Genomic DNA, 106,703 nt, shown 5'->3' with positions numbered 1-106,703 from the left:
TTATTTTTTTTGCTGTGTAAATTAAAAAAATGAGATAATGTTAATGAGGAGATCGGATAATTTATAATAAGTAATTAGTCGTCATCACCCTTATACTAATATTTCAAGAAGAATATATATTCAAGAAACTTCTGATCTGTTCAAGAGCTGTTTTTTTTTGTTTAGCTTTGAAGATATGTCACTTTTGACCAATTCATAAAAAAGAAGTGATGGCAACATATTTTTTAGCATGTTTTTCTTTATTTACTGAAATTTAGAAAGTCATCACAAGACTTACAAATTTTTATAGTTTCAATAAAATTGACCTATAAAAAATTATTTCAAAAAGTGTGTTCTTAATTTTGTTAACACTAAAAGAAAAAATTATATAGACTATGTTATAAGTAATCTCTTAGAAACTGACCTCTGGAATGGTTAGAAAAATTGAATAGATTAAGAAGAAATATGTGTATAAGTAATGATTTATAGTTAGATGTTATGATTATGTTTATTTGAAGAATATGTGAAAGAATGACGGTAATAATTATGAGATGGTGATAATAATTATAATAGCAAAGCAATAGTAAGTGTTATATATAGTGACAACTGAACTGACAAAGAAGGTGAAAATGAACACTTTTCCGATGTGATGACGATGACTTGCAAAACATATTTAATAAACATTCTAAAACATTGACATTCAATTTAACATTCTCCACACTCAAAAGGATTAATGAGGTGATCATTGGTATATGCAGGTTGTATATAAATAACCTAAGCTTTTAGTGCAAACTAATTAATAATCTCTTTTTTCATGCAAAAAAAAAAACTTTTAGGTTACCCACAAATAACAAAATTATGGAATGCGATTTTATCTATATTATTCCTAGCTTTAACCTCAATTGAATAAATAATAATATAAAACAATTGAAATAAGTGTCAAATTTTAGAAACAATTTTTTTTTTCTTTTTATTTATTTTGTCGAGTTCAAACGGCTTTTACAACTTGCGCATGTTCCTATAATTTAATTCATAATTTGATTTCACATGGACAATAATATAAAGTTCTGTAGACTAATTTTCCCCCCTTTTGATAAATAGAACGAATACTTCTTAAACAAATTTGTACTGTAAAAGAAAATGAAAGAAGTGGAAGAACAAATAATAAAGTAGAAGTGAAGAGTGTAATCCACATCAAGGATTCTTTATTTACGACAACTTCACTTTATCATTCATCAATACTCAATTTCTCTAATATGGTTAAATTTTTTTAACATGTTTGGAACTTTTCACCAAAGTTAGTGAATGTCTATGAAAGACGTTTTAATATTCATGTTAACAAATATTTTTACCTAAGAAATAATATATATTAAATATTATAATAACACGTTTTGCAAATATTATTTAAGTACAAGGTGCACTAGATTCTTTGGTGAAAATTAGGGTACATAATTTTAATCCACTGTTCACTAATTATATTATAAAAAGTGTACTATGGATTACTACACGAATTAAAATTACGAAAAATAATATTTTTACAACTACAACAATTAGTTAACAATTATATTATAGCAATATAAACTCTAATGATGTATGAGTTAATTAATGAAATTATTTTTGGGTAGATGTTAATATATCAGCATTTAAATTTAATTATACTCAATGCATTATTTTATCAAAATCTTAATTAATCTCAAATGCTAAAAAATTTTATAAACATTTTAGAAATTGTTTTGGTCAATTCTTTTATAAACATTAAAAAGAGGGAATAACTATTTAATAAACTAATATAATATCTTAAAATAAAGTAATTTTTTTAATACTATTGTCATAATAATTTTTATTTCCGTCTTCGTTCCTCTCTTGGGAATATTTGTGGGTCCAAAAATCCATTTCTCTTTGACAAATCGTTCTTAAATATTGAAGTGAATTTTGTTTGTTCATAAATAGATCCCATAGGCTAGAAGACACTAATTCCATTCGAAAGTAAATTTATTCTTTTATAGGTGACATAAATGGTCCATAACGAAGTTCAAATGCATTAAATCACAATTGAATCATCTTCCGCACAACCTGAAGTTTATGAAATGGTCCTGTGATGTAGCTGCGGTTGGTTAATTTTGATATATAACAATATGCAGATTATGGAATTGGGGCACTTTGGCATTACAGCCAAAATCCTTCACTTTCGTAAAAACAACAAATTTCAATCCAATTTGTCTGATAGGGAACTGCAAAATAACTGTTGTCTGTGTCGTCCAAGACCAAAAACATTCTGGATAAACCTCTTTCAAGTAAATTTAATCAGAAGAAAACACAAAAACAAAACAAAATAAATTTCATCAAAAGTAAACTGGTCTGTAACGAATCCTTATACCCATGAAGTGTTTCACCCTGGTTTTGTTGATAGGTTTTGTGGAGCCAATAGATTGAACTGAATTCAACCTTGCTAGCTCATAGATGGCATGCCATATTTTGCGGTGTCTTAATTCAAATGCACACCATGTGTCCACACACCAATCCAACACCACGTGCAGTTGCGTGATAAATATTCCTACACCAACAACACAAAAATACTTCTTCACGCATGCAATGAACCAGCTTTAAAAGGAAAGCTCTTAAACACGTCTATTTCAGACAACAAAAATATTACCATTTTTCCTCATGCATAAACCAATACGGATCATAGTTTTACCATTTTATCGCGATAAACACTTTCTTCCACTCGTTAAAGTGCCCTACTTTTCATCTTCTCGGTAACTCGGGAGGCTAGTTTTCTAATTTCATCATGATATATCATTACGTGTACATAATCATTCAATCTATTATAGTAAACCTCATAATTAATTCTCTAATTTTTAAGCATTTGCTTAACTCGACTATCGATATTTTTGCACCCCCAACACTAATAATGTCAGAGAGGTTTAAGTCAAGATGACAACAGGAGCAACTTCATTCACCACCACCATTTGCTTCTTGCTTTTATCTTCAAAATAAAGATGGCAGTAGAAAACTCTGCATTTGGTCGAGAAAACGCGCGTATCATGTTCAAAATATCCTTTATACATTTAAAAGTGAAGAAAACCTATGTAGATATCGAACCGTTTGTAATGTCACATATGAGTCACACACGTTTATGTTTTCGTTCCAACTGCACAATTTATTCATTGAAATTACAAAACTATGGTTGCTGTCACAGGTAGAAAATATTGGTCACTGGTCATTTGGTTGAAAGTCAATAAAAAACGTGCATATATATGATTCAAACGTTCATCTCCCCCAACCCCGAAACTATAGTTAATGGATAATGAGTGAGTAGCTTTCAATGGTGGTTCACGCTGATAGTTCAAAATCTAGGGTTTGGTCCTCTCTTACGTAACAGTGTGGGACTTTGACAGTTCAAAATGGTGATGAAATAACAGTTGTTTTTGTCCCCTTCATATGGGTTCTAATTTCATGTGCTTAGAATCTGTTCTTGCATGCCACTGTTGGCATACAGATATAATAGCTGCATCCACTATTTTGGGGAAGATGCTTGCAGAATAAGGTACCCTATTGGGAGAGGGAAAACCAGTAGCTACTTCTCCTGTATTACGGTTAGAAAGGAACTACACGTTTCAACACTACATTAATTGCTACAAAAAACATGAATTTTGTCCATGATTAATTTCAGTCATGAATCTGATTGGTTAGATTTTTATTATCCACAAATATATATATCTCTTACCGATTACGTATGTTTACATGTGCTGTGTTTGATTGATAAATATACAACTGAGTTAACTATTCAGAAAAAATCTTTGATAGTGAAAGTTATCCTTTGTAATAGTAATTTATTGACTGGAGGAAAGAAAAAATGGTTAAAATTATAACAATGCATAACAATGGAGCATGTAGAAATTTTGTTTGTAGAAGAGAAGTTGAGGAACTGCAATGGTGATGATAGTGGGGTGTCTTGAGACAATGTACACACTATCAAGTCTTCATGTCATGTGATTAATGTACCTTTTTTCTTTTTTCTTTTCGTTACCTTTTTCTGACCGAGTATATATAATGTATTTTCCTCTACAAATTACGAGGTCAACTCCATTTTCAGATTAAATAAAATTTGAAATTATATTTTTTAAATAAGTTTAACTGTGAATCATTTGTGACTGTAACAAACAAACACATTTTCTCTGATATGACATTCTTTGGATACATTCAATCGAACTCTTCCAAACATTTTTCAAAAAATAGAACTTCCAACTCTCTAATAAAATATAGTCTCGTTTAAAATTTGAAACAAAACATACTTCTGTTTTTAAATTTTTTGTATATCTTATTTGTAGTTTCTATTATACAGGTACCCAAGGTTTTGTTAATTATGATTATTTTAATAATAATATATAGGTTTTTCAATGTTTTTAAGTTATCTAAAATGGTTTGAACTCCACGTATATTTCACGGTAAGTAATTTATTAGTACTTTTAAAATTAATCTGTATTAAATTAGTATTTTTTATATTTAATAAATATATAAATTTGTCCTCACAATTACTATTATTGTTTGTACTATAAGGTTAGAATGTGATACTATTAAGACGTGTATCTTAATAAATATTAAATATAAAAAAACATCGACTTCTACATATATTATTAAATATTATTAAATATAAAAAACATTGAAAAAATTGGATAATATAAATTTTTATACCAACCAAGATTAATGTTACCTAAAACTTTTTTAAACCTAGATTTTATGAGTTCTCCTTCATCCATTGTGAATAAATAATGGCAAATCATTTTAAATCTTTTCAATAAACTCTCGTAAGTATGATGCTTTTTTAAGCTGTAGATATATATTTATGTATTTAGTTTAAGTTAACAAGCATGTTAACATTTGGAGATTTACATTTAAAGAGAATATTATAGTTTATGTTCTTCTTCAATTATTTTTTAAGAATATGTTATGATTTTCGGATATATATAGTTAATGTTTCTAATTTCTTACATAAATACAATTTTTTTAACAAATAAGGATGTATCGATAACATAATATTCAATAATTTATCGACATATATATTCATTAATAATATTATCAATAAAAATATATGTATAGAATATCATAGATAAGGTCGTTAGTAAAATATATATGTTTTTATTGACGAATATTATCTGTTAATAATAATTTGACTAAAATGGATTTAGAATTGAGAAATTCTTTTTTTTTTTCTTCCCATCCTGAGTAAAAATCTTAGCACCTTGTGATGTCTCTCACTCCTTTTCGTTTATTTTCGTCAACCACTTACACTCATTCTCACTTTGTGTGGTTAGCCATATTGCGTTTTTGAAGGTTGATATTAGATTGCTGGATTGGATTTGATAGACCAGTGTTTCTATGCGATTTTTGCAAGATATGAACTTCGTCATGTACGTAATCAGGTTTTTGATTTTTCTTTGAATTTGGTGTAATTGCTGCCAAAGTTAGTTCAAGCACATTGTTTGTTTTATGTTTTTAGAATTGTCTTCCATTTTATTTATTTATTCTACACACAAATTAATTTTCAAAACACTTTTAAAAAATTAAAATAAATATTAAAATAAATATTAAAATAAATTTTTTAATATTTTCTTTTCTTTTCTTATGTTATAATATATTATTAAAATTTCACACTGACCACTCAAATATCTTAAAAAAACGATCTCATCCTAAAAAAGAGAGATGTAACAGGAATATGGGTAGGTGGGTTCAATTTGTGTGATTAAAAGAAAAAATAATAATAAGCTTTTACATTTATATATTCTTTAAAGAAAACTTGAGATAGAATTTCAGGTTGAAATTTTTTTGAATGACCAATTAATATCTTATTGTACATGTAAATCATAAAAAAATATAGAAGAATTATACTTAGTATACATAGGCATGTTTCTTAGCCACATTAATATCGTAGAAGAAGGAATGTTTGTTAGAAAATATCTAAACTAAAAATGATCATAATTTCATTTATTTATTTGATTTGGAAAAATTTCTGGTATAAAGATGAAACTAAAAAATAAAAAATAAAAAAATCCTCCCCTTCTTTCTTCTTTTTCTAATTTTGTCAAATCCGATAAATATAAATGAAAATGAATATAATACTCAAAATATAATCTAATATTTGACCCTTTATTTCGAGTAACACGTTTAAATTCAAATGGCACAAAAAAGAAAAGCCACTGATCCCATTGCCCTCCCTGTATATACATTATTCGCAATAGGAAAAAAGTCAAAAGAAAGCACAAATTGAAATGAGTTTGATAATTTGTATTTTATACAATGAATTTCTTTGTAATATTTTTTAGCACAGCAATATTGGTCCAAACTTCCACTAGTGCTAGCTGCCTATTATTACTTATATATTAATTATATATATCTATATATAAATTATTAGTCTTATTAGAGAGTGGCATGACAAAAATACCTAACACATAGGATGCCTATTTACCACGTAACATGTCTACAGTTGCGATGCCACCACACAAGAGACATTAATATTCTTTAGCAACCACCACGCTTAACTACTAGCCTAAGTCCCAATGCAATGAAAATGACCTACCCCTATTTCCTTATGTCTAAGTAATATATTATTAATAATAATATTATTTATTACTAACAATAATAATAATAATTATTATAATAATAATAGAGTACAAAAAGTAGGCCATTTAACACTAAATTTTGTGAGAATTGAGGCTTAGGTGGTGGAAATAAAATGAAAAAAGAATTATTATTTGTATTGAAAAGTTCAAAGTAAAGATTGTGACCTGAGGAAAAAAGCAAATTATCCCTTTCTCTTGTTCCCACATAAATGTGTTACTTATTTTCTCCTGAGGTTGGAAAAAAACATAGTTCGTAACATGGTTTGTGGTGAGGTAGTTGGGATTAGTGGGTGTTTATCTCCTTCTTCCACACTGTTTTTTTGTTGTCTTTTAAGGCTTCATCATAAATCTTCCCATACTTTAAGGCTATAATTTAGTCTATCCTCAACGTAGTCGCCACTCTTCACAGCCCTTCAACTGGGCCATTTGACCCTTTTTTTGTGTTCTTCATTTGATTCAGTGTTTACTTATGTAACGGTCTTAAAACTGGTTCCTATAATTAGAATGACTTCATGCCCGAAAATCCCAATGGATGAAACTGTTGACATTGAATCAAACATGTTTTAATGCCAAATTAAGAAACCAGGTCCACTCATCTTGGAAGAATGATGTTAATGCATGTGCCCTATTTCTTGTGTGATTATGAGCTTTTTTTTGAGGTTTGTGTATATTAATGAAGTAGTGAGAGGTGAAGGTGTTTGTTTGTTTGTTCTTGGTGGGCATAGGGTCCCAAGTGAGTAACAATATAAGAATTAGGGCATTTTTTTAAGGATAACAAAATAAGAGGTCCTTCACATGTGGACCTTAAGCCCTTATAAAGTTCAAATAATTTGAAATCAACACCCAGAAAGTTGTGCACATTCAAGATGGGATCAATTACCAATCTAACTAACTTCATTACTATATTCATTAACTAAGGCTAATCAATTTCTAATTCTGGGACAACTAGCTGTCTCCTGTTACTCGGACACTGCTTAATTAAGGTTCGTAAAAAGATTAAATTAAAGAAAAATAAAAGTGAAAGTATTTTTAATGTTATAATTATTAATAAAACAAATTACTTTGGTTGCATGAAAACAGAAGAGACACCAAAGTTATAAACAAGACGGGGAAGGGGACGTAAAGTCACCCATGCTGACTGTTATTTATCAAGGCTTTGTTCACTTAAATGGATTTGAGACTGAGTGATGATGAATTTGAGAAAATTTAAAGGTAAATTTTTTGTTGTTTATTTGAGTGAATTTGGAGGTAAGTGAGAGTGAATTTGAAAGTAAAGTTTACGAGAATTAGTATAGGATTTAATTGATGTGACAGGTTAAAAAAATTTATTTCCAAATTCATTCTCACTTTCAAATCCATTCAAATAAACAACAAAATTTACTTTTAAATTTTCTGAAATTCATTCAATCACTCTCTCCCAAATTCATTCAATAAAGTGTAAGTGAATGTTTAAAAGGGTTATCAACATATTGTTAAAGAAAATCACAATAAAAATACTCATAATATTTAAAAACTTAAAAAATAATATAATAATTTTAAATTACAGGAAATATAGAATAAAATGCTTCCGGTATTCACTGTGTTGGGCCTTTATCACACTTATTAACAAAAGCATATCGCGAAAATCACTTCATGAAAAATAATATAAATAAATTATATATATATATATATATATATATATATATATATATATATTAAAATTAATCTAGTATAACTTTTTAATTTGTGCATTGATTAATTTGATACTGTTTGTATTGTTTTGTTTTATCATAGAAAATTTTATCCAGTCATTTGTATAATTTTTTTATACATTATATTTAATATCACAAAGAGTCAAATTGGATACTGGTAGGATTCATTAGTTACCTTAAAAAAAACCATTAGTGAGAAATATATGAAAAGTACATGGATGGATATCATAGATATTTTACGTTTTAATTTTTGAGATGTTAGATCAAATAATTTAAAATAAATTATTAAAACAAACAATTAAATTAAAAATTAAATTTTAAAATACAATTCAAATTATTTACTAAAATATTACTGTAAATAAATTTAGTCTTTTAAAAAACTAATTTTTTAAAAATTAAAAATATGTAAAATTAAATTTTAAACATTTTTAAATAATTTTATTTTAGTTATTTAAATTTTAAAAGAAATTAATCAAATAAAATTCACTGATAATTACTTGACGAATATCATAGACAATTAAATATTTGTATATATGTATATCCATTAAAAATATCTAGTTATATCTATCATAGATTTTTATCATTGATATTCGTGGAGACTCTTCATCATCTCTAATAATACTATATAAGATGTTAATAGCATACTTTTTTATATTTTTATTATTAAAAGAAAAAAATGTTTCTGAGACCAATTAAATAATTAGAGCCCATACTCTCTTATTAGAGCCCATGTCAGATTTTACTCAAATGAGAAAAATATAAAAATATGTGAACTAAAGAGAGAGCTACTTGTTAGCATCTGTATTTTATTTTCACTTAAAGTTACTTTAGTAAACAAATATTCACTTTATATTTTCTTGTAAAAGAATAAAGAAAGTTATAGAAGCTAGCTAGGACCTAACCACATTTTGGGAGATTAATCCCTGATTTATCAGGCAAGATAACTCTTTACAAAACAAAAATGAAAACGACAACTTTAATTTCAATTAATTAGAATAAAGCAAGAAAGTTTAACTTCATTCTTAATCATACTCATTAATTCTCAACAATAAATTATTGGTTAATATATTTAAAATGTAATTTTCTTAAAAGTAAAAAAAGAAAACATTTAAAGTCATAATAAATGAAACATGTAAATAATGTTAAAAAGATTATATTTCATATTTTGTTAAAGTAGTAATTTTTTCTCTGAAAATGTTATAAAATATAATTTTTTAATAATGAATAAATATAACGGAAGTTAGTCGTCTGTGATGCATTCAATTAGCCCCATCCTTTCTCATTCAATAAATAAATATAGTTACTGTTTTGTATATTTTCGTTTACATAATTTTACAATAATATTTAATTTGATTAGTGTCGATTCATTCAATTAGAAGTAACTTTCCCTCTATTCAAACTGTCTTCTTAAACAAGGAACAAAATATGCTTAAGACTAATTTAATTGACAATTTAAAAGTGTCATCTTCTTATGTAATAATGTTCTTAATGTCAAACAAACTCGATTATAGATTATAAGAAGCCGTAGTAAGTCAATTCAGTTCATAATTATTTTAAGCATTTTTTTCTTCAAATTTACACTTCATTATGGGCACTGTGTAAAAATGTAACAGCTGTAGGATTTCATAGGTGGGAAAAGCAATATTCTCAAAGCTATTATAAAATTTATTATCAAGGTATGATAAATTTTGTCACTACTGAGAAAAACTTGATACGTATTAATTAGTCAGGCCACGTTAGGAAACTGCAGGCAACAACGTCAAATACCGCATGCTATCTTCTACTTGAACACCTAAACATAGGATTAAGAAAATGGAAAAGCAAAGAGAAACGTTCTAGAAATGATTACTTTCTTTTAAGAATAGTGAGATGAATAGATGAAAATCAAACAACCTTAATGAGGATTTCAACATCATGTGTATCATGCATCGATGACTTGTGTAGCATTAAATAAGGTAAAGAAACCAACATTCCTGAATGTCAAGCTGGCCTTGATACAAATGGAACAAACACATTGAAGAGTGATGAGAAAAATGGAAATTATTGAAGCATAAGATAAGATGAAACGCGTGATTAATTAGCAGGTGAAGACTTCCAACCATTGGTGGAACCATAACTGAATTAGTCACCTTTAGAAGAAACAACGTTATCTCATTTTGTCCTTGTAAGAAGAACCATGTTCCTTGGACTAACAGAACAGAACAGAACATAACATAACATAACATAGCACACACCACTATACCAGTATTGCAAGAAAACTGGCTTCCAATATTTGTGGGTTTAGCATTACAAAGGTCCACGCGTCGTTGCTTAGTTGGACTTATTTCTTGACTTGTTCAAATCACACACGCTTTCTGTCTTTATTTTTTACACCCACTTTTACTTTTACTTACTCTTTCTTTCTTAGCTCTGCTTATATATCTCAATGTAAGGAATATATTTATATATAGTACACAACCTTTAAGCAAGAAAAGCCAAAATTAAGTAGGAAAAACAAATTAAAGGATATGGTTGTAAAGCTTGGCGTAAAGTTGAATCAAATTAGTCCAGATACAGTGCCCGAATCAGAGGAAAAATCACTGATTGGAAACAGCTTTATATGCCAAGAAAATAAACAATTAACTTGCTAAAGACACTGTTACCGATTGGATGATGTACTTAAGTTGTGGAGTTTGTATAGAAGACCAAGTTAATTTAATTGTAGCTAATCATCAAATATGAGAAACAGAAAAGTTACACAAAATTTTAGTGTAGGTTTCTCAAGCAAAGCACACAAATTTCCACAAATAGAAGTGACATCTTTTTCCATATCCTGCTCCCTTAGGGTCATGGGATTCTCCTAAAATGAATTATTTAATCTTCAGTTTCACATTTTTTATTTCTAGTTTCTGCTAGAAAAGTTATAATGTATGTATATGTGAATGGTAAGAGCTAGGATGTTGCATGTGAGTCAAATCATGGTTGGATAGCACTTATATGCAGTGTCCTGCCCCCATTTCAACAAACCAACTGCAAAGTTGAGGATGACATCCCATGTTGCCATTATCTGTATCTGGTTTCATACCAGAGGTTTCTGAGATTGCGGGAAGAAAAAAATTGGATCTTTATCGTTTAGAAGTAAAAGGGTGCATGAAGTGAGCATAAGATTGGAGGTTTGGATAAGAGTGAGTGATTGAGATTTGGGATGAAGCATTATTTGTAGTGAGATGAATGATTATTGTTTTGGTATTTTGATGATCGTGGAGGCAGGAGTAGTAGTACTGATAAAGATTGGGTTGGTTAAAGCAGAGGAATGATTGGGTTGTGATGCCTTGAGCACTAGGTCAAACAACAAGACAGTGTACCTTAAAATGGTTATTAAAATTAAAAATGATGGTGAGAGAATATTAGTGCAGTTGGAAGCAAAGGAAGTGAAATTGGATGGGGGCTGAGAGGTAGGCCTTCATGTTAGAGCATATTGGAGACACTGATGCTAACTTTAAAATTATTTAGAAGCTTTCTGAGAAAGGGTTTCCAAGTGGGAGAGTGTTGGCAACTAAAACAATAAGGTTGGTGTCCCCAGTTTGACAAACTCTAGATTCTCTTGCTTCAGATAGTGCATATTGTTCTCATCAACAATCTCTCCCTGTCCACATGAAAATTATTTTAACATTCAAATATCTTACCATTAAAGCTTCGGTGGGCCACAAGGCAGAATCTAAAACATAATGTCATTCATTGTCTTCCTAATTAAACAATTCTCAACATCACACACACAAAACCCATCTTAATCATTCATTTTACTGCATACTTACCCTCAAAAAACGTGGTGCACCGTCTGCGATCATGCTTACTGTCCCAACAACCCAAGTATTTTTCTACTACTAATGTCTTATGTCTTATGTCTTCTGGAAACTACACTCCATCTAATCAACTTTACCTGCTAAATATCTCAATCAAAAAACACTATACCACATTCTTTTGTGGCCATATAATATATACGTAGAGATTGAGAAAGAAAAGGACAGTGTCGTAGAAATAATCAAAGGGTGTAATGGTTCATCTGATGATAAACGGGAGAGGGGGCACAGAGAGAGAGAAATGAGTGATTCCAACCACAAGTTTATAAATGATTACCGACATTAAGTACCTTTTTCCCTTTCTTACAAAGGAAGTGAACCTAAATCATTGAAGGTTATAAAAAGAGGTTAAAGTTTATAAATTTGCAAGCCAGAAAGCCCAATATTCTGGGTTTGTGATTGCTTGCAAATGCTAAATGATTCAAGATTTGTGTCTGATTACTGGGTCCAAAAAATATATTCGATCGGAATCTAATAATAGTAATTTGAGCCCCAAATAAAGCATCGTACATAAAATTTTGCCACTTTTTTGCTATTAAAGGTTGTCGTGCCTGATTAAAGGCCCAAACTAATCCAGCTTTTCTCTGTAATGAAAATCATTAACATAAATAATTAAATAAGGAGAAGAAAGAGCAAATTGTAGCTTTCGGATGGCAATGGACTATCACGAAGGAAGCGCCAAAAAAAGTACCTCATGGATGATGCTCTTATAACTAATTTTGTCACATCAAATCAAAACACTTGACTACTTAAAGGCCTAAAGGGAAAGCTAGGGAGTTAAGATTCCAAATGAAGTGTTCTTGCCATAAATGAGGGAGAACTTTATACATAAAGAACAGAAAAAAAAAATAAAGATTCTTTTCATCCATTGTTTCACCATCTGTTTTTTATCATCATCCACTGTTCCATTATATGCTTCTGATTGATTTAATGTGTATTTAACCACATTCTCTGCTTTCCCAATAGATTCATAATAGATTTCTCTGCATATATCAGTTCAACTTGGTTTTGGCACATTTTTAATCAGACCTGATATGATATGATCTCATGCTGCTACACAGCCACAAATTATAGCTAAGTGAGAAACAGATCATTGTGAGTAGCCAGCTTCTAGAAAGAACTTAACAAAATTTTCAAAATTAATCCTAACCTAACATGCTAGTTACCATTTTTACCTTCTCCAGTTGCATTTCGCAATAACATGCAACTTCTTTTTTCAAGAAGAGAACAATGATTATCAATAATTAAGCAACTTTTACCTCATCTCTTTGTACCTCAACAATTCCCAAGGAATCTAAATTTCTACCTGCCGCCTAAACATTGTTTTAGGATTCAAACCCCACCAACAACTGAATTCAACAGTTAAAAAGTAAAGTTTGATGAAGAATAATAATATGCATATAACTTTTTATTCAATTTTACTAGGTTTTACCAGAGAAATGTTAATATTTTTAGGTAAGTTGGACAACCTTGATAAAGAATAATTTCTAAAAGACAGCAATATATAAAAAAATTAAGTTTACTTTGTATAATGCAAGTGTTAAAAAATATGTTGGAGAAATTATGTCAGAGTTTATGCATATTAACTGATGTGTAAATTAATTTTAATTATGCATATTTAATTTATAAAAAAGAAGTTCTCGTAAAGAAACTTGTCCAAATCGACTCTTAATGTTTACCTGGCTGAAATTCAATTCGGACTGACCCAATTTCTTTATTAGCTTGGGCTGCTCCCTATGCAGTGTGCCTACTAACAAGGAAGAGGTTTCTTCATGCACCTCCAAGCTTGATTCCTACACCTCCTAATTCTATGTTAATGTCAAAACTATCCTTTGTTTGACAAGGGTAAAATTTTTTTTCTCTCACCTATAATTATCCTCACCCACCCACCCACTTTTACTCTCACGTTTCTGCGATAACACTAGTGTCACACCTCCCTCCCAATTTCCTCTCCACCCTTACCACAACTTTGTTGCTCTTACGAATTTCGTGACCAAGTTCTTTTGTGGATTTCATCATAACAACATTTTTTTCATCCTTACACTCGGCATTCATCCACTCCATGTACATATTCCTTTTGATTTATTTGTTTACATTTCATTTAAAATGATTAGTAAGTGTATATGATAATAGAAAAGGAGGATCTTTATGAATATGAGAAAATAATGTTCACTAAATTTTGAAATTTAATGGGTTTTATTGGATTTTGAAATCTAGTTAAAAGTCTATCAGGTTAAAAATATGAACTAGATTTAGAATCAAATGTTGAATTTGGTGAGTGCTTAACTGGATTTCAAAATTCGATTAAGAGTTTCATCAAATTTCTCTAGTTAAAAGTTTTTCCAGAATTTAAAACGATAAAGGGTTTTTCTTGGATTTTGAGATTCGATGAAGGGCTTAACTTGATTTTATCCGGATTTTGAAATCCAATTCAGAGTTCTTCCAGTTTCAAAATCCGATGGTGTGTATCTATATTTTTTTGTGTGTTATAGATTTCTTTATTTTTTATCTATATTGATTTTAATACTTTATGAATTTGTTTGTCATAAAAATGGAAAGAACACATCTACATATTGGGTTGAGAGTCATTCATAAGGTGAACGTAAAAGGAGACATACGACACTAGCTCATAGAAAGGGTCAAAGGTCATTATTTTCTTTGAGAGTGAGGAGGATGTTTGCCAACTTCACTTGACTCTTAAGCATATCAATAAGCAATGAATGTTTAGCAGAGTTTAACTTTCTAGTAAAAGGGTGACCAACTAAACTTTATGTCAAAACATGGTTATGATATCCACATATAACATTCAATAACCACCCCTCTCCATTAGAAATTGGCATGTCTCTCAATTTAAAAGGATACTCGCATTTTCTTGTGCTATATATACTAGGATGAGCTTCAAATTTGTATTTTCTATATTTTCTACCCCTTTTACATCCTAACAATACAAATGTATTTCTTTCAAGTAAATCTTATAATTACGACAACAAAGCCAAAATCAAAAGTTGAACATTACTTTTATTCTATATTATAATATAACCACATATAATATAACATCACTACCATTAAATACCTCATTTCTTCGGTAATAATACCTCATATTAGTTATCATGTTAGCCCGTCTATTCCATTGATAGAATTATTCCAAATAAAAAGACAAAAAACACTTACTGCTAAAAACTTCAAGTCATAAAGAAATTTTATAGTTCCTTCAATTTTATAATTTTATAAACATGATCGCGATCAGAGGTCAAGGTCATGCTCATAAACTTTAGAATCCTATCAACGTTATGATTACTAAAATGAAAGATCGAAAAGTACAAATTAAAGAAAAAGAGAGTGAAAATTTTAAGTGAAAGAAAAATAAAAAATGATAAATAACTAAAAACGGAAAAAGTGAACATATATCATCATATTTCAGAGTATTTTTTGACAATTTTCTAGGATATTGTTTTATTATATATAGGAAAAAGTGGACATATGAATAAAAAACGGAAAAATGCAAAATGAAATTTATGGTGGTGCAAGAACTTGCCTTCCAAGACATACCCAATAAAAGAAATGGTCCATTAATTCTTGGTAATAGAAATCATATATTTTGAGTAGAACTGTCAAAATCCGACCTGACTTACCATAAGTTGGTTCACTTGCTCACTTAATTATAATTTTTTAAAATAAATTTTTTTACAAACTTTCTATAATTCAAATCTAAACCAATTTCACTCCCAACATGGATGTTTAATTAATTTTTAAAATAAAGAATTTAAATAATTTTTTCAAGTAAATTCTTTTTTTATAAAATTAAAATTAAATTTTAATAAAATAAAATTAGGTAGGTGGATTGGTGGGCCAACCCGGCCCACCACGGGTTCAACCCGCATGAGGCGAGTTTAAATGAGCCAGGTTGAAATCTGACCCGCATAAAAAAAATACAATTTTTTCAAACTCAACCCAGTTCAAACCTGTGGTGGACCTGGTTGACCCATGAATTATGACCCATTTTGACAGCTCTAATTTTGAGTAGAGCATTCACGTTTCGTAAAGAAAAAAGATTAATTGTAATATGAGTAAACACAAATTATACCGCCATTTAATTGTAAATTATCATATTACTAAATACTTTTATCACAATTATTCCAAAAAGTGTTGGGACAAAAAGGTTTACATGCATAGTGTGTCAAAATTAAACTCCAAATCCAAGTTAGTTTAATTTTGGTAAAAGATCGGTTTAGACGTTATGAAGTTTCAGCGCTCAAGTCATAAAAAGAATTTGTTTATCCAATACGACCATCATTAGACAGCTTATTATTTGATTCTCAAACACTGATTCATAAACATGTCAAAGACCGAATAAAATAAAACTAGACAAAGAAAGGAGAAAACTCAAGATCACAATGGAACAGGCTATCCCATTTCGTTCTTAAATTTGATAACAACGAATGATTTTTTTTTATGTCAAAATGAGTAATGGTAACTTGTAAAAAGGACATATTTGAACATAAAAGACAAATGTTTAAGCAAAATGTTCAAAACATCAACGACAGAATTTAAAATAAAGAATCCTCCAAGCCTTGTCTACAGTTGCTGCAAATATTTACCAACCATGTTTATAAATTTATTCAGACAGTTAGTCATTAACATAGCAATCAGGGTGAGAAATATAAAATGAAGAAGCATCATATTAGTTAATCATAAGAATAAAACAGAGTGACCTTTCAGTATGCATAATAAAATGCTTGAGCAATGAATATTAAGTACATAACGATGTATACTTTCATAGCTAAACACCACCAAAATGGTTACAATTATATTTTGACATCAGTAATATTGTGAAAATGAAATGAACAAGGCAGGCAAATACCATATATAGTTAAACAACAAAAAAAGCTGAAAATTTCTCTTAAATATTTCTTCCAAAACCCCATGTTAATTTCCTTTCCATTTAGGTATATGGGGATAGATGAAGACCTTGGTATAAGTTAAAAATTCAACTAAACGCAAGGCTCAAAATACTGTAAAGCGAAAGAACAAATAGAGATAGACAGGCACAAACTGAAGATAAAAATAGGATTCTGTACAAATTTAGAAAACCATAAATAATTATTTCAATTAATGATTAAACACTAATTTTTAATCTCATGACACTAAGAGGTGGTGTTATATAATTAAAGAGTGTATATATATATAAGTTGTTGTTTCAAAGAAACAAGTCTAGGCTACAAAAGAGTAAGCCAAAAGACAACCCAAATATAGTCAAAGAGGGAATCAAATTCAGAAACATTAGGCCAACATGATCCGGCAGAGTGACATAAATCAGCAAGAGACAAGAGCAAGTGAACTTAATATGGTAAAATAATTGGCAATATACATTGATAAAAGTTATAACTTATAGGCCAACAAAACCGTCAGCGACCAAAGAAGGAAAAAATTTAAATAGTTGCTTGCAATACCAAGCAGCAATTCAAAGAAATCATGTTTTGAACCATTCCAAATAATGCAATCAGACACACAAAAAGGTGTTTCACATGCACCTTATGGTTACAAATGAAGCACTAAAGCCAAAGCATATAAAATTGACTGAGTCTTCAAAGAAATCATTTCAATTATTTACATAAACTGGATCCAGTTATGGGAGCATTTGGAAGAACTAATGGTGTTTCTTTGGGCTTTTAAAAGTAGGCCATGGACCTTATAAACTCCTTTTTAGCTTATGCCAAATTCACAATTAAACTTAGGTTTAATCATTCACTAAGTCCCTATTTTCGCATGGAATCTCAATTTCGTCCCTTTCTTTCTGAAAATCTCAATTGGGTCCCAATTTTATGAAAATTGCAACAAATCGATCCTTTCCGTTAATTTGGCTGGACGGCGTTAAAAAAATTGATGAGTGAATGCTGAAATGACGAACGAGCGCTCGTCCAGCAGCGAACGAGCGCTCGTCCATCAGCGAACGAGCGCTCGTCCAGCAGCGAACGAACGCTCGTCCAGCAGCGAACGAGCGCTCGACCACCGAACGAACGGTCGTCCAGTGTGGAACGAACGGTTGTCCAGCAGTAAGAGGTCGACGAGCGTCCGTTCTCTGGTGGACAACCGTTCGTTCCACACTGGACGACCGTTCGTTCGGTGGACGAGCGCTCGTTCGCTGCTGGACGAGCGCTCGTTCGTCATCTCAGCATTCACTCATCAATTTTTTTAACGCCGTTTGACACTATTTAACGGAAAGGATCGATTTGTTGCAATTTTCATAAAATTGGGACCCAATTGAGATTTTCAGAAAGAAAGGGACGAAATTGAGATTCCATGCGAAAATAGGGACTTAGTGAATGATTAAACCTTAAACTTATGATACGAGCCTTCGTGTTATATACTTATTGAATAAGTACTAATTTAAGTTGTTTACCTGAACACACCCTATGGCCTGTTAACGTCTGGTCATGCTTGATATGGATGCAGGAACAGTATGAGTAATACTGTGAAACTGATAAACTTAAATTCCAAATTGCTGCACAAAATCAGATGCACAGACTACAAAAGGAATGCCTGTCAGCATTTTACTCACATGTGAACATCAAAATTAGGGATCAGTTTTCAGTAACACATAGAAGTTCTCTCCTTTAACTTCTAAAAAAACTAAAGCACATAAATATATGGAAAACTTTATCCAAACAGGGCCTATGACCTTATAAGTTCTTTTTAAGCCTGTGAGTAACTCATGATACAGGCTCTTGTGATAAACTCATTAAAAAGTATTAAGTTGTTTACCTAAATACATCATATGTATTATCAACCTCTTCTTGTAACACATTTAACAGTAAATCAGGATACATATATGGGTAGTACAGGGAAACTGATAAAACCCAATTCACATCCAATATATTGCACCAAATTCAGATGCATAAAACTACAACAGTAGCGTCCTGTTCGGCATTTAATTTACATATAAACATAATTAGAACTCAGTTTCAAGAAGTTCCACAGCAACAGCAACCACCAAAACTTATCCCAGTAGGTTGGGTTGACTACATGACAGATTTGATGAAAACAGTGCTACGTTAATGATTTGGGATGTTACAATTTTTTTATTTTATTCTCGTATGTGCTGCATCAATTTATAAATATAATTCTTAAGAAAGTAGAATTTGAACCAAATTCAACATTACAAAATTTGCTTGGTAAGTTGAGGTTTAACCCACCTATACTCTATAAGTTGGTCTTTTATCTCTAATTGCTGTAGGTTCTTCAACGTACTTCCTCACACTGAGGACTGAACATCTTAAGCATAGGACTAAGAGGAAGCCAATGATGGGTGACACAAGGTCTAACAAACTTGATATGGTCTCTTTGGAAATAATAAAAAATTTAACTTTATGCATCAATTCTGCACAAAGATCAAATGAAGAAGTTCACATCATTTAAGCGTAAAGAAAGAAATGCAAAATCACCACTATAATCACTAGATTCGCAAATAAAATTGAAGGACATTTACACTGAAACTAAATTTTTTTAGATTAGCATATGTTAGCTTTTGTTAGCCGAGAGGGGGTAACTCAAACGAACCCAAGACTGTCCCTTTCTCTCTTCCACTTTTACTACTAAGACAACCTTACATCTCCCTTCAGATACGGAACAATATGTCTGAAACTGCATAATAACATAACACAACAATATTTATCAGCAAGTTATCAAACATTCACGGGTACTAGTACAAACAACCAGGAACTAAATTAACATGAGAAGAACCAAGTTGAAGGGAGGGCCTTGATGTAAAATATGCTATGACAATTTGAATCTCCACTAATGTCATAAAAGAATTCAACACTCTTAACATACACAAAAAATCCTTTGTGCTGATTAACTAATTCTATGAATTTACAGAATAAAACAAACGCTATTTTTTGGCAGAACAAGTTAGAAGCCTTCTCTCGCAACCTTGGGTGCCCTCTCATACTTACACCCTGGTCCACAATTTAACTCCCTGTACCTTCCACATCCTCACCCCTTACCACAAAAAATAAGATCCCACTACAGGTCTCGTTAAAAAAATCAGACATGAAATTAGAAGACGTAAACTTACATGAAATTATTCAGTGTCATCATAACAGCACCTCTACAACATGCTTCAGCACTATGAGCATCCCAGATCCAATGCCATAATGATTACATAGCCAATTTAGTGTTTCAATTTGGCTGGGCAACCTTGGATACGCTTTTTCGCCTCTTCAAAAACCCATCAATTAACTTGATATACGTATATTTATTTAAACCAATTCCCTTCTCTTCTGACTCTTGAAATAGTTTCATTGCCTCCTTGTACTTCCCCTGGGTACACAAATCATTTATTTTCTCTGAGTACATAATATCACCCGAAGCATCAAGCTCTTGGGAAGTTTCATGAGGTTTCATATCTTGCCCTGCCTCTAAAAGTTTTGACATGAATTTCTCAGCTTCCTCAGTCCTACCAGCATGTGTAAGCGCATTAACAATGGCATTATATGTATACCGGTCAGGCTCCAAATTTTTACCTTCCATTTCAGTTATAAGATCAAATGCTTCCTCCAGTCTCCCTTCTTTGCAAAGGGCTGATATCAATGTGTTGTATGTAACTACATCAACGGAAGCCTCTTTAGAGACCCATGAGTTAAAGAGTTTAACAGCTTTCTCCAGCATGCCCTCTCTACAGAGTCCTTGAAGGAGAATATTACGTGTAAAGATATCTGGTTTGAAGGACTTCCCTACCATTTTGTTATGAAACTCAAACGCTTTCTCTACCATTCCCTCCCAGCAATAACCACGAATAACGATGTTACATGTAGACTCATCAGGGACCAAACCCTTCTCCAAAAGCTCATTCAATTTATCCACTGCCTGATCAGTTTTCCAAGACAGGCATAACCCTCTGATTAGAGTGTTGTAAGTGACAACACTAGGAAGAATCCCTCTTCCCTTCATCTCCTCCCAAAGCTTCAACGCTTTGCCTCCTTGCTCAGCCTTAAAGTACCCCATGATCAGAGTTCCATAGGTCACCTCATCAAGAACATAACCCCGCTTCCCAGCCTGCACAGTTAACTCATACGCCTCTTCAACCTTCTTCTCCGTACACAAAGTATGTAACACACTGTTAAGAGTAAAAACATCTGGCTTCAAACCCTTCCGTGCCATCTCATCCATCATCTTAAACGCCTCTCCCAACTTCCCTGCTTTACAATAACCATTAATCATAGTATTATAAGTAAAACGATCGGGATAAACCCCACTCTCCACCATCCTCACCACAGCATCACTGGCCTCATCAATCTTACCTTTTTGACATAACCACTTAACCACTATATTGTGAGTCACCACATTCATCTCAACTCCCCTAAACTTCATCTCCTCAATCAACCTAAACCCCTCCACGCTGCCACACCACTTAAAACACCCATCAATCAAAGTATTATAAGTAACAACATCCGGTATCAACTTCAAACTCACCATCTCATCTCTAACCCTAATAGCCTCATCAATCTTCCCCTCATCACACAACCCCCTGACCAAGGTATTATAAGTCCAAACGTCCGGCAACATACCATCTTTAGTCATCAAGTCAATAACCTCAGAAGCCTCCTTCAACCACTTCAACCTGCAATACCCATGAACAAGGATATTATAAGTATTCCTATTGGGAACCAAGCCGGCATTCTTCATTTCTGTAAGTACATCCCTCACTTTATTCAACTGACCTTTCTTGCACAGGGCATCCAGAATGGTGTTGTAGGTGACGATATCAGGGAAACACCCGAATTCGGGCATTTGCTGAACAAGCGCCAGGGCGTGGTCAAACTTTTTATGGCGGCAGTGACCGTAGATGAGGATGTTGAAAGTGTTGGTGTTGGGCTTGACGCCGAGGGCGACGGCGTCATGGAAGACGCCGGAGGCGAGAAAGGTGGAGTGGGAGGAGAGGGAGCGGACGAGGGAGTTGAGGAGGGTGTTGCAGGTGAGGAGGTTAGGAGTAAAATGCAATCGTTTCATTTTTTGGAAGAGTTGATAGGCGTGGTGGGGGTGGCCGGTGTGAACGTAGGCGCCAAGGGCAGTGTCGAGGAGAGGTTTGGAGAGGGGGCGGCGGGGGCGGAGGAGGAGCGCGTGGAGGGCGTGGGTGCGGTCGGAGGAGATGAAGGAGATGAGGAGGGACTTGGCGTCGGCGAATTTGCGGCGGACGAGGAGGGGAGGGAGAATGGAGAGAAGCGCGTGAGGGGATGAGCGGAGCGGAGGTGGAGCGTGGGTTTGGAGGCAATTGAAGAAGGAGAGGAGCGTGGTGGGTTGGAGAGTCTTGCATGAGAGAATGGAGTCTATGAGAGGATGAGTGAGGTGAGGGATCAAACATTTTAGTTTCTCTGATTCCAATTCTCCATTTTCCTTCTTCTGTTGCAGAATCCTTCTTATGCCTTCCACCACCTCTTCTTCCTTCATCTTTTCTTCTCTCTCTCACCCCTGCTTTTACTTTAGGGTTTTTCAAGCATCCTCCTGTTAAGTTCTTCTAAATGGTAATATGAAAACTATTAAGATTTCTACAAAGAAGATTCTGAACTAAACCATATATTAATTATCTTCAAAACATAATAATCGCAACCCTTAATTAATAAAAAGTTAAATAATTTTAAAAATTATTAACATTTTTTAACAAAAAATTAACTTAAAATATATAAATTTATAGTAAGTTTAGTAGGCAGCACAATTCATAATATTTTTATTTAGAATAATAATATTTTTTACAACACTTTTTTACAATATTTTAACCTCTTCCATGATTTATAATTATTATTATTGTAATTAAAATGTTGTAATATTGTCAAAGTATAATTATAACATCAATTCCAAAAAAAAGCTGAACCGAACAAATAATACAAATTTTTAAATTCTGACCAGAATAAAAGAATAGAAAAGAGATAGCAGCGATTCTTACTCATCCCCAATTGTGGCGTGAGGTGTTGGTGAGTGCGTAGACATAATTTGGAATGGAAGAGACGAAGGTAGTGACAGTGAAAGCAATGGAAGCAACTCCGTTATCTTTCAAAGACTACGGCCAGGTCATCGAGGCTTCGCCAGACGGCCAAGAATTTGGTCCACACGACGCTCAACTCGACCTTACCCACGGAACTCCCAGGTTTTCATCTTTCAATCAACCTTCCATTTTTAGGGTTTTTCTCAGCCTCCCTTGTTTTTTTTTGCCTCTTGTCAATTCCACCTGTATTGTTATAGAATTGAATTTTAATGCCATCCAATATGTGCAACTTGCAGGTAATTGAATGTCTTAAGTTGAAAAAAAAACAATACATGGAAATTGGAAATTTTTCTTTCCATCTGTTATTAGTAACTGCGTAACTCCAAAGAATCATGAAGTAGTAAATAACTCGGATTCAGATGAGGTACACTTTCCTTATAAATGGTAGAGTTGAGCTAGTTATGCCACCGTTAAAACCAATGCTTCGAACTTCATAGAGGAATAAAACCAACTTGGAATGCCAAACAACCAATGTGGCTTGAATGTTGGCTTCAATACTTTTTCCTCCAAACATGCAAAGGGATTTGTTTCAGAGGAAAAAAAGCGAGAGTTCTTGTTCTCCCGGGTTATAAAACTTGGTGAAAGCAAACCGTCTTATATATTCGGGGGCCAATTTTCAAGTGCGGGATATTTTGGGGAGTAAATTGCCTATTTTGGTCTTTTTTGAAGTGTAAAAGTTGCACTCTGGTCATTAATGCGAGCATCACTAGGAATTATAATTGGTTCGGTGGGTTACATTTAATATTTTATTGATTAGTCTATTCTTTGGCCAAATAGATTTATAGAGATTAGCTTATTGTTTTATTTCGTGTTGCAGTATCATCTCTGCTGTTAGGATTATATTTCCTTTTTCTTCTTCCTTTTTATTCATAGATAAATTTGAGGTATCTTTTGCACTAACGAGGCAACATAATCTGGTTACCCCTGTAAACCTAGAAATCAAAATTCTTTGGCATAGAAACCATGGAATTCATTGTGGAATCTTTGCAAAAAATGCGTTAAATATGTTTTTCTGTGCATATTTTTTCAACTTTATTAGGCTTTATTAGGCTTGTATAATTATTCAACTCTCTTATTTGGATTGGTATAAAGCTTATTCGAATTCATGTGCATTCGATAGGTTCTACATTATGCATCTTGAGAATCGCCCGCTCAAGTTTTCTAGTATTACACATCACTCAAACGTGACTCAGTGCCTGGGGTCTGTTGGTGGGCATGCTTGGTATCTTGGAGTGGCGAAGTCGTCCATTGTTGATTCAAATGAACTAAAGGATGACACAGGCAAGAAGATTGTGCAGTCCCGTTGCGGTCATTCATACGTGCCTCCTGACATTGATGATGTCCAAGTTTTCAAGGTTGCAGGTTCCAAATTTCTTAAGCTTAACCGGGGAACGTGGCATGCTGGCCCTCTATTTAAGGCAGATGCAATGGACTTTTACAATCTAGAGTTGAGCAATACAAACGTGAGTTTTTCTCCTATCTTTTTCCAGGATAATTTGGCAGCTGTATGCATCCTAGTTAAAGACTTTATGTTTTAGTCGATTTTGCTCTGGCTCACATGGCCTTTTATTCTACGAACAGGTGATTGATCATACCCAACACAACTTTAAGAAGGACAATGGAGTGGTCTTTTTAGTTGACGAGTAACTTCAGAGTTTTATCTAGTTTCCAGCATTTCAACTATTTCTGTATATTGTTTATCAATAAATGACAAATGTCATTCATATAATTTCTGGGAAGTTCAGCGTTCTGCATCGTATGTGTAAACATTCCTCTTCTGCATGTTTGAACAAAATATCTAATGGCTTATTAGTAGAGTAAAAGGGGAACCACTAAGGTCGGACCTAATGGTGGTGGGGTTTAGTTAGTTTGCACAAAGTCTTAAACTGTAACTTTGGCAACTTGTTCCTGCACCTCCATACATTTCTCCTTGCTACTCCATAGGCTAGGTGAATAGTCATTTTTGCCTTCATCTTCTTACTCCTCCATCCATGCACCCCTCACCCATTTCTTCTTTCACTTCCATTTGTGCCCTCATCTTCTTCCTCCAAGGCACTCCTTACTCCACCTCCACTGGCCTCCCTTTTTCTTCTTTCACCTCCACCAGCACCTTTTCTTCTTCCTTCACCGACCACTCTCTCCACTCTTCACCTTCTTCCTTAAAAAGACATTTCAAGATGGTGTAACATGAAATGAAAAATAAAAATATAATCTAAAATTTTTCAAAATGCACAATAGAGAATATAATTTTTGTATTTAAGATTATGCATTTTCAGAACATTTCTGAATTGCATGTTCCAAAATTCAAAATGAAAAGAAAGTACAATTGAAAATTTTAGATATATGAAGGTGTGGAAAGAAATTATGGTGGCACAGAAAGAAAGTTGCTTGTTACTTTATTGTTGTTACTTTAAACCAAATAATAGTATTGTTAGAGAGTTACTCCCTCCACCACCACACACTTCTCCCTCCACCTTCCCATTTCCTTTTTGTCCTTCGGTAATATTTAATTTATGTTTTAACTTTTACCTTGAAGTTCTGCCTCACCACACCTATCAACCCATCATTGTCATTTCGATTCGCCTTCCATCCATCAATGTGAAGCTTCCAGTAAACGAAAAATTAAAAAATTAAATATTAAAGAGAGAACCCGAAGGACACAACGGAAGTGGGACATGGCCTTGAACGGATACCCACTTCTATTGTCTGATAAGTCTAGTTCTATCAATTGGGACAAATTTGTGAGATGCAATTCATTGATATTGCCCTCCAAATAATTTTTCTCAAGATGAAGAAACTGTAACTTATAAAGCAACTCGATGCTTTCTAGTATTTTTCCAGTTAACTGATTGTTGGAAAGATACTAATATTGCAAATATTTAAACATTGAAATATTAGGTAGTTTTCCAAAAATCAAGTTATTAGATAAATCTAGTATCTCAAGTGTTCTGTTGCACCTTGAGGAATTCTGGATGAAGCTAGAAATTTTCCCATTCAAACTGTTACTCTTAGAGGTATAATATCTTTAATGTGCATATGTTCCCACGAAAGCTGGAATCTCGCCTTTCAGTTTGTTTTTGCCAAGGCTGAGAGCTTCAAGAGAGTTCATTACTTTCCCAAATTCATCTGGGATGGGACCGTCTACTAAGTTATTATAAAGGGAAAGGCTTTGAAGATTGGCGGTGAAGTTGAAAAACCAATGAAATACAACGAATGATTTCAATAAATTATCCGAGAGATAAAGGGTGAGAAGAGAATGTGATTTTTAAGGCCTTAAACGGATGTCAGTATCCATTCAAGACTAAATGGATGTCACATGTCCGTTGTGGCCTTCGCGGACTCATTGACGAAACAACAACGCTCCTCTACACCAAGAATCAACCGTCGTTGGAATAAAACCAAAAAAAGAAATTGGAAAGGAGAAGAATGAACGAAAATGAAAGGAAAAGAAGAAGAGAGAAGAAGAACTCAAACCGAAGTCGAAAGAGAGAAGAGAATCCATGAGATGTGGGAGTGGGGGTACAACATAACAATAAATAAGTGAGGTAGAATTAGGGCTTTCAGATAAATTAAAAAATTTTAAATGGTAAAAGTAATAAACTTTTAACCTAAGGATAATTTTAGAAATAAAAAATGAGGTGTAAGAAATATTGTGTGGTGGTGGAAGGAGTAACACTGGTATTGTTAATAGACACCTTAACCCGGTTTGGTCCAATTCTAATAAATTTGAATCTGGTTTCACCGACATTGAGTTGGTGAGTTAATAGAATTATTCATTTAATTATAATTTTTTTTTCTTCAATCTCAAGAAAAATAACTTTTTTTAATTAAAATCTAAATAAAATTCAATACAAAATGATGCTTAAATTTCATATACAATTCAAAATCCAAACAATATTTCACAGAATTGGCCATCCTCATGGTGTTGATCAACAAAGAAATTGAACCCTATCTGCAAAAGGAAATCATTTAAGAGAACGAAGAGGAAAGCATAGACTATAACCAGATGAATAAACGCATGTGGAAGGATAGTATTCTACTATAAAAGTTGAAGGAGAAGCGTGAGAAATAGGAGTCAGACAAGGGAGAAAAAATGGAGGCATTGAGAAGGAAGATGTTAAGAGCACAAGACTCGATCTTCGAGTACATGGTGAAGATCATGGAAGTCTGCAACGCCCAAGGATAGCGAAATTGATTCGGTTCATAAAACTTTTGCGCAAGGGATAATTAGACGTATATAGTTAAATGTGGAAGGGAAAACATTTCAGGAGCGGCGTCCATTTATAACATGATCAAATGAAAAATGAAACAGGTGCTCAACAGGAAAAGTTTTGGTTCTCTGCAAGTCATTCCAACCTCGATTTTGCCAGAAAACGAAAAGCTAATAACAGTAGTTTTACATAATTTTTTTCTTGAAATGGGTACTAAACAAAATTTTGTTAAAAGCATTTACAAATCACGAGATAACACAGATTTTGATCGATGAGGTGAAAAAAATATTTCAGAAATATTTGAATGTTCTGTCGGAGTGGCTGTTGTATCTGGTTGTATCTCCATATTGATTATCATTACTCAGCTCCCATCAACTGCGTGAGGAATTAGCACATAACTTAATTCATTGATTTTGCAAGTGCCAAGGTGGGTTGGTTAATATTTGAACTATAGAAAAGCATCAATATTCACCTTGAATATATCTCCAAACATCCCCATGGGGTTCTTTCGTTGTACTCCAAAGAACCTCTCGGCAGTATCATCTAGCATCTGAATCACAGTTTGTCACATCAAATGCAGCACAGAAGAGTGGTTAGAATTTTCATTGGACAATACGGATACGCCCACATATTCATTTGCTAACTAATATCTCTACCAACAACAGAGAGGAAAACAGATCATGACTTGGTTTGGTAAGTTATCTGACCTCGTTGAACGCAGGTTCCCTTTCAATACTTGGCCTAAAATTTGCTCTTAACATATTAAAAAGAGGCAGAGCATCTCTCTCCAACCTGACATAACAAAAAGAAGACATTGGTTTGCAACAAAAATGGAGCTCTAAATATTTGAAAGTGCTGTAATAGAAAACCCTTCTTCCCATTAAAAACATCTTATACTATGTAATATGACTCCTATCCGATGTAACTTCATCTATTACTTGCTTCTCTTTTATCAAGTGGTAACCAATTAATTATGTCTCTATTCCTGTCCTTACAGCAGAATAAGGTGCTTAATTTTAGTTTGATTTCTTTTATTCCTATCCATTGTCCATGACAAAGTGAAGTTTTCAAGTCCTGTAATAGATGAAATTTAGAAACAAATAAAATACTAAATAATCTTGGAATTAGATCGCTTCCAGTTCCCTTAAAATTAAAGTAAAGCAAAATGCCCCTTTTGTATGTCTGCATTTAGAACAGAAATTGATCAATTTTTTGGTTTAAGTTGAACAACATAAAAGACTTACGTTCGCAGAAGATAATTAATGAATTGCATCAACTCTGTCTTAGGAAACGTAACCTCAGCTGATTCGACTTGCGTCTTTATCTCTTCCATTAGTATGTTCGCGTCTCTCAAATTGCCTACAGATAAATACCTATAGTGCAAGAAATGAGCAATTCATCAGTTTGAAACCTTGTTTAAATACGCAGGGAAGTACATCTGAAGACACTAACCAAACAAAACATGGACTTTAAATTTAATAAGCATGTTAACATCATCGAAAACAGTGGATTCACTTCTTTGCAATTCAATTGTCACCTAGGATGCCCACCGAAAGGGCATTAGTAGAGAGGTCATGGGGATAAGGTAAGTACCTATGCATGCATCAATGATGATTAGTAGTACAACTGAAGTGAAAATTTCCTTCATTATCACTTAAACTAGAGATACCAAAACAGGGAGTGGAGAATAGCTTTAAACTGATTCTATTATCGCTTCTTTTCATTTTGTTTTTATTAGCAAGAAACAATATCCTAATCTTTCATTCTGTGATCTGAATAGGAAGTGTTTGTTTTGACAATAAAGTAGATGAAAACTTAGCGATAATACATTCTGCCAGATACAAACAATATTGGAGCCAAGTTAAATGCACGAAAAATAAAAATAAAAATTAAACAGAGAAATATCTATGCACTACAGTTGTAATGAAATAAGAAAAACAAATTTAAACATGGTATAAATGCATGTATTCAGTAGTCAGAAACATTGATATTATTGCCAGGTAACTAGAGAGAATTACATACTAAAATGCTTTTACCTTAAAACTGCCCGAGCAATGGCCAAATCGTCTTCACCAGGGTAACACTACAACATTTGAAAAAACACATCAGTTGATCCTTCCCAAAACTATACCATAAGAAAAAAGTAAATTCATCAGCTATCTTCTCCATTTAAGTTCGAGAATAAAAATAATATAACAGTCATAAGCATAAATAAACATCACAAAAGTCGATCCAAGGTTTAGCAGAAAAGTAGATCAAAATCGTTGGGATGCCTCCCACACAACATTGGAAAGCTGAGCCAACTAACAAGGAATAAAAACATTAGGAGGCCGACCTTGCCCAAAAAACTGACGAGAGTAGTAGCAAACTTCTTTGGATTATTTCCTTTCACGTAATGATATGTAACTTTAGCCATATCCTGCAGGTAAAAAGCAAATGGATATTCACTCGCTACATAAATATCATAAAATTTAAATCTTATAAAGGCAGGCAAAGCTTCACAGCATAAGGCTATTTCCATAGCAGCCCCAAAATTCAGATATGTCACTTGCTCCAAACAATCTATTCAACAATGTACTCTAATTTGAGTTTTTTCTTTTTTTGTATCAAAAGTTCATGCTAGGCATCATTATGTTCTTTTTTTGTAATCACATGAAAAATATTATTAAAAAGTAAATAAATAAAAAATAAACAATCATGGGCCTGCAAACCAAACCCATGATCAAAGAATACATGGCACACTTAAACCAAAACTAAGCTCTCCTATACATAGGAAGTTTAAATCAAAACTAATACTAGAATGTAAAACAGAATACCATTTAAAATTTTCTCTATTTACCAAACTCATATTAGCCAACTTATCAACACAACAATTTCCTTCCCTAAAAATACGCAAAACTTTAAACTCCATATCTCTACAAAGAGTTAGACATTTCCTCCATCTTCCTCTGAGAGTCCAAGGAACTATATTTTCATTATCAAAAACTTTACACACCAAAATTGAGTCATATTCCAACCAAAGATGTGGGAACTTCTCCTTCCAAGCAGAAAAGCTACTAATATATTCTCCTTTACTACCTCTAAAAATACCACCACAAGCAGCCACACCCAGACAACCTTTTGCAGCACCATCAGTATTTACTTTGATCCAATGTACTTCCGGAAATTCCCAAATCACTGAGATTAAAGAAGGGGTGCAAAGAATACCAAAAAATTTTAACACCTTAAAATCAGATATATTATACATAGATTTAGGTGAAGAACCAAATTTTATATCAGCATTGCCTAGTCTCATGTAAACTGAGATAAATTCAAGGAAATTAAGGGTAGATATAAGATCAAAAAAAGGAGGTCCCTTTACACAGCCCTTGAAAGTATCAGCTTAAAACAGCTACCACTAGAGCAAATAAGAGAGATAAGGAGTCTCCAAGCCTGACTTCTAGCTTATCTTCAAAACAAAAATTTGCGACAGAAAAAGTAGTAGTTGAGAGACATCCGATAATTTCATCATCTCTATCTAGTGCCTAACCCTTTCCAACAATAACATTGGTCTAGAAACCAATTTGAAAATAAATCATGTTTTCATAGAGACTAGAGGACCTGCTACAATTTGCAATTTAGCCAATTCAGAACCCAGAGAACGTTCGCAATTTCTTCTTCTCATCTCAGCCAATTTTCTATAATTTTAACAGCTACCAATTTATTTGACTAGCAACACTACCTAATTTATATAACACCTCAATAACTAACAATTTGATCCTTCAAACATTCATGACATGGCTTCCGAATTCTCTGCATCCTCATAGACACAATGCAACCAAAAATACCAAAATTTAGCCAACTAATCAATGTTTATGCGAATTTGTTAAATGTTGATCCAGAAAAGCATTTACATATCTACACTCGTGAAAATAGCCTATGAAACTTACCACCTCCGGACTTTCAGAAAATATATATTCAGCTAGCATGATGTGCAGCTCTGGAGATCCATTAATACCTGCTCCATTTTCGGCAGACCACCTGAATAATTAGCAGCAAAGAGAGAAGATATTATTCAGACAAAAAATTATTATAATCTAGAAATTTTCCCAACAAGTAATTTAAGTTTCTGCACACTCATTATAATTATGAGCACAAAAGTCTTATCAACAATATATATTTGGGAAATACAAATGCTTTTTCTTCTGTAAATATTTCCATTTCAGAAATAATACACACATTGTTTCCATTACTGAGATATGTTTTCCCTTTTAATCACAACTGATATTTCTGCTAAAATATTGGGAAATAAATCAACAAGCTAAATAATTTTGAAGTCAGCACCTGGATTTGAGATATGATGAGGATCAATCATGTCAGAAACATAGATGAGAGGATCAATCATAAATCCTTTTACATCTTAAGCCCTCAATTCACATTAGAAATTTTTGTACTGATCAGTTAATTCAACAAACAAATAAAAAAAAACATAAATGCATGTGCTGGTAGAACAAATCAAAACACTTTCCTCATATAGGATATTGCAATTTTTTCTCTATTATAGCTTGTAAATTGAAACACATAAAAGTCACCTCGACTTATGATAAAATAGATTCTCAGTTACAAGTATTAATAAGATATCTAAATGCATTAATATCTTTCTGTAAAGTGAACAATGAATTAAACTACATCTTTTAAGATAAACAAAACAGTATATGACATTAACCCGCAAAGAAAAGAGAGGGGGAGTGTTAAATGTTAAATATAATCTAGAGACTTTTAATGTGTTGAGTCTCACTTGATAGCAGCTTTTAAGAATGAGGAACAGCCCTCAACACGTGTCTTTGCACTTCCAATGCTTTCAGAAAGCTGCTGCATGTCATCAACATCCCATAGGTGTTGCGGCAATGCAACCCGAGGAAATGACATATAGATTTTCTTGAGACGTTCTACCATTAACATTTAAAAATAGTTAGTAATAAGAACGACTGTTTCATGGTTAAATAATATATGAATCCAAATAAGAATGAATGCTTTTATGCAAGTCTATGATAAGTAATAATTAAGAACAATTTACATCGCATCACAAATAAACCCACAAAAAAAATAACGACTCAAAAATAAAACTGCATAAGAAAGGATAAAGAACGAACCAAGAATCTCCTCATCATAAGGAACTTTCCCTTTTCCTAATATCTCCACAAACAATAAAGCTAATTCTGCTCCACAGGTTACCTTCAATAAATAGGAAATAACTGTTACACTTTTCTGTTTGACAGGTCTGCTGAATGTCTTATAATATATGTATATTAACATTGAAAATACATTTGAAAGTTTTATTTAAATTTAAATATAATGGAAAGGATCCTTTTTTTTTCTTTTAATGAATTTTTTAATCTTTTTAAATGCATGTAAAGAGAGAAATGGTATACATTTATGAGATATAATCCTCTTATATCAATTAATACAGCTAAGAACATATATACATACAAACATAGGGATGGGCCCAAGCCCATTTACAAAAAAGTATCTAACAGCATTTCAGATGTCTCAAATAGGCAAAAATACATGATCTAGATAGGAAAAGTAGCCAATCATGTTATATAATTCAAAGCACAGCTCACATAACAGCAGACAAAGGAAAAATGACGCAGAGACATGGCCTTTGAAGCCATCACAGCTCCTCCAGCCCCCCACCCACCCACGGAAAAAAGGCTGATAGTAGAACAGCAGAAATGAACAGTCTATAAATTACAATAATATAACAATACGGAAATTATAAAACTGACAAATGCATATCTTTAAAGACATTGAAATGGAAATGTAGAACCTGCCCATTGGACAATTGAATGCACGTTCCTGAATGTAGGATATCTAATGCTTCAGAATACCTCTGAGCAGATACATATCTGCAGCAAATAATGTATGCTACATTAATGACTACATCTTATCTGATGAGTATGCATTAGCAAATGGAGTTGTAGACCAAAATAGTAAAGCTTGAACAAAAGCAAACTGAGGTTCATAACAAGATTGACCAAAAAAAGGAAAAGCACATTTTACAGATAAATTAATTTAAATAGAGAAGCAAAAAAGATGTTCCAACTCCAAGTGCAGAGGGAAGAGGCGCCATAAAAGAAACCACAAAATACAAAACTATAATGAAATAGCATTTAACAAAGAATCCCATATGTTCTACATTAGAAAATAACCTTGCCTTCTTTGCTCATAAAACTCAAGGGTGTGTTCAATAGAACAGCGAGAACAACTCAGGACAACCAATTAATTCACAGCACAATTTTCTATCCTGTACATTGTTTGATGAACAACGAATAAAACAAATTTAATAACACAGAGGACTTAGTCCTTCCAATGTGATTTTAGTTTGGGTTTTCATCTTCCAGTGAAATCTCATTGACCATGACAACTATGCCCTCCCAAGAACTCCTTTAGCGACCTCACACAATGTTCTCTTTTGAATATCCTTAACCACCTCTTTTTCTTCAATCTGTTACATTTCCTTTATATTTCTTTTTATTTTTAATTGAATTATGCTCAACAACTAAGTTTTTCTAATTGGTATTTTAGTAGAATATTCACTACCCACTTTTCTTAGTTTCTTATGTTGAAGATTATGCCTCTTGACAACTTCATCTTGGCACTCTAACCCTTGAATTCAACTTTGTTAAAAAGGTGAGTAGAAGTAAACAGGTGGGAAAAGGATATGCGTGGAGAAACAATGAGAAAGTTACATGCCAAAGGTAGTGGCTTCATTTTTGTTAAACTATATTTAAGAGAGCCATTGAACTAAAACCATGTGTTTCTATGGCAGCATGAATGTTTCATTACATTGAGAAAACAAAATCAATATAATAAATTGAGTAATTTGATATCCTCTAATAATAAAGACACGATAGGAAAATAAATAAAAATATTCCTAATAATACGTGTATAATCTAGATATTCTTCAATATATAGGATTTCTATAATTATAATACTCCTCCTCAAACTGGAACATAAAAGTCATATGTGCCTAGTTTGATTCAAAATATGGTCAATCTTTAGTCCAATCAGAGACTTATTGGATATGTCAGTCAACTCTTCACTGGTGATTACTCCAAACTCCATTTTTTTCTCGTATGAAACAACAATCTATCTCAATATGTTTGATCCTACAATGTAAGACAACATTAGAGACAATGTATAATGTTACCTGGTTGTCACATATAAGATGCATTTGGGAACTTCAAATTTAAGTTCTTTGAGTTGTTTTAATCAATGAGCTCACCTGTGACTTACATCATCGCCATGTCATGCTATTGCACTTGATTTTGCCACAACATTTGTTTCTTATTTTTCACAATATTTAATTACTTCCAGCAAAAATACAGCACCTCAAAATGGAGTGCCTCTCACTTGGTGACCCTTCCTAGTCAGCATCAAAATATCCCACAATTTGAGTGTTTCATTTATCCTCATTAATGAGGCCTTTGTCAGGAGCATTCTTAATATACTTAAAAATCCATATTACATCCCAATGGTCTTGACTAGGAGACTTTAAAATTGACTTGCTTTGCTTGCTTCAAAGGCGATGTCAAGATGACTCACAGTGAGGCAACTCACCAACTAATCGTTTATATATCCAAGGATTAAAGTACAGTTCTTCTTGGACAGGTAAGTTTAATACTCAGATCCATTGGTGTGTCCACAAACTTAGCATTTAACATCCTTGTTTATTGTAAAATGTCTAGAGCATATTTTCTCTAAGATGTGACTGAACCATCCTTAAACTGTGAAACTTATATACCGAGAAAATATTTCCACATGTCCAAGATCTTTTGTCTAGCACTTTTGAACAAAATATTGTTTTAGTAGGATAATACCGTTCTTAACACTACATATGATAACAATGTCATCCACGTATATAATGTGATAGAGAAATCTTTGGAGAGAATGATGCTACAACAAAGAATAATTAACATCATTTCTATCATTCCAAATTGATAGATGACCATTCAAAAAACATCCAAACGATGCATGGAGTGATTGCTTGAGGCCATATGGAGACCTATGTAGATGACATACCATATCAAAATTACTCTCCCTATGAAACAAATCCAAGAGGCTGCTCCATTTAAACTTCCTCATCTAGATCATCATGTAGAAATGCATTTTTTATGTCAAGCTGAAATAGAGTCAAACGATGAATGGCTACAATGGAAAAGAGAAGTCAAATAGATGTAATTTTGGCAACAGAAGATAAAGTGACATCATAACTTTGGCCATAGATTTGTCTATCCTTAGGCAACCAAGCGAGCTTTATAGTGATCACTTTTTATCATTAGGTATCGTTTTAAGAGTATACAACCATGATCACTTTTTATCATTAGGTATCGTTTTAAGAGTATACAACCATCGATGCCCAACAATTGATTGGCCAACTAGAAGAGGAACCAAGTCCCAAGTACCACTACTTTGAAAGACACCTCTCATTGATCATTGTTTGTCGCCACTCTGGGTGAGTTAAAGCTTCACCGGGAGACTTAGGATTAGTATGTGTGTTGTATTATCCCTTACATTTTAGCAAATTAAACAGACCTTAAATCTAAACAAACTTAGAATTCACCAAAACAAAACATTGCCTTCGATTACACTGTCTAGCTACCCCCAAAAAATAAGTATGGTATGAAAATTTATGGTATTGCTATCCTCTTCACCAATGATAAAAACTTCTTTTCAAGAGCCCCAAATGATGAATTATGCCTCGCTATTTTACTAATCTGCTATCCCTAGCTTGTATCTTCTACTACATATACTAGATTCGTAAAAAATGCAGTAGTAGACGAAAGAAATAGCTACGCAAAAATTAATTACTTGCGATTTAAAGTAGCAGTTCACGATGAAGATCGAATTAAGAATATAAAATAGACGGTGTACATTTCTCTTGAAGAATAAGTAACACGAAGACAATGTATGAACCTGGCACTAATGGATTTGTACATTTGCTGAGCTCCATAATAATTTCCCTCGTTTACAACCTTCTCCAATTTTTCAATATTCTGCACGTCCCAAACGCAAGAAACTTGATATTTGACAAAAAAAATGTAATGAAGCATAGAAAGAAGAAACCTCAGAAAGAAACCTCAAAAATAAAAAACAAATCAAATAGAATAGAAAGTATAACCGTTAATTTTCAGCCAATGCAACGGTTCATCGTCCAGGAAAAAAAAAACATACAGTTTATTTATTATGAAAAAAGAAACAAAAAATAATTCGTTTAGAGGAATCTTGAAAAGGCAGAAGCATAATCGAAGGATTGCAGATTTTTTTTACCTCTTGAGCGGGAGGTAGTTCGACTCTTCTGGATCTCTGTCGCGACATGAGGACGACGCACTCTTCGTGCTTTTGCGAATGAAAAACTAAAATTGGGAGAAAGGAAAAAAATGACTATTTATAGAAAGACTATTCAGAGAAATTTGAGTTCTTTAGGGACTAAAGTGAAAATAAAAAGTTTTGTAAAAGAAACTTTGTGGTCAAGGGATAAGGAATAATAGGAAAATTGCGGTGTGAGGAAGATGAGTAGCAGAGGGTTTTTGAGAGGAGCTTCGTTAACTGCAAATGCAGTGTGGCATCGAAGAAGTTTCTTCCCAGCAGTAACGGTTAGCGTCCACCACTGGAAGTTGTTCAAGTTTCAGAGCTTCTCTTCAACCACCACTTGTTCCTCTCTTCCGCCTCCGGATTTGCCTCGTTTGGCAAAAACTGCTCAAATTTCACTTACCCCAACTGAGGTTTTACTTTGTTTTATGTTATTTCATTTCCTTTCTAACTGTAAATACACTTTCTATCTGAATTTCAAATGTTAAAAAAAATGTTATTGCAGGTTGAAGAAATTGCCCCCAAAATTCAACAAGTTATAGACTGGTAAGTCAAAACTCTCTATTTTGTAACACTATTTAATCATATATATTTCACTTCATATTAAGGAGATTCGTTAGTAATTTCATGGTTATTAATAAATTTTGATTGATAATATGGAATAACACTGATAGTTAAGAAGAATGAGATACGGAGTGTGTTGCTAACCTGAAATTTGGATTCTGGAGGCTTTTTAGTTGGTTTTTGAGGACTAGCTGTTTGTTTCTTACTGGAGTTTTGGTTGTATTTGTGGAGATTATGCTTGCAGTGAACAAAACTTTTGAATTTGGATTGACTTGTATTGTGTGGCAGGTTTGGACAGCTACAGGGAGTTGATCTTGAAAACGTTGAACCCTCCATCAGAGCAGGTTCTTTGTGAATACTTATCATTGCTTTCATCATCTATCCATGATTTCATATCCTTACTCTGGATTTTCTGTAATTTGATTGCACCATACCTTGATGCCAAAAAATGTTTCGAAATGCATAAGGCAAATTCTTTCATCTTCTTTTTTCGTTGTGGATTTGGGAGGGTTGTAAATTGTGATTGCAATACATTCTTTCAGTAGAGAATGCATTGTTAGAGTGTTTTAGTTTGATGCCAATGCCGTTTCCAAAGGCACATTAAACATTAACCCCACTCTCAAACTGAATATGGCGTTCAATCCAATGTTATCAATGGCGGATGGTGAAGAGCTAAAATTCTGCCATGTAAGCATGCCATTGCAGCCTATTGCATCGCCATTTACAAAATGAATATGGTGATTGGCAAAAATCCACCCTGCATGGAGATCTTGGCACTGCCATTTAACAACATTGGTTCAATGTGAGCAAGCAAAAATTCAAACACAAGCTTGGTGTCTTTTTCTTGGGGTTGAGAACCTGGGTATGCTAGATTGAATGCCAGGAACTAATTTCTGATCCATTTTAGTTAATATCTCTCCCTTTTTATACATATATATATATATATATATATATATATATATATATATATATATATATATATATATATATATATATATATATATTGTTGCACTATATTGGTACGCCGCCTTAGTAACTAGTCACTGGGAAATGACGGTGATATTTTTGTGGGAAACAGAGGTTAAACACCCCAAAAGAAAATTCACATTAAAACCCACATGAGTATGAGATGCAAGATACCTCAACTAAAATCTCTAACAGGCAAAAGATGGAACAGTATAAAAACTATTAATCCTATTAAGCTAAATACCTGGCAAAAGTATCAGTGACCTGATTGACATCTCTTAAAGTATGAGACTGGAATGAATGAGACAGGGATATTGCTACCTTGTACCAAAGCTAATCAATACCTTGGCAAATGAACATATTATCCACTTTCTAGTCATTGCTTTCTTAAACTTCAACTTGGTCATGCCAATCTGTTTAAATAATTGTGCTAATTGCCTGGGGTGGTTATCTTTTGTCTATAACTTTTCATGAACAACCAGGAGGAAAACGCTATATCAGTTGACATGTTAAAGTTATTTTCAGTTAATGTGTTTTCTACACCTTTTTATGTTCATTGGTTCTTTTACATGACTGGCAGAAAGCATCGTTGGTCATTGGTTTGACTTCACATTTTTTATTGCTAACTCTTTTTGTGTTATCTGTAGAAACTGAAAACAATTTGCGTGATAATGCTCCTGAAACATTTGACAATAGGTGAGTGGGTTGTTGTTCTTATTCAGTACATGTCAATTGGACATAACTGGAAAAAATAACGGTGCTAACATGGTGTGTGTGCTTGACAGGGACGCCATGATCGCTTCTGTGCCGAGCTATGAAGAGCCTTATATTAAAGTTCCGAGGGTCTTAAGCATGGACTAAAGTTAAAATTGCTTACATGAGTTATTTGGTATAAGGAAGAACACATTAAAATTGCTTTTGATGTACTTTAAATCTCTTGGTTTCTTATTTGACCCAACTCTTCTTTTGGATTTTTTGAGGGAATTTAGTTCGGCTTGTGAACTCTGCACCTGCACTGAGTTTAAGTCATAGTCATGTGACTACAATGAATATACTCATCCATACCTACATGTATACTAATATACATTTTCATTCATGTACAAATATAATTCCTCATACATGTGGGTTTTCAAAACAAAACAAGATATAACATGTTTATAGCAATAAATAGCTGGAGATAAAGCATTTGATAAACATCTCCAAGAAAATGCATCTCTACGCCTAGCACTCGGTCTATTCAACATATGTTTTATCATTGCTTCTTGTGTCCAAACATTATCACTATTATAATTCAAACAATGATACATAAAAATGGTAAGCTATTACAAAATAAAAAAGTTATATGTTATAAAGCTTTTAAACTATTATGATACACAGCGCAAATTATTTAATAAATAAATAACTAACACTCATTTTCTACCAAAGGCATCACATTATCATTCAAATATTTAGAAGACTAATTGCCTAAAAAATTGACATGAATAAAGAAAAATACCATAAACCAGGCCTTACATTATTATTGTTACTTTTTTTTGGTGAATGATTAATTTGTGTTAGAAAACGTAACTAATCACTTTTACTTTTTCTTTTGAATTAGGTTTTTTTGTTTACAATACCCAAACACAATACTTTAGTTAAAGAAATTAAACCACTATCATCAAACTAAAGACTTATTTATTTAATTATTACTTAATGTATTGACTAAATTTAGCATCTGGAGAATATTTTTAAATACATTTAGGATCAAGAAAATGTAAAACCCAGATGATGATTTTTAATGAATTTCAATTAAATGAGAAATACAAAATAAAGTAGTATATAAAATGAAAAGTGTTTGGGACGAAAACATGATATAATACATAGGATGTTTATAAACATTTGAAATATAAAAAAAAATAATAATAATGAATTTGAATATGTTTGAAAGAAAAAAGGTATCCCTGAAACATATTCTTTACTAATCTTCACTGGCTCTGTAATTTTGAAATATAAATTTTGCTCTCTTTTTTCTTCCCTTACAATATTTTGTGATCATCTCTTTGGAAGAGAAAGTACCTTTCGTACTGCTTTTTGTAAGCATTAGGTTCAAAGAAACATAAATGGCTGCTCCAATATAATCTTCATGCTTGAGAAGGACTCTAGTGACTGCAGATATTTGTAGTGCATTTCTGTGTTACAAAGTTTTCCATCACTTACTATAGTGCTATTGAACCATCTTCTTCAATCACAATGATGGCTCTCACTCCAACAAATAAGACTTAACATTTCATTAAAGTTTATTTCATAACTCACTATTAATTTTACTTACTGCATTTCTTTTTAATAATAATTGATGGCTCAAGCTTTGCTAATGAACTATTGAACTTTTTTTTATGACTATCAATTAAACTAAAAGTGTGTCTTCAACTTAATAATGTTTCAGAAAGTACAGTTAAGTATAAAAACTAAATTAACAGTATTTGTATTTATCTGTCTATAAAATGATTTTTGGAGTAAGAAGTGATGTTAATGTCAGCACTAATTGGTGATGGTGTCAATTTCTATTAGAGACTTATCTGTAATGATGACAAAAATTCCAAGAAATCTCAATCTAAATCTTATCTTTTAATGGATGTTGATACCAAGACTTTTGCATCTATTAGCTAAAACTTGTTTTTTTATATATAAAAAAAGTATTTTTAATAAAATAATAAAAAAAATAGAGTTTTATGTTTTCTTTTGAAGTTGTTTCTCATAAAAGATCACATAAGTGGAAGAGATGAAATCACTTTTAATTAAAAAAAATTCACAATCACATATATCATCTGTTGCCCAAATAAAAGTATGCAGACATAAACAATTTTTAACCATCATTTATACCTTTAACATCTCATTTTTCCCACACAAAGACACAATCATCCATAATGCATCTTTCAAATAAAGATATATTAATGAACATTTACATCTCTAAAGTTTTTGTTTTTATCTTTAGAATATATTTAAAGAAATAGATTATGTGTATTATTATATGTAATGGCTTTAACGGCAAATTAGGTGTATGTTGGTAATGATAAAATGGATATGAGAACATAGATTTGTTTGGCAATAACTTAGTGGGGAGTTAGTGGAAAGATATATGGCTAAAAATTATTCATGACCATTTAAGATTTAAAAGTTACAGTTCCTTGACTTACTTTTATATATATATATATATATATATATATATATATATATATATATATATATATATATATATATATATGTGTGTGTGTGTGTGTGTGTGTGTGTGTGTGTGTGTGTTGAAAGTGATTGCCATGATCGCTAAGATCAAGGAGAAACAATCATGATTTGTTTTTCAGCCAATTCGATCTGTCTTTTTATGTTACAGAAAAAACGCCAAACCTAAACCTATGACATCGTGTGCTTTCTAAAAACCACTATGCCATGATCGAAAGGGACAACATGTGTACAAAATTTATTGTTTCAGAAATTTAGTAAAGGCTATAACTGGATTTATCTAAATGTAGAATATTTTAACGAAATTGCAATAAAATTATGTATGATATTATTTAACAGTACATACCGTAAATATTCAATAATAATTAATTTAGAGATAAAAAATATTGATCATTGTATTAACTAAGTTAAACATTATTTTATAAACTAAAATTTATATATATCTAAAATAATCTTTGTTATTAATAAAATTTGTGAATCAAAATTTAAATTAGTTTCTAATTATTTAAGTTTTAGTTACTTATTATAATTATATTATGAATTAGAGACTAATTTGGAATATAAAATAATAAATATTTAAATTTTTGATAATAAATGTTAAGATTAATTTAAATTCTTGTTTACAAATTAATTTTTTTAAAATAAATACTATGTTTAATATAAATAAATTTTAATTTATAAATTAGTATTTGACTTAATTTAGAGACTGATTATTTTTTACTTTTAAATGAGTTTGTATCTAATGATTTTTTTTTACTCATATATGAAAATACATGTAAAAAGGAAGAAGTTTATAATCACTTATATATTAAACAATTATTCTAAATGGCATATATGATATAATTTTAACTTGTCTTATTTCAAAAGTATTATTAAGATCTCTAAAAGAAATATTGTTTTCTTTTACACGAACACTAAAAGACAAAATATAAATATTTAAAATTTTTAATTAGGACTAAAATAAAAAATCTCATATTTTAGAAGAGTAAAAAGAGTATTTTTTTTTAAGGATAAAAATTAAATGATTGTTTTTAGTAGGAACCAAAATCAAAACCTCCTAATCTTATCAAGATTAAAACTATATTTAAGATTTTTTTTTAGAAAGATTACAGTAAATTTTGAATATAACTTCTCACAAACTTTAAACATAACAGCGAAGATATGATAAATTATTGATCAAATGCAAATTTAGTCCATTTTTATGTTTAACACTAATAAGGTTTAAACCCAGCACACTCCTACTCTAGTGTTTCAATTGTAATGCTTATGTTTGTTTTATCAACAAAAGTTTGCTCATTAAGTTCGTTGTACTCTTACATTTTATAAGAAATGATTTTGCTGGGGGAAATAATCAAACACATCTTATTATTTGAACATTTTTTCCAACAAAAGATCAAATGTTTTATTTATCATCTGGTGACTGGTTAGATCCAATTTCCATCATTATTTACTTAATCTGTTTATTCATTTGGTGGCTTAAGTTCAGTTTATCATGATATATGTACAATCGAATATCAGATTTAATATTGATTATATACACTAACTAAGTATTTAGTACTGATGGATAAATTTTAGAAATCATGAACAGTTCATGACAATAAATGGAAAATGACAACAAACAAATGTAAATATAAAGCTATTCTGTGTAACATGCATCATGCAGTTTAATTTCTTGTAATTACAAACAACAAAACATTAAGCAATTCATGTGTAAGAAAATAAACCATTTTATTTATAAAAAAGTTTTGCATCTTAAAATTCTACACTCAGAACCTCTTAACCTTCCACCATTCATTTTTCTTTTCATATATAACATAGTAATTATAGATATAGTAATGTTATAATATCACTCTATCACATAGCTAGCTATATATCTTTATATATATAGCTCCATGTTACAATAATTTACCCATGGTTGCTTTTGCTCTTAGATGCCGATGGAATCCGATTATTATCACCACCACCATTTCCTCCACCGTAGCCACCGCCACCAGAGTTCCCCGAACCATTTCCAGACCCATAACCACCGCCACGAGCACCACCACTACCCCAGCCATATCCATATCCGGAGCCAGACCCAGAACCGGATCCATATCCATATCCATATCCTCTGGCAAAACCAGTGGGAGAACGACCCGAACCTGATCCAAACCCATAGCCGGTGCCGGGTGCGGAGCCCCATCCCCAGCTGTATTCCCAGTTTGCACCACGGCCAGAACCAGTGCCCCCTGTGGGGTTTCCGGAGGACGGTGCACCGCCGCTTGACATGTCGAAAAGGAGCTTCCTTCCGCCGGTTGCTGCTGTGGTGGAAGTGACGAAGAAGAAAAGAAAGAGAAGAAAGTGCTTGAGACTGTGATTGTGCTTTAACATTTTTGTGGTGGTGGTGTTTTATATGGTGATTATGAGAAGTTTTTTTTTTTTTGGTGGACTCTCTTTTTCTCTGACACCTACCTTAGAACTGTTTTCAAGAAGAAGTGATGTTAGGGTAGAGAAAGAGTGAGGGAATGTGATTCTTGTGAGGTTTGACGAAGGAATGCATTGTGCATGAAAGTGCTTATATAATGGTTTGCAAGAAGATGATGATGTTGATGATCTTAAATGAGATATGACTCACAAGACTCACAACCCGTGATCTTCACTTAGTGCATTCTTCCACTTTTTCTTTTTACTTGCTTTTCATTTTTTATTCAAAGAGATAACTACTTTTTTTCGTTTATCTGAATATTACAGTAATAATAATATAGAGTGTCAAAACTAATTGTGTTCGAGAATGAAAGATATGAGTGGTTGGAAAGGAGAAACATGAGGTGATTTCCACCACCGACTTTCCGGTAATTGATGATTCTAAATACAAGTTGTCACGCTACCATTAGTGTCATATATCGGAAAACCTGCGACATCTTTTTCAACCTTTTCCCTCTCTATTCTGCTTCTGGTATATGGTTTTTAGATAGTTACCAAAACCATCTTTCTCCTCTGTTTCAAATTTTTGGATAAATTGAGTTGAATTGGACCTAATGAAGTGAAGATTGTCATTCCAAATACTTATGTTTGGTCACTTGGGTAAACTTCTTTTTATAGGCTTTTCATTTTGAAAATGTTTTAGATAAGCTAAGTCATGACTAACCTCTCCTGTGACATTGCTCAAGTGAACCAGTATTTAGTGGACCTATGGGATCATTGCCAAATCTCTATCGCTTCCAACTTTACTCTAACCATTTCAAACATCACACAATCATGCTGTCAATACAATTTTTTTAAATTACTTTGTTAACTTATTTTCTCTATTAGACAAAGATGTTGTGGGACACTATTTTTAAGATTTTCTCGATAAAAAAATTAGATGTGTGTGTGAGAGAGAGAGAGAGATACTTTTTTTTTGTTTATATTTGTGAACATATTAATTAATAAACCAAATATATGCTTTCCACAAGCCATCTTTTATGGATTAATTTTTGTATTATGTGAAATTTTAAGTATTTGATCTACTTTAAGGATTTAAGTTTAATATAAGAGTATTTATTAGGTTAGGTTGCTCAATGATTTAACCTGATTCAATTCAATCATATTGAGTTGAGTTCTATTTACGATTGAGTCAAATATGAGTTAATCAAACCTAAATTAACTCAATTTTAAAGGAGTTGGTTAATAGATTTAGTATGGATGATCTAATATCAATCGGATACTTACTTTTATACTTATATTATGGACAAATTTAATCATGTTATATCATTTTTTTTATATCTAAATTGTCTAAATAACATTTTTTAATTTTGTGAGATTGAAAAGAGTTTGGTTAAGAAGTATTTTGATCGAAAAACAAAGACATCCTTATCAAAAAGAAAAAAGGTGATTTGAAATAGCTTTGACCCCTGAAACTTTTTTATAGCTTAAAATGAGAGTGTTGCTTTCTTCCTTTATTTGTTAAGTGAATTCTTGTGATCTTCTCAGATTGGGTTGGAGGGATGTTATCCTTTACATATAGGGCATGATGTGCTAAATATCTCTCGTTATAGACAGTTTAGATTTGTTTCTGGGTGGAGTTGTGGGGATACCCTTATAGACGTGTTCCACCCATTACTTCTGTCTCGTAAATATCTGCCTCTGCTTACGCAACCATGTCCCTCTTTATTAGCCTAATTCATCATATATTTTCCAACATCTATGTTACATTCGACTAAATCATGTTTTAGAGGATGTAAGTCACTTCAAAATTCATTAATGTATTTTGGTTTTTAATTCAAAAATATTGTGCGACTATATACATATATAATTTATTCAGTTGTATTAGCATGATGTATAAATATAAGATTAATTTAAAAGCTTCAATATCTGAAAAATATACTTGTTAAATAGATGAAAATGAAAAATTTCATGAGTTTCTTTATAACTTGTAACTCAAGACTAGACCCAATTCTCGTTGTTGTATGTTCGGTATACACACTGTCGTGTTTATTTTTTAATATTTTTTAATATTTTTTAATTGAGTGAGTGCCTGTTGGTCACATGGAAGCATGTGAGCGACAAAGTTGGGCTACTTTTCTTATACAGGCCCACTTTAACAAGTTGATCCATGTTTTGACTTTGGAGTGTTTCATCCTATACCTCCAAGATCTCATTCTGCACCTTCAAAAATTCCACTTTTAACCTTCTGACATCTCATTCTGCACCTCCAACTTTTTCAAAACTTTATTTTTAACTTTAATAAATATTTTTCCATTTTCTTTTTTTTATTAAAAACAATATTCATTATCTTAACAATAATTTAATTTAATTTAATTTAAAATTTAAATATTATTTAAAATAATTTTGTATTTTAATAATTATTAAAATATAATTTATATTATAATAATAGTTATATTAAAAACATAAAAATAAAATAAAAATAATAATAATAATAATAATAAATAATAATAATAATAAATTTGATTTAATATATTCAAATATATTAAATTATAGTAAAATATTAAAATAAATTAAATAATTATTAAATTTTAAATAAAAATGAAAATTTTAAAAAACTTATTTATATATCAAAATCTATAAAAATATGTTAATACTTTTGCTTTTTATTTAAAATTTAATAAATATTAAACTTAAATAAAAATTATAATATTACTTATTATATTTTTTTATTTTAATAATTAATAAAATATAATTTATATTTTTAAAATAGTTTTATTAAGAAAATTGAAAAATAATAACTAAAATAAAAATAAAAATAAAAATAAAAAATAATACTTAAAATTATATTTAATATATTTAAATATATTAAATTATATGAAAATATTAAATTAAATTTAATAATTATTAAAATTTAAGAAAAACAAAATTTTGAAAAATTTGTTAATCGGATATAGATATCCGATAAGTTATGAATCGGATATCCATATTCGATAAAGAATGATTTTTAAAATTTTATTTTATATATAAATTTTAATAATTATTTAATTTAATTTAATATTTTAATATAATTTAGTATATTTAAATATTTTATTTAATATAATTTTATTTGTTATTTGATAAATAATTGTTTTAAAATTTTGTTTATTATTTAAATTTTAATAATTATTTAATTTAATATATTAATATAATTTAATGTATTTGAATATATTAAACATTTTATTTAATATAATTTTACTTTTTTGTTGTTATTTTTATTTTAGTTATTTTATTTTTATATTTTTAATATAACTATTATTATAATATAAATTATATTTTAATAATTATTAAAATATAAAATTATATTAAATAATATTAGAATTTTAAATTTAATTATTGTTAAGGTGGTGTAGAGTCTTTTTAACAAGAAAAAGAAAATAAAATAAAAATATATTTATTAAAATTAAAAATAAATATTTTTATAAAATTAAAGGTGTAGGATAATGATGAGATGTCAGAAGGTTAAAAGTGGAAATTTTTGGAGGTGCAAGGATGAGATCTTGGAGGTGTAGGATGAAACACTCTTTGACTTTTAGGTCTCCTTGGGCCCATTTCCACTGCTAAGTGCAACAACTTACTTATGCCAGTTGCAAGATTCTTCAATCCACTCCCCAAGTGGACCCAGATAGAGACAATGGCCCAAACCACGTGCGCCAGTACAAGATATTTTCTAAGGGGACGTTACTTCGGAAATTGTCTTCAATTTTTTTTTTCACTACTTGCTGATTTTGACAAAATAATTAATGAAAATTGGTTATGTATTATCAATAGAAATTGTAACATAATTCATAACTACTATTTTTTAGAAATTTGGAAAAGATTCTTCACAAATTAAGAAATAAAAAATTATTTTCTAATTTTATATTAAGGTGTATTATTTCGAAAGTGTATTTTTCCATTGTTATATATTCATTTTATTTGAAAGTATTTTTTATTTCTTTCTTGGAAATTAAACATACTATAGTGTTGGATGGGATACAGAAGAGCCTTGCCGGTGATAGTTGGCACATTTGTGGCACTTGCCCATGTTTCACAACATATGTGGATTGTGGAGTATGGGAATGTATTGGTTTATTTCGTGGAAATGTTGAAGGTGGAATTAAAGTGAGAAAAAAAATGATGATACTAAAATATCTCTAAAGATTAGTCTTAGATTCATGATAAATTAATATTTAATTAAAAATATAATTCATGTGTAATTTTCCGATGTCAAAAGGAAAACGGAAAATGAATTCATAGCCCGTTTACGTTTGTTCTTGAACCCTAGAATAATGGAGCACTAAACTATTTGTATAATATTCCTAAATTTTTAGTTGGATGATTATCATCTTCTTACAATTGAATTAAACAAACATGTGTTAGTCGTTTTCTAGGTTTGAAACTCGAGATTCCCGAAATTTAAATCAAAAGATTCAATACAACTTTAAGGAGGTTGCTAAAAAGTTGGAGATTTTAATTAGTTTGTCTTTAATGAACCTTTGTCAATGGTCCAGTCTTAATAACTCAAAATATCAAATGCTTGTTAGATGGAAAATTTACATCCATAAAATTACGTTTAGATAAGATTTTCCAAGTAAGTTTACAAAAGTTAAATAAATTAAAAGTGGTTTACTAATAACTTATTTTATAAATATATTATATTATTCTTTTAACATGTGTATAAACTTAATTTAGTTCATCAAAAAATATTTTTTGTTTTCCAAATCGTCTCTTTCTCGATCTAAGTTAGGTGAAAGTAAAAAAATAAGTATGATAGATAATGACACAAAAGTTGATAGAGAATGATAAGATATGTCTTAATTTTAGTGTGTTTATGGTGGGATGAAGGTGTTTGATGGTTCTCTTGAGATGTAATACTAACTTTAGAGAAAGGTGCCTAGAAGAGACCACATGAAATGTTTTGGCATTGAGTTAAGAAAATAAGATACGGTTGTACAAACATTTTGACAACGTAACATTATAATTCTCAAAGTGGTTTTACAATGGAAGGGACACTTCTATTTATAAGAGAAGGTGTCTCCAAAATGTAAAAATACAAAACCCTAAAAATATTACCTTGATGCAAATCCGAAAAAAAATTCATCTTATTAAAAGAGGAGATGTCATGTGAGATGTCTTCCTAATGTGTCATGTAACCACTCCTACAGTGTTATGTGATCACTATTCTTGCAAAAGTTTTCCGACTATAACTATGACACATAACCACTTCTCCTAAGGTAGGATGCCTCCCTTTTTGCTTTGTCCACCAAATTAGGTTAAAACCTTAATCATCAAGATTAATCTTAATCTAGACACAAGTTGAGTAATCAAAAATCCTATACTACTTTACTCATGATATTATACCTAAAAAAAAATCTTACACTATTTCACCTTTAATATAATACTTAAATATTCTTAATCTATTATAGGAAAAAAACTTTGTTCATCTTTTATATATATATATATATATATATATATATATATATATATATATATATATATATATATATATATATATATATATAATTCTAACTATTTTTAAGTGTGTTTGGAACGTAACCCGCCATTATTTTATCTACTAAAAGCTTATATTTGTACTTTAAAGCTTTAATATTAAATTTTTTAAATGATTAGTTAAGATATTTATTAAGATAAAATTAAAATTCATAATGGGATAATAATGCTTATGAACATTATTTATAAAAAAATTAATAGTTTTAAAATCTGATTAGAATAACATAAGTTCATTTATTCAGTAATTATTAATTTCTTAAAATACCATTTATAACTACAAAAAAAATTTAGGAGATTAAAGCAAAGCTGTGTTGGGCATCCAGTATCTCTACCTACATCTCCTTAAAGGGCGCTTCTTCATGCACCTTCATAATTTATTCCTGCACATCTGTACATTTGAAAATTCTAACTTTACCCTCTTATAATTTTGAGTTTTGGAATATGGAAATGTCCCAGAATATAAATCCTGGATACAAAACTGTATTTTGCATTATAGATTTTGGAACACAAAAATAACATTTCAGAATATAAATTTTCTATTTCAAATTGTGTAACACTCAGTACAAAATAACAAAAAAAAAATGTTCCATATAAAATATTTAAAATATAAAATTTATATTTGGTATTATATGACTCAAAATATATTTTTATTTTATATTTTTGAATTACATAATTTATAATATAACATGTATATTTCAAATGTATATAATATGAAATACAAAAATAAAAAATGCATTATAGGTTGTGAAATGTCTATTTAGGAAGAAAATACACTCCAATGAGAAAATGGAGATGGAGAAAACATTGGTAGCGAAAACAATTTAAAAAGTTTTAAGATTATATAATTAATTAAAAAATAATAATTGTACAAATTGAAAACAAAAAATGTAAAAAAATTAAAAATAAAACTATGGAAGAGCCCTTCGTATTTTCTTCCTGCACCTCCATAAGGAGTTTAAAACATTTTTTGTCCTTTATCTTTCTTTTCCTCCATGCGCATCCCTCGTCACCATTCCAGGGCTTAACAAAAGATAACAAAAATCGAAATCGGAACTTACAAACATTTAAGAAATTAAAGAAAAAAATATGCAATTAAAAAAAAGATAACAGAAATAGTAAACTGAGCTTACAAACATTTACGAAACTAAAGAAAAATATATGCAATTAAAAAAAAAAAGACCCAAAAATATTAATCGGGATTCGCATAAAACCATAAAATACGAAATTGTACGATTTTTTTTTTAAATATCATATGTTGATTGAGTTTACAACATTAGATCCAAAAACATAATTATACCAGTTTCTAAAATTTTCAGTTTAAATTTCCATGCTTTTTAAACTAGTTAAATTGCTTGACACTTCAATAAACTACAAAAGTGATTTGTTTGCCTAACAATAAACCTACTTCCTTAAAAAATACATTAAACTTGCTTCATGTTAAATGTTACAAAGCAAAATTTGTTCGGCCCCATAAATGGCAAAACAATAATAATAAAAAAGGCTGCTAAACCAAATGAAAACAAAAAATATATATATAATGGAAAGTGCATCATATACACAAAAATTGGAAAAAACAATCATAATTTACCATATTTCTTAGCAATGAGAAGGTAGACCTAAAGTTCCATAAAGAAAAGCTAATACTTTTTGTTCTAGGCCCTTTTTGAAAGGAGCATTATTGACAACTGTGAGGGAAAGACATTAATATAATGAAGAATGTTTGATACTTTTTCTTATCTTACTAATAAAATCCCAGGCAACATGTGGGACGGTAGCATTGAACTTAGCAAACATGAAGTGAAAGGGTCTTTTTACTTATTTGGGAAGAGCATGATGCCAGTCTCAGCAACAGCCATTTTACACAAGCCAAACTTTTAATCAAGCCTACGAGGAAGGGAATCACCAAGAATAGTGCCGTTAATTGAAACAACAATCTCATCTTCTAAGCTTTTCTCTATTCGTTTTTTATACTATTTATCTATCACCTGAAGTGTTTTAGCAAGTCCACGAAGACGATCTTTTAATAACCGGTTTCATTTGTTTGTCTTCTTCAAGGGAAATCATCCCCAAGTGAGACGGGTCCTCCAGCATCATCTTTGCCACCAGATAACCTGCGATAGACCATGTTTGGTATTTTCTTGCCTGTTTCCCAATATATCTTCCAAGTTTACCGTCGTAATATTCAGGCCACCCATCCTTCAGTAAACGACTCTCTGCAAGCTCAATTGCACGTCTTGCTATCTGCGGTCTCCCCGTTTTGATGCAAGCAGCTGTTACTAACCACAGGAGCACTGCACTCGAGCCACAGACATAGCAAAGTAAATAGTCAAAAAAAAAAAAAGAATACCTCAATCAAGTTTATAACAACTTATTTCTAAAAAAAAAAACAATTAAGAATATGATCAATCTTTAGAAAAAAATATCTAAAAGAACATATTTCAGAAGCTATTAAGAATGATTTCTTCGGAAAAATAGTGTAGTTACATTACTTCTTATCTTCTTTTTTTATTTTAACTAAAAAAATTGCTTTTCATGAAATCCCTACAAAAATAAATCAACTTCTATGCATCATTAAATCTCTCTTTTTCAAAAGCTCAAATTAATGAGCACCAACACATTTGTAAAGTTACCATGATTCAAACAAAAGAGTGTTCCACACATCCTGCTTTTCTGTTGTTAGTGACAGACATATTATCATCGTAACTGAATATGGCAACACAAAGACACAAAAGGTGCATGTATATCAGTTTGAAAATATATCTCCTAAGCTCTGAGAGTATAGATTTTTGAAACCCATGGTACTTGTGGCAAAATCTTAGTCGATGCCTAAGGACACCTAGTGAGGTTACCCAATTAATTGGCATGTATGTCAGAAGTATAACCGCTACCAAACCCCATGTTAAATGCATTATGAAGTTTGAATAAATAAGAAGAAAACAAGAACCTGGCCAAGATCCTCCGTTATGGTAACTCCATCTGGTATTTTTGGGATCACAGCCAGTAACAATTCGCCATTCGTGGCTCTCTATTGCTGGATAAGATATTTTTAAGGGCATTTCTCCAACTAACTCATCCCAACGAGCTTCAATAAGATCCATGATAGCCATTGATTGCTCTGGAGTTGCCAGAGAAGATAAAATTGCAACACAATTGCCTAAAGCAAACCATCGAAAATCCATCCTAGCTGGACTGACATTTCCTATAAAGTAGCCCCCACGAGTTGGCATAAACTCAAATACCCAATCTGGGATGGAATCAGGAATAACATTAAACTTATTTACTGCAGTATGTGAGTACTCTTCAGTCTTATACCGATAAATGTCATTTAGTTGTTGGAAGTCAAGCCAAAAGTAACTTCTCATGTGATAACTTAGTGCGTGCAATCGTTTCACAATACGCTCTACACATTCTTTCCCTTCGGCATCATCCTGTTTCAGCATTGACAAAGCAGATCTCAATGCCATAAAGAAAAGTGCCTGTATCTCTATAGGATAACCATAAATACCCTGCAAGAAAAGAGAAAGGAAGAACAAGAAACAATGAATACAGAATGATAGTTCTTCAAAATCAACCAAATACGAATGAATCTTAACTAAAGGGAATTGAAAGTAAACTACAGAAAAAATTGAACAATTTAAATGTGATAACCTATCAGTGTAAAAACAAATTTGTCAGTGTAAGAATTCAACACTACCCATCTATACCATTCTTATACAAGCAGGATAAGAGAAGCAACATTAGTTATCTTAACATAATGAGAAACAACCACAAAATATGTCTTACCATTCTTCGGTCAACCATGCAGCATCCATCAGCACAGAGCAGAGTTGGAAATGTATCAAACCCCTCTGACAAGCATAGAGTCAATATAAGTTTCATTCCCTTTTGACAAGATGATGATTCAGCCAGAGATAGATCTCCCGTGGACTTTGTGTAAGCACGAAGCAAAATGATCCACCAGAATCCAGAGTCAACTGGAGCAACTCTTCCAATTGCACTCTCACCAAAATCTGCAATAAGCGTATCTGTTTTCCTAATGGGATCATGGAGGACTTTGAAACTAGCTGGCATCACACCTTCCCCAAGCTTAAATCGATCTACCCTTTTTTCCCACCCCTGAAGATGTAGTGTCTTCAACAAGAAGTTCTTAACTATATCTGGTTCACCATTCATCAAAAAGGCCAGGGCACTGGGCACAAAATCTCGAACAAAAACCTATAAAAAGAATATTTAATTAATAAATATCCATTCTTAGATGATTATCATCAGTGTGACAATAACAATTGCTTTTAGGATTATGGGGAGAGGGTAACTATTAACACAAAAACCTCAGATTCTTCTCTTAATCAATAACCATTCAAAGGAAAAAAGAATTGGTTTGCATGTTTAGACTAATAAGGCCAAAAAAAAGTAACTATAAGTCTAATTACTAAAACTAAATGACACCTCTAGGAACATTAAATTACGGCTGTCGAGAACTAGGTGTCCAAACTGTGTGCAACTACAAGATTTATCAAGTCAGTTTGGTCCTTTGCTAAGCAAGATTATTCATTAACATTCATCGAAGCATTGTCATTACCAAAATGTAGGGCTAGGGTGCATGTTAAACAAATGAATTGTCTGGCACAAACAAACATTCAACATCAACAACATTCATTTCTGTAAATTTTAAGGAATGTCGGGACTTCCAAAATATTTTCAACTTAAAAGTTAAGTGGAAATACAATAGAGCATCTGTTTTGTATGTTGCAGTACTATTAAATTCATTCCATTCAAGCTTTTTGATAAATATAGCCCAAACATATGGTATCATGTTTCGTTATCATAGACCAGATGTCTCACAAATTTTGCGGTAACCACAAAATTATTTGATGTTTCAAGTTCATATTGCCTCTGAAAACTTGTAAATAGTAAAAAGGGCTTTTGGTAGTTTGAAATTAAATGCATTGCACGCAAATGTGCTGGAGTATTTCTATTTTCAAATCAAAGTAATAAAGAAGTATGTTAATGACAACTTAATTCATAACAAATGAGTTTCCATAGCTTGAACATTTAAAAAAGATCAGTACACACCCCTAAGAACGGAATATGACATTTCCATATTGTTTGAGGAATTCACCTGGTCATAGTTTAGAACTTCCTCTGATTGATGATCAACAGCTGCAATTGTGCCAACCGGTTGACCTCTGAAATAGACTAGAGATTTTCTCAGGGATTCCCAGGCATCAGCAACCATGGGATGGGGCTCAAATGAATTCCGCGTAGATGAAGCAGGTGTGTTAAAGCCAGATCTTCCCCCAGGCGAATAAGTGTCATAATTTTCCAAGCCAGCTCTCGCAAGACCAATGGACAGTTCACTGAGTGACCTCTCATCAAATGATCTCTGTCTCTCAATATTTAATCTTGGTTTGTCAAGCAGACGTGAGAGATCAAAGTCATCCATCTCGGATATGGAGCAGTGAGAGCTGATTTTCCTCATTCCCAAATGGCCGTCCATTTTCTCAACTTCTCTAATAACCCAACGAATGTATCAGAAACGGATACCACTACAACCAGAAAAACAAATATGTTCTAAGGTAAAGGAAAAAACCGAACCAAGATATTCCTACAACCAAATCAGAAAAAAACCAAGTGTATATATAAAAAACACATGGCGAATGACGAAATCAGAACCACAAAGCACGTTCACAAGTCACAATCAAAATAATCATTTTGATTAAAACTATAACATAATCAACCCTCGGTAAAGATTAAAATCCAGAAATAGGAAGAGAACCAGAAAATAAATTTTAAAAAATATCTCAGTACAAATTCAGCAGCACGAAAAATCACCTTCACCTCCACCAATTGCATCATCAATTTCGAAAAGCCGAACACATTTACGAAAAGACAAGTGGCGCATTAAAGAAATATAAGTAACAGATCAAGATCCTGGGAATAAAAAACGGAGGAATCACCATTATTAAACGATTTAAACAAGACAGTAAACCCAAAAAATAAATCAGGCACGAGAGATAAATTCAGAAGGTGCGACTTAGAAATGAGAGGAATTCGTGGTTGCACAGAAAAAAGAGACAGATCTGAGAGAAAGAAATGGATATCAACGACGTTGAGATGTGAAGCAAAGAGAAAACCTGAGGCAGAGGGAACGGCGCCGCGAAGAGATATTGCCCGGCAGAAACGACGGTTACTGGCCGGCGGCTTCGCCGGAAAACGGTGATAGAAGAGAATGGTGAAGAAGAGAGAGAAAGGAAAACATGAGACGTAGGTGGAAAGGCGGTATTTATAGAGGGGGACGAACGGTAGAAAGCGAGTCCCGGAGTAAGGGGAAGCAACGGACCGTACCGTCCTACCCCGTTTTTCTTTTCCCTTTTTAATTATTTTTTATTCCTAATAATTTGATTCCGTGATAGAGCGTTACCGGAAGCAGCCGGTGGTAGGGCGAAGGGTTTTAGAAGGAGTGTCCACGTGGCTGAAACGATGCCGTTTGTCGCGTTGAGATCTCTCCCACTCCTTCCCTTCTCTTTCCTCTGTCCGTGAATTCAAAATTGGAAATGGGAAGATTGAGTTGAATCTTATGGTAGCATGTGTATTTATATTTTCTTATGGCTTATTATTTTATTATTTTGGAATTTATTAATTGGGTAGGTAGTTGGATTTGGGGATATTTTTCTCTCTCCCGAGATAGCTACATTTCAACTTCAATTTCTCTTTTCCTTCTTCTAAAATAAATAAATGAGGAAACAAATTGACTTTGATATGGGAATTCGGATGTTAAGGTGTGATGGTGTGCATCATGATGCTGAAACAATATTCAAAACAAGTTTACACGAGGTTATATTAAGTTAATTAAATCAAATATATAATTGAGGCTGATTATTAATTAATAATTTTATTTAATCCTACGCGAAATTATATTTCTCTCCTTCTGTCATGTAAATGAAAAGAACTAATATTTTAACATATGCATACTTATATAAGTAATTTTAAAAATATTTAAGTTAATTTATACAAATTTGAAATGAATAAACCTATTTAATACATGAATTGTATTTCAAATTTAGGTTTAAAAATTTATACTGTGATGTGGGGTTACTTTTAATTATTATTCATTTTTTTATAAATACTAATAATTAAAAAAGATAAAGAGATAACACATTTAAGAATTTTTATTAAGGAAATTTTTAAAAGCCCCATCGAAAATTAATTCGAAAAATTCAAACATCAAGAATTATTTTTCATATGAAATAAATGTTATTGTTAAATAGTACTCCCTCTAATTACCACTATATAACATATTTTTCAGTTTTAAAGAAGTATTTATTTGTCTTTATATGTTTATTAAATATATGATTATTTGTGTTGCAATTAAATAATGATAAAGGAATTTAAAAATCAATATAAAAGTGAAAAATTTGGAAAATATCAAATGGATTAATTATTTTTCTTAATCTATATAATTTTTTAAGCAAGTTATTAGATCTGGATTTAAGTGAAATAAGTCAAATAATATATTTGTATATTCTTATTACACATCGGTTTATCCTAAAGGAATGATCAACATAATGAAATATACAAGATTAGAGAGATAAAATAAAATATTTTCAAAAGAATAATATTTTTAACAAAACCAAAGATATGTCTATACATCATTGCACACACAATTCCTTATTTGCCGAAATTAGTATTATCAAAACGAGTTACGGTCTATTTCATAATAGGTTGGTCACTCATTGAACCAATTCAACTAATTCACTTATTAGCAAATTGAAAAAGTTTGAATCTGATGAGACCTACCACATGTTACTACATTAAATGGGTTGATTCACTTATTCACTTAATTACAAGTTATTAACAATTTTTTCTAATTCAAATTTAAATAAATTTTAGTCTAAAATGATAATAATTTCGTGACAATTCAAAGTAGAAAAAAATACAATATAATTCAAAATCATCTTAAACTACAAATACAATAAAAAAACAAGCATAAAAAACAAAACAAATAAGTATCTAACATTAATCATTTTTTATTTCACTTATCAATATTAGAGTCTTGAATGGATAAATCCACAATATTTTACTTTCTTGAAGTATACTTTTTATCCCAAATACAATCCAATAAAAAAAAGTGTTGACTAATAATATTAAAACACAAAGTAATAATTAGGTGGGTTGGTGAGTCAACCGACTCGTCATGAGCTTAACTTGGATGAATCGAGTTCTTAGTAAATCAGGCTCAAAATTGACTTATATTGAAATTTCATATTTTTTTTTCATCCAATCTAATCCGAATTCGTAGTGGTCCGGATTGACTCACGCGTTCCAACTTATTTTTATCATGATCGAATTACACAAATGTATAACAAGAATTTCTTTCAAAACATAAACTATTCAAATTTTGTTGGAACTATACTTTGCCACATGCAAATACTAGGCAGCAACATTTCATCTACTTTTTCTTACTCTGGTTTGGTATCAACTTATGTCCTTCATTCATGGGTCTCATTTTTTTCTCAATTTCTTCTTTCTTTGTTTTTCTCCTCCCGTCTTATCCCAAACTGCACACTTTTGTTCGTATTTAGTTTTTTGCGCCACAGTATGTTGCTATTCTTTTGCATGGTTGTGTTATTATTGTGGTGTTACTTACATTTTTGTTCAAATATATTTTCAAATTTATATTCCTCTCTTCCCCTATTTTAACGTGTTTGAAATTTTTTTGTATGAAAATATTATTTTATTATCTGAATTGTTATTCATTATTTAGATTATTTATTGTTTGATAATGTTGTTTAGTATATTTTTTTTTATAATTAGTTTATTGTATGTAGAAATTTAATTTGTTTGATGTTAGAGAGTAAGTTGGTGTAGTCTTTGCTCTAATATATTAATTAATTAGGGAGCAGAAAAAAAATGAAACAAAAAATTAAAAAGATAAGAGATTACAATTATTTAAAAAATGATAACTTATAACTAAATTACGATTATTTCAATAATTATAGTTTATAGATGACTTTTAGACTACACTTATAATTGTCTAAAAAACTTATTTTTTTTTATTGTGATTTAATATACCACAATTTTATAACTGTTGAATATGCCCGAAAATAATTGTAGTTTATGAACTTTGTTACACTAGTGGATATATGATATATTCAATAAATTAAAATATTCTTTTAATTAATAAGCTTATAAATGTTCAATTATTATGAGAGAATAATGTAATAGGCCTTTAACAATTATAGTAAATGTTTGAGTGTATAAACCGAGAATATGCCATATCTCAACTGAATAATAAGAGCAAAGCCAAATTCTCTGGTTGACATATCCAAGATGTTGGAGGCAAAAATTAGAATCTGGTTGGTGAAGATTCACATAGGAATACAATCATTACTCACACTCTTAAACCTACCTTCAACAATCTTTCTCCAACATTTTCATATCTATATTAATATTTAAAGATATATATAATTTTTCGTAACTATTTCTTTTAAGATTTTATCTTCGTCCTTTCTTTTAATAATTATTTGAGTCATAAAAACTTTGAAAGTCAATTGCTATAAATATAATAATAATAATAATAATAATAATAATAATAATAATAATAATAATAATAATAATGTCTTTTCCGTCACTCATTTTGACGAATTACATTTTAACATTTAATAAACAAAACATTATAATCATGATAGTCACGTTTACAGTTGTGAAAATGGGTCACAATCCACGGGACAATCCAGCTCGAAAAATGAACTTTTTTTATGCGAGTTAGATTTCAACTCGGTTCATTTAAACCCGGTTCATGCGGGTTAAACCCGTGGTAGGTCGGGTTGGCCACCAACTCACCTGTCTAATTTTATTTTATTAAAATTTAATTTTAATTTTATAAAAAAATATTTATCATTATTTTTTGCTTGAAAAAATTATTTAAATTATTTATTTTCAAAATTAATTAAACACCATGTTGGGAGTGAAATTTGTTTAGATTTGAATTATAAAAAGTTTGTAAATTTTTTTTATTTTAAAAAAATTGTAATTTAGTGGGCCAGTGAGCCAACCCATTTATCCACAAACCAGTGGTGGGTCAGACCGGGTTCGAATTTTTCTGGCTCGCTAATAAATGAGTCGGGTTGGGTTGACTCACTAAGTGACCAACCCGTGGTGGGCCAGGTCGAGTAATCCGTTTTGACAGCTGTAATCACATTCCATGCACTAATAATTTTTTAATATAATGTATAATAAGTTTTAATGTCTACTTCTTATAACCTTCACTTCACTGTATATATATACTTTACTTTACACCATTTGCAATGTTCTATTTTATTCTTAATTTAAAATTTGAAGTGATTTTATTTTTCATTTTTATTGAATGTTGGAAGTGTCACACCGACTAAAAATAAGACAAAATTATAATATATAAGTAGGGTGCAAACCTCACCTTACAAACTGGTTTTGTGGGGTTGAGTTAGACTTAAAGTTCACTTCTAACATGATATCAGAACCATGATTAAAACCTATCTTAGCAATGTTTCTTGTTTCTTGAGTATTTCTATTTCACTCGCTATCAGACCGTCGATTTTGTGAGATTGAGTTAGGTAAAATAAAACATTCAAAGTCATTCAAATTTAACATTTTCAAATTTATTGAAGTTATAAAATGTTCTATCGAAACACAAAAATGAAGATAAATGTGGGGACAAATTCTTAACAAATATGTATATATAGAGACATGAAAATATTGTCTTTGAACCATTGATTATGTAATTTGTCCATAAGCATATTGTAAGTCAAGAATGAAAATCATAAGCAAGTTATTTCAATTCAAATCATGTAAATAAGTCATAAAATAAAATGATGAAAATTTGTACTTTTTTTTACTATGATTGAAAAGGACAATTAGATAGATGAGTTGATAAGACGTGTTTCGTATATATTGAAGGGTACTTAATTATCTAAATCATTCGCGTGATTGTCTTACGTATGGTTTCTGAGTGACTAAAGTATTGTTTTATTCTTCCAGGCACATTATTATTAATATAAAAAATATAAAAAATGTAATTGCTAGTGCATATCGCGAATCTTTTGAGTACGTAAACAAGATCTTTTTATTTTTTTACCACGTTTTCCATCTGCTGCTAATCTATTGTTTCATAAAAGACAATTATTTTTTATTTTGTGTGTATATTTAATCTTTGTGAGACACAAGTTTCTTGTTAATGTATTAATTTAATATTGTTATGTGTAAGATGGATTTATGTGTAATATTTACTACTTTGGTTATGTCTAATTCAATAGAGTAGAGAGTCTTTAAATTAATCTTAAAACTTTGGGATGATTTAACTCCAAATTTATTTACACGAATATGACCATACACAATAAAAAATAATGTTTACTACTTTTTATTTTCAAGTGATTATAAATGATGATTATTGATCTTTAAATTTGTCAAAAATACTGAAAAAACGAGAAAAAGGTTAAGATGAAACTATCCTAAATATATCTTGCTGAAACTTATTAGACAAGTATTTATTTTATATGTTATATATAAAATTTATTATTACAGTTAGGTGAATTATTTTACCTAATAAAGTTTCAGAGTTAATTTATTAAAAATATCTTTAAATTATTTTATTCTTTTGTTTTCATCAATTTTTTATTTAATTTATTAATTATACAATCAATAAGACAAAAATGTTTTATCAAGACAATATTTTTTTCATTTATTAATTATACTAATTTCATAACTTATTTTAAAGTATTATTATTTATAAAACAAATAAATAAATTATAAATTACTTTTCCATTTTAAAATGATATGAAAATAAAATAAAAAAGACACACAAATATATATATATATATATATATATATATATATATATATATATATTAAGATTTTTTTATGAAGAAAAACACAAACATATACTTGGAAAATTTCTTTTCAAATAATTTAAAATTTAAAATTAATCGCAAAATTAATTACGAGTTTAAAATTTAGATTAGGAAGTAGCTGGTGTTTTTATATTTTTTTTCTCAAAAAAAAAATGGTTATAATATTTTTTTTACATTAAATTTCATTGTGTGAAAATTTATTGTGAATACTTTTTTACAAATTTTTTGAAAATACTCATGTCCCCACACACACAAGTACACACTCACACGCATGTCTTTGTCTAAAACTAATAAAAATACACTATATTTGTCAAGAATGATTTTCTTATTCAAGGAAATTTCCATAATATCTTGGAATAAAATTTTTATGAAACAATTTTAATTTATGCATAAATTAAAGTAAATATATATATATATATATATATATATATATATATATATATAAATATTTTAATTTTTATTTATAAACTAATATTCTTTTTTAAATTTTCGTCTGAATGTAAGTAAAAAAACTTGTTTAAACCTACTTCTAAAATAAGGATGACTATTTCCTTTATTTCTCTAATTTTGTTTATTTTTTATTTACCTTTTCATTATTATGGGTTAATTGACGTATGATGTCTTCTTGATATATTTAACCGTTACAAAAGACTTGAATTACAATAACTTAATCCACTTGAATTTCTGTTTTTTTTTTTTAAATATTAATATCATTATCATGAGAATTATTAATTATCATTACTGCTCCTTTTATATATATAATGCGTTAATTGAAGTGAGACACCTAATTAACTTAATATATCAAATTGAGACATTTGAATAATATCAAATTGTGGCTCTTAATTTCTTTTCTTGACGACAATACTATTTATTATCATAACTAATAATAATCATTTTATTAAAATTAATCATCGAGAAAAGATTAACTGAAGTATCACGACTTATTAATTCAATAATTAATTAGAGACAAAACTGTCTCTACTTGATGATCTTAATTTCTTTTTTAAGTCAATTTAGTATTGTTTATCTTAAAATAGAACAAAATTAATTTAGGTATGATACTTTATTATGCAACATTTTAATGAGTCAAGCATAAGTCATAAAAGTTGACATCATTCTAGTATATTTCTGAATTCGAGTTTTTCTGCTTTAGCATAAACAATAATAAAAATAAAAATTAAATAAATTATTCCACACGCAAACAACAGGCAAAAAGCTGTTTCTTAGTGATTGTTTCCACGTAGCACTTTCCGAGTAATGAATCTATAATTTACTTTATATATATATAAATATTTTAGGATAATGATATTTTGAAAATAATTTTTTGATAATATTTTAATCTAATTTACGTGTCATTTTATAATTGGTTCAAAATTATTCCATAGTCAATAATAATAATAATTATAAACATTAATATGGACCAATTATAAAATGACACGTAGATAATGTTAAAATGTTGTTAAAAAAATGTTGTCAAAGTATCATTATCTAATATTTTAACACTAAATGGTTTGAGTAGTATTCGTCTTATTACAAATTTTTTTTTCTATGATTATGATTATTTATGTGATAATTATTATTTGAAGCCGCTAATCAATTTTGGGTAGCAAATTATAAATGCTACAACATTATTGACTTGAAAATGAAGCAGCCACATGTGTGTTAACTTTGACTAATTAAAAAAATTGCATGGAGAGAGATTCGTGGACCACTATGCCTCGAACTTTTACATTTATCTATTGCTGCTGCCGATCAATCAATGGAATAGTGTTGCAGAAGATGTCTCTGAAATCTCTGATATATAAAACTTTTGGTCCTAAAAAACCTCAAAATGTATGCTTCCAAAACACTAAATAGAAAACAGCTAATAAACATTTGGTGGCTTCTTGTTAAGCTAAGGTGTCACCAATTTTTCTATTACAAATTGCTGCCGATGAATTAATTAATGAAAAAGTTATGCAGAAATTGTCTCTAAAACTTTACATATAAGTTTAGTGCCATGAAACACTCGAAAGGTATCATCCATTCCCAAGAAAAAAAGTAGGTAGAAAACATTTGTGGCTTTGCAATAAGTTAAGGGTGGCACCTAATATTCACATCAAACAAGCAATATGTCGATAGAATGTGTTTAACCAAGTACATATATTCATTGAACATCAATAAATAGATGTATTTGAGATACTTTTATCTCCTTTTTTGGCTTCTTTGTTAGCATCAATCATATCGCGATTGGAATAAAAAAGAATAGGACAGAAAATGCAAATAAGTGTTTGAGTTTACCTGAATTAAATCCAAAAGATAATATTAAAAAAAACATTAATATTAAAGTTTTAAATCGAATATAGTGTCATAATTTTTTATAGGAGTAATTTATATTATAAATGTATAAATCTTTTTGGTTAAAATCATCGTTTATCATAGTATCACGCAATAACACGAAATCTTAAAATAAATAAAATGCTTTAAATTTAAGGGTCTCTTAAAATTCATAAGTAAAATGAAAAAATTTATATTTAGAAATTTAAATATTAGTATAAGTCTTACATTAAGTAGAGCATAAAAATATAACTCATAAATTTATTATCTTAAAGTTAAGTTACACTGGTACAAAAATATTGTATAACGTCATTGTTTTTTTTAATCAAATTGATATCCGATTTTTTTAATATTCGACGTTAAACAATTTTTGTTAATTGTAATCATTTTTTACAACTCGAGACCTAAAAAGCAAAAATAACAAATTTCAGTTTTTGGTATTTTATAAAGCATAACTATGAACGTGTAGTATAGTATCAACAACAAACAACAGACAAGATCAATCAAACAACAAGAACAACAACAAACAAGTTCAACCAAATAACAACATCTAACAAGTTTAACAAAAAAAATAACAAAAAAGTTTAACAAAAAAGTTCTTTAAAACGAAAATGAAAACGAAAACTAACCTTCAAATAATACATCGAAGCCCTTACAAAATTCGACATATTATTTGTTGTTTAAAAGGAAAAAAAAGAATTAAAAAGGGTGACTCTTTGGGTTCTGACTGACAAATATTACGTTGAACCCCTACAGAATTCGACGTACTATTGGTGGTTTAAAAGAAAGAAGAAAGAGAATGACGCGCTACTTTAAATAATTATCATCATAGAACGTCGAATTGAATGAGGCATCGAAGTTCTACAATTACATTTATTTATAAAAATGTCACCGGTCATTTTTAACGTTGGTTATTCAGTGATTGGACATTGAATGCATGACGTTATACGCTATTTTTTCACTAGTGTTAGAGGTTATGTCAATCATTTATATGAGTTGAGTTCATATATTATTATTGTTGTCTCTTGTAATGAATCATTCTTGAAAGATCTATCAATGGTATGAAAGTTATATGATTAATTATGGTTACTGACTCAAACAAGTTCTTGTATCGAAAGTTTTGCTAATAAAAGTCAAACAAACATGTCTCATTATGATAAAGGACAATACAAAAGTATGGAAATATATTGTTAGTTGAAAGGATTTACTAATAGGAAAAGACTCACTTGAAAAAATTTGTTGAAATTATTGAAAATATAAGTATAAGTCCAAATCTCATGCTTAGTAAAAATAATAAAGTTGAGTACACTACAATAATGAAGACTTATAAATTTATTATAATAAAGTTTTTAGTTCGAGTGGTTTCAGTTTATTATGTGTGAATTGAATTCATATCTTATTACTATTATATCTCTAGAGCATTTTCTTTGAAAATCTTATTACTTGTAACAATGTGAAAAAGTGGTAAAACATACCTAAGTCCTTTTGCTTTTTCCATCTCAAAAGCTATTATGCAAAAGAAAAACAATACTCACATGACTTACTACAACAAAATAGATTAAATGGAGACGGAAGACCAAAAAATTTATTAACACATCACACCGTCTATATTCCTTAACAATTAACCCAGGAATAAAAAATAAGAGAGCACAACAAAAGTAGTAAAAGTCGTAACTAACAACTAATTGAACCTCGACTCAAAAAGAAAAGTCAATGTTTTATCTAAATATCAACTATAAAAGACTCTAACATATGAAATAAACTGTTTTTATCATATCTATTAGTCTTACATCATTTAAGAGTCGAGATCTAAGACAATTTATATACTTTTTTATTCTTTTACTTTTTAAGATGTTTTTTAAAGATAAAACTGTGACAAAACTACAATCTTTAAAACTGATAATACCTCGAATACACAATTATTAATCCTAACAAAAATTAATACTAAATTGAATATAAACATTATATTTTGAAAACTTTTATATTTTTTTTATCTCACTTGTTTCTGTTTTATGTAAGTCATTATTCAAATGCCGTATTCAAATATATATTCTTAAAAGAGTTGGTAAGTAACTCAAAAATATAAATATTTGATTAGCCTTAAATTATCAAGCCATATTTAAGATATCTCAAACCATTTCCTGTTTAAAATCTTAAAATATTAACTTTGTGAGCATAACTTTTTATATATAAATTATTTTTTCATCACAAATTTAAAAGAAAATAAATGGAAATTGTGATATAATGATAACGTAATATGTTATATTATATTTTTACAGGTTATGTTTGTGAAAAGAAAAGATGCATAATGCATTAGGAGACTTCCATACTGTGAATGTTGTTAATTTTCTAATTTCTTTTTCTTTGTTTGGTTGTTTAAAACCTTTTCTTTACATAAAATATAAATAAATAATTACTAATATATAAAAATTAATACTTTTAAAGAAACATAGTTTCAAAATTATATTTTTCTTAGTATTTTTTAAAAGAATTCGTTTAATGAAACTATCTATTCTTAATCATTTTTTTCAATTTTCCACTCACTATATATTTCCTCCTTTTTTCTTCTTTACAGAGTTAATTTTACATTACATGGTTTTAGTTTTATAAATGTTATTAGATTTAATAAGTCTTTTTATTTCATAATTATGATATTTTTTTATTTTGAACGGCAACAATTAAATCATATTTAAAAAAGCAAAATATAATCATTTACAATTAGTGTTGACATGATTCCAAATATTGTATATTATTGACATTATGATTTATATTTATTAGTAAATAAATTTTGAATGATAAAAAGTCATTTGAATAATATTTTTAATAGTATATCTAATAAAGAAATATTATATTATTTTATTTTAAAGTAAGGTGCATCAAATTAGCAACCTTCTAACACAATTAAAAGAAAAGCTACCACGATATTGAAAAAAGAAGAAGAAGCATAACACTGTAAAAAATATTGTTAAATTTCTTTTTTAATAGTATGAGTTTTTTATATTTAATTTATATATTTATACATAGAAATGGTATTTTAGTTGGCTTTATAAGGAGGAAACAAAAAGGGTTGTGACTGGTCCAAGGTTGTGGGAGTAGCACAGTTTGTACATATTGACAAAACACAGCAGTAGTGGCTGTAATGAAAATGTGTCATTTTCAACCGCATAATGCAATTAATATGCCAACTTGGCAACAGTACAATCACCGGTTGCATTCTGTACTAACCGGTAGCCTACCTTAGAAATATGTTTTTTTTTAAATATTTTCTGAATTTAGGATGCGTCAATAGTTTAATTCACTTGCAGTAAAATTTATTTCACTGTTATTTTTGGACTGGACTTAAAACAGGTTTTTAATGGTTCAAAAATTAAGGAAAGGAAAAATTTCTAAGAAGATGTTCTTTTTAGAGTTTGTTTAAAGTTGAAATTTTAACAAATTTATTATTAACAGAGAAGATATGAACTTGTGTTCATGGTCTGGATTTAGAACAGGTGATTTTTCAGTTTAGTAAAAATGAATATATATATATATATATATATATATATATATATATATATATATATATATACAAAATAAATTTTATATTAACAAATAAAAGAAAATATAAAATTTTATATTTTATAAAAAATAATGTATATATATAAAAAAATACGTCTTCTCTTTTTGTTTTTTTTTAATTTCATCCTATTAATTACTAGTTTTTAAATTTAAATAGTTATTTATAATGATTTTTTTTTTCAGTTTTGTAATTTTAATAACTGTCTTTTTTAATTTAAATAAATATTTATTATAAAAAAGTTATTTAATATTTTATTAATTTAGTAACTATTTTTTCAAATTTAAATAATTACTCATAATATAATTTACATAATAATATTTATAATATTTTTATAATAACGATTAAAATTTATTTTATCTATTATAATTATATATCTATAATATATATATTTTATATTTCTTTTAACTTTTTTTCTTTTAAATACTACTTTTAAAATTTAAATAATTTATAAATATTCAAAAAGTATGTACACATTGAGTCTGTGTTTATGTTAATATATATAAATTATTTCATACATAACAATCTTTTTTTATTGTTTTTATAACATCCCATAATTTCACAGTTGATAATTCATAATTGATATATTGTAGCATTACATTTAACGTAACATCCCATAATCTCACTTGATAATTCATAGTTTATATATATATATATATATATATATATATATATATATATATATATATATATATATATATATGTGTGTGTGTGTGTGTGTGTTTTAAACTCAGATTTCAACTACAAACTCATAAATATAACTCGAATTTTCTAATTTATTCTTCTATCTTTTTTTTCATTGGTACTGAATCAGACGACATTCCTTCATCTGCTCCCGTATAACGAATTATACGATTATTGCACATACACAAACACAAACAAGTAGGGTGAGCTAACATGCAACAAATCATTTATAAAACATGCATAATTACTTTGATACACTCAACAAACATCATATAATAATTATGTCAGACACCCTCATACAATCATACAACAATCGCACCATAGATACTTGTAAGACCCATAAAAAAAAAAAAAAAAATATATATATATATATATATATATATATATTTCTAATAGTAATTTTTAGCATTTTATTAGTAATAATAATTTTAATGGATAGAAAAATGTAAATTTTTGGATATAAAATTATAGTAATTCTAGAGGGAGAGCTTCAAAATTTTGATAACTTATTTAGGATTTTTTTAGAAATGTGAATAGTGAATAGTGAATAGTAAATAGTAAATAGTAAATAGTAAATAGTAAATAGTGAATAGTGAATAGTGAATGGTTAAAAAAAAAATATTAAAATAAATTGTGGAAGAGAACACTCCACGTAGAATTAATCATTCAGAGATAAGAATGGTGAATAAAAAATAATTTTTGAATAGTAAAAATGAATAGTAAAAGTGAATAGTAGAAATGAATAGTAAAAATGAATAGTAAAATTTTTGGCTATAAATAGCCAAGGGGGGGAGGCTGAAGATTTACACCAAAATTCTAGAGAAATTGTGAGAGAAGAGAGTTGGAGGAAATTCTAGTTGAAGAGGGGAAATTCTGGAAGTTTCCGGAGAACGGTTTGAGAAGAGGAAACTAAGTCTGGAATAGAGGTAATGGGAGCTAACTTTGAGTAATTCCTTTTATATTATCTTGAGTCTTGAATATGCTATATTTTGCTTTTGTTTGATCTTAAATCTTGAATATGGAATATTTTGTTTATGTATGATCTTGAATTTAAATGAGAGTATGCTTTTGTGTTGATATCCGAGTGTGATAGTTGTAAATTGTGATGTTGAATATGTTATGCCATTTGTATGTTATTAGTTGTTTATTTTTGTAATTTGGAAGGATTAGAAATTGTCTAACCGGCTCTGCCAGATTCAATTTCTTGTTTCCCCAAACATTTTATTGTTTTCCTTATTTATTTTTATTGTAGTTTGGAAGGATTAGAAATTGTCTAACCGGCTCTGCCAGATTCAATTTCTTGATTCCCCAAATTTTTTTATTTCTTTCCTTACTTATTTTATTAAATTTTTGGAAGGATTAGAAGTTGTCTAACCGGCTCTGCCAGATTCAACTTCTTGTTTTCCCAAACTATTTATTGCTTTACTTATTTATTTTATTGCAATTTTTGGAAGGATTAGAAGTTGTCTAACCGGCTCTGCCAGATTCAACTTCTTATTTCCCCAGACATGTATTGTTCTTGTTATTTAATTATATTGTATTGTTGGATGGATTAGAAGTTGTCTAACCGGCTCTGCCAGATTCAACTTCTTGTTTCCCCATAAAATTTTATATTAAGATTATTTTTATGATTGTCAAATATTGTATTCTTCTATGACCATTTATAGTAATATTTTATTATTGTTAATTATTTATAATTATCTTGTATGAATTCTATTATGGATGTTTATTGTGATGAATTTATTGAATGAGTTTGTTGGCTGAAATTGATCTTGTTGGAAGGTTTGGAGAAAGGGTTCTGTAATAATTTGTATATGGGTATTAAATATACAGATACTGTTTGAGGTTGTTGTGAGAGGAAGTAAAATATTAAAATTAGGTATTTTAGATTTAGAGCATAAGAGAACAAGGTAGATAAATTAAATAAATAAATTGTAAATTATTAAGGGCCTCCCTTTGTTGGTAGGATAGAGGAACCTTAAAAACCTGAGTTGGCACATCCCTGATCATAGAGCAGCCCTGGCCTAGTCCAGTCAGTTGTGACTAGTCATATGTGCTGGCGTCGAAGGTGAGTTTGATGCGTTCAGACATCTGGGTCCTCTCCGGTGACCAATTGGGGTAAAGAAAGATCTCTAATAGGATGAAAATAAAATAAAATAAGTCAATTGTAGATGCATAACGTTATCATGGTAAAAACTTCATATATATTTTATTTGTTATTACATTGAGCCCAGACTTTATTATGTAGTTCCTAAGATATGTTGATATATTTTTGTTGATCCATAATCTTTGTTTGGTGAAAATATGTTGAGTTATACTCGTTATGGGCAAAATGAGTTTATAATATGAAGCATGATATTTGGCAATATGTTTAATTTATTGATACCAAAACGGGTTATTATGAATTCATGATTAAAGAATGAACATGATTGAGTTAGGTGGATAAGAGGGTATGAATTGTTGGTTTTATGAAATGTTGGGGTGGATATGAGAAATTCATTACTTATGAAATGATGTTACTACCGGGAGTAGTATGATCGAGTTATACCATGAGAGTTTGGTATGAACAAAGTAACATTGAGGTTTATAGAAGCAGGCAGAGAGGGGTCTGACCATAAGGCTTCAGAAAGTAAGACATAGTATATAAGTGAGGCTTAAGGAAGCAGGCAGAGAGCGGTCTGACCATAAGGCTTCATGAGTAAGCATGGTACACTTGTAAGATTTATGGGAATGAGGAAGATGCTTTTGATAATGATGAATTAATGACATCGGAATAATGATATTTTATCAATTGCAAAAATACATGATTATAATATTTTTATTACAAGTTTAATGATTTTATGATATGGTTGGCTTACCCTTATTTGTTTGTACTATGATCATATAACTCATGTTATATGTGATTAGATAATGTTGCAGATGCGGTTGAAAAAGCTTAGAGATGAGAGAGATGCGGGGAAAAACTTTCAGGAATTTTTGTAAAAAGAATAAATTTGTATTGGGAAGATTATGTTGTGTAAAACTTATAAGTTGAAATTTCAATGGTGAAGACTATATTGTTTAAAGTTTGTATGTTTGGTATTGTACTTTGGAGTAATTGAAATAAAGTTTGATTGTTTATATGAGATATTAAATTAATTTAGTCTCTACTATCAGTAATACCCTTTAAAATATTTGGGTGTTACAATACTCATCCCATCATACCACAATTCCTAATAGACACTCATCCCACAATACCCATAAACACTCATCCCACAATACTCAATAGACAGTCATTCCACAATACCAATATACATTCATCCCACAATACCCAATAGACACTCATTCGGATGATATGTTGATGAGCGGTCACGGGAGGTTATGCACTTGTGATGACCTCTACTTCTTCTTACAAATACACTTCCAAAATACTTCATATCATCCACAAGGTTAGTCATCAACATTATGTCCAAAACCGGCACATAAACCAGGACCTCCTACCCCTCTCACCACATAATTCATCCTTCTCTACTTGAGACTAGATGATTATTAGAGTATCATGATAACCTCCAACAACAGGACCCTCAACATCAACGTATACATTAATACCATATCATTACAGAATCTCTCCACGAGACTCATACCATGCTCATATTCCTCAACTCATATTATACCATTACAAAATCTTCCCATAATACTCATATCATGTTCAGATGCATAGATTCAAATCCAATATAATAAAATACAATCATCACATAAATCATACAAAATGAATATATCACAAAATAAATTAACAATACTAAAATATCACTATAAATGGTCATCGGAGAAGAATCAAATGTTTGATGAATCAAACTCACCATAAACGCCAGTATATATGACTAGTCACAACTTACTGGATTTGACCAGGGATGCTCTATGATCAGGGATGTACCAACTCCGATTTTTAAAATTCCTCTATCCTACCATCACAATTATAACCTTAATATAAACATTTTGGGGAACTAAGAAGTTGAATCTGGCATAGCCGGTTAGACATCTTCTTATCCTTCGAGAAAGATGAATCCATCATATATTTTATACTAATTGAGTATATTGCATAATAGTTTAACAATACTTAATATGTTCAATAGGATTTAAGTTAAAAACCTAACGAGTAGACTTTCAGAAAAGAGAGGTGTGTCATCATGGACAACTTAAGTACCAAGTCTTTCCTTAGCCAAAGTGTTCCTCAACTAGTTTTTAACAAATTTCTTATTTACAGATTCAAAACAACAACATATAATATTAACACAGAAATTAAATATAGATAGATATACACCAAGCACATATATTTTTCATTAACAGTATTCACATAAAATTTCAAGGCATGAATAGTAATAAAACAATAGTAAATAACCTATACTCTTCTTGCAACTAAAAATTTCTTCCTAACGATTTCTCACTTGATTCTTCCTCTCTTTGTGCAGAATAATCTCCCCTCTCATGGCTATTTATAGTCCAAAAATTTTACTATTTAACAATTTTTTAATATTATTTTATTATATTAATATTTTAATCACCACTTGACATATTTGATTCCTCAATAATGACTTCAAATGTGGAGTGCTTATCCACTATCACTATTTTATTTATTTTTAAACAAAAAGGTAGAAAAGAGTTTAAACCCATACTTGAAATCACCACAATTCTCTACCATTTAAGCTACCAAAATTTCTTATTTAGCTTTTCACATTTTATTTTTACATAAACTCATTAATTATATTTTTCATTCACAAATAAATTTATTACTACTAGTAATAAAATTGTTACTATTATTTCATGAGTGTTACAGTTTTTGAATTTTATGTTTCCAAAATATATAGCCCTTATATTATTAGAAAAATATAAAATGACCAATTTCAATCATAAAAACTGAAGTAATTATGAATAATTGAATTAGTGATCAAATTAATTTTTAAATTATTTATTTATATGATAATTGAATTTTCAGTAAAAAGAAAAATTAGTGATTAAAGCACTCGTTTTATAGTTTAAATGTTGAATGTAAGCAATATTATAAAAAATATATTTTCTATAATTATCTGTATTCGAAAGTAATTCATCAAACCTTTTTTATGCACATCATGTTTCTTTTCCTCTAACATTTTTAAAAATCCAATATATGATTTAAAGAAATATTGTTCAGAAAAATCCGAATTCCTATGAACTTGGTATGTAAGTGAGTTTAAAGTTTAACCGAGTTATTTAATAAAGTTAGTAGGTAATTTTTCTTTTCTTTACAGCAGTATTTTTTAATATGTTAAATTGAGTCAACATATTTCAAACATACATCTTATCATGAATTAAATTGAAAATAAGTCAATTTAATTTAACTCACTATTTTGTGAGTAAAAAATTTTATAATTCAACTTGATTGGTTTACGAGAGTTAATTACTTTTGTTTTTTCTTAATTATTTTATTTATTTATCGTAATATAATCAAAGTGAAGTGAATTGAAAATTTATTATTTTATACAAGTATAATAAATTTTTTTACTTATTCTACAAAATATTATTATAAAAATAATAGTTAAAAATTAAAGTATTAATTTACATAACTTAACCATCAAATAAATTAAATATTTAAACATTATTAAATAACATTATAATATTTAAAAATACTAAATTATCAGTTATACAATTAAAAATAATAAATAATTATAATAAAAAACGTGAGAAAAATGATAAAAAATTAATTACAATTATTATGGATTATAAATCAATTATCTTTAATCCAATTCGAACTTGTTTAATCTATATAGATTTATAAGGTAATTTAACTTACATTTAAGAATTAAATTAAATTGTTTGCAATCTAACCCAAATTTGTAATAAATAAAATTAATCAAAACAGGTAAGGTTTAACCTAGCATAACAAAAAAAGAGTCCAGATATATGTTTAAACCCGGAAGTCCGTATGAGTCCGGGTCAACCCGCCTGACACTTTTTAATCCATTTTCAATTTGCTCATTGATGAACCATGATAAGAGATTTCACATCACATGGACCTGAAACCATGTGGCAGTTATCTAAAGGTGAGTGAGGAGAGTTCAAAAGTTATTTCGACAGCCAGGGTCGGTGATATGCACACAACCTCCATGCATGTCCGTAATCACCATTTATCACAAATTAAACATCATATAAAAATAAAATAAAAAAGTCCATAAATAGATTATATGTTTAATTTTTGATAATTATATGTTTTCTTAAAACATACTTATCTACACCAAATGGTGAGTACTTTTAATTTTAAAAACTAACAAGATCATTGTACATACAGAGCGGACCAACTAAGAGTATATTCCGCATCCCAAAAACACGTGTATGCAAGTTTCAATGTCCAACGTAAGGATGATGTTTGATTTTGTTGGAGTTCTTATCCATTGATGATTCATTAGTGCGTGGCAAATAGGTCTTATGAATGAGCATGTCTCGTAATTCTTGAAGACCCAAAATGAAACGTTTAAGGAAGGGCAAAAAGCTTTGAGTATAAGAAAGTGTTGACTTTTTGGTTTTATGCATTTTTGGCCCACTTGGTGTACCATCTTGAATGGAATGGTTCAACAAAGGTGACCCACTATTGAATAATGTGTGTGTGTGTTTGAGTAAGTCTCACATCATTGCACGTTTTATGAAGCATGCTATATAATATCTTGTGACTTTTGAGCAACTTCTGTTCATTTTGAATGTGTGCCCCATCATCGGGTATCCTCTCATGCACATAAGTCTTAAATTAATTTTAAGTTTTTTTTTTATTTATAAGAAAAAAAATAGCGATTAAAATGTAAAATAGTGAATGTAAAGTATATGTAAAAATTTATTTGGTTTAAAAAATAATAGTCCCCTTGATCTCTTTGTTGTTGGGATAGATGGAATTTTGATTTGTATATACATGGAATTACACATTAATGCTTTGTTTTGGACTCAGATTAGAGTAGGAAATAAAAGGAAAATAGTGAGAATTAGATTTATTTAGATGAGAGAAAAGAAAGTAAGAAAGAAAGGAAAATGGGTGAAAAGTTTATAATTGATTTTGTTGATGTGATAAAATAAAATAAAAATAATTAATTGAATAATATAGTAAATTATCAAAATATTTTTTACTAAATTTAATAGAAATGGGTATAAGTTAAAGTTGAAAGAAGGTTGATTATGAGATTATTTTATAACATTGAAAAAATTGTGTTAAAATAATTTGAAAATTAAAGTTTAATTTATTTGAATAATTATTCACAATGTATGGTTTTTTGTTCATATGTTAATTTCAAAAAATTGCAATGCAGTAACATAATTCACGAGTTAATTAATTAAATCCATAAATTTAGATAAGTTCTTAAATATTAAAATATAACTTTACAAAATATCAAAATTATTATTTTTTATTATATCATAATAGAAAAACGTAAACATTTTATTATATTTTTTATTATATCTTTTTTATAATTGATTATATACGTAAATACATTTTTAATTTTTTTTAAATCTTTTAAAAAAAATTAGTGTAAAATGTTTTTTGTGTTTTAAAGTTTTGTTTTCTGATTTTCTTTTTCATTTTTGGCTTATCATGTTCTCCTAATTCCTCGTTGTTGGAAAGAAAGTAACAGTAATGTATTGATGTGGCAGATTGCCTATGAATGGACTAAATGGTGTTTCTAAAGTTAACTATTTACTTTGGGTAAAATCTTTTGCATTCAATTGGTTTTTGTGAAGGTTCTACAAAATACATAATATTTGAATCACTCTTTAATTATACAATACTAGTTATGGCTTTTTTTGAAGTTCATGAAATCCTTTAACTTATTGTAAATCTATAAAAATCCTTCTAAATATTAAAATTTCATATTTTATAATTCTTTTTTAATTTTAAATAACAAAATATTAATTACAAAAGTCTTCTTTTTAATATGGATGTTTTAAAAAAAATAATATATATATATATATATTTAAATAAAAAACTTTTAAAAAAAATCCTTAGTTTCCAACTGGACTCCATCACTTGTCACTCTATCATATTGACATTGAAAAATGAAACAAAAATGAACAAACGAACAAACAAAAGGTTGAAAACAGTAAAAGAGCAGGCACAATGGTAATAGATTTGTATTTGTGGCAAAATTTTAAACAAATTCAGAAAATGTATTCAGCCAGCAATTTTAAAATATCAGATCAACAACACAACAAAATCGAAAGAAAATAATTCGAGTAACAATATGATATATTTCATTATATATATAAAATAGTTAAAGGAAACAATTTTATACAAATACAGGTTCAATTCAAAGTTCTCTAAATAGAATAGACTTAGACTACTCCCAATTAAATTTAATTCATTCCCATGTATACTTTAAATTGATTCTTAATTTCAGTTTTGAACTACAACATTAAAAACAACATATTATACAATTCTTAAATAACTAAAACTAATCCCTAATTCTTAATTGAAAAGTGAAATTAAAAATCCTAATTAATTAAGAACCCTAATATATAATATAATATATATTACCTTTCCTAAAAGCAGCACATCACCAAACAATAAAAATCCCTTAATAATACTTTCCTCCTATACGGTGTGGTGCAGCAATGGACCAACAAAAAGACCTACCTTTTGGAACACGAACACACACACACACACATACATATATTTATTTATTTATTTGGTTTTTCCAGCTTCTTCAATGATACGTTATCTTATAAAAACAATTATAATAAGATATACTCATAAGCATAAAATAAATAAAAAAATTGAAAAAAATGAACTAATATTATGACTATATATTTAATGACAAATTTATATATGAATAATTCTACTGCTATCAAAAACCACATGAAACATTCATATTACAAATATAAGAAATGCTATTTATACAATTAATTTATTAATAATTATAAAAACTTAAATGAATTTTACTTTATTACCCTTTTCAATTATTTATGCAGAAAAAAAACAGCAAAATATTATTTTCAACACTTACATTAAAAAAATTAAAGCAATACACCAACATTTTAACAAATATTAACAAAAGGATAAAATAATATTTTCTCAAGCTAAACATATCTTTCCGCGCTTTCTTTGGGGTAAATTTCTGATGCTAAATTGGTTCTTCTGCCATTCATATTTACTCTGCAAAAGAAACAAATCAGATAACGCATAATTTTGTCATCAAACTGCAAATGAGATGTGCATCAAAGGAACGTGGGGGAGTTCAAATAAAACTCACTCATGGGACAGAAATACACAACGACCCTTTCCTTCTTTTAGCATAAATCAGGTAAGAGAACAAAGGCACCTTGCAACTTTTTTGGGTTGAAATCCTCATTTGTAATGCAATGAAGAAAGTAAAATAAAGTTACTGGCACTAAAGAGCCAATAATCGTGGTGCAGTAGACCTTCTCAACATGGCAAAACAATGTGAGCACCCAAGAACATACAAAATTGATTCCCTTCAAGAATCCCACAATTTAAAAGAGTAAAAACGTAACAAAACAATAATACTAGATCCCAAGTGAGTAAGAACATTCCAAAATGAAAATAGTGTTCCATCACGGAAAGTTGTTTAGTTTCCGTGTTGTGTCAATCTGCTTAGCTTACATTCGAACAAAATTACAAATTTCATTGGCATATAAAGGAAAACCAAACAACAGTTTGATCCTATTCGTTAGGAAACATTCAATACAGAAATTTTAGATAATGAAATGTTAGAAACCACATCACACTACAACCAAAGCTGAAAGAAAGGCAACCGAAAAGATAGCAGTGCTTGATTTGAGTTCAACCTACAGAACTAAATATAAAGATTTCCTCACTACTGAGAAAACTACAAACATTAAGTTCATAAGCACCAAGCCACCTGGAGAGTGAAATAAATAGGTATACATACAACAATGGCTTTTCTTGAAGCATATCCATTCTACTAAATATTGAATATTTCCCATTTACATTCTATTATCACTTATGACTAATATTTAATGAAAGATTAGTCTGTCACTTCACTGATCTTCGGAAAATATTTAGTAATGTGGGTAAGAGATTGGGCTACTTCTATCAAAGCGGCGTGACCTATTACGGCTAATGCTATCCAATGTTGCCCCAAAAGCTCTCCTGCTGTATTCATAATTGTTGCCACTATAGTGAGATCCATTCCCACTAGTTACACGAATAGGAGGAACTGGCATTGAATTAAAACAAAAAACAAAATTGCTCAGCAAGAGTTAAGCTATGTTTTAGTAAGATTCTTCTACTGTCAATCTATGCGTGAAATTTTTTTAGCACGTTAGTGAGACAATACACTACCTTGGGAATGATTTACTGCATAATCTGAAAATCGATCAGAAGTTGATAGCCTGGCAGGGTGCTGGAAATTTTCTGAATTATTTATTGCGACTGCATATGGCCTTGGTCTTTGAGAAGAATTTGATGTGGGGGTAACTGCTGTAGAGCCATTAAGTGTAGTCTTGTCTCTCCCAGACATCTGTTTATAGGCAGACAGAGCATGTCATACGGGTAAAAGAGAATAAAAAACATGAAATGTGCAAGGAAAACACCCAAACTCTGAAAAAATTGGAAAATTTCATTAATCAGTGAAAAAGAGCCATGGAAGCTTGTGCGAAGAAATGTTTGAAAATAAAAAAGAACCAGGAAAAAAATGCATGCGAACGAAAATTAATGAAGGGTAGAGATTTAATGGTTGGGGCATCCATTTAACCAAAAGACCTATTGTAACAAAAATGTAGGGAAACGAAATTAAGTTGATGGCGTCTATTGCCCATAAAGCTTATAATGAATGTACACACAATTTCTCTCTGTTATTCAAAAGAACAAAACACAGAATAAAACCCATGTTTCGTTGCCATTCAAACACATCTACCAAATACGCCCAAAAAGTTAAAAGAGGTGCATCCATGATCCCACAAACCCAGTTACAACCAATACTACAAGGCTGCATATTTTGCAAACTGCCACTCAATAATGCTAAATTTTCAATTAACAATTTAAAACTAAGACTAAAACATATCTAACAGGTTGAAAGCAGAGATTTTTAGAACGTACTGCAAACTTGAGTGTTCTGTTATAGAGAGTTACAAGGCCCGAGAAAAGTCGGACAGCATAATCTGCAATCTCATCAGTTTCATATTCTGCAAAGGCATAACCTTTCGGTTTCTCAGTTTCCTTATCTTTAGGAATGTGCAAATCTACCACTCGTCCTGCTTGGATTAATATATCATACAAGACTCTCTCTGTCACCCTCTCATCTAGATTGCCTGAGTCAAATAGAAGTAACCAAATCAGCACCCTGCTATTATATATATATATATATATATACTTGTGCATAAATCCAATTATCTAGAAGCAATTAAAAACTTATATTTACAAAAATATTAAACATCTCAATCAACCAGATTGAAATCCAGTTCAAGAATCCCCTGAAAATAATAACATAAAAGCTAGTTTGGATAAAAAAGTGTAAAAGTACAACTTTAGGCAGTAAAGGCAACTGGGAGAAAAAAGAAATACATTCTACCATCATAGTAGTGAAACATCCGATCGTGTTAATATTATTACGCACATTTATCAAAGAATAACTTCTATCAATTAAACCTTTCACATAAGGGAGATTATCATGTAGTACTTTCCCTCTTTCCTCTCCAATTTAAGTTTTATATTCTATTAGAATAAAAGCTATTTGTAGAATGCTCTATTTGTTGGTGTATGATGTCTCCAGTAGCTAGAAAGAAATGTTCAAGCGTTCAAGGGAATACCTGAACTCGCAGGTAAGCTTTGGGCCATGTCATTAACAAAGGATATTGTTCGATTACCTTTATTTCCTTAGTAATTAACCTATAAATTAGTCTAAGGTCTTTCTTTTCCTTCCTATGTACACTCCTTCCTTTTCCTTCCAACAAAATCCTCTTACCACAACAAAAAATCCTATCACTACATGTTCTCTAAAAACAAAAACAAAATAGCGTACAGAAAATGTGATAAATCAACTTAATCTTCAACTTCTCCACCTTCAAAAACATATCACCATACAAAGTATTACAATTCACTCTTGTTCTCACAAAAGTTTAACATAACCTTTGTTTCAAACAAGTTCAGAACAGCGTGGAAAAAAAAAATTACAAGATAAGAACACATGACATGTATCTACCACTTTGTTTCAAAAATGTGAAAGATATATTCCCACAGAGCTCCAAATACATTCAATACTCTTCCCAAACCACTAAAGAGGAAACTTGCTTTACTCCAGCTAAAGTAACAGAAAAATCTTCAGCGGTGACTACAATCAATAGTACAAGTTGTAACATGCTACCCAAAAAACAGACGAGGAAAGCAGGAGACAGCAAAGAAAAATATTTAAAAGAAAAAAATAGAGATATCCTAAACAAAACTCTAAACCACTCACAATTTCCACCAAGGTTGACATGTTAAGTTGCGAAAAACCGAAGTAGAGATTCCTATGACATGCATAAGCTATAAATATCGCAAACAAAATACAAAACACTGAGAACCACATTGTAAAACCCTAATTTATCTCCCTTAGTTGGCGAATGCCTCCTTAAAATGTTCAAATTCAGGTAATCAAATTGAATATTTTAGAGAAAATACATAACTATTTAATAAATGAATAATGACAAAAAAAAATTGTACAGAGTTCAAAGGAGATTGAAAGTAAAAAAAGTGAGTTTACCTATGTAAACACTGCAATTGGAGTTGCCAGACATAATCGTCTCTGGATCTGACGTGAAGCTCAATCGCGAGAGGACGTTGCAGAAGGCCTTCTTCAACTTCCGGAGAGGAAGAGCGAGTTAAAGAGAAAGAGAGAAAGGTTTGTGCTCTGACTACAGCAAGCAGGGGTAGTTGGAGAGCAAAGGGATTAGAGCAATTAAAAACACTTATCTCAAAGTTGGAGGTGAAAGGCCGGAAATTATTCAATAATCTAAGATAATAATTTCAGATTTTTTAAAATGGTAAATTGGGTGATATGGACAATTATCTAAAATATACTATTCAATCACAAATTTTTTTTAAAACCGTAAGTGATTAATAATAAATATTGGGGAGAATAATTTCTTAAAGATCTCTTGGTAATTGATCTATAATTCAGTACATGTTTTTTATCTATCTTTATTATAAAGATTACGACTTATGAAAATAATACATGTAATTGAGTAAAATATGATAAAAAGATTGAATGATAATTTATTATTACCTTTAACATTTTGTATTTTTTTTCTATAATTTATAACTTATTCACTCATTTATCTCTAAAACATGATAATTTGTTTTTCATTATATTTTTTTATTAAATTCTTTTATATGTTTTTTTATTTCATGTTCTCTTATACCTTTCTAAATAAATGCAAATTATTAAACGTCCGTATAGAGTTGTAATTTGACGTAAAAGGATATTAAACGTCCAATACCCCAGTTTTAGAGGTGAAAAGATTAGTGAATTCAATAAAAATCGGAGCGAGAAATTGAAAATTCATTCATTTTATCTTAGTGCGCGAGACCCTCTTCTCTTCTCAAACTTTTCTTGAACGAAATTTGACGATCATCCCATGTAATATTTCTTTCATTTGATACAAATGCATGTTAATTAACTACTTTATGTATGATTTTCGTTTAGGCGCATTCTGCTTTCTCTTGTCATACACTTTATTCAGACAAACCTAAGGTTAGTTTTCGTTTTCGTTATTTGTTGAACTTGTTTGTTGTTTGTTTGAACTTGTTTGTTGTTATTTATTGTTGCTTGTTGTTGATCCTACGTTCATAGTTCTTGCTTTATAAAATACCAAAAACTGAAATTGGTTGTTTTTCTATTTTTCAGTCTCATAGAGTTGTAAAAAAATATCACAATTAATTAAAAAAACAAAAAAAAATTGATTAACATCATATATTCACAAAATTCGACGTTAAGTTAACGTAAACGTCTCCTGATATGATGTCATTCGCGAATTCACCGTTAAAAGCTCAAAATATTACACTATTTTTGTTCTAATAGTATAATATAGATTTCATATAATCAACATCCCACCCTATTCCCTATTTTATATATATATATATATATATATATATATATATATATATATATATATTATATTAATGAAAACATATGTACTATGAACATGAATTTTTTCATTGTAAATAATTAATTTAATTTAAAAATATTGAATTTAAATAAATAGTTTTAAAAAGCACAATGATAAAATAATTATTTTAATTTAAAAAGTTGTAAAATCCTTTTTCTTTCTTCTTTTAAAATCAAGGTGAGCATCTTTAACTAAACAAAAACACAACTCGCACCTCTCATAGAAACTTTCATCTCTTTTCATTATGAGTTAACTCAAATTTTTTTAGTAGAGGATGTCTTATCAATTATCACAAAGCCTCCTTCAAGTCTAGTCGTACAAAATGTTTGAATCATGAATCAGTGTTGCATAGCTAAGGTTGTGTTTTTACTTACATATAGATTGGTAAATGTGAGGATTTATGTGGTTTAAGATGTAATTGGAATGAGGGATCTTGATTGTTGTAATTGCTCTATCAATTAGAAAACATTAACAAGTTTGAGAAGAGAAAAAGTGTAAGATACCAAATTGAATCTCACATCTAAGAAGCATTCATCATAGTGTTGGGCGACAACAGGTGGCGCTGGTGTCAGTTTCATTTTTTCAGTTTCATTTTTTCTAAGTTAGAAAAAAAATTTATGTTACCTGTGTATAAAGAAAACAATTTCAACTAAAATTACCTGTGTTTTTTTTCTTTTTGTCAAGGTCAAAACATCAATGGAAAGTTTAGAAGAAAAAAAAAACTAATTAAGTCGTACAAATCATTCTAATCAATACATATTGTGATCAATATTAAATGAAAACAAACTTGAATGGCGTCAAAAGAAGTTGTGATAGATTTTGACTAAAAACTATTTAAGTGCACACGTTACATAACATGAAAATGGAAAGTTGACAAGAAGGTAGTAACCAACACCTCACATGGAAGTCTTTATTGTTTGATCTTCACGCTTTTACCCTTATTAACATCCTGAACTATTGCTGATTAACTTATTTGTAGAATTCCATCACTCCCGGCCAGGAGGCATCACAAGCAACATGAAATTTTGAAAAACCAGCCAGCTTGCACAAATTCTCGTACTGTTTCAAAGTTCTTTCCTTTCCACCTGCTGTGATAAACATAAGGTTGTCGAGGCAGGAAAAAAGCTGAGATTCTTCAGTCGCTTCTGGTTCTTCTGGCATTATGATCTCCATAACAACCACCTTCCCATTTGGAGACAGTGCTTTGTGACAATTGCTTAAAATTTCTACGCACTTCTCATCAGTCCAATTGTGCAAGACAACCTTATAAACAACATGATAAAACACAGAAAAATATTTATACAACCTTAAAACGAAATTAGATTAATCCAATACATGAAATAGGTGTTTACTATCATTTATACTAACCTTTAGTGTCATGGCATCACCCTCTGGAACACTTGCAAACATATCTCCTCCAACATGCTCAACCCCTTAACAATATTTTACAAAGTTTAGAATTTAAATTATTATATATTAACCCTTCGATATATGATAAAACATTAAATATGTCAGGCTACCTGATAGCAGTGGTGCATTCTCAATGACTTGGGGCAGATCAAAATTAATTCCTTGAATTGAAGGGTATTTGGAGACTATCATTTTCAGGTTTTGTCCATTTCCACCTCCTACATCAACCAACGTTGATATTCCCTCAAATCCATTATATATTTCAAGTACTCTAATCATATCTGTTGCACACAAATCCGCCATAGTCTTGTTAAAAAGTTCGTTCATTTTTGGATTCTTTTCCATGTACTGGTACTTTGTTATCCCATGAAGTTTCTTGAACAAATCAACGTCTGCATCAACCACTGCTTCCTTGAAATTCAGCCTGAGAAAAGAGATGGGAGCAAAGTAAGCTTTCCTTCTTTGAAAAATGGAAAAAAAGGCTACACTTTTAGTCACAGACCTAATATTTAGACTTTATGAAAAAAGTGTTTGAGATTCTTCTTAATAAATGAAAAAAAAAAATCTTACTTAAAGTCATAAATGAAAAGCTCATATTTAATAGTATACCAAACTAAACTGAAATAACTTCATGCCAGTTTCATTCATGTCATCATACAGTAATAATCAGAGCGACATGCATAAGAGTTAAAATGATTTACCAAAGTGGTGAGAGCGCAGGACAAGAGAGAAAGGATGCAAATGAAGCGAAGTAGCCTCTAGTTGCCTCAGGGGCATAGTATTGTCCAATTTGTGAGAGTCCGTAAACTGTCTCAGTGGCACCGTGTTGTGTGGTGCGTGTTGAAGTGGTAAGAACAGAATAACTAGCAAGCAAACGCAGCATGCGATCAAGCCTATCGGGCAAGTCAGGATGCTGGTTTGGGAGCTTAGAAGCAATTTCATGAGATGACATGAATGAACCGTGTGGTGTTGCCTTGGCTATGATCTCAAACAGGTTGAGCTCAATAGCAGCATTCAGAACTGCACGGTACACCACAGTAGTACTAACCAACATTGCAGATACACGAGCATCTTCATCACATTTTTTAGGACAAGTTGTGCTAACAACATTGGATTCCCCCATTCTTGACTCTTAATTTAACTCTAATGTTCTTTGGTTTCTGGTTTGGTTACAATTTGTCTGCTTAATTGCTCTTCGGTGTGCTCTTTTTATAGCTGTTTGTAGTTGTACATTGAAGGTCTTCTAATTATTTTAGTGAAAAACAAGTGATATCATTAGGTGAATCACTATACATAAAAGATACTTTTTATTTTATAATTTTGTCTTTCACGATTTTATTTTGTTCTTAAGATTGAAAGAGAAAAAAAAATATTTAAACAGTGTTTCACTCGATTTCTTAGTGATATAAAAATATTAGACCAGGAATGTTGGCAAATGATATTTTCTTTAGTAACATATGCCTTATTCGCCATGTCAAGTTCTTTTCTAGACCTCATGTGGGAGAGGTACGAAGTTACTATTTGACCTATAACATGCTCTTGAGTGGGAAGAAGATCTGTTGCTGATAGGTATGTAATTTAAGAATCTGAATCTGCCATATATGGATATGAAAGAGAATATGCTCGAACTGGAATGCATCTCGATTTGTACACATAAGTGATATAAAAATAGAGTAAGAGTAGCATGACATATGTTTATTTGACATATCTAATGAAACGAAAGTGAAATAGTTTTACAAAAGTAAAATTTTGTAATTAAAAAAAAAAAAAGAAAATATAATGAATGTAAAAATTTATGTGTCAAAGTATTATTTCTCGTACAAAGACATAATATTTCCCATTGTACTGTCTTAATAAAAATATATTCAATTTCTCTATCTTTATGTAACTTTGACTATTCAAGGATGATTATACTTTTAAAATGAGAGAGAAATTGAAATTATAATTATATTTAAGAATAGATTAAGAACAATGCTCTAAAGAGAAAGTCGTAAAATTATTTATGGTAAAAAGTCAAAATATGGATTTTAAGTTATTTAAGTAAATGGGACTACTGCATAAAGGAGAAAATAGAAAAATATGAAGGAAGAGTTTGAACATTATGAGGCTGCGTTGTTCTCGTCAGGGGATTTTTTTCCCTATGCGGTGGGAATCAAGCACTAAAAATAATTTATTCACCGCGTCAATTTATCAAGTTCTCCAAGTCTTGAAAGACTATGGAAAAAAAAAATTTAAAGATCGTCATTTATATTCAATTTTTTATTATTATTATTATTATTATTATTATTATTATTATTCTAATTTATTTTAGAAAAACAATTCTAAACTACCAAATTTATTTTTCAAAAAGTACTATTTTTTAAGTTTTAGATCAAAATTCAAAGTTTAAAGTTTAAGTATGTAAACATTTTTAAAAAGTTTGGAAAAAACAAAAAAAAAATATTGATAAAAAATAAAAAAAGATCTTTAAAAAAAAAAATCTAGAAGAAGCAGTTAGCTACGTGAAATGTCACCGGTTTGAAAATTCTTTTCTATCCTAAATTGATATAATAATGCCAAAACTACCATTGATATATAATAATGTGAAAACTACCAACTACCGTTGAAAAGTTATGGTTTTGTTTAAAGATTTGTAGCAATTGATTTTTCTAATAATTTTTACCCTTCAAGAGAAACTCAAAGTAAGAATTATTAGTTTCTTTTTTTTGAAATAGAGGTGCTAAGAAATGGTTAAAAGAAAAATTCAACCAGAAAAAATATCAAGAGGTTAATAGTCAATATATATCACCATTAACTACAACACTATTCACTTTTGATAGTTTTTTTTTTATAGTTCATATTTAATACTTCTGAAAATATAAAATACCAAAAGTAGACTACATTTACTAATTGGTATCGTCAAGTCGTAAAAATTGATCACTATTTATTAAAAAAAACAAGAGTTAATTAATGTCAGAAAATGAAAAAAGATAACCTTAATTACCGTTAGAAATTAATTTCCAATGTTGACGTAAAAAAAAAAGATAATTTTTAACATCAATCAACGTTGTCTTGCTTCTTATGTCAATTAACGACTCCAATAAGATGTTAGTGTTTTTTTTATGTTAAATAAGTCCAAAAAAAACACCAACGTCAAAATTCCTTTATGCCCCAGTGGATGCTGTTTTCTAATCTCTTGGTAGCACTGGTTCAGAATACCTTCAATGAAGGTGGCAGGGAGAGAAGTTTCTCGCATGAAGAAAGCATAGATTATCGTACAAAGAACAAGCAGCCACAGCTGATGATGCTTCAAAGAATTGACTAACCAATTTTGTTTTTTTAATTTTTTTTATGCGGATTGGCCGTCCTAGACTCATGCAGGCTGCGAGTAATATGGATCAGACATATGCGGAATGAGCCCACGTTTTTTTACGGATTTGAGTTCACCCATGCATGCTATTCCGTTTTCTCATCCTTAATTAACATTAGTTACATTTAATTTTGTCAGTCTTAAAGATATTTTCCAAGTAACGTTGAACCATTCCTTTTTAATTTATTAGTTAAAATTATTTTCATGTTAAGTTAATTACAATTTGATCAACTAATACCAATTAGATATATTGTTTTCGGTAACATAAGTTACAATTATTATTTTTATTAACGTTAGTTAAGATTTTCTATTTTTTTTATTGATACTGATTAGAGTTTCTTTGTTAATATTGATAACAAAAATTATTTTTCAAGTGTATATTTTTTCTAGTGGAAAAAGAAAAAATTTCAACTAAAATTACCTGTGTTTTTTTCTTTTTGTCAAGGTTAAAACATCCATTGAAAGTTTAGAAAAAAGAGAGAAAAAACTAATTAAGTCGTACAAATCATTCTAATCAATACATATTATGATCAATATTAAATGAAAACAACCTTGAATGGCGTGAAAAGAAGTTGTGATAGATCTGGACTAAAAATGACTATCACTATTGATTAAAAAAATTCTCAATATTTATATTTCAAAATTCTTGACAATTTTTTCCTATTTGGCATGAATTAAAACATTTGCAACTTTTATTGATTAAAAAGGACTGCCACTGTTGATTAAAACAATTTTTATTCTAAAAGTAGGATAAAATAAAACTGCCGAATTTATTTTCATTTCTCTTTTGCAACTTGCGGATCAACTTAGTCTTATAGTCTTTTAAATTTCTTTAAACTCTTCAATCAATTTGTTACGTGTAAAAATATATTAAATATGGTTTAAGGACATATAAATTCATACTATTTTTGTTACTATTAAATATATAGTTTTACTTTGACTTCATCTTATTTTTTTCGCGGTTAATTAGATTTCTAGTATTAAATTTTGTTTAATTTAGTTTGTTCTATCCGTTAAAATTATTAATGGAAAAGCTTACAAAATAGGGCGAGAAGCTTGGTAAGCAAAGAAAAAGCTAGGCTAACAAAGAAAAAGTGAGGCTGAAAAGCTTCAACCTTGCACATCCTTCTCCACTTCCATATCTCTTCCTTTCATCATGTCATTGCGACTGCATCTCCAGCACCACTAGCAACATTGACCACCATCGAGGCTTTGCCAGTGTTGTCTATCACGGTCTACCTCAACCTCCTTCAACTTTTGTTTTTGCCAAAAACTCACAAGATCCAATGTCATCACAATAATGATTCATCTTTTCATATTCTCGTCTTTCCCACAACTTACACTTGCATTTAATTACTAACAATAACAAAAATTAAAATTAATAGGGAAGGAGAAATAGGTTAAATGATATAGAAAAGGTGAAACGTGAAGCGGCAACAAAGATCATGAACTTTGTTATTGCAATCATGGATTCAGAAAATTGAAACCCTCGTGGAGGATAACGAAGAAAAAGAAAGCATTAGAAAGCGTAATTGCTCTAATGGCAACAAAGTGATGACTAGTGACGGTTCTGACTAGGTAATAAAATGAGGCTACAGATCCTGGTGTTAATGGTTATGTGTCTCGCAGAACAAAAGTGACAAACTACTGACTTGTTTGCCGAATTTCTCAGTTGAGTTACGTTGATTAAGTTTCTCAACCGATCTTCTCCTCTGTTGGTTGAACTTATAGTCGAGATTCTCTTCTGTTGGTCGAGTTTCTCAATCCAACATCTCCTATGCTAATAGGCCACGTAAGCAAAAACAACATACATCATGCAAATAGTGTCATAGTGTATGCTCTTTCATACAATTTAAAGAATGCCATAGATAGAAAGTGATTAAATTGAACAAAATTTATTAAAATAAAAACTTAATTGAGCGTGAAAAAAGAAATCATAATAAACAAATGGATGAAAATAAAGATTAAAATAGTATTTATTTCTTTTTTTTTAGTATATATATATATATATTTATATATTTATAAAATACAAATTAGTTAAGTTCACACGTTACATCACATGAAAATGGAAAGTTGACCAGGTGATACCCAACACCTCACATGGAAGTCTTTATTGTTTGAACTTAAAATACTGAACTATTATTATTAACCAGCTATTTGTAGAATTCCATCACTCCCGGCCCAGACGACGCATGACAAGCAACATTAAATTTTGAAAAACCAGCCAGCTTGCACAAATTCTCGTACTCTTTCTCAGTTCTTTCCTTTCCACCTGCTGTGATAAACATAAGGTTGTCCAGGCTCGAAACAAGCTGAGATTGTTCAGTTGCTTCTGGTTCTTCTGGCATTATGAATTCCAGAACAACCACCTTCCCATCTCCAGACAGTGCTTTCTGACAATTGCTCAATATTTCTACGCACTTCTCGTCAGACCAATTGTGCAAGACAGCCTAAAACAACATCATAAAACACAAAAATATTTATACAACCTTAAAACGAAATTAGATTAATCCAATACATGAAATAGGTGTTTACTATCATGTATACTAACCTTTAGTGTCATGGCGTCACCTTCTGGAACACTTGCAAACATATCTCCTCCAACATGCTCAACCCCTTAACAATATTTTACAAAGTTTAGAATTTAAATTATTATATCTTTATATTAACCCTTTGATATATAATAAAACATTAAATAGGCTACCTGATAGCAGTGGTGCATTCTCAATGACTTGGGGCAGATCAAAATTAATTCCTTTCATTGAAGGGTATTTGGAGACTATCATTTTCAGGTTTTGTCCATTTCCACCTCCTACATCGACCAACGTTGATATTCCCTCAAATCCATTATATATGTCAAGTATTCTATTCATATCTGTTACGCACAAATCCGCCATAGACTTGTTAAAAATTTCGTTCATTTTTGGATTCTTTTCCATGTACTGGTACGTTGTTACCCCATGAAGTTTCTTGAACAAATCAACGTCTGCATCAACCACCGCTTCCTTGAAATTCAGCCTGAGAATAGAGATTGGAGTAAAGTAAGCTTTCCTTGTTAGAAAAAAGGAAAATAGGGCTACACTTTTAGTCACAGACGTAATATTTAGACTTTTATGAAAAAAGTGTTTGAGATTCTTCTCATAATACTACACATACCCTTTATGTCAACAAAAAATTGATGTCATAAATGAAAAGCTCATATTTAATAGTATACCTAACTAAACTGAAAGAACTTCATCCCAGTTTCATTCACATCATGATACAGTAATGATAAGAAGGACATGCATAAGAGTTAAAATGATTTACCAAAGTGGTGAGAGTGCAGGACAAGAGAGAAAGGATGCAAAAGAAGCGAAGTAGCCTCTAGTTGCATCAGGGGCATAGTATTGTCCAATTTGTGAGAGTCCATAAACTGTCTCAGTGGCACCATGTTGTGTGGTGCGTGTTGAAGTGGTAAGAACAGAATAACTAGCAAGCAAACGCAGCATGCGATCAAGCCTATTGGGCAAGTCAGGGTGCTGGTTTAGGAGCTTAGAAGCAATTTCATGAGATGACACGAGTGAACCATGTGGTGTTGCCTTGGCTATGATCTCAAACAAGTTGAGCTCAATAGCAGCATTCAGAACTGCAGGATACACCACAGCAGTACTAAGCAGCATTGCAGATACACGAGCATCTTCATCACATTTTTTAGGACAAGTAGTATAGAGGCTATTCTTGCTAACAACATTGGATTCCCCCATTCTAGACTCTTAATTTAACTCTAATGATCTTTGGTTTCTGGTTTGGTTACAATTTGTCTGCTTAATTGCTATTCAGTGTGCTCTTTTTATAGCTCTTGTAGTTGTATAAGGTGATCTCAAGTGGTTTGAGAATAAGATTCCAATTAAGGTCTAACTGATATTTTAATGGAGATTGAATAATATGTTAAGATCAACCACTGTAAATACAAATTATTATTCTTTTAAAAAAATATTTAAAAAAAAATAACTGTGTTTCACTTCCATTCTTAAGTATAAAAATACTGGTCAAGAGACTTTACGTATATAATAATTCACATTATACTATCTTAATTAAAATATGTCAAATTTCTCTACAAGTATGAATGGGACTAGTGCATAAAATAAATACAGAGGAGAAAATAGAAAACTATGAAGGAAGAGTTTGAACATGATGAGGCTGCGTTCTTCACGTCTAAGGTTCTTTTTTTTTCCGTATGCGGTGGGAATCAAACACTAAAAATAATTTAATGACTGCGTCAATCTATCGAGTTCTCCCTCATGAAAGACAATGGAAAGAAATTTAAAGATAATGAGATCGCCATCTATATTCAATTTAATTTTTTTAAAATTATTTTTAAAACCGGTCCAAAAATCGATTATAGGACTTCAACACCTTTTTAATCTATAAATTTGAAATTTTAGGTTAATTTATCAAAATGGGTTAATTTGCTTTAACTATTGTTGAGAGGGATTAGTTTTTTAAAATTTTACATAATGGGGTGAATGGAGAACGACTTAAAAAGTTTAAATCTTACTGCCTTGATGAATCAAATTTATCTTATGCAACATTAAACGACGTTAGAAAACTTTTGTTATTTTTTTAAATGAAGTGGTCATATTCATGAAAACTTAAGATAAAAACAATTTTTTTCCTATGATAACTTAAGTCATATCTAATGACAAAACTTCAATTTTTTTGCCTTATAAAATAAAGTGATATTTAGGGAGACTTTTATTGATAGGTTAAAACCTTATGATGGTCTTTATATTTGTACATGAATCTTAATTCGGTTCTCCTGTTTTAAGTTGTCTCAGTTGGGATCTTAATTTTAAAAATGTGTAACAAATAAGCTTTACATTTGTACATGAATCTTAATTTGGTTGGCCCGTTTTAGGTTGTCTCAATTGAAACCTCAATTTTGAAATTGTGTAACAAATAAGTTATTTCCGTTAAATGGTAAAAATCGACGTCAAAACATACTAATATGAATGATTTTAATTTTTATTATATGGAAATGAAATTTAAATTATGATGTAAAATTTGGTAAAGTAAAAGAAAAAAAAAAGAAAAAAGCAACAAAATATTATGTGTTTCCCTATTAGTTATACACTTTGCCACGTCATCATCTTCAACCTCAGAATCCGCCATCGGACGAACCAGTCCTAAGCATAACCACCACGAGATCACTGGAAATACATCAGCATGTCTTGACGCTGTTTCTTTCTACTCAACAAAAATAATTTGTTTCTTATAAATTTTTAAAATTGAGAACCTAATTGAAACAACTTAAAACGAAAGGTCTGAATTGAAATACATATACAAATATAAAGATCATCCAAGACTTTTAACCTTCAGTTATATTTATTTTCTTTTATAGTTGAAGTCTCACTTTGTCAAAAAAAGGTTTTTTATACCTATTTAAAAAGCTTTTTATACTTGTTTTTGAATAGCTATAAATGCAGTGGTATAAAAATTTTCTGTCCTTTTACACCGATTATTTCTGTATCAGGTATAAAAATTTGATATTTACACCTGATATTCTGGGATCAGGTATAAAAGAGTCGTTTCTTGATAGCGTCCTCCTCGAGCTAGGTTGGGCCAAAGCACGAAGATGAAGCTATGGAGGTGGAATTTGTGCGGAAGCGATGGATATGGTGGTGGGCTCACAATTTTGGTGAGGTTTTTGGTGAGTATTTGTGGTAGGATGGAGGTGTTTGATGGATCTCCGGAGAGGTTGGGCCAACTCTAGAGAAGGGTGGTTAGAGGGACCTCATGGGATGCTCTAGCCTTGACTTGAGACAAGATATGTTTGCACACATTTTGGCATAATAACATTCAAATTCATCAAGTGATTTTACAAGGAAGACCCTTCTATTTATAGAGAAAGGTGTCTCCAAAGTAGACAAGAAACCCTAAAAACTATCCACTCTTAAAGAGACATGTGGCAATCCTCTTTTACAAAGTTTCTCCACTCTTAGAGTGCCATGTGGCAATCCACTTTTGTAAAGTCTTCTCCACTCATGTGGTAATCCACTTTTGCAAAGTTCCTCCACTCTTAAAGTGCCATGTGACAATCCACTTTTGCAAAAGCTTTCCACTCTTAGAGTGACATGTGGCAATCCACTTTAGGAAGAGTTTCTCCACTTGGAAAGTGACACATGGCCACTTCCTTTTTAAGAAGTGTCTTCACTAAGAGCTTGCCATGTGGCCATCATGTCCCATGGTGGGACACACTCTTTTAAGCTAATATTACAAACCATACAATACTTGGCCCATTATACAAGGCCTAAAAATATACCCTATACTACTTGACCCTTAATACAAGGTCTAGAAATACTTCATGATAGCCCAAGTAAATAAGAGTTTAGCTCCTTCTTTTGGAAATGATTTTAATCCTTCTTGAATTTGTTTGGCCATGCTTCTTGTGATTGGACCCTTAGCTAGGAGTTTGTCATCATCCCCTCCCTCTTGAGAAGGATTTGTCTTCAAATCTTGAGGCTCTTCATCTTCATCTTGCTCCAAATCTCCTACAAAAGGGGTTAGATCACAAACATTGAAAGTAGCACTTACATCATACTCACAAGGCAACTCTAGCCTATATGCATTATTGTTAATCCTTTGAACTACTCTAAAAGGTCCATCACCACGAGAGTTGAGTTTGGACTTCCTTTGTGTTGGAAATCTATTTTTACTTAAGTGGAGCCAAACCCAATCTCCTTCTTCAAAGATCACTTCTCTCTTGCCCTTGTTACTATACTTGGCATATCTCTCAGTTTGATGTTGTATTTGTGACTTTACCCTCTCATGCATTTTCTTCACAAATTCAGACTTAGACACTCCTTCCTTATGAATGAAATCACTAGGATTTGGGAGAGGTATGAGGTCTAAAGGAGTGAGAGGATTAAAACCATACACAACCTCGAAAGGAGACATTTTGGTAGTTTTGTGAACCACCCTATTGTATGCAAACTCAATGTGAGGAAGGTACTCATCCCAAGATTTGTGGTTTCCTTTCAAGATAGCCCTCAACATGGTTCCTAAAGACCTATTCACAACCTCGGTTTGTCCATCAGTTTGTGGGTGACTAGAGGTTGAAAATTGAAGCTTGGTTCCTAGTCTAGACCAAAGTGTTTTCCAAAAGTGACTAAGAAACTTAGGATCTCTATCTGAGACAATGGTCCTAGGCAACCCATGGAATTTTACCACATCTCTAAAGAAGAGTTTTGCTATGTAACTTGCATCATCTACCTTGTGGCATGGTATGAAATGAGCCATTTTGCTAAACCTATCTACAACCACAAAGATAGAGTCAAATCCCCTTTGAGTCTTAGGTAGACCAAGTATAAAGTCCATGCTAATGTCTTCCCATGGGGATGAAGCAATAGGGAGAGGGGTGTACACACCATGAGGCATAGTTTTAGCCTTGGCTTGTAAACAAGCAATGCACTTATGACAATACCTTTGAACTTCCTTTCTCATGTGGGGCCAATAGAATTTCTCTTGAAGAATGTTTAGAGTTTTATCAACTCTAAAATGGCCCATGAGACCTCCTTCATGCGACTCCTTAATGAGGAGTTTCCTATGGGAACCTTGAGGCACACACAACTTACCCTCCTTAAACAAATACCCTTTGGACACATAGTAACCTCCTTGAGCCTTCTTTTGACAATTTGAAAAGATGGAGGAAAAGAAGTCATCTTGTTCATACAACTCTCCCATGTGATCAAAGCCAAGAATTTGTGCTCCAAGTTTTGAAAAGAGATTGCGCCTTCTAGAAAGAGCATAAGCCACAACATTAGATTTTCCTTTCTTGTATTTGATCACATAAGGAAATTGTTCTAGATATTCCATCTATTTTGCATGTCTCTTGTTTAGCTTGTGTTGTCCCCTTAAATATTTAAGTGACTCATGGTCACTATGAATGACAAACTCCTTGGAAACTAGATAATGTTCCCAAGTTTGAAGGGACCTTACAAGAGCATACAACTCCTTATCATAGGTGGGATAGTTGAGAGTGGCACCATTTAGTTTTTCACTAAAATAGGCAATGGGGTGTCCTTCTTGTAACAAAACTCCACCTATTCCTACACCACTTGCATCACATTCTATCTCAAAAGTTTTTGAAAAGTTTGGAAGAGATAAAATGGGTGCATTGGTAAGTTTTTCTTTGAGTTGCTTGAAAGCCAACTCTTGTTTCTCTCCCCACACAAATTTCACATCTTTTTTTACTAGCTCATTGAGAGGTGAAGCTATACTTGAGAAGTTAGGGACAAATCTCCTATAGAAAGATGCTAGACCATGAAAACCCCTAACTTCTCCTATATTTTGGGGAGTTGGCCAATCTTGAATGGCTTGGACTTTGGTGGGATCAACATGCACACCATGCTTGTTCACTATGAATCCTAGAAATACCACACTATCTTCACAAAATGTGCATTTTTCTTTGTTTGCAAAAAGATGGTTGTCCCTCAAGGTGGAGAGAACAACTTGCAAATGTCCTAAATGATCATGAAGACTCTTGCTATATACTAGGATGTCATCAAAGTACACAACCACAAATTTTCCAATGCAATCCCTAAGGACATGGTTCATTAATCTCATGAAGGTGCTAGGTGCATTAGTTAAGCCAAATGGCATCACTAACCATTCATATAGACCAAATTTAGTCTTAAATGCAGTTTTCCACTCATCACCCTCTCTTATTCTTATTTGGTGATAACCACTTTTAAGATCTATTTTGGAAAATATCATGGATCCATGCAACTCATCTAACATGTCATCAAGCCTAGGAATTGGGTGCCTATACTTAATGGTGATGTTGTTGATAGCCCTACAATCACAACACATTCTCCATTTTCCATCTTTCTTAGGAACTAACAACACGGGCACAACACATGGACTCAAACTCTTTTTAACCCAACCTTTGTCTAATAATTCTTGAACTTGAGTTTCAATCTCCTTAGTTTCTTGAGGATTGGTTCTATAGGCTGACCTATTTGGTAAACTTGCCCCAAGAACAAAATCTATTTGATGTTCTATACCCCTGATTGGTGGAAGATCTTTGGGATCTTCTTTGGGAAACACATCACTAAATTCTTTCAAAAGTTTATCCAAAGGAGATAGACACTTGGGTTCTAGATTTGCAGTAATGCATGAAAGTGCTCCTTTACAAAAAAGGAGATAGGAAGGTTGCTCACAAAGGAGAGTTTTCTTCAATGTTTTCTTAGACAAATTTTTCTCCTTTTGAGTGACCTTGGTAAGAGCACTACTTTCCCCTTCTTCATGAATGCAAGAGTTGGGAATTTGCTCCCTTAAATCCTTATGCATGCTCTCTTCATTTCTCTCTTCATTCCTTAGTTTCTTCATTTGTAATTGATCCTCAAACACTTTAGAAGGTGGTAGGGGATGAAGAATAAACTTCTTTTCCTTATGGTGGAGAGTAATCTCATTAGTATGACCATTGTGTATAGTTTTCTTGTCAAATTGTCATGGTCTTCCTAATAGAATGTGGCAAGCTTCCATAGGAATTATGTCACAAAGTACTTTATCTTCATAGTTCCCTATTGAGAGCTTGACCTCCACTTGTTGGTTCACATTCAAATCCTCTCCTTCATTTAGCCATTGAAGTTTGTAAGGTTTAGGATGGGGTTTGATGGTGAGACCTAACTTTTCCACCAACCTAGTGCTACAACAATTACAACATGAGCCACTATCTACAATGAGAGAACATGTTTTGATTGAAACTCTACATCTTGTATGAAAGATGTTTTCTCTTTGGGTTAAGACTTGGGGACTGGGTTGATTCTTGAGAACTCTTCTCATCATGAGGAGATCTCCATCACAAGGGTAGGAATCTTCTCCTTCATTCTCCTCCTCACTTGCACCTTTCTCTTCTTCTTCTTCACTACTATATGAGTCAACACCCCTTAAGATTATGATCTTTTTGGTGGGACATTGTGATGCAATATGACCTCTACCTTGACACTTAAAACATTTGATTTCACTAGTGCGCATGGATGATGATGATCCTTGATTGGGCTTCTCTTTCTCTTTCTCAAATTTCCTAGGGGTTTCCTCTCTTCTCACTTGTTTTCCGTCCCTCTTGTAGTCTTTCTTAACATATGAGTTTGAGTGGTCAATTTTCAAACCTTTTCTCAAATGTTGTTGCTCTACCTTTATGCAAATTTGTACCAAATCATTAAGATCTTGATAGGGCAACAATTCCACTCTATCTCTAATATCAAGATTAAGACCACTTAGAAATCTAGAAATTGTGGTTCCTTCTTCTTCCCTAATTCCCGCCCTCATCATGTAGAGTTCCATCTTTTGCCTATACTCTTCCACACTCATGGTTCTTTGTTGGAGCCTTTGGAGTTTATCCATAAGCTCTCTATGGTAGTAGGAAGGTATGTGTCTTCTTCTTAGAGCACTCTTCAAGTCATTCCAATATTGGACTTGAGGGGAATTGGAGAGTCTTCTTTCTCTCACTAGGGCAGTCCACCAATACATGGCATTCCCTTGAAAGCTTAAGGTGGCTAGGGAAACTTTCCTTTCCTCTATTATTTGATGACACTCAAAAAGTTGTTCTACTTTCATTTCCCAATCTAGGTATGCATCAACATCTTCTTTCCCATGGAAATGAGGAAGGTCTATCCTAATCTCTCTTGGTGGTTGTTCACTCTCCCTTCTATACCTTCTAGGTGGAGGATGTTGGTAGAATTGTGCAGCAGTCCTATTATCTTGTTCAGGGTATGTGTTTTCTGTGGGAGTTTTTGAACTTCTCCTTGAGTGACTCCTACTCCTACTTTTCTTTATCTCTTCTTGGACCTTTTCTTGTTTTTGGGCTAGAACTCTAAGTTCTTCTTCTAAGGTTTCAAGATATTGTTCTCTTTCAACTCTTTCTTTTTCTTTCAAAATGAATTCTTGCTTTTGCCAAAGTTTTAGTGATTTTAGTTCCTTGGCCATTTGTTCTAAATTTGGTTGGGCCTCTTCACTATAATCACTATCAATTTGGTAAGAAGGTTCCTTAGACATTCTTAAAAAAAAAATTCAAAATATGTAATGCACACACAAACTTGTATTTCAAAAGTAAATTCCTTTAGAGATTTAAGGAGGCAAAATAATCTCAAGTTCACTTCCAGGAAAGAGAGGAGAATCACTAAGGATCACTTAAAATCCAAGCCTTTCCTAGCCAAAGTTTACCTCAAGTTCTCTTGCACCAAAATTCTCAAATGGAATTAGGTTTGATACACAAGTAGACACACAATAAATTATAAGCAGTTAAAGACAACAATTAAACTAGACTATGCGGCCTAATGGTAAAGTTAGAAGGCACTTTGGAACCTTCAAACTTTAACCAACTAAAAACGTTTTCAATATGGTTTACAAGTCTTTGTTAGGATATGGGATTGAGTATCACAGACTACCCCAAGATACCTAACAAGGTTATGAGTTACAAATCCAAAAGCAATACAATTTTACAACTCAAAAATGCGTAATACAAATAAATAATGTGTGTTCCTCTCTAAAGTGTTTCACTCCTTTTCTTCTTGTCTCTTCCTCAAGGTTTCAAGGTCCAAAGAGGTCTCCGATCACCCGATATACTATGTCCAATTTCGTTTTTCCTCCAAAGAATATCCTACACCAAATATCAAACCAAATCCGAAAGGTAGGAATCCAAAGAGAATGCAAATCAAGGGCCAATTTGAACAATAGCTCTTCAAAAGGAGTTATGTTGAGACAAAACAGAGAGTAATGAACAAGACAATCAAGAAAATAAAGCTTAAAAAAACGAAGGCTAGGCACTCAAAAGAATTACCTAAAGAAAGGCACTAGAATAGATGAACAAAACCAAAAACAATTAGAATAGAGAATTATTACTTCTTATCTTTACAAACACTGAGCTAATGGTGCACTATAGGCAGAGACAATATTTTGTCAAAAGTGTCATGTCCAAGTCTCATATCCAAGGGTCATGTCCAAGTGTCATGTCAAGGTATTATGTCCAAGTATCATCTCCAAGTGTCATGGTAAAGTCTCATGTCAAAGTCTCAAGTCAAAGTAACTTTTTTTTTTCACTTTTGCTTTTGCTTGTACTTTTACTTTTTTTTTCTTTTACTTTGGCTTTTTACTTTTGTCTACACTTTTGTTTTTCAACACAAATTAGATCTGGACAATTTGTTTGGGTAGCTCAAAGTTCATGACTCAAAGAAAAAAAATGGAAGAAATCTTACTAGAATCAAAAATAGAGCATGAAACTCAAAGAAACACAAGAGAAACTTAACTCTAAGAACTTGACAATGATCTAATGACAAGCATGAACTCAAATATGAAATAAAAAAGCACTCAAATGGATGTATATACTGTAATTTCGAAATCCCAATGGGACATATTTTTTTATGATTTTTGCAAAGCCCGAACTAAGAGAAAATGACATAAAAATGACTACACATGACTCTAGACAACATGGATGGAATTAAAAATAAAAATAACCCAAAAATGACATTAAAACAGAACCAAATATATGAAGAAAGACTCAAAAAAATATAAAAGCACGCCACAACACATGTATATGGAAACTTAGTGGTAAAAACCGAATGGTTCCGCAAAAGAACAAACTAGAACCATAAAAATAACATATATGGATGTAAACAATGGAAGACAATAAAGAACAACACAATAACAACAAGAAATACACAAAGATAGGTAAAGGACCAAGATACTTAGCTCTTGTAGACCCAAAGCTCTTGATACCAAATGATAGCGTCCTCCTCGAGCTAGGTTGGGCCAAAGCACGAAGATGAAGCTATGGAGGTGGAATTTGTGCGGAAGCGATGGATATGGTGGTGGGCTCACAATTTTGGTGAGGTTTTTGGTGAGTATTTGTGGTAGGATGGAGGTGTTTGATGGATCTCCGGAGAGGTTGGACCAACTCTAGAGAAGGGTGGTTAGAGGGACCTCATGGGATGCTCTAGCCTTGACTTGAGACAAGATATGTTTGCACACATTTTGGCATAATAACATTCAAATTCATCAAGTGATTTTACAAGGAAGGAGACCCTTCTATTTATAGAGAAAGGTGTCTCCAAAGTAGACAAGAAACCCTAAAAACTATCCACTCTTAAAGAGACATGTGGCAATCCTCTTTTACAAAGTTTCTCCACTCTTAGAGTGCCATGTGGCAATCCACTTTTGTAAAGTCTTCTCCACTCATGTGGTAATCCACTTTTGCAAAGTTCCTCCACTCTTAAAGTGCCATGTGACAATCCACTTTTGCAAAAGCTTTCCACTCTTAGAGTGACATGTGGCAATCCACTTTAGGAAGAGTTTCTCCACTTGGAAAGTGACACATGGCCACTTCCTTTTTAAGAAGTGTCTTCACTAAGAGCTTGCCATGTGGCCATCATGTCCCATGGTGGGACACACTCTTTTAAGCTAATATTACAAACCATACAATACTTGGCCCATTATACAAGGCCTAAAAATATACCCTATACTACTTGACCCTTAATACAAGGTCTAGAAATACTTCATGATAGCCCAAGTAAATAAGAGTTTAGCTCCTTCTTTTGGAAATGATTTTAATCCTTCTTGAATTTGTTTGGCCATGCTTCTTGTGATTGGACCCTTAGCTAGGAGTTTGTCATCATTTCTCTTATTAAAAAAACTCACTTTTACACTTGCTGGTAACAGAACAGGTATAAAAGAAACCCACTTTTATACCTCGTGATGTTATAACCGGTGTGAAAAAATAAGATCTTTTATACCTAATGTGGCTTTACCCACTTTTATATCCAGACATTCAAAAAATTCAATCCTAGATTTACCTAACAATATTGTTTCTATTAACACATCAAAATGTAATATTTACCTAACAAAGTTCCTAAGTATATTTACCTAACATACTTAACACAATTACACAGAAAATAGTTCCTAAACTCAAAATGTAACATTGAAACATCTAATCATTTAAAAATTATTAAAAAAAATGCAGCTTACTGCTCCCGAACATCCTTGATGACATGTTGCTCCATTGGAGAAGTGTCATCAAATATCTACACAATGAATAGTTTGAGTCAAGGTATGATATTAATGGTTTAAGATCTTAATTATAAAATGAGGGAGAAAAAAACAGAGAAAAATCTCAAATAACAATATCCTGTCAAGAAACCTGAAATTTTGCAACTATGTTAGGAGTTCAAAAGATTCGTTGTGGAGATTCAGCTGCAAGCTCTGCATCTTGTTTATATTTTGTTTGAACAAACAGTTCATGAAAACGTTCCACTACGGTAATGTCAACAAGTTTGGATATCATATCCATGAGATCTCATGGGTGAACACAACTTCAATCCTTTATTTTTGTAAATATTTTTTTAGAGAATTTGAAGATTTTAAGTTCACTAAAAATTTAATAAAATACATACTTAATAAATGTTGTAATTATGTTTTATATTTTAATTTAATATAATTATTTTACATTAATAGAATGAATATAATTGAAAAATTTATTAAAATAAGACTAAATAAATTATATAAACTATAACTATAAAAGAAAAAAAATGTTTTTAATTAAAGTCTAATTAAGTATGATAATTTTAATTTTTTATTTTTAAAAACTGCACATACGATTTTAACTATTAACAAAAACAAATGTTTTTAACTGAAGACTTAATAGATGTAAAGATTCAGGTAGAACAAATCTGACTTAACTAAAGTCGTTCGTGATCCCAAGAACGACTTCACCAATTCTATAAAATTTAAAAAAATCAACCTCCTTTCATAAATGAAAAAGTAAATTAACAAATTTTATCTTTTTATCATTGTAAAAAAGTTGCCCTCCAATTGCTCCTTAATTGGCACACGAGATTGTCCAATAACCCTCACTCACTTATGATTAGTGAATATAAAATACTAAATATATATTCACAACTATAATATAATGAAATTATATTGTGATGTTAAGTTGATAATCGATTATACAATTGAATTAAAATTGAATTTCATTTGGTTCACATGTAATTTATTATTTTAAATAATAATTTATTATGTTGATAAAAAATAATTTTTATTATTATAACAAATTATTGATTATTTATTAGTTATATTGATGTAAAATGTTTTTTGGTAAAAATAAAAGTAGAATAATATATTATAGTTAATAATGATTAATTATTTGAGTAGGTTAAAACTGTTTAAAAAGGAAATCTTTTCAAATTTTCAGTTTATAATGTACTTTCATTTTTTTTTCAAAAGAGAAGTTTATGACTTTTTTAATAGAGTTTTTTTTTTTTCAAAGAAGCTTTCTCTACACTTTGTTGAAAAACATTTACTCAAGAGCAATTAAAAGTTTAAACATGCTACAGGTTTATACTATAATTTTTTAGAAAAGTATATATTATTGTTTCATGTGATATGTTACTTTTTCTTTGTACTTCTCTTTCTCTTTAATATTGTTTATTTTTAACCTATATATCAAGTTTTCAAAAACAAAATTTTGACCATAAAAATAAATTTAAATGCGCCGCTAAAATACGTCACTAAATCAATAACTTTTATACCTGGATTCATTATTCAAATAACTAAATCTTAACATCTAATTAATTTGTCACAAAGTTAACAAAAAGTTAACTAAAACGAAACCATTTTTATAATTTTGTAACAACTAAAAATGACGGTATAAAGAAAATAAAATTATTTTTGAGAATAAAATAAGATATTATTATCTAATAATATTTTTGTATTGTTTTAATCATATAGCCATGTTATTCTACTATACATCACTAATAAATTATTATACCAATTTTATAATTTAATATAAAAAATTATATTTAAATATTATTTTTTAGTCTTATTATTATTAATATAATAATCATTATTATTTTATTGTTATTATTGTTAGTAATTGTGCTATTATTTGTATTATTGTTTTTTAGATAGCTTTCTTTTGTAAATAAATTTTGTTTATCTAATTTTAAAATTGATTAATTTTAAAAAATATAAAATAAAAATGTGATTAAATTTATATAAATTAGCACTTGAAAAATAAAATTCAAAAGAATGTGAAAAAGAAATAATCCTCTTTATATAATTATTTTGTAGAGAGGTTTTACTTATTTTGTAGATTATTTTTATTTATTTTTTTTTTAAAATGATTAAATTAAAAAAAGTTAAATAAAATAGTGATTAAATTTAAAAATATGTGATAACTATTGATTTTACATGTTTTCGTGTGTATATTTTGGGGAATAAATCAACTCTTTCGTAACGTTTACCTTGTTTTATCTTAAGTTTAGTGTGTTTTTTTTTTGTAGTTAGTATATGTTTGTTTTTACCTCTAATCTCCATTTGAGTGTGAAATAAGAAAATAGGAAAAAAAGGTTAGAACTCAAGTAAACATAATTCGATAACAAAAGATATATTTTAAGTGAATACTCACACTAAGTGCCACAAGAGTCACGTTTAGTGTTGCGAACACGATGAACAAACATAATTTTTTCTATGACAAAGTTCACAAGTTGATCGACATTGTTCATATGTTGACCGACATTGTTCACGCGTTAATGGACATTGTTCATGGGTTGACCAACACTGTTTGCTCACTAGGCGAGTTAACTTTCTCGTTAGGTGAACTGACTAGCTTGTTGGGCAAGAATTGATGCTCTTTGGGCGTGTGTATCAGTCTAAAAACGCAAAAAAAGTATTTAATCATGTTTTCATGGAGGTTTTGGAATTCTCCTCCTCCTACACTTCATTTTCACCTAAAGCGATTGGGAAGGATCCTTAGAGGTTGTTTACGGTGCTGGGAAGCTCTCCCACTCCTCCTTGGGTCTTCAAGCTTCATCAATGGTAATTGTCTCTTTTGGGTTGAGGAAGAAGGTGAATCACGAATTGAAGATGGAAATGGGAAAGGGAAACGTAATTGGAGCATAAAGTAGTTGCAAAGAACCTTGGGAAAGGTCGTGCACCTCTTTATGATTTCAATTTCTTCTTTATCTCTTTAATTTTGTAGAACTCTAACTTCTCCAATAGTTTTTTCTATTTGTTGAGATTAAATGTAATAAATAAAATCTTGTGTATTTTGTGATGGTAATACATATGCTTTTCTATTTCAAAGTTAGTATTCAATTTTTGTGTTTAATGCTTGCTTTGGTTTGGTCACCCGTGCATGATTTGTGGTTCTTGAGGTATTGAAAAATATGACTTGAAGCTATAATTGAAATTTAACACCTAATGAATGAAATTGAGATGTTTATGAATGCATGAGAATGAAATGGATGAATTCTAGTATTAACAAATTGTAAATACTCTATGCTAAATTCTTTGCACACCAATTGTTTAATAAAAAATACTAAAAATAGTTTCTTATGTTTTTCTACACTTTAATGTTTAATTGAGTTATGAAAGGAAGATTTATCCTATGTTGCATTAGTCCCTTAGAAGTGAACTATATTTTTCACTTGTTATGCTCTAATTGATATACTTACAGTTGGTTTTGCAACCAATAATATATACTTGTAAGATAAATTTAGAAATAAGTGGATAGAAATATGAATTTCGTTATAAAATAATAAGATAGATTAAGATAGATTAGTACGTAAATACATGAACAATGTATTTTTTTATTTTAAATAATTAATTTAATTTTAAAAAATATCTGAAATTAAATAAGTAGTAATTTAAAAGAATAAAATATAAAATAATTATTTTAAATTGAAAAATAAAAATATAATTAGATTTGTTGGAAATAACAACTGCTGAACAATATTGAAAAAAAAATGTGTACACGACAAATATAAATTTTCTTATATATACTAGACACAAATGTTATTGATGTATGTATGTATATTTAAAATATTAGTAAGTGATGATGCTGAAATGTTATTAAGTTATTATACGAAGTAAATTTGTATTTATTAAGTTATATTTATCCATAATTTATGTTTTGTTATAGATAATTATTTAAAATTTAAAAGTAGTAATTAAAAGGATAAAATTGAAATAGCAAAAAATACATATAGTTATAGATATAATTATAGATATAGTTGTAGATAAAATAAATTTTAGTTATTGAAATAAAACATATTATAAATATCTAGTGAAAGACATGTGTTTACTTTTTTTAATGATAATAAAAGATAATTTTTATAATTTTATTGTAAATATAAATAAATTTATAATTTTATTTTATATATAAATAATTTTTATAATTTTATTATAAATAATTTTTATTCATTTTGTAGGTATTATTATAATTAAAAAATGGTTATGTTTGAAAAATGGTCAAATAAAAAAAATTAAATTACAGAAAAACAGTTACTTAAAAAACTAAAATAGGAAAATAATTATTTTAATTTTAAAAAAATATATTTAAAGAATAAAATTCGAAAACTAATATGCTCATAAAAAAAAGAGAATCCTCTTTGTATATAGTGTAATGTGTATAGATGTATAGGTAATTACTAACCGTATATATTATTATTATTAATATTAACATTAGCATTAAGATTATTAGCATTAACGTTATTAGTAATATTATTATTATTATTAGTAACTAATTTTTATATCATAAATTTACAAACAACACTAACAAAAAGACAAGCTAAAACATTTTATTTAATATAATATTTAAATAAAAAGTGTAATTCAGAATTTTAGTCATATCTGATTAATTATTATACTAATTTTATAATTTAGTGTAAACAAATTAATATTTATGTTAGTTTTTAATCTTAGTATTTATCATTAAAAACAACAATATATTTGATTTCATACGTCAATATTTTTTAATATTTATCATTAAAAAAACAATACATTTTTTAATTCTTTATAAATTTTACCATCATTGGATTATATTTCATATGCTTATATTTTTCTTTGACAAGTATATATTTATACACATTTCATTTTAATATAATATAATTCAAAATTTTAATTATATAATCTTATTATTTTACTACACATTATTAATAAATTATTGTATCCATTTTATAATTTAACAAAAATTAATTCATATCAAATATTATTTTTTAATCTTATTATTGTTATTATTATTATTATTTATATTATTATTATCATTATTATTATTAATATTTGTATTATTTTTATAATCGATTACTAATATTACTAATGATATTATTAGTTATACTTTCTATGATTCATTATTTTAACATAAAAAGTTAATATTAAAATAATACTATTATTTTTAATTAATTTGTTAAAAAATCGTGATTAATTGTTTAATTTTTTCTATATCATTAAAATTTTTATTTAAATATTATATTTAAATATAATTGTAAATATTATATTTACAACTATACATAATTTTAATATTTAAATATAATTGTTTAAATAAATTACTTGTTTAAATGTAATACTAATTGTGACATCCCAATTATATAGAGAGTATATATAATAAAATCGTCCACATACATAATATAGGAAAGCAGTTGAGAGTAGATAGGATTACAGTCATCCTCTAAGTAACTTCAGAATATAAGTTTAAACTCTAAAGAGATCTAAAATATAAGCTTAAACTCTAAAGAGATCTAAAATATAAGCTGAAATGGGAATTAGTATTTCAGAATAGCCAATCAAACTAATAACATTCTAGGAGACTAGGCAGCAACATCGTCCTTGGCTTCCAAAGCTGTCTCCAAAGGAACCTCCTCGCCATCTGCTCCCATCCAAATGGATGATCATCGCAAAAGTAAAACATACACAAGCAATACAAACAAGCAAGGGTGAGCTAGATATAAAAATCATGTTATTCAATCACACACGACATGCAAAAGTCACTCAAACATAGTACATTGACATCACAATGACCCATTGCTTTATAAACCGACTCGTTCGGACCGGAATGATTGCCGAGCTATGGCGGGTTATGCATTCGTGGTGGCCTCTACTGCTTTGCAAAGCCGTTGCCAATGGGTTCCACTCTACCACACTCACGAAGTTAATCTGTTTCGCGCCC

General features: G+C 30.3%; 9 protein-coding genes across 17 annotated transcripts; 2 read left to right on the top strand and 7 right to left on the bottom strand.

Annotated features, from left to right (window-relative positions):
* Positions 1 to 19,451: 19,451 nt before the first annotated feature.
* On the bottom strand, positions 19,452 to 23,208 carry LOC108326251 (pentatricopeptide repeat-containing protein At2g16880). 4 transcript variants are annotated; one of them, XR_008247838.1, is made up of 3 exons: positions 23,069 to 23,202; positions 20,204 to 22,642; positions 19,452 to 19,507 (listed from the first exon to the last, which is right to left on the bottom strand). XR_008247838.1 is itself a non-coding variant. In XM_017559633.2 (2 exons), exon 2 carries the CDS (start codon positions 22,573 to 22,575, stop codon positions 20,308 to 20,310), a length of 2,268 nt encoding a protein of 755 aa, XP_017415122.1. In that variant the 5' UTR covers positions 22,576 to 22,639; positions 23,069 to 23,208; the 3' UTR covers positions 19,888 to 20,307. The 4 variants fall into 4 exon arrangements, 2 of the variants coding, with proteins under 2 accessions (XP_017415122.1, XP_052730902.1); XR_008247837.1 differs by lacking the exon at positions 19,452 to 19,507 and adding an exon at positions 19,541 to 19,770; XM_017559633.2 differs by lacking the exon at positions 19,452 to 19,507 and having other exon boundaries at positions 19,888 to 22,639; positions 23,069 to 23,208.
* LOC108326253 (uncharacterized) lies at positions 23,121 to 24,917 on the top strand. The gene is made up of 3 exons (XM_017559635.2): positions 23,121 to 23,269; positions 24,288 to 24,630; positions 24,749 to 24,917. The coding sequence occupies exons 1-3, from the start codon at positions 23,121 to 23,123 to the stop codon at positions 24,812 to 24,814; spliced, it is 558 nt and encodes a 185-aa protein (XP_017415124.1). The 3' UTR covers positions 24,815 to 24,917.
* A 2,498-nt stretch (positions 24,918 to 27,415) lies between these two features.
* LOC108326541 (protein GET4) lies at positions 27,416 to 36,862 on the bottom strand. The gene is made up of 12 exons (XM_017560102.2): positions 36,691 to 36,862; positions 36,337 to 36,416; positions 33,188 to 33,266; positions 32,511 to 32,592; positions 32,156 to 32,306; positions 31,308 to 31,398; positions 29,714 to 29,797; positions 29,415 to 29,461; positions 28,623 to 28,751; positions 28,086 to 28,170; positions 27,851 to 27,928; positions 27,416 to 27,753 (listed from the first exon to the last, which is right to left on the bottom strand). The coding sequence occupies exons 1-12, from the start codon at positions 36,736 to 36,738 to the stop codon at positions 27,736 to 27,738; spliced, it is 972 nt and encodes a 323-aa protein (XP_017415591.1). The 5' UTR covers positions 36,739 to 36,862; the 3' UTR covers positions 27,416 to 27,735.
* A 70-nt stretch (positions 36,863 to 36,932) lies between these two features.
* On the top strand, positions 36,933 to 39,360 carry LOC108326542 (glutamyl-tRNA(Gln) amidotransferase subunit C, chloroplastic/mitochondrial). Its single transcript, XM_017560103.2, has 5 exons — positions 36,933 to 37,145; positions 37,238 to 37,278; positions 37,585 to 37,640; positions 38,910 to 38,958; positions 39,048 to 39,360. The coding sequence occupies exons 1-5, from the start codon at positions 36,933 to 36,935 to the stop codon at positions 39,121 to 39,123; spliced, it is 435 nt and encodes a 144-aa protein (XP_017415592.1). The 3' UTR covers positions 39,124 to 39,360.
* Positions 39,361 to 43,187: 3,827 nt separating this feature from the next.
* On the bottom strand, positions 43,188 to 44,027 carry LOC108325609 (putative glycine-rich cell wall structural protein 1). The gene has a single exon (XM_017558702.2). It carries the CDS (start codon positions 43,846 to 43,848, stop codon positions 43,384 to 43,386), a length of 465 nt encoding a protein of 154 aa, XP_017414191.1. The 5' UTR covers positions 43,849 to 44,027; the 3' UTR covers positions 43,188 to 43,383.
* A 7,074-nt stretch (positions 44,028 to 51,101) lies between these two features.
* On the bottom strand, positions 51,102 to 55,983 carry LOC108326235 (probable alkaline/neutral invertase D). Of its 6 annotated transcripts, none has more exons than XM_017559608.2 (6): positions 55,548 to 55,973; positions 55,246 to 55,344; positions 54,533 to 54,959; positions 53,197 to 53,628; positions 52,358 to 52,919; positions 51,102 to 51,704 (listed from the first exon to the last, which is right to left on the bottom strand). In XM_017559608.2, exons 3-6 carry the CDS (start codon positions 54,908 to 54,910, stop codon positions 51,409 to 51,411), a joined length of 1,668 nt encoding a protein of 555 aa, XP_017415097.1. In that variant the 5' UTR covers positions 54,911 to 54,959; positions 55,246 to 55,344; positions 55,548 to 55,973; the 3' UTR covers positions 51,102 to 51,408. The 6 variants fall into 6 exon arrangements, with proteins under 6 accessions (XP_017415097.1, XP_017415101.1, XP_017415098.1 ...); XM_017559612.2 differs by having other exon boundaries at positions 54,533 to 54,923; positions 55,548 to 55,828; XM_017559609.2 differs by lacking the exon at positions 55,246 to 55,344 and having other exon boundaries at positions 55,835 to 55,983.
* Positions 55,984 to 76,830: 20,847 nt separating this feature from the next.
* On the bottom strand, positions 76,831 to 80,757 carry LOC108325016 (protein HSH49). The gene is made up of 5 exons (XM_017557991.2): positions 80,565 to 80,757; positions 78,923 to 79,134; positions 78,167 to 78,344; positions 77,094 to 78,041; positions 76,831 to 76,996 (listed from the first exon to the last, which is right to left on the bottom strand). The coding sequence occupies exons 1-4, from the start codon at positions 80,596 to 80,598 to the stop codon at positions 77,884 to 77,886; spliced, it is 582 nt and encodes a 193-aa protein (XP_017413480.1). The 5' UTR covers positions 80,599 to 80,757; the 3' UTR covers positions 76,831 to 76,996; positions 77,094 to 77,883.
* A 2,004-nt stretch (positions 80,758 to 82,761) lies between these two features.
* LOC108325719 (isoliquiritigenin 2'-O-methyltransferase) lies at positions 82,762 to 84,502 on the bottom strand. Its single transcript, XM_017558813.2, has 4 exons — positions 84,081 to 84,502; positions 83,490 to 83,803; positions 83,338 to 83,402; positions 82,762 to 83,232 (listed from the first exon to the last, which is right to left on the bottom strand). The coding sequence occupies exons 1-4, from the start codon at positions 84,500 to 84,502 to the stop codon at positions 82,939 to 82,941; spliced, it is 1,095 nt and encodes a 364-aa protein (XP_017414302.1). The 3' UTR covers positions 82,762 to 82,938.
* Positions 84,503 to 88,839: 4,337 nt separating this feature from the next.
* LOC108324723 (isoliquiritigenin 2'-O-methyltransferase) lies at positions 88,840 to 90,471 on the bottom strand. The gene is made up of 4 exons (XM_017557655.2): positions 90,035 to 90,471; positions 89,433 to 89,746; positions 89,280 to 89,344; positions 88,840 to 89,178 (listed from the first exon to the last, which is right to left on the bottom strand). The coding sequence occupies exons 1-4, from the start codon at positions 90,469 to 90,471 to the stop codon at positions 88,882 to 88,884; spliced, it is 1,113 nt and encodes a 370-aa protein (XP_017413144.1). The 3' UTR covers positions 88,840 to 88,881.
* Between the last annotated feature and the right edge of the window lie 16,232 nt (positions 90,472 to 106,703).

The sequence above is a fragment of the Vigna angularis genome, chromosome 3 (assembly GCF_016808095.1).
Source record: "Vigna angularis cultivar LongXiaoDou No.4 chromosome 3, ASM1680809v1, whole genome shotgun sequence".
Taxonomy (NCBI): Eukaryota; Viridiplantae; Streptophyta; class Magnoliopsida; order Fabales; family Fabaceae; genus Vigna; species Vigna angularis.
This window is presented reverse-complemented; position numbering and strand designations above follow the sequence as displayed.

What these genes read in the sequence shown, in the direction of transcription:
- LOC108326235 (XM_017559609.2), bottom strand. Translation starts at nt 54,910, where the DNA reads ATGGACGGCCATTTGGGAATGAGGAAAATCAGCTCTCACTGCTCCATA. An exon ending in GCATGGTTGACCGAAGAATG is followed by an intron (nt 52,920 to 53,196) that starts GTAAGACATATT and finishes CTTTTCTTGCAG; the next exon opens with GGTATTTATGGTTATCCTAT. An exon ending in TAACGGAGGATCTTGGCCAG is followed by an intron (nt 51,705 to 52,357) that starts GTTCTTGTTTTC and finishes GCTCGAGTGCAG; the next exon opens with TGCTCCTGTGGTTAGTAACA.
- LOC108325016 (XM_017557991.2), bottom strand. Translation starts at nt 80,598, where the DNA reads ATGTCTGGCAACTCCAATTGCAGTGTTTACATAG. An exon ending in CAATTGCAGTGTTTACATAG is followed by an intron (nt 79,135 to 80,564) that starts GTAAACTCACTT and finishes TATTTGACTCAG; the next exon opens with GCAATCTAGATGAGAGGGTG. An exon ending in ACAGAACACTCAAGTTTGCA is followed by an intron (nt 78,345 to 78,922) that starts GTACGTTCTAAA and finishes GCCTATAAACAG; the next exon opens with ATGTCTGGGAGAGACAAGAC.
- LOC108326253 (XM_017559635.2), top strand. Translation starts at nt 23,121, where the DNA reads ATGGAAGAGACGAAGGTAGTGACAGTGAAAGCAATGGAAGCAACTCCG. An exon ending in CTTACCCACGGAACTCCCAG is followed by an intron (nt 23,270 to 24,287) that starts GTTTTCATCTTT and finishes TGCATTCGATAG; the next exon opens with GTTCTACATTATGCATCTTG. An exon ending in TAGAGTTGAGCAATACAAAC is followed by an intron (nt 24,631 to 24,748) that starts GTGAGTTTTTCT and finishes TTCTACGAACAG; the next exon opens with GTGATTGATCATACCCAACA.
- LOC108326541 (XM_017560102.2), bottom strand. Translation starts at nt 36,738, where the DNA reads ATGTCGCGACAGAGATCCAGAAGAGTCGAACTACCTCCCGCTCAAGAG. An exon ending in TTATGATGAGGAGATTCTTG is followed by an intron (nt 32,307 to 32,510) that starts GTTCGTTCTTTA and finishes TGTTAATGGTAG; the next exon opens with AACGTCTCAAGAAAATCTAT. An exon ending in TTTCTGAAAGTCCGGAGGTG is followed by an intron (nt 29,798 to 31,307) that starts GTAAGTTTCATA and finishes TTTTACCTGCAG; the next exon opens with GATATGGCTAAAGTTACATA.
- LOC108324723 (XM_017557655.2), bottom strand. Translation starts at nt 90,471, where the DNA reads ATGGGGGAATCCAATGTTGTTAGCAAGAATAGCCTCTATACTACTTGT. An exon ending in GAATGCACCACTGCTATCAG is followed by an intron (nt 89,345 to 89,432) that starts GTAGCCTATTTA and finishes AATATTGTTAAG; the next exon opens with GGGTTGAGCATGTTGGAGGA. An exon ending in GTGACGCCATGACACTAAAG is followed by an intron (nt 89,179 to 89,279) that starts GTTAGTATACAT and finishes ATGTTGTTTTAG; the next exon opens with GCTGTCTTGCACAATTGGTC.
- LOC108326251 (XM_017559633.2), bottom strand. Translation starts at nt 22,575, where the DNA reads ATGAAGGAAGAAGAGGTGGTGGAAGGCATAAGAAGGATTCTGCAACAG.
- LOC108325609 (XM_017558702.2), bottom strand. Translation starts at nt 43,848, where the DNA reads ATGTTAAAGCACAATCACAGTCTCAAGCACTTTCTTCTCTTTCTTTTC.
- LOC108326542 (XM_017560103.2), top strand. Translation starts at nt 36,933, where the DNA reads ATGAGTAGCAGAGGGTTTTTGAGAGGAGCTTCGTTAACTGCAAATGCA. An exon ending in TTTCACTTACCCCAACTGAG is followed by an intron (nt 37,146 to 37,237) that starts GTTTTACTTTGT and finishes ATGTTATTGCAG; the next exon opens with GTTGAAGAAATTGCCCCCAA. An exon ending in CCTGAAACATTTGACAATAG is followed by an intron (nt 38,959 to 39,047) that starts GTGAGTGGGTTG and finishes TGTGCTTGACAG; the next exon opens with GGACGCCATGATCGCTTCTG.
- LOC108325719 (XM_017558813.2), bottom strand. Translation starts at nt 84,502, where the DNA reads ATGGGGGAATCCAATGTTGTTAGCACAACTTGTCCTAAAAAATGTGAT. An exon ending in CCTGCGCTCTCACCACTTTG is followed by an intron (nt 83,804 to 84,080) that starts GTAAATCATTTT and finishes CTCTTTTCTCAG; the next exon opens with GCTGAATTTCAAGGAAGCAG. An exon ending in GTGATGCCATGACACTAAAG is followed by an intron (nt 83,233 to 83,337) that starts GTTAGTATAAAT and finishes GTTGTTTATAAG; the next exon opens with GTTGTCTTGCACAATTGGAC.